The 110,782-nt window shown below is 40.1% G+C and overlaps 2 protein-coding genes across 4 annotated transcripts; both read left to right on the top strand.

Annotated features, from left to right (window-relative positions):
• The first annotated feature begins 20,218 nt into the window (after nt 1–20,218).
• On the top strand, nt 20,219–40,641 carry nod2 (nucleotide-binding oligomerization domain containing 2). Of its 2 annotated transcripts, XM_061964555.2 has the most exons (11): nt 20,219–21,003; nt 24,241–24,355; nt 24,659–25,588; nt 25,682–26,411; nt 26,495–26,578; nt 34,717–34,800; nt 34,874–34,957; nt 36,208–36,291; nt 39,849–39,932; nt 40,018–40,101; nt 40,166–40,641. In XM_061964555.2, the coding sequence occupies exons 1-11, from the start codon at nt 20,518–20,520 to the stop codon at nt 40,236–40,238; spliced, it is 2,838 nt and encodes a 945-aa protein (XP_061820539.2). In that variant the 5' UTR covers nt 20,219–20,517; the 3' UTR covers nt 40,239–40,641. The 2 variants fall into 2 exon arrangements, with proteins under 2 accessions (XP_061820539.2, XP_061820538.2); XM_061964554.2 differs by having other exon boundaries at nt 24,659–26,411.
• Nucleotides 40,642–47,196: 6,555 nt separating this feature from the next.
• Nucleotides 47,197–103,827, top strand: cyld (cylindromatosis (turban tumor syndrome)). 2 transcript variants are annotated; one of them, XM_061964552.2, is made up of 17 exons: nt 47,197–47,530; nt 57,137–57,694; nt 64,941–65,255; nt 69,115–69,220; nt 69,785–69,883; nt 75,114–75,230; nt 82,380–82,768; nt 82,846–83,011; nt 86,887–87,028; nt 89,979–90,101; nt 90,191–90,282; nt 90,355–90,421; nt 90,512–90,644; nt 99,904–100,012; nt 100,204–100,322; nt 100,558–100,774; nt 102,790–103,827. In XM_061964552.2, the coding sequence occupies exons 2-17, from the start codon at nt 57,191–57,193 to the stop codon at nt 102,972–102,974; spliced, it is 2,883 nt and encodes a 960-aa protein (XP_061820536.1). In that variant the 5' UTR covers nt 47,197–47,530; nt 57,137–57,190; the 3' UTR covers nt 102,975–103,827. The 2 variants fall into 2 exon arrangements, with proteins under 2 accessions (XP_061820536.1, XP_061820537.1); XM_061964553.2 differs by lacking the exon at nt 75,114–75,230.
• Nucleotides 103,828–110,782: the final 6,955 nt, after the last annotated feature.

Raw genomic sequence — 110,782 nt, 5'->3', positions numbered from 1 at the left:
GCGCCTTATGGTGCGGAAAATACGGTATATATATATATATATATATCCATCCATCCATTTTCTACCGCTTAATCCCTTCGAGGTCGCAGGGGGCGCTGGAACCTATCTCAGCTACAATCGGGCGGAAGGCGGGGTACACCTTGGACAAGTCGCCACCTCATCGCAGATATATATATATATAATAAAATAAATATATATTTATAGCTAGAATTCACTGAAAGTCAAGTATTTCTTATATATATATATATATATATATATATATATATATATATATATACATGAAATACTTGACTTAGTATTTCGTCAAGTATTTCTTATATATATATATATATATATATATATATATATATATATATATATATATAAAATAAAATAAATATATATTTATAGCTAGAATTCACTGAAAGTCAAGTATTTCTTATATATATATATATATATATATATATATATAATAAAATAAATATATATATTTATAGCTAGAATTCACTGAAAGTCAAGTATTTCTTATATATATATATATATATATATATATATATATATATATATATATATATATATATATGTCTTAATAAGGTTATCCAAAAAATAGTGCTCGATACCGTAGTAGAGCGCAATATATGTATGTGTGGGGGAAAAAAATCACAAGACTATTTCATCTCTACAGGCCTGTTTCATGAGGGGGGTACCCTCAATCGTCAGGAGATTTTAATGGGAGCATTCGCATACCATGGTTTATATAGGGCACAGAGTGGGTGGGTACAGGCTGGCCTAGGGGCGTGGTGATTGGTTCATGTGTTACCTAGGAGGTGTTTCCGTCTATGGCGGCATGTTGTTACAATTTCGCTGCGCTTGTTGAGGGATGACAGGTCTGGACGGTAGATAATAAACAGTTTCTCTTTCAAGCATAGGTTGCATCTTTTATTACCACTATTGTAAGGTGTGCTGGATGCAAGAATTTGCCATGTTATTGAATATTCAACATTATTGTCTTTGAGGTCCCAAATGTGTTTGCTGAGTTCTGTGGTATTTCGCAGGTTTTTGTTCCTGAAAGAAGCCTTGTGGTTGTTCCATCTGGTTTTGAATTCACCCTCGGTTAATCCTACATATGTGTCGGATGTGTTAATGTCCTTGCGTATTACCTTATTATTATTATTACCAATCTAAGGTAATACGCAAGGACATTAACACATCCGACACATATGTAGGATTAACCGAGGGTGAATTCAAAACCAGATGGAACAACCACAAGGCTTCTTTCAGGAACAAAAACCTGCGAAATACCACAGAACTCAGCAAACACATTTGGGACCTCAAAGACAATAATGTTGAATATTCAATAACATGGCAAATTCTTGCATCCAGCACACCTTACAATAGTGGTAATAAAAGATGCAACCTATGCTTGAAAGAGAAACTGTTTATTATCTACCGTCCAGACCTGTCATCCCTCAACAAGCGCAGCGAAATTGTAACAACATGCCGCCATAGACGGAAACACCTCCTAGGTAACACATGAACCAATCACCACGCCCCTAGGCCAGCCTGTACCCACCCACTCTGTGCCCTATATAAACCATGGTATGCGAATGCTCCCATTAAAATCTCCTGACGATTGAGGGTACCCCCCTCATGAAACAGGCCTGTAGAGATGAAATAGTCTTGTGATTTTTTTTTCCCCACACATACATATATATATATATATATATATATATATATATATATATATATATATATAAGAAATACTTGACTTTCAGTGAATTCTAGCTATAAATATATATATTTATTTTATTATATATATATATGTGAAGTGAAGTGAAGTGAAGTGAATTACATTTATATAGCGCTTTTTCTCAAATGACTCAAAGCACTTTACATAGTGAAACCCAAGATCTAAGTTACATTTAAACCAGTGTGGGTGGCACTGGGAGCACGAGGGTAAAGTGTCTTGCCCAAGGACACAACGGCAGTGACTTGGATGGCGGGAGCGGGGATCGAACCTGCAACTCTCAAATTGCTGGCACGGCCGCTCTACCAGCCGAGCTATACCGCCCCATATATATATATATATATATATATATATATATATATATATATATATATATATATATATATATATATGAAATACTTGACTTGGTGAATTCTAGCTGTAAATATACTCCTCCCCTCTTAACCACGCCCCCGCCCCCCACCTCCCGAAATCGGAGGTCTCAAGGTTTGCAAGTATGGTGGAGGACAGAGTAAAATAACTTGCACTGAGCCCAGTCTATAAAATTCGCTACACCTCCCTGATACCGAAGTACTTGTCAAACTACTTCCATAACGTAAATGACCGCCATAACCACAACACCAGGGGGAGCTCCACAAACCACGTTAAACCCAGATTCTGATCTAACAAAGGTCTTAACTCATTCTCCTTCTATACCACATCAATATGGAAGGCACTCCCAACAGGTGTAAAAGAAAGTGCATCTCTACCTTCCTTCAAAACCGCACTAAAACAACACCTCCAGGCAACTACAACCCTAGACTAACACCCTCCCCCCACCACATCCCACCTCCCCGGATTGTAATTAATCAAATGTAAATAATCAAATGTATATACTTGTTCTTATGCTTTCTGAGCTCACTATGTTCACTGCTCGCTGTACATATCCTACCAAGTCAGACCTACACTGTTTCAATGTCCATTTCTTTGATGATATTATTGTTGATGACTGAAGTGCTGATATCAACCAAACCTAACCAACAACCCCCTCCACATCCCACCCCCCGGATTGTAAATAATGTAAATAATTCAATGTATATACTCTGATGATGATTAAATTATCTTTAAACTTGGAAAAGACTAAATTTATGGTATTCAGTAATAAAAGAAAGATAGAAGTTAGTTTATCCATAAACAATGTGAAAATTGAGAAGGTGTCTGAAATCAGATTTCTTGGGGTCATTTTAGATGAAAAGTTGACATGGAAAGCTCATATATTGCATGTGAAAAATAAGCTGTTTAAAAGCTTATTTATTTTGAACAAGGTTAAATACAGTTTCCCGTATAATACAATGAGAATGTTATATTGCTCAATTATTCTACCTTATTTCAATTATTGTGCAGAAATATGGGGAAATACATATCACAGCAACATAATGCCTTTCTTTCTTTCACAGAAAAGAGCAATTCGTATCATTTTTACAGTAATCAAATCAAATCAAATCAACTTTATTTATAGAGCACATTTAAAATTCACCACAGGGGCAGCCAAAGTGCTGTACAATGGGCAGGTTAAAAGATAAAACGAGTACCGAGCAAACACAACACAACAAAAACAGAACACGATAAAAAATAAATAAATAAAATAGAATAAATAAAAACAGGTTCACAGCAGGTGTATTATGGGGCGCCATTGCAGGATGGATATCACTCAGTGTTAAAAGCCATGGAATAAAAGTATGTTTTTAAGAGAGATTTAAAAACAGGAAGAGAGGAGGCTTGTCTAACACTCAGAGGTAGGTGGTTCCAGAGCTTGGGAGCAGCAACGGCGAAAGCTCTGTCACCTCTAAGCTTCAGCCTTGTGTCAGGGACCGTCAACAGCAGCTGATCGGCTGATCTTAAGGATCGGGTGAGGCAGTAAGGCTGAAGGAGGTCGGAGAGATAGGTTGGCGCGAGGTTGTTTAGACATTTAAAAACAAATAAAAGGAGTTTAAAATGTATTCGGTAACGCACAGGGAGCCAGTGAAGGGACGCTAAAATAGGGGTGATGTGCTCACGTCTGCGGGTCTGTGTTAGCAGACGAGCAGCAGAGTTCTGCACGAGCTGCAGGCGGGCGAGGGAGGCCTGGCTAATGCCAACATACAGGGCATTACAGTAGTCAAGACGAGTCGGGATAAAGGCGTGGATTAATTTCTCAAGATCATGTCCTGATAGAAGCGGTTTCACTTTCGCTATTTGGCGTAATTGATAAAAGCTTTTTTGAACGACGCTGCTGATTTGTTTTTCAAATTTAAAATCTGAGTCGAACTTTACCCCCAGGTTTGTGACAAAGTCGCTGAGATACGGGGTCAGAGTGCCGAGGTCAACGTTGGGGGAGGGAGAGCGACTTGGACCGAACAACATAACAGTAGGATATAGAGACCACACAAATCCACTCTTCATTAGGTCAGGATTATTAAAACTAAAATACATTGTAGAATTGCATACTCTATTAGTGATGTTCAAAGTTAGAAATAAAGTTCTTCCAAAGGACTTACAAAAGTTATTTGTGTTCACGTCGGAAGATGGGAATCACAGAAGGCCGTATGACTTTAAATATCCAAGAGTGCGAACAAATTTGAAGCAAATGTGCTTATCTGTTGCTGGTGTGAAAGCATGGAATTCTCTAAACAAAGACTTAAAAAGCTGCAAGAATATCTTTGAATTTAAAAAGGAGTTACAAAAAGAAACAACTGGAATTATATCAAACTGATTTTTGATTTTGATTGGAACGTGTCATTTTGAAAATGCTTAAACGAAAATTAAAAGTATGTTGGAGTTCGGGTGTTGGTGGAGGGAACAGTGATATAGTCATCTAAATAATTTGTGTTAAAAAGGGGGCAGATAAATATAAGAATAGTATTTTTCCATCCGCTCCTTTCTGATCATGGAAATGTATAAGAAACAAAAAACAATGAAAATGTCAACTGTATATGGATTGTATATGTATTTTCATTAAAGGAATAAAAATAAATGATGATGATGATGAACTTGTGTGATGACCAGAGGTGGGTAGTAATGTGCTACATTTACTCCGTTACATCTACTTGAGTAACTTTTGGGATAAATCGTACTTCTAAGAGTAGTTTTAATGCAACATACTTTTACTTTTACTTGAGTATATTTATAGAGAAGAAACGCTACTTTTACTCCGCTACTTTTATCTACATTCAGCTCGCCACTCGCTACTAATTTTTATCGATCTGTTAATGCACGCTTTGTTTGTTTTGGTCTGTCAGACAGACCTTCATAGTGCCTGCGTTTCAACAAATACAGTCACTGGTGACGTTCACTCCGTTCCACCAATCAGATGCAGTCACTGGTGACGTTGGACCAATCAAACAGAGCCAGGCGGTCACATGACCTGACTTAAACAAGTTGAAAAACTTATTGGGGTGTTACCTTTTAGTGGTCAATTGTACGGAATATGTACTGTACTGTGTAATCTACTAATAAAAGTTCCAATCACTCAATCAAAAGTGTGAAGGAAAAAAGACCCTTTTTTATTTCAACCGTACATTCTGTCAAAAGCCTAAAGACTGACTGCACAGTTCCTGTCTTCACAATAAAAGTGCCGCTCCATCGCGCCTGCGCTTTCAAAATAAGAGTCTCCGAAAGCCAGCGCAAACAAGCTAGCAAGCTATGGAGTTTGCCGCCAATGTATTTCTTGTAAAGTGTATAAAAACACATATGGAAGCTGGACAAATAAGATGCCAAAAACCAACCACTTTCATGTGGTATTAGACAGAAAGGAGGAACTTTTTTTCTCCTCCATTTGAAAACGTGGACGTTATCAGCACTACTGTCTGATTACAATCAATGCAAGTCATCAGAATCAGGTAATACACCAACTTATATTCTTGTCTTCATGAAAGAAAGGAATATATGTGTTAAACATGCATGTATATTCATTAAAACACCTTTAACATGTAAACAAAAACGGCAAAATAAATAAATATAAATTATATACTGTATATATCAATGTATGTATATATATATGTGTGTATATATATTAGAGATGCGCGGTTTGCGGGCACAACCGCGGAGTCCGCGGATAATCGGGCGGATGAAATTTAAAAAAATTAGATTTTATCCGCGGGTCGGGTCGGGTCGGGTCGGGCGGTTGAAATAAAAAAAAATTAGATTTTAAATAGATTCAGGCGGGTGGCAGTTAAACCAATTCGTAAATATATATACATAGTTAAATGTTGTTACCCACATACGAAAAACGAGCAGGCACCTGCAGCATATGCCACAACAGATGAAAAAAAAAAAAGAGATGGACACTTTTACGGAGCGGAGAAGGGACCTCGGGGTCACCCCTTCCCCCGAGAGGGCCCCACCGGGAGCCGTAGCTGAGGCGATCTGCGAGAAGGGCCCGACGCACGTCCAGGGTCACCACCGCACCGACACCCCGCCTCGTCCGCCTTCGCCGCGGCCGGCGTCACGCGCAGCAGGTAAGCAGCTTACCTGCCCGCCACCCCCGTGGCCGGGGGCTCGTAACAGGGGTCACTCCGTGCGCTCCGCCCGCGCAGCTTACCTGCCCGCCACCCCTGTTGCCGGGGGCGCGTAACAGGGGTCACTCCGCGCGCAGTGCGCTCACGAAAGGGGTGGGGCTCACCCTGGTTGATATAGACAGCAGGACGGTGGCCATGGAAGTTGGAACCCGCTAAGGAGTGTGTAACAACCCACCTGCCGAATCAACTAGCCCTGAAAATGGATGGCGCTGGAGCGTCGGGCCCATATACCCGGCCGTCGCCGGCAGCGAGACGCGCTTGGAGGTGCGCTCAGCGCGGCTCCCATATGATTGCGCACTGGTGTGCGTCTGGGTCGTGACAGCGTGGCACGCGAATGTCTGTGCTGCATTGGATCAGTCTCCTTTCTTTAACAGGCAAAAGCTTTATAACCTCACTAATGCCTTGCATCGTCTATATTAGATATATAACAACGGGCGGGTGCGGGCGGGTGCGGTTCTGATCAAATGTTAGTCGGGTGGATGGCGGATGGTTGACGACTTTCTGATGCGGTTGCGGATGAAATAATTGCCTATCCGCGCATCTCTAATATATATATATATATATATATGTGTGTGTATATATGTGTGTATGTAAATATATGTGTGTGTGTGTATATATATATATATATTAGAGATGCGCGGATAGGCAATTATTTAATCCGCAACCGCATCAGAAAGTCGTCAACCATCCGCAATCCACCCGATCTAACATTTGATCAGAACCGCATCCGCCCGCCATCCGCCCGCACCCGCCCGTTGTTATATATCTAATATAGACGATGCAAGGCATTAGTGAGGTTATAAAGCTTTTGCCTGTTAAAGAAAGGAGACTGATCCAATGCAGCATTCGCGTGCCACGCTGTCACGACCCAGACGCACACCAGTGCGCAATCATATGGGAGCCGCGCTGAGCGCACCTCCAAGCGCGTCTCGCTGCCGGCGACGGCCGGGTATATGGGCCCGACGCTCCAGCGCCATCCATTTTCAGGGCTAGTTGATTCGGCAGGTGGGTTGTTACACACTCCTTAGCGGGTTCCAACTTCCATGGCCACCGTCCTAGCTGCTGTCTATATCAACCAGGGTGAGCCCCACCCCTTTCGTGAGCGCACTGCGCGCGGAGTGACCCCTGTTACGCGCCCCCGGCAACAGGGGTGGCGGGCAGGTAAGCTGCGCGGGCGGAGCGCGCGGAGTGACCCCTGTTACGAGCCCCCGGCCACGGGGGTGGCGGGCAGGTAAGCTGCTTACCTGCTGCGCGTGACGCCGGCCGCGGCGAAGGAGGACGAGGCGGGGTGTCGGTGCGGTGGTGACCCTGGACGTGCGTCGGGCCCTTCTCGCGGATCGCCTCAGCTACGGCTCCCGGTGGGGCCCTCTCGGGGGAAGGGGCCTCGGTCCCGGACCCCGGCGAGGCGTCGGGGGCCTTCTCCGCTCCGTAAAAGTGTCCATCTCTCTTTTTTTTTTTCTTCTGTTGTGGCATATGCTGCAGGTGCCTGCTCGTTTTTCGTATGTGGGTAACAACATTTAACTATGTATATATATTTCCCAATTGGTTTAACTGCCACCCGCCTGAATCTATTTAAAATCTAATTTTTTAAAATTTCAATCGCCCGACCCGACCCGACCCGACCCGCTGATAAAATCTAATTTTTTTAAATTTCATCCGCCCGATTCGCGGATAATCCGCGGACTCCGCGGTTGTGCCCGCAAACCGTGCATCTCTAATATATATATATATATGATATGTGTGTGTATGTTACTCATCAGTTACTCAGTACTTGAGTAGTTTTTTCACAACATACTTTTTACTTTTACTCAAGTAAATATTTGGGTGACTACTCCTTACTTTTACTTGAGTAATAAATCTCTAAAGTAACAGTACTCTAACTTGAGTACAATTTCTGGCTACTCGACCCAGCTTTGGTGATGACTGTATTATGCTGATAGTATATATTTATACCATGAATTGATTAACGTGGACCCCGACTTAAACAAGTTGAAAAACGTATTCGGGCGTTACCATTTAGTGGTCAATTGTACGGAATATGTACTGTACTGTGCAATCTACTAATAAAAGTCTCAATCTATCAATCAAATCGCCATTGAGAACTACACAAAAATGGCAACAAAATGGCCATTTTGTATTGGTGAATCATTTCAATTGAACAGGGTTGGTGCACTGATACATAAGTATGACAAACCGTATGAACCCATATGTATTGTTGTCACTGCACCGTCACAAAAAATAATAATTATTCCCTGATAAGAAATTCATGAAGAACTGACTGGACTCCAGACGTTGTTTACTCCTTTGTTCCTTCAAAACAATCATGGCGGGCTCGTTAGTACTTCTTTCACTCGCCTCTGTGTTGTCGCCTGTCTGCTACTCAAGTGCACAAGAAAGTCACTTTGTTCAAGTTTTGTTCTGGTACAGTCTTTGAACGCGCACTCTTGTTATCCGGTCTTAATGTTTGTTTATCCCGAAGGCACAGTGAAAAAACACATTAAAAAGTCAAACAAAAAGAACTTACTTCACGCGCTTCTGACTTCAGCCATTATTTCTTTACGTGTACAACACTGCCGCTAAGTGGCCGAATGACAGAGTTGCACCCAAACCGACACTTACCCCTGTATAAAATAAATATTTTATTTATAAAATGTATGTCTTCTAGGATGCAGACAAATATGAAAAATGAACATTGTTTTAAAATTAATGATATTTCCAATTGCCTTCACACAATATATAATATTCTGATTTTGTAAGTTTTAAGTGGTGCGTTCAAAGACCCTCAATTAAAGTTAGAAACAGAGGTGTCTTTTGATCGATTGAAACTTTTATTAGTAGATTGCACAGTACAGTACATATTCCGTACAATTGACCACTAAATGGTAACACCCGAATAAGTTTTTCAACTTGTTTAAGTCGGGGTCCACGTTAATCAATTCATGTCACTAGTTCTTAAAGGGGAACATTATCACAATTTCAGAATGGTTAAAACCATTAAAAATCAGTTCCCAGTGGCTTATTATATTTTTCGAAGTTTTTTTCAAAATTTTACCCATCACGCAATATCCCTAAAAAAAGCTTCAAAGTGCCTGATTTTAACCATCGTTATAAACACCCGTCCATTTTCCTGTGACGTCACATAGTGAAGCCAACACAAACAAACATGGCGGAAAGAACAGCAAGCTATAGCGACATTAGCTCGGATTCAGACTCGGATTTCAGCGGCTTAAGCGATTCAACAGATTACGCATGTATTGAAACGGATGGTTGTAGTGTGGAGGCAGGTAGCGAAAACGAAATTGAAGAAGAAACTGAAGCTATTGAGCCATATCGGTTTGAACCGTATGCAAGCGAAACCGACGAAAACGACACGACAGCCAGCGACACGGGAGAAAGCGAGGACGAATTCGGCGATCGCCTTCTAACCAACGATTGGTATGTGTTTGTTTGGCATTAAAGGAAACTAACAACTATGAACTAGGTTTACAGCATATGAAATACATTTCGCAACAACATGCACTTTGAGAATGCAGACAGCCCAATTTTCATCAATTAATATATTCTGGAGACATACCCTCATCCGCTCTCTTTTCCTGAAAGCTGATCTGTCCAGTTTTGGAGTTGATGTCAGCAGGCCAGGGAAGCTAGGGTCGATAGGGGGTTTAGCTCGCTCGTCTGCGGGAACAAACTGCCGCCATTGCTTGCCGTGCTACTGAGGTCCTTTGTCCCTGAATTGCTCACACACTCCGGCAGATTCAACGGGGGTCTGGCGGCAGATTTCTTTGACTTTATCGTTGGAAATGCATCTGCTATGAGTGTCGCAGGATATCCACACATTCTTGCCATGTCTGTCGTAGCATAGCCTTCGTCGGTAAAGTGTGCGGAACAAACGTCCAATTTCTTGCCACTTTCGCATCTTTGGGCCACTGGTGCAACTTGAATCCGTCCCTATTCGTGTTGTTACACCCTCCGACAACACACCGACGAGGCATGATGTCTCCAAGGTACGGAAAACAGTCGAAAAAACAGAAAATAACAGAGCTGATTTGACTCGGTGTTTGAGAAAATGGCGGATTGCTTCCCGATGTGACGTCACATTGTCTCCGAGAGCGAATAATAGAAAGGCGTTTAATTCGCCAAAATTCACCCATTTAGAGTTCGGAAATCGGTTAAAAAAATATATGGTCTTTTTTCTGCAACATCAAGGTATATATTGACGCTTACATAGGTCTGGTGATAATGTTCCCCTTTAAAGAGACTTAACTAATTTGAGTGTACATAAATGAAGGTGTGTGTTGCTGAGCCCGACCTGGACATAATATGGACTGTATATAAATGCGCATTTGTGCATACTATGTATATGTATATGTATATATATATATATATATATATATATATATATATATATATATATAATATATAATATATATATATATTTACACTATGTATGCGCAAATGGTTTTGCTTTTACATAGAATGACACATATGATGAACGCTAAACAGTCACAGAGTGTTAGACCTGTTGCTGTGAATGACCCTGGAACTAATCCGTCACTGTCAATGCACTAACTCATGCTCACTTCATCAGGTATTAACTCATTCTTTCTATGCCACATCAATATTTTAATGCACTCCTAACAGGTGTAAAAGAAAGGGCATCTCTATCCTCCTTCAAAACCGCACTAAAAGAACACCTCCAGGCAACTTCAACCCTAAACTAACACCCTCCCCTCCACATCCCACACCCCAGATTGTAAATAATGTAAATAATTCAATGTATATACTCTGATGATTATCTTGTGTGATGACTGTATTATGATGATAGTATATATCTGATAGTATATATCTGTATCATGAATCAATTTAAGTGGACCCTGACTTAAACAAGTTGAAAAACATATTCGGGTGTTACCATTTAGTGGTCAATTGTACGGATTATATACTGTACTGTGCAATCTACTAATAAAAGTTTCAATCAATCATCATTTTGTTTTATTCAACACTGCACTATTATCTTATTAGCCTTGCACATTCGTTGTTTAAATACTTGTTTATATGTTTAGCTCAATTTTATTGTATACAGAGCACATTCTACTTAGTCAAATTCCTTGTGTGTTAAACATACCAGACCGATAAACCTGATTCTGATCGGATGTTTTTATATTTTTTGTGTGTTTTTCCCAAACAAGGTAGTGTCATATATGGCAGGTTATGTCGTGATTTTCAGTCGCTTTATGAACAAAGCATGCATTTCAGAAGGCATAGGACAGTGACAGTGGTTGTGGAACTCGGACCAGGGCACTGACTGTCCTCGTTTAACTTGAATAATACACAGAACAGGGAAGATCGTATTTATTTTCATTCAAAAATATGAGTTTCTCAACTGTTTCTGCTTTTAAACCATTTTTTTTTCCTGACACGACCTCTGCGGTTTGGGAAAATACCCTTTCACAAGAGTGCACAAAAAGGCAAGAGCCAGCTGATACCAGCTCGGGTATATAATACTTTCTGTTGCTTCCATTTTCCATGTTCTAACTATCGTGGGATCACACTCCTCAGCCTTCCCGGTAAGGTCTATTCAGGTGTACTGGAGAGGAGACTACGCCGGATAGTCGAACCTCGGATTCAGGAGGAACAGTGTGGTTTTCGTCCTGGTCGTGGAACTGTGGACCAGCTCTATACTCTCGGCAGGGTCCTTGAGGGTGCATGGGAGTTTGCCCAACCAGTCTACATGTGTTTTGTGGACTTGGAGAAGGCATTCGACCGTGTCCCTCGGGAAGTCCTGTGGGGAGTGCTCAGAGAGTACGGGGTATCGGACTGTCTGATTGTGGCAGTCCGCTCCCTGTATGATCAGTGCCAGAGCTTGGTCCGCATTGCCGGTAGTAAGTCGGACACGTTTCCAGTGAGGGTTGGACTCCGCCAAGGCTGCCCTTTGTCACCGATTCTGTTCATAACTTTTATGGACAGAATTCCTAGGCGCAGTCATGGCGTTGAGGGGACCTGGTTTGGTGGCTGCAGGATTAGGTCTCTGCTTTTTGCAGATGATGTGGTCCTGATGGCTTCATCTGGCCAGGATCTTCAGCTCTCACTGGATCGGTTCGCAGCCGAGTGTGAAGCGACTGGGATGAGAATCAGCACCTCCAAGTCCGAGTCCATGGTTCTCGCCCGGAAAAGGGTGGAGTGCCATCTCCGGGTTGGGGAGGAGATCTTGCCCCAAGTGGAGGAGTTCAATTACCTCGGAGTCTTGTTCACGAGTGAGGGAAGAGTGGATCGTGAGATCGACAGGCGGATCGGTGCGGCGTCTTCAGTAATGCGGACGCTGTATCGATCCGTTGTGGTGAAGAAGGAGCTGAGCCGGAAGGCAAAGCTCTCAATTTACCGGTCGATATACGTTCCCATCCTCACCTATGGTCATGAGCTTTGGGTTATGACCGAAAGGACAAGATCACGGGTACAAGCGGCCCAAATGAGTTTCCTCCGCCGGGTGGCGGGGCTCTCCCTTAGAGATAGGGTGAGAAGCTCTGCCATCCGGGAGGAGCTCAAAGTAAAGCCGCTGCTCCTCCACATCGAGAGGAGCCAGATGAGGTGGTTCGGGCATCTGGTCAGGATGCCACCCGAACGCCTCCCTAGGGAGGTGTTTAGGGCACGTCCGACCGGTAGGAGGCCGCGGGGAAGACCCAGGACACGTTGGGAAGACTATGTCTCCCGGCTGGCCTGGGAACGCCTCGGGGTCCCACAGGAAGAGCTGGACGAAGTGGCTGGGGAGAGGGAAGTCTGGGCTTCCCTGCTTAGGCTGCTGCCCCCGCGACCCGACCTCGGATAAGCGGAAGAAGATGGATGGATGGATGGATGTTGCTTCCATACTTCAAAGGCTTTTCCTGCCTGTTGATATCAGGCAGCGCTGGACTTCCACAGTGGCATCTGCTGTAACGTTATGTGTTTTTGTGCCTCCACAGTTTGAAACCACAATTAGAAATGTTAGTAAATGTCATAGCAATAATTGATCTAAAATCATACATTACCTCTAGTGACGTGAGGTGGAAGCCTGCATGGGGAAATTCCTCCCTGCTCTGTTTTGACCTTCTTATAGTGCAGGGGTCGGCAACCCAAAATGTTGAAAGACCCATATTGCATACTTGCCAACCTTGAGACCTCCAATTTCGGGAGGTGGAGGGTGGGGGGTGGGTGCGGGGGGCGTGGTTGGGGGCGTGGTTAAGAGGGGAGGAGTATATTTACAGCTAGAATTCACCAAGTCAAGTATTTCTATTTCATATATATATATAAAATAAATACTTGAATTTCAGTGTTCATTTATTAACACATATACACACACATAACACTCATCTACTCATTGTTGAGTTAAGGGTTGAATTGTCCATCCTTGTTCTATTCTCTGTCACTATCTTTCTAACCATGCTGAACACCCTCTCTGATGATGCATTGCTCTGTGGCACGCACAAAAGTGCTTTCATCAAATGCACTAGATGGCAGTATTGTCCTGTTTAAGAGTGTCACAACATTGCTGTTTACGGCAGACGGACTGCTTTACTGTAGACGTTCTTTATATTGTGGGAAAGCGGACTCAGGTCCGCATGGAGCTTGAGGGGGCGTGGCCTCCAGCTCCGCCTGAATTTCGGGAGATTTTTGGGAGAAAATTTGTCCCGGGAGGTTTTCGGGAGAGGCGCTGAATTTCGGGAGTCTCCCGGAAAATCCGGGAGGGTTGGCAAGTATACCATATTGGACCGCAAAAAATGAAAAGCCTTAAAAAAAGTCTTATAATGAAGGCAACATATGATGTAAGTGTCTATATTAGCTATATTAGCCTACTATCAAACTTACTTTAAAAGTCTTATATAAGTGTTATAATGTAGACAACACATGATGTAAGTGTCTATAGTAATAATAATAATAATAATAATAATAATAATAACTATATTAGCTATATTAGCCTACTATCAAAGGCTAACGCGAATCTTCGTTGACAGAAATGTTGTGGTTTAATCTTTATTCTACACATTTTTGCAACATTGGAAATCATTAGTAAGATGGAGGCTTCTCACAGGATGAGATACCTTCTGGAAATAACTAGCTTATAATGGCCAAAGGTGTGTGTCCAAGTTTAAGAAAACGGCAGGCTTCTTCTAATGGATTTATTACAATCTTTGCAAGCTGGGTAAAATTTGCATAATGATGCAATATGTACATACAGCTGGCCTAAATAACATGTTAGCATCGATTAGCTTGCAGTCATGCACTGACCAAATATGCCTGATTAGCACTCCAGGAAATCAATAAAATGAGCAAAGCTCACCTTTTGTGCATGCATGCACAGCATAAAATGTTTGGTGGACAAAATGAGACAAAGAAGGAGTGGCATAAAACACGTCTTTCTGTGGCAGCGTCGGAGAAAGTTTTACATGTAAACAAACTACGATGAGTTCAAGGATCGCTGAAATTAGTAGGACAAACGGTGCTTGCCAAATACTCTCATCAGTGAAGCATGTATAACATAAACAGTGGGAATTCTAACAATTAGGAAGGTTTGTGTCATGTTTGTTCTCCTACGGAAAATATATCAAAACAAAAAAATTTTTTTTTTCTTCATCTTTTTCCATTTTCACACATCTCTGAAAGAGGTCCAGGGAGCCACTAGTGTGGCAAAATGTTGAAAATGTTGAAATGTAAGCATCCCATCTTTGGCTCCCCTCCCGCGTACTTGCTCTCTCTCTGTGCCTTCCCAGTTCCCGCATCTTATGTCCTTTGTGTTTCCCGCAGTGCTTTCCCTGTCTCCCGTGATCGAGATGTGTGCCTCGACTTCCTTTTGGATTCCGTACTGCCTCCCTCGATCCTCGACCACTGCTTGGACACGGACCTGTTGACGTCTCGCTATACCCCCCCACAACCTGCCTGTCTCACGAACGTTTAAGCATGCCTTTCCCCTCCAGGACTTCCGCCTCTCGCTCAACACTCACAGTAACACTCAGCAAGTAGTCCCCCCCCCCACACACACACACTCTTGGAATTTAGTCACACTCCATTCTCTAGTTTATATTATTATTGTTTCGTTATTATATATATGTTGTATATATCCATCCATCCATTGTCTACCGTTTGTCCCTTTTGGGGTCGCGGGGGGTGCTGGAGCCTATCTCAGCTGCATTCGGGCGGAAGGCGGGGTACACCCTGGACAAGTCGCCACCTCATCGCAGGGCCAACACAGATAGACAACTTTCCCACTCACATTCACACAGTAGGGCCAATTTTAGTGTTGCCAATCAACCTATCCCCAGGTGCATGTCTTTGGAGGTGGGAGGAAGCCGGAGTACCCGGAGGGAACCCTAACACAGTCACGGGGAGAACATGCAAACTCCACAAAGAAAGATCCCAAGCCCGGGATTGAACTCAGGACTAGTCAGGACCTTGTGTATATATATATATATATATATATATATATATATATATATATATATATATATATATATATATATAAAATAAAATCATAGAGCTTAACTACACCCCCTTGTGGTCTGTGCCGTCTACTCCCTCCTGTACACAATACTACCCCTCCTAAGCAAAGTTGCTTGGCCTTCAGTTTACCGAAACCAAAAGTTAACCTCAATGGGCGTGTTTTTGAAACATTTTAGTTTCACTTAATCTCTTACCTGGCACCACTTCCTATCATTGAAACTAGTATGCTATGTTTGTGTTTGTGCACACAGGGTGGACTCATTGTGTTTTGTTCCTCAAGCAGAACGGAGCACACAGAGAACTCCTCACTCACTCTATTCTACTAAGGTGGAACATATTCCTAACAGTGACTATATAACTGATAAAATGTATCTTAATAATAATGAATTATTAACATTTCAAATCATGTCGAGGGCCAATAGAAAAGTAGCTCAAGTGGCCACCGGGTCGCACTTTGGGCACCCCTGGCATGACGTGTTCACAGGGTGGATGCTGGAAAGAGAACTACAGTAAAAACAAATACAATATTTCTGTCAACAAAGATTTGCGTCAGCCTTTGATAGTAGGCTAATATAGCTAATATAGACACTTATATCATGTGTTGCCTTCATTATAACACTTATATAAGACTTTTCAAGTAATTTTGATAGTAGGCTAATATAGCTAATATAGACACTTACATCATGTGTTGCATTCATTATAACACTTTTAATTTTTTGCGGCTCCAGACAGATTTATTTTTTTGTATTTTTGGTCCAATATGGCTCTTTCAACATTTTGGGTTGCCGACCCCTGGTATAGACACACAACCAGCCATGCATTTTAGGTTAATCAAGGTTGATATCAAGTGTTTGCTTTCTGGTACAAAAATGATTTTAAAAAATGCTAAAAAAAATATATATATAGCAAAATATTTGTCTTTTTTTTACCTCAATTGCGATAGTTATTTTTTTCAAGGAAACCTTTAATGTTGATGTACATGCGTTATCCCTCGATGGTTCCACTCTTCACGTGGGTTTGTCATGCTACCTCTCCTAAGTAGAGTTGCCTGGCCTTCAGTTTACCGAAACCAAAAGTTAATCTGTGGGTTTTTGAAACATTTTATCTTCACTTAATCTCTTACCTGGCACCTCTTCTCATCATCGAAACTAGTATGCTATGTTTGTGCATGTGCAGAGATACAAACACAGGGTGGACTCATTGTGTTTTGTTCCTCAAGCAGAGAACTCCTTACCTTATTCTACTAAGGTGGAACATAATCTTAACATACTTGCCAATCCTCACGATTTTCCCGGGACACTCCCGAATTTCAGTGCTCCTCCCGAAAATCCACCCGGACAACAATATTAGGGGCGTTAAAGGCACTGCCTTTAACGTCCTCTCTCACCTGAAAAGGAGACTATTATATATGTCTCCGTTATCCATAGGTTTATCTATAACCCATAAAGTAGGCAGGCACAGAGCTATTTGTGTGTTTCTTCCAGTCGGCACGTTAATACACTGACACACAACATTCGGATTCCCATCATTCATTGCTTCAAAACTACGGCAAGTAGTAATGTCCAAAAACACAACAGAGACAAAGCAGAAGAATGAAAAAGAGACATGGCGACGACGAGTAAGAAGAAGAAGTACGCTTGCAAGTTCCAAAATGATTGGAAAAAATCATTTCAGTTCATCCAGGACAGCTCGAAGGGGAAGGGGTATGCCGCCTGCACATTTTGTAGATCAGAATTTTACGTGTGTGTAAATGTGTAAATAAATGAACACTGAAATTCAAGTTTTTCTTATATATATATATATATATATATATATATATATATATATATATATATATATATATATATATATATATATATGATGTAAATGCGTTATCCCTCGATGGTTCCACTCTTCACGTGGGTTTGTCATGCTACCTCTCCTAAGCAGAGTTGCCTGGCCTTCAGTTTACCGAAACCAAAAGTTAATCTGCGTGTTTTTGAAACATTTTATCGTCACTTAATCTCTTACCTGGCACCTCTTCTCATCATCGAAACAAGTATGCTATGTTTGTGCATGTGCAGAGATACAAACACAGGGTGGACTCATTGTGTTTTGTTCCTCAAGCAGAGAACTCCTTACCTTATTCTACTAAGGTGGAACATAATCCTAACATACTTGCCAACCCTCACGATTTTCCCGGGACACTCCCGAATTTCAGTGCTCCTCCCGAAAATCCACCCGGACAACAATATTAGGGGCGTTAAAGGCACTGCCTTTAACGTCCTCTCTCACCTGAAAAGGAGACTATTATATATGTCTCCGTTATCCATAGGTTTATCTATAACCCATAAAGTAGGCAGGCACAGAGCTATTTGTGTGTTTCTTCCAGTCGGCACGTTACTACACTGACACACGACATCCGGATTCCCATCATGCATTGCTTCAAAACTACGGCAAGTAGTAATGTCCAAAAACACAACAGAGACAAAGCAGAAGAATGAAAAAGAGACATGGCGACGACGAGTAAGAAGAAGAAGTACGCTTGCAAGTTCCAAAATGATTGGAAAAAATCATTTCAGATCATCCAGGACAGCTCGAAGGGGAAGGGGTATGCTGCCTGCACATTTTGTAGATCAGACTTTTACGTGTGTGTAAATGTGTAAATAAATGAACACTGAAATGCAAGTTTTTCTTTTATATATATATATATATATATATATATATATATATATATATATATGTATGTGTGGGAAAAAAATCACAAGACTATTTCATCTCTACAGGCCTGTTTCATGAGGGGGGGTACCCTCAATCGTCAGGAGATTTTAATGGGAGCATTCGAATACCATGGTTTATATAGGGCACAGAGTGGGTGGGTACAGGCTGGCCTAGGGGCGTGGTGATTGGCTCATGTGTTACCTAGGAGGTGTTTCCGTCTATGGCGGCATGCTGTTACAATTTCGCTGCGCTTGTTGAGGGATGACAGGTCTGGACGGTAAATAATAAACAGTTTCTCTTTCAAGCATAGGTTGCATCTTTTATTACCACTATTGTAAGGTGTGCTGGATGCAAGAATTTGCCATGTTATTGAATATTCAACATTATTGTCTTTGAGGTCCCAAATGTGTTTGCTGAGTTCTGTGGTATTTCGCAGGTTTTTGTTCCTGAAAGAAGCCTTGTGATTGTTCCGTCTGGTTTTGAATTCTCCCTCGGTTAATCCTACATATGTGTCGGATGTGTTAATGTCCTTGCGTATTACCTTAGATTGGTAGACAACTGATGTTTGTAAGCACCCCCCGTTGAGAGGGCAATCAGGTTTCTTTCGACAATTACATCCTTTGTTGGTTTTGGAGTCGTTCTGTCTGAGGGCCGACGGCTCATTTGCAATTGTTTTGTTGTGGTTTGAGATGATTTGTCGTATATTGTTCATGCAGCTGTAGCTCAATTTAATGTTGTTCTTGTTGAATACTTTTCTTAGGATGTTGTCTTTGGGAAAGTGTTTGTCAATCAGATTGAGGAATTTGTGTCCAATGTTCGTTGAGACGTTTTTGCTGTATGGGGTGTTGTACCAGATGATGTCGTTCAGTTTTCTGTTCTTTTTTGGCTGGTTTCCTGGCGTGGGTTCATAGGTGAGGGTGAAATTGTATCCGCTTTCATCAAGGGCTTTTTGGTACGGGGGGGTTGCTTGGTCAAATTCAGCTTTGCTAGATGACAGCATCGATAGCCTTTTATTGATTCCGGTAGGTATTCTTTTCGTGGTGGTGGGTGGTTGCTGTCATGGTGCACGTATTGGAGTGTTGTGTTGGGTTTCGTGAATGGTTGGTAGCTGTTATTTCTCAGGTTGAAAGTGACGTCAAGGAAGTTGACGGTTTGCTTGTTGGCTTCAATCGTGATCCGTAGGCCGTTCTCTTTGAAAATTTGGCATATGCGCTTCTTATATATATATATATATATATATATATATATATATATATATATATATATATATATAAATAAAATAAATACTTGATAATAATAAAAAAATAAAATAAAAAAATAATTATATATATATATATATATATATATATATATATATATATATAAAGGGACAAGCGGTAGGAAATGGATGGATGGATAGATATATATATATATATATATATATATATATATATTTATATATATATATATATATATATATATATATATATATATATATATATATATATATATATATATATATATATATATATATATATATATATATGAATTAAATAAATACTTGACTTTCAGTGAATTCTAGCTATAAATATACCTCCCCTCCCCCCCGGATTCGGAGGTCTCAAGGTTGGCAAGTATGATTCCTAACAGTGACTATATATCTAATAAAATGTATCTCATTAATAATGAATAATTAACATTTCAAATCACGTTGAGGGCCAATAGAAAACCAGCTCAAGTGGCCATCGGGTCGCACTTTGGACACCCCTGACATGACGTGTTCACAGGGTGGATGCTGGAAAGAGAACTACAGTACAAACAAACTACTTCCTGAATGAGAGAACCGTTGCCCAGAAAGAAACCAAAAAAAGGGAAGTGGTGTTTGAGCAACTTAACCCTAGTAACGCTCACATATACACGTCACATGGCCTTGTGTGTTTGTTTGACTAAGGACATCGTGTTTAAGCCTGCTGAGTCATATTTGCTGACGAATTTCAAGTGTCTGGAATGAGGAAGGAGCTAAGACATGATTAGGACTCACATGAAGAGAAAGGACTTGTGGGACTTCATTTATTGGACCATGCCTCGTCTTCCTGGTGGACGTCTCCTATGATGGCCCAGGAGTTTGTGCTGAAACAAAGGACTGAGATACTCGCCGCCGTGTGCAGCAGCGGCTCGTCTGAGCACCTCGAGAGGGTTCTGGACGTCCTCCTGGCCCACGGGGAGCTCTCGTGGGAGGAATACCAGAGCATCCAAGTCCAGGGAAGACCGCTTCACGCCAACGCCAGACACCTGCTGGACATTGTCTACACCAAGGGCTTGGCCATCTGCCAGCTTTTTGTCGCCGCTCTGCAACAGACCATCCCTGAAGGTCCAGGGGCGGGACTTTGCGTCTCTGAAGGCGTCTCGCAGGTGGAAAAAAGCAGAGAAGCCCATCAGACATCCGGTGAAGCTCTTCTCAGTCAAAGACCGAGCCTGGTTGGCAAGTTGCAAGGCTGCGTTGACGGCACGTTAGAAGTCCTGCATGAAACAGGACACTTCACCTTGGAGGACTGCAATGAAGTACGGCTGCCAATACACACCCCCTCTCAGCAGGTACCGCCTGACCTTCAATACATCACACTTTTATATACACTATGGGCTACTAAGATCCAAATACCACATGCTATACAGCGTGTGCAAACTATAAAATTGCGTGTACTATGAGTGGGTGTGTTGCGTGTGATCTACTAAGCATACTTGCCAACCTTGAGACCTCCGAATTCGGGAGATGGGGAGGGGGGGGGGAGGTTTGGTGGTAGCGGGGGTGTATATTGTAGCGTCCCGGAAGAGTTAGTGCTGCAAGGGGTTCTGGGTATTTGTTCTGTTGTGTTTATGTTGTGTTACGGTGCGGATGTTCTACCGAAATGTGTTTGTCATTCTTGTTTGGTGTGGGTTCTGACGGAGGCAGATAATTACATATATCCATATTTGTGTGTTACTTCTTTTAAACCGTAGTCATAGTACAAAACAGCTGGTGTTCTTTATTTGTTATCTTTTGGGTTGTCTGCAAATACTGTGTGCCAACTTTTGAGAATGTCAAGGGGGAGATCTTATCTGCTTTTCGTCTAAAACCAACTTTAGATAATAAACAAAAGGGACCTTGGGTGAGCTGGGAGAAAGGGGGGAGGAGTAATAAATTATTTCTCTTATCTTTCCCTTTGCCCAGCTGTGGAGAAAGGGACAAGAGGGTGGGGGCAAGAGAGACGAAATAAAAGAAGAAGTTTTGCCGTATGAAAAGTTAGACCAATCTAGCTGTGCGAGTGAGCGTTTCTGTACGGGATTTGGTCTCAAGTTTATTTCCAAAGGCTTTGGAAATAAAATTACAAAATACCTATTCTTGTGTCTGGTGGTTCTTCTACTCAGCTTTACTGTCATAAAAGAGCTTGGGAGTGACCAGCAACTTGAATTCCCTGGGAGGAACAACTGGTCCAAATGCAACATTGCACTGCCATATTTATTATTGAAGTGCATTTTTTTTTTTTAACATGCCTCAAAACAGCAGCTTGGAATTTGGAACATGCTCTCCCTGAGAGAGCATGAGGAGGTTGAGGTGGGTTGGGGGGGGTTCAGGCGGGGGTTAGGGAGTAGTGGGGGGTGTATATTGTAGCGTCCCAGAAGAGTTAGTGCTGCAAGGGGTTCTGGGTATTTGTTCTGTTGTGTTTATGTTGTGTTACGGTGCGGATGTTCTCCCAAAATGTGTTTGTCATTCTTGTTTGGTGTGGGTTCACAGTGTGGCGCATATTTGTAGCAGTGTTAAAGTTGTTTATACGACCACCCTCAGTGTGACCTGCATGGCTGTTGATCAAGTATGCCTTGCATTCACTTATGTGTGTGTATAAGCCGCATATATTATGTGACTGGGCCGGCACGCTGTTTGTATGGAGGAAAAGCAGACGTGAAGACAGGTTGTAGAAAACGCTAAAGGCAGTGCCTTTAAGGCACGCCCCCAATATTGTTGTCCGGGGTGAAATCGGGAGAATGGTTGCCCCTGGAGATTTTCGGGAGGGGCACTGAAATTCGGGAGTCTCCCAGGAAAATCGGGAGGGTTGGCAAGTATACTACTAAGACTAAATGGTTAACTAGTGCGGACCGCCCCATTTAAATGACGTTGTTGCGTGTACTACTATACTAGGGTTGTACGGTATACCCGTACTAGTATAGTACCACGATAACGAATCATATACTATACCGCCTCTAAAAATTACCAGTCCCCGCCCTCCTTTTTTAAACAGGCATGACGGCGCGTCGTCGTCACCTCCTGACATTGCTGGTTTTACAAGCAAAGGAGCATGTTCGGCAGCGCACAAATACTGAGTACTTAGAAACAGACAATGTGTGTAGACAGAAAAGGGAGAATGGACACATTTTGGCTTAAAAACGGACAATAAAGGTGGAGCTATAACATTGAAACACCCTCAGGTAGAGGTGCTTTAAGACATGGCTAGCTAGCTAGCGGCTAACGTCCAGCCGCAGTCTGCAGTGTTTTAGCTACTTCTAAATCACTAATTCTGGCCTCCATGGCGACAAATAAAGTAAGTTTCTTACCAGTATCATCCCTGCAGGACGAGGAATAGCTAAACATGATTCACTACACACCGTAGTTCACCGACGCCACGATGTAAACAAAGGGCATTGGTGGATATGCACCTGACATCCACTGTATTGATTGAGACTTTTATTAGTAGATTGCACAGTACAGTACATATTCCGTACAATTGACCACTAAATGGCAACACCCGAATAAGTTTTTCAACTTGTTTAAGTCGGGGTCCACGTTAATTGATTCATGGTATAAATATATACTATCAGTAAATTTGGTATCATGTAATGATACCAAATACAGGAGCGTATCTAGTCGATCCTACCATCATTACATCGATATTTTTTTAGCATCAGAAAATCTTTTATCGTTTAAAAAAAATGTATGTTATGTTTATAAACTCAGGAAATATGTCCCTGTACACATGAGGACTTTGAATATGCCCAATGTATGATCCTGGACCTACTTGGTATCAGATCGATACCCAAATTTGTGGTCTCATCCAAAACTAATGTAAACTCTATGGTCTGGAAAATACGGCACATAAGTCAAATCAGAAAGACAAATAATTTGTTTTGAATTGGAATAAAGACAAGTAAAGCAAATACTTTGGGTGAATGTTTTTGACTGAATCACACAATTTATTAGTACCGTATTTTTCGGAGTATAAGTCGCACCGGAGTATAAGTCGCACCTGCCGAAAATGCATAATCCATCCATCCATCTTCTTCCGCTTATCCGAGGTCGGGTCGCGGGGGCAGCAGCCTAAGCAGGGAAGCCCAGACTTCCCTCTCCCCAGCCACTTCGTCCAGCTCTTCCCGGGGGATCCCGAGGCGTTCCCAGGCCAGCCGGGAGACATAGTCTTCCCAACGTGTCCTGGGTCTTCCCCGTGGCCTCCTACCGGTTGGACGTGCCCTAAACACCTCCCGAGGGAGGCGTTCAGGTGGCATCCTGACCAGATGCCCGAACCACCATGCAAATGCATAATAAAGAAGGAAAAAAACATATATAAGTTGCACTGAAGCCCGGCCAAACTATGAAAAAAACTGCGACTTATAGTCTGAAAAATACGGTAACTGAAGAATGGAATTAGGCCATATAACTTAGGTACTTGCCGTATTTTCTTATCCATGGAGTGACATGTGTAAAGTTCAACTAATGTACTTGACACACAATACATAGATGTTTTCCTTGTTTCTTGTGCTAAAGTGTGTTACTGTACTAATGGACTGTTATGACATCTGACTCAGGCGAGACGTTTACTCGATCTCGTCAGTTCCAAAGGTGAGTTGGCGGCCAACGTGGTGCTTCAGTTCATTGACCAAAAGCAGCAATCTGGCCGCTGTAGCCTCACCCCACCCAAAGGTACAGTATTGTATTCCTATACAGTATTATTGCTCATCAATGAATCAGTACAGTGACTTCATGTTATTATTGAAGAATACTAATGCACATTGAGGCGAGGCTCAATGGAGGCCTTTCCAATAAACACCTTACTTCAGAATTATACTTTATGTTTGTTGAGGAAATGTAAATTATTAGGGCATCCAACATTTTAGACCTTTAATAATAAACATATTGCCAAATCACTAATTTTGATGTCGATCAAAAGGCATGTTCTATGAAACCGATAACTGTCGGGACTTGATTGTTTCTGATCCGCCGCAGAGTTCCTCAAATACCAGAAGAAGCTCTGCAGTTCCGTGTTGGCCCAGTCCAGCTTCCTCAGCACCTATGGCGGCACCAGCCACATGCCGCTGGATGACATCTACACCGAAGGCCAGCTGGAGCTAGCTGCGGACCTCGAGGTTCAAGGAAATTTGGGCCTGGGGGACATTGTTAGTACGGCGGGCATTATAAACGAGGAAGCGGACACGGTTCTAGTATCAGGGGATGCGGGCAGCGGAAAGAGCACTTTACTCCAGAGACTGCACCTGCTCTGGGCTCGGGGCACCGCCCTGTCCGAGTTCCTCTTGTTGTTCCCTTTCAGCTGCCGGAAGCTGAATTCCGAACTCAAGGAGCTATCCGTTCAAGACCTGCTCTTTCGGCACTGCTGCTGGCCTGACCGGGAGCAAGAGGACATCTTCCGCTTCATCTTGGACCACCCCCATGTGGTCATCTTCACGTTCGACGGTCTGGATGAGCTAAAGCAGAGCTTTTCGGACGAGCACAGGCTGTGCTGCCCCACCCAGCCTGCGCCCGTTCACGTCCTGTTGTTCAACCTGCTTCAGGGTTCCCTCATGAAGGGGGTACGAAAGGTGGTAACAAGTCGCTCAGAAGCTGTAGGTCCAATACTGAAGAAATATCTTCGCAAGGAAGTTTTCCTCAAAGGCTTCTCCCCAAACGGTATTGACTGTTTTGTCAAGAAACAACACCACGACCCAGCAGTGGCTGCTAAGGTTCTGGCTTCTATTCAAGCAAACACGTTTTTGCTCGGACTTTGCCACAGTCCGGTCCTCTGCTGGATTGTCTCGCAGTGCCACAAGGAGCTGCTGGGCTGCGGCGATGGAACGCCGCAAACAATAACAGACGTCTACTTGATGATCTTGCAGCACTTTCTCCAGCATCAAAGCTCCCTTAAGACCTCCAAAGGGTCGGGTTGGTTTCAGGAGCATCTCGCCACCGTGTTGCATCTCGGCCAGCTTGCCCTCCAGGGTGTTAAAGCATCTTGTTACGTTTTCTCCAACACAGATCTGGACTCTTGCTGTGTCACAGAAAAGGATATCTGCACCGGCTTCCTCATCCAAAGCAAAGATATGTCCAAGGATCACAGTCATCGATACGAGTTCCTTCACTTGACGGTGCAGTGTTTCTTTGCCGCGTTGTACATTGTTTTATCCAACAATGCTGACCGCTCCACCATCGCTAAACTCTTTGAGCTTCACGTCCTAAGAGAGACGGGCTTCAGCAGCACCTGCTTCACGTCCTGCTTGACCACGGACCAACAACAGACTCCGGGGGAGACGCCAAATCTTCAAATCACGGCCACCTTTGTGTCCGGTCTCCTCTCCCAGAGACACCGACACCTGTGGTCGTTCTGCACCCAGGCTCCACTGATGGACAAAAAAGTGCGACACTTGGAGAGATGTCTCTCCAAAGGCATGCAGAGGCACTTCAAGTCCATCCCACCGCCAGTGGAAGGTGAGAAGAAGAGCATGCATGCCATGCCGGGTTTCGTCTGGCTCATTAAATGCATCTATGAGATGCAGGACAGCAAGATGGCCAAAGAGGTTTTGAGCAAGCTGGATGTGGACCACCTGAAGTTGACCTACTGCAACATCGGACCCGTGGAGTGTACAGCTTTGGCCTACGTGCTCCAACATCTAAGGACTTCTGTGGGCATTCAGTTGGACAACAACTCTGTAGGCGACGTGGGTGTGGAGCAGCTCCTTCCCTGTCTGCACATTTGTAATTCTCTTTAGTAAGTATCCAGCGCCTCCATTGTCCACTATCTTATCAAATGGTGACTTACAGTTCATTTGTATTGTTTCTACCCTTTAAAAGCCTCCGAAATAATAACATCACAGATGAGGGGGTTCGCAAACTGATTGCAAAGGGACTCCAGTGTGACAGCTTTCAGAAGATTGCGTAAGCCTTGACAATATGATACACACTGCAGTGGAACCTTAACGGTCGAAAACACATTTTTACAACAGGAAATATCTCCTTTAAATATTATAGTATTTTTATATTTTTACCTGTGTCAAGAGGTTATGTATTAGCGAGAATTGTCTGTCTGTTAGTTAGTTAGTTAGTTAGTTAGTTGGTTAGTTAGTTAGCAACATCACTTAAAAAGTTGTGGGCAAAGTTTAATGGAACTTTTTGGAAATGTCAGAAATGAGATAATCAACAAGTGAATGCATTTTGGAGGCTATTCAATTTTTTTTTACTAGGTTACCTTACTTTTACGTGATAAGGATGAACTTCTCTGTGTGTTCATGCTAGCGAACCCGCCTACACCCACAGAGAGTGGATGACTGATGAGAGGGTTCACTGCATTTATTCAATTCCGCTGTAGAAAAAAAAAAGCACTGAGATGCTGAGACCGATGCAAAGAGTCCAAACCGTTATGACGCCTGTTTGGAAGTGACAGACGAAGAAAACAAACACGCAGACATTGAAATTTAATTTATCCTTTAAATCAGGGGTCCCCAAACTACGGCCCACCAGCGTCCAAAATCCGGCCCGCGGGACGTCCCAAATTTAAAATATATATATATATATATATATATATATATGTATATATATATATATATATATACATATATACATATATATATATATATATATATATATATATATATATATATATATATATATATATATATATATATATATATATATATATATATATATACATATATATATACATATATATATATATATATATATATATATATATATATATATATATATATATATATATATATATATATATATATATATACAGTATATTTAATTTTATTTTTTTTAATTATCTTTCTTTTCTAATCGATAACGTAACATCAAGTGTGCACTCTTTCAGGCAATTGGTGCGCAAGGAATATATATATATATATATATATATATATATATATATATATATATATATATATATATATATATATATATATATATATACAGTAGTTTGGACACAACTTCTCATTCAATGTGTTTGTCTTTATTTTCAAGAGTGTGCAAAGCAGTAATCAGAGCAAAGGGTGGCTATTTTGAAGAAACTAGAATATAAAACATGTTTTCAGTTATTTCACCTTTTTTTGTTAAGTACATAACTCCACATGTGTTCATTCATAGTTTTGATGTGACAATCTACAATGTAAATAGTCATGAAAATAAAGACAAACACATTGAATGGGAAGGGGTGTCCTATATATATATATATATATATATATATATATATATATATATATATATATATATATATATATATATATATATATATATACATATATATATATATATATATATATATATATATATATATATATATATATATATATATATATATATATATATATAAATATATATGTATATATATATATACATATATATATATAAATATATATATATATATATGTATATATATATATATATATATATATATACAGTATATATATATATATATATATATATATATATATATATATATATATATATATATATATATATATATACATATATATATATATATATATTTATATATATATACAGTATATATATATATATATATATATATATATATATATATATATATATATATTTGTGTATGTATGTATATATGTATACAGCCCGGCCCCCGACCAAATTGTTTTAACCCAATGCAGCCCCCGGGTCAAACAGTTTCGGGACCCCTGTTAGTGACATAGCTCCAACAGTTACGGGAGGATTTTGATTAAACTGTCAGAAATGTCAGACATATAATAAGGAACAAATGGTTAGATTTCAGGGTGATCCGGATCACCGTCTGGATTCAGGATCTTTTCTAAAGGATCCTTTACCTTTGGGACATAGGGCCTGGCGCAGGTCTGCGCTCTCAGAGAGCTTTTCTAGTTCAACAATTGTAAGTATATTAATACATCTCAGAGGTCCCACAATAGTGTTTTGGAAGTGTGTGGCTTCAATGCTAATAAACTATTAGAGGCCGTGTATCACAAACAACAATGTACTGTAACATTGAGACAGGGGGACAGAAACTTCAGCAACACTGGCAAAGCTATGTTCGTTACAGTGTAGGGGTGTAAAGATCATACTTGCCAACCCTCCCAATTTTTCCGGGAGACTCACAAATTTCAGTGCCCCTCCCAAAAATCTTTCGGGGCAACCATTCTCTCGAATTTCTGCCGATTTTCACCCGGACAACAATATTAAGGGCGTGCTGTAATAGCACGGCCTTTAGCGTCCTCTACAACCTGTCGACTCGTCCGCTTTATCACCATACAAACAGCGTGCCGGCCCAGTCACATGTTGTATGCGACTTCTGCATACACACGAAAGTGACTGCAAGACATACTTGATCAACAGCCATACAGGTCATACTGAGGGTGGCCGTATAAACAACTTTAACACTGTTACAAATATGCGCCACACTGTGAACCCACACCAAAAAAGAATGACAAACACATCTCGGGAGAACATCCGCACCGTAACGCAACATAAACACAACAGAACAAATACCCAGAACCCCTTGCATCCCTAACTCCGAATTCGAAGGTCTCAAGGTTGGCAAGTATGGTAACGACTCGATTCAGAATTTGTAGTTGCCAATATGATTCAGGGCCGATTTTTTTAATTTTTTTTACAAGTTACGATCCGAAACAATTAGTGAGTTAAAATCGGGAACTAATTCAGTAACTTTTTCGCAAAACATTCAACCAGCGTGACTGTGAAATAAATACTGGATACTGGACCCTGCAGGCGAAGTTTCCTATAGTCCTGTTATTTCTTGTTAGGCAATTACCGTAGATTACAGCAGTGTCCGGACATGTATTTTCATGCCCATTGATCATGTCATGTATTTCTTTCAGTGCAGCCTCCTCCTTAGTGGAGGGAGATTTACACAACAGTCACAATAATACATTGCAGTTCTCCGGGCAGATAAAAATGGCCTTAAACTTCAGTCAAATATTCCACATTTCCAGAGCAGGAGTTTCAAATCGTCTTACTGTCCGTCCATCATGCTCGTTCCCGAGTCTTGCCCCTGAAGTTGACATTCCTCCATCATATTTTCCAGATATCGAACATTTGCCAACTGTATAACCGGAAGAGTTAGCCTTCCTTTGCTAGCCATGCACCAGACGGCGTCTATGGTCAGCTCCTTTCGTTTTGGCTTGTTGTCGTTTGCGGTCCGAGCGTCTGGTTAGCATAGCATGCTAGCACAGAGAAGTAGTCCGACGTAGTCGGGTCAAAGAGTCTGAAATTTCTGCGCTCTCTCAGATTTCTCGAGGTCGTCTAATAATAACAAATATCTTTCAGAGTATCTCCTTCGAGCTCTGCACAAGTAGGTGAGGAAGGGACGCCCTCTGGGAATCGCCACCTCGGATCTTTTCGTGTAATGTTTACGATCTCTAATTATTTAAAAAATGCTCAAATCAAGTTTATATAAAGTCTGCTGTTCTTAAAGCCAATGTTTTATTTTTTAGTATAAACAAAAATCAAATAATTACCTTTTAAATCCATGTCAGATCGATATATATCTTCTGAAAGGCCAACTAGCCAGGTACAGGTGGATTTTCTTCGATTTTAGGAATAGAAATTGATACATCGATCAATTGTTACATCCCATGGGTGTCAAACTAATTTTAGCTCAAGGGTCGCATGAAGGAAAATCTATTACCACGCGAGCCGGACTGATAAAATCATGGCATAATAACTTAAAAATAAAGACAACTTCGGATTATTTTCTTTGTCTTACTTTGGCCCAAAATAGAACAAGTACATTCTGAAAATGTGCATACTACAAATAATCCTCTTGGCACAACACTTGACGTAAATTAAAAACTTGGTGCAGTTTCAAAAACACCATGAAGATCACAATGAACTTCGACTTTGTCTTAGTGTTTTTACAAAGCCATTAAACTTTAAGCACTTCCTGTTTAGCCTTCTAACGTTGGTAGTTTATTAAAAATGTTTAGAAAAGCAACCGATTGTTTCCACAAACCGCCGCATTGGTGAAATCCGCATACTGCCACAACACATTCATTTATCATCATTCAAATATTACAATTATAATTAAACATGGTGTCAGTTATCAAAATGACACCATAGCGTAGTGATGTGGCTTTAGTGAACAGAGCCTGCCGGGACTTAAGACCTCGTTTTGATTCTTCCACCTTCTCTAGCCTTCGTTCCGTGTCCATATTCTTGTCTTTGTGTTTCTAAGACGTTTCGTAGTGCCTTCTTAGATTATATTATTTAATTAAAGCCACACTTTCTCCACACAAGTTTGCCTTTTACCTCGGACCCCTGTTCTCACCGTCCACCTTCAATTTAGCCATTATTGGGAGGGTGGTTGCTGAAGGTTGCCATCTGCCCTGAATGCTGAAGAATAATGAAGCCGGGGCCCACTTACGGCGCTGTAGTGAGTTCACGGCTACCGTTCCATGATGGGGATTGGAGTATTGGTGCATGCAAAAGAGCAGCAGGCGGCTGTGGCCTGCGGGCCGGTTCTAATCCTAATCAAATATTATCCCGTGGGCCATAGATCATTCATTCGCGGGCCTTGACTTTGACACCTAGGTTACATCCCTATTACACTCATGCTAGGGTAGCCTAGGGGTACAGCCCTTGTCTCCAAAACAGGTGAGGCCAAAACTCTTCATATCTGTGGGGAAAGCCGACACCTGCCGAGTCATCGCTCCACAATTTGTGAAGTGGCACAATGAAATAGCCAATGAAAAAGCTAAAAAAAAAACAGTATTTGGGCTACTTTGTTGACTCTGTACTCAACCATAGCTCACTCAATAGATTTCAAATACTGCGTTCACACCATCTCCATATTTGTTTCCACGGTATTTTATTGTTTTAGGTCGGGATTTATCCATCAAAATAACCCCAAAAACCATAATCGATCTCTCGTCTCGTATGTCCTCGACTGTATTTCCTATTTTTCCAGTAGTTGCTACGGTGGTTGCTATCTTTCTTAGTTTTTCCGATTGGATCACGTTTGTTCACGCGAGATTTAGGGCTTGGAGGACCAGAGTCTGGCTCGGTGGTGGGACACAATCGTTAAAAACAGACAATCTTTATGTGGATCCTGCTTTAAGAAATACAAAATTATTAAACTTGCAACTCCCTCGTCTATAGCTGACTATAGCAGTTGGCCCGAGCTCGGGGGCCAGCAACCCACGGCTCTAGAGCCGCATGTGACTCTTTGGCGCCACCCTAGTGGCTCCCTGGACCTCTTTCAGGGATGTGTCAAAATGGAAAAACACGAAGAACATTTTTTAAATTTTTTAAAAATATATCTTCTGTAGGAGAAAAAATTGAGACAACCTTCCTAATTGTTAGAAATCCCACTGTTTACGTTATACATGCTTCACTGATGAGAGGATTTGGCAAGCAGCGTTTTGTCCTACTAATTTCAGCGATCCTTGAACTCATAGAAATTTGTTTACATGTACAACTTTCTCCGATACTGCCAGAAAAAGACGGGTTTTATGCCACTCCTTCTTTGTCTCATTTTGTTCACCAAACGTTTTATACTGTGCGTGAATGCACAAAGGTGATCTTTGTTGATTTTATTGATTTGCTGGAGTGCTTATCAGGCATATTTGGTCAATCCATTACTGCAAGCTAATCGATGCTAACATGCTAGCTGTATGTACTTATTGCAACATTATGCCTCGTTTGTAGGTACATTTGAGCTCATTTAATTTCCTTTACTTATGTCCTCTGTGTATTTAATTTATATCTATATGTAAGATTGGCTGCATTTGTCATAGCTGTTTGTGTGCCATGTTGTTCCAGACCACAGGAAATGTTACCCAGCTTACAAAGATTGCAATGAATCCATTAGAAGACTTAAACTTGGCCACACACATCTATGCCTTTGGCCATTCTGAGCCAGTAATTTCCAGAAATTCCACTTTACTAATGATTTCCAACGTTGCAAAAATGTGTAAAGTAAAAATTAAAATACAACATTTCTGTCAATGAAGATTTGCGTCAGCCTTTGATAGTAGGCTAATATAGCTAACATAGACACTTACATCATGTGTTGTCTTCATTATAAGGCTTTTAATTTTTTGCGGCTCCAGACAGATTTTTTTTTTTTTTTTTTTTTTGCTCCAGTAATGGCTTTTTCAACAATTTGGGTTGCCGACCCCTGCCCGAGCTCATCTAGCTAGGGCACGGGTTTCCTTCACGCATAATGAAAAGACGCAACTTCAAAATCGACTAGTGCCTCCTCTCTCAAAAAATTAGTAAACCGGCGAAGGAAATGAAGTATTTTTCTCATTTGCACAATTAGGAACTCTTTACCTTTGATACAGTGACGTGCGGTGAGGTTGATGGCTGGTGAGGCATTGACTTCATCACAGTCAGATTTACAAACATATGAACCCTAAAGAGTATCTTATTCACCATTTGATTGGCAGCAGTTAACGGGTTATGTTTAAAAGCTCATACCAGCATTCTTCCCTGCTTGGCACTCAGCATCAAGGGTTGGAATTGGGGGTTAAATCACCAAAAATGATTCCCAGGCGCGGCGCCGCTGCTGCCCACTGCTCCCCTCACCTCCCAGGGGGTGATCAAGGGGATGGGTCAAATGCAGAGGACAAATTTCATTACACCTAGTGTGTGTGTGACAATCATTGGTACTTTAACTTAACTTTAACTTTACACATACAAACTGTAGCACACAAAAAAGCACATTTAATAAAAAAAACGTTATTATGGTCTTACCTTTACTTAGAAATTAAGTCCATGCGCCGCAACTAAAGCCCTCACTTAAACTTTCCACGTGCAAGATTGAATCTATTTAAAAAAGTGTAACCGAGGGTTTATAAATGTCGCCTATACTGTATGAAACTACAAAATAACAAACACGGAGGCTCCAGTTTACACGAGGACCACTTTATTTATCTTCTTTCAAAAACCTCCGCAACGTGACATCACTTCCGGTCTTAGCGCCTTCAAAATAAGAGCTCAAGGCATGTACTGTATAACAGTGCATAACAGGAACTTAACATCACAAAGAGGAAAGCCCATGAAAATAGGTTACAAAAGTTATTTAATAAGAAGCCAAAAAGTGCAAAAACAATAATGTTCGTGTTGGAGGAGTTGTGAATTAGGTACACCTGCAGTCTGCAGGTGTATCTAATGTTGTGTCCCTGCAGTCATTCACAACTCCTCCAACACCAACATTATTGTTTTTGCACTTTTTGGCTTCTTATGAAATAATTTTTTTAAATAGATTCAATCTTGCACGTGGAAAGTTTAAGTGTGGGCTTTAGTTGATATAACAATTCTACGGCGGGGGTGCAGGAGGCGAGCCTCACACAGTGCGTCTTTTGCAGCCGTTTTATGATCGCTCAGCACAAGAAACACGTTACACACATACAGTTGTTGACAAAATACACTGTACATTATATACCTCAGCTAACTAAACTATGGAAATGTATAATATAGTTCATAGAGCAATACAGTCTCACTGCACAGCAGGCCGGCAGTTAGCCGAGTCATTGCGCAATCCATGTTGCGGCACTGAGTGACGTGCCTCAACTGGCTGCTTCTCAGTATTTGAACGGCAAATGTGAAAATTCAGCGATTTTGAATAAAAACAATGTAAAACTGGTGAAGTTAAATGGAAAATAACTTTATAGTATAATCACTGGATACATATAACAATTTAATTCTTTTTTTCTTTTTACATTTTCTTTCTTTCCATGATGGCAGGTGAGGCGGGGCCTCACCTGCCTCTAGTGACTGCACGTCACTGCTTTGATATATTGCCCCTTGCGAGACTAGCTCGCGCTATAGCAACCAACGATCAACTCTTGCCTCTTGCACCTCGCTGTAAACGAGACTGAAACATGCGAGTCTTTTTGTTGCACAAAAGCCAAAGAACAAGCAAACGGTGCAAAGATATAATCCTATAAATAAGCCACTTACCCGAAAACTGTGGCCTGCTTCCAAATTGGATTGTTGAGGTTCCACTGTATTGTGATTTACCCATTGGCATTTGTTATGTGTTACATTGTTCCAGTCATCGCTCTGTTTCTCTTCAGGCTCTTCAACAACAAGCTAACCGACGCTTGTACGGAACACTTTTCTCACCTTTTGAGGACCAAGCAGAATTTCCTCTCTTTGAGGTCAGCGTCATTGTTTCCAGTTTGTGTCAGTAACGGCAACCATGTCCTTGTTAAATCTACCTCTGTGTGTCAGGCTTGGCAACAACAACATCACATCGGAGGGAGCGAAACAGCTGGCGAAGGGGCTGGAATTCAACCATTCGCTGAGATTTTTAGGGTAAGAAAGAGGTCTTACAAAACCCAAAACCAGTGAAGTTGGCACGTTGTGTAATTTGTAAATAAAAGCAGAATACAATGATGTGCAAATCCTTTTTAATAGACTGCAAAGACAAGATATTTAATGTTCAAACTGAGAAGCTTAATTTTATTTTTGCAAATAATCATTAACTTAGAATTTAATGGCAGCAACACAGTGCAAAAAAAGTTGGCACAGGGGCATTTTTGCCACTGTGTTACATGGCCTTTCCTTTTAACAACACTCAGTAAACATCTGGGAACTGAGGAGACCAATTTTTGAAGCTTTTCAGGTGGAATTCTTTCCCATTCTTGCTTGATGTACAGCTTAAGTTGTTCAACAGTCCGGGGGTCTCTGTTGTGGTATTTTGGGAGACAGGTCTGGACTACAGGCAGTCTAGTACCCGCACTCTTTTACTATGAAGCCACGCTGTTGTATTGTCTTGCTGAAATAAGCAGGGGTGTCCATGATAACTTTGCTTGGATGGCAACATATGTTGCTCCAAACCATGTACCTTTCAGCATTAATGGTGCCTTCACAGATGTGTAAGTTACCCATGCCTTGGGCACTAATACCAGGGGCGCCGAAAAGGGGGGGGTAAAGGAGACGGATTCTAGGGACCCATGATGGAGGGGGGCCCAGAGAGGCCCCTAATGATGATGAAATTATAATACAGAAAAAAGAATGACACTGTGTTGGGGGCCCTGTAAAGATTATTTTCATGGGGCCCAAAATCCCTAGCGGCGCCCCTGACTAATACACCCCCATACCAACACAGATGCTTGCTTTTCAACTTTGCGCCTATAACAATCCGGATGGTTCTTTTCCTCTTTGTTCCGGAGGACACGACGTCCAGTTTCCAAAAACAATTTGAAATATGGACTCGTCAGACCACAGAACACTTTTACACTTTGCATCAGTCTATCTTAGATGAGCCCGGGCCCAGCGAAGCCGACGGCGTTTCTGGGTGTTGTTGATAAATGGCTTTTGCTTTGCATAGTATAGTTTTAACATGTTGCAGGCATCAAATTCCAAATGAGGTAATATTTGCAAAAAATAACAACATTTTCCAGTTCGAACGTTAAGTATTTTGTCTTTGCAGTCTATTCAATTGAATAAAAAATCATTGTATTCTGTTTTTATTTACGATTCACACAACGTGCCAACTTCACTGGTTTTGGGGTTTGTATTTGTACAACACAGAAATGTATTACATGTTTATTTTTGTCCAGTCTGTGGGGCAATAAAGTTGGCGATGCAGGTGCAGAAGCCATTGCCGGCGCCCTGGAAGGCAGCAAAACTCTAACATGGCTGAGGTAATATTTCCTGCATAACATATTGCACAGCTCAGAAGCAACAGAACCTATGTTGTAATAGCAGTAATTACCAAACTGTCACTGACAAGTTCATTGCAAACAAGTAGAACAAGTGCTGTGCATGATGGAAAATAAACAAGAACCATTTTCCTAAACCCATAGCTGGCATTATGTTAATGCTAATTAGAGACCCCAACAGTCTTTTGCTTTGCTAGACCATGCACCTGCCGTCTTTAGAAGAATATGTGGTTAATTACTTAAAGGTATTCATTGATCCTCCTTCTGCAAAAATTGCTTATGTACCCTGTGAGTCTTTTTATTCCAAATGAAGTCTAAAACCTGACTATCTAACCTATGGAAGAAGGACTGAGAAAAAGCGGTATACACTGAAACAAATTGGAAAATTGTGGAAGTACATTCATTTTATCGGAGTTGACATGTACCAGTTCTTGAAATGTCAACGTGGGCCAAAAATGGTATCTCAATTTTCAATTATGATAAAGTTATGATATTTTTTTCCACATTGATTGTGTGTTTGCATGTTTGTAACAGTATTGAATTTCTGATGTATTTTATGCTCACAAAAAAGATGAGTTTCAACCAGACGCCTTTAAATTTTGCATCGATTGTGCGTTAATGTGCAAAATATTGAATTTCTGATGTATTTTTTGCTCACAAAAAAGGCGACAGTTCCAACCGGATCCCCTTTAAATTTTGCGTGTTTGTACCAGTAATTGCAATTTCAACGCAGGCCGAAAATGGTATCTCAATCTTAAATTTTGATAAAGTTATGATATTTTTTTCCACATCGATTGTGCGTTTATGTGCAAAATATAGAATTTCTGATGTATTTTATGCGCACAAAACAGGTGACAGTTCCAACCGGATCGCCTTTAAATTTTGCGTGTTTGTACCAGTAATTGCAATTTCAACGCAGGCCGAAAATGGTATCTCAATCTTAAATTTTGCTAAAGTTATGATATTTTTTTCCACAACGATTGTGCGTTTATGTGCAAAATAGTGAATTTCTGATGTATTTTATGCGCACAAAAAAGGAGACAGTTCCAACCGGATCGCCTTTAAATTTTGCGTGTTTGTACCAGTTCTTGTAATTTCAACGCGGGCCAAAAATGGTATCTGAATCTTCAATTTTGATAAAGTTATGATATTTTTTTCAACAGCGATTGTGCGTTTATGTGCAAAAATAGTGAATTTCTGATGTATTTTATGCGCACAAAAAAGGCGACAGTTCCAACCGGATCGCCTTTAAATTTTGCGTGTTTGTACCAGTTCTTGAAATTTCAACGCGGGCCAAAAATGGTATCACAATCTTAAATTTTGCTAAAGTTATGATATTTTTTTCCACAGGGATTGTGCATTTATGTGCAAAAATAGTGAATTTCTGATGTATTTTATGCGCACAAAAAAGGCGACAGTTCCAACCGGATCGCCTTTAAATTTAGCGTGTTTGTACCAGTAATTGAAATGTCAACGCAGGCCAAAAATGGTATCTCAATCTTAAATTTTGATAAAGTTATGATATTTGTTTCCACATCAATTGTGCGTTTATGTGCAAAATATTGAATTTCGGATGTATTTTATGCGCACAAAAAAGGCGACAGTTCCAACCGAATTCTCTTCAAAATTTTGCGTGTTTGTACCAGTTCTTGAAATTTCAACGCGGGCCAAAAATGGTATCCCAATCTTCAATTTTGAAAAAGTTATGATATTTTTTTTCCACATCGATTGTGCGTTTATGTGCAAAATATTGAATTTCTGATGTATTTTATGCGCACAACAAAGGCGACAGTTCCAACCGGATCCCCTTTAAATTTTGCATCGATTGTGCTTTAATGTGCAAAACATTGAATTTCTGATGTGTTTTATGCGCACAAAACAGGCGACAGTTCCAACCGGATCGCCTTTCAATTTTGCGTGTTTGTACCAGTACTTGAAATGTCAACGCGGGCCAAAAATGGTATCTCAATCTTCAATTTTAAAAAAGTTAAGCTTTTTCTTTCCACATCAATGTGCAAATTATTGAATTTCTGATGTATTTTATGCGCACAAAAAAGGCGACAGTTCCAACCGGATCGCCTTTAAATTTAGCATGTTTGTACCAGTAATTGAAATGTCAACGCAGGCCAAAAATGGTATCTCAATCTTAAATTTTGATAAAGTTATGATATTTGTTTCCACATCAATTGTGCGTTTATGTGCAAAATATTGAATTTCTGATGTATTTTATGCGCACAAAACAGGTGACAGTTCCAACCGGATCGCCTTTAAATTTAGCATGTTTGTACCAGTAATTGAAATGTCAACGCAGGCCGAAAATGGTATCTGACTTTTCAAATTTGATAAAGTTATGATATTTTTTTCCACAACGATTGTGCGTTTATGTGCAAAATAGTGAATTTCTGATGTATTTTATGCGCACAAAACAGGTGACAGTTCCAACCGGATCGCCTTTAAATTTTGCGTGTTTGTACCAGTTCTTGAAATTTCAACGCGGGCCAAAAATGGTATCACAATCTTAAATTTTGCTAAAGTTATGATATTTTTTTCCACAGGGATTGTGCATTTATGTGCAAAAATAGTGAATTTCTGATGTATTTTATGCGCACAAAAAAGGCGACAGTTCCAACCGGATCGCCTTTAAATTTAGCATGTTTGTACCAGTAATGGAAATGTCAACGCAGGCCAAAAATGGTATCCCAATTTTAAATTTTGATAAAGTTATGGTATTTTTTTTCCACATCGATTGTGCGTTTATGTGCAAAATATTGAATTTCTGATGTATTTTATGCGCACAAAAAAGGCGACAGTTCCAACCGGATCGCCTTTAAATTTAGCATGTTTGTACCAGTAATTGAAATGTCAACGCAGGCCAAAAATGGTATCTGACTTTTCAAATTTGATAAAGTTATGATATTTTTTTCCACAACGATTGTGCATTTATGTGCAAAATAGTGAATTTCTGATGTATTTTTTGCTCACAAAAAAGGAGACAGTTCCAACCGGATCGCCTTTAAATTTTGCGTGTTTGTACCAGTAATTGAAATGTCAACGCAGGCCAAAAATGATATCTGACTCTACAAATTTGATAAAGTTATGATATTTTTTCCACAACGATTGTGCGTTTATATGCAAAATAGTGCATTTCTGATGTATTTTATGCGCACAAAACAGGCAACAGTTCCAATCGGATCGCCTTTAAATTTAGCATGTTTGTACCAGTAATTGAAATGTCAACGCAGGCCAAAAATGGTATCTCAATCTTAAATTTTGATAAAGTTATGATATTTTTTTCCACATCGATTGTGCGTTTATGTGCAAAATAGTGAATTTCTGATGTATTTTTATGCGCACAAAACAGGCAACAGTTCCAACCAGATTGCCTTTAAATTTTTCGTGTTTGTACCAGTACTTGAAATTTCAACGTGGGTCAAAAATGGCGTCCCAATCCTCAATTGTGATAAAGTTATGACATTTTTTTCCCCACATGTCAATCAAAAGACTGCTCTTGGTGAATATGACTGTTGTATGTACTGTAGCTTGGTGGGCAATGGCGTGGGGAGTGCTGGAGCGCGTGCCTTGGCTAAAATGATCAAGAGTGACACGTCGCTGGAGGAGCTCTGGTAAGTGAGCCTCGCTCACTTCCTTGCACAAGCGCTCGCCATGTTGCTTCACCCCGTCTTCCTCTTATTGTATTCCCTGCACAAGGTTGACAGAAAACTGCATCACCAGACACGGAGTAGAGTGTTTGCTTGAAGCCCTGGAACACAACACGCATGTCAAGTCAGTGTGGTGAGTGTAGTTACACGTCTTTTACGTGTGCTGGCGCTAATACATGTGTGATGTTCCATTGCAGGTTGAGAAACAACAATCTGAGTGTGGAGGAAGTGGAAGAGATGACACAACGTGAATCAAGACTGATCTTCTGACTTTTAAACATTTTTTATTTATTGGAAATTGGCCGTTGGTTCTATTGGGACAGTCCCTTTTTGCAGGAAGGATTCCTCTCATATTCTTCTTTTACAAGGCTGTCTAAATAAAGAGAGGTGACTAGAATTGAAGACTAATAATTGTTTCTACACAAAGACGTGCAAGCAAAAGCGATACCAGCGCTGGAAAAAGCGCTGAGCTGTCTAAAGTCCATATCGCCTTCTCTGAAAATAGTCGCTCTCCACATATGCTTTTGTCCGTGTCGCTGCCGAGATCGAAACCGAAAGTTAACTGGGCGTGTGTGTGCACACATTCTTGTCCACTCACTCTCCACACCCGGTACATCCTAACACAAATAAAACCAGAGGGGTTAATAAGTGTGTGAGCCATACTTGCCAACCTTGAGACCTCCGATTTCGGGAGGTGGGGGGCGGGGGGCGTGGTCAGGGGTGAGGCGGGGTGTGGTTGGGCGGGGGGCGTGGTTGGGGGCGTGGCTAAAAGGGGAGGAGTATATTTACAGCTAGAATTCACCAGAGGTGTGGACTCGAGTCACATGACTTGGACTCGAGTCAGACTCGAGTCATGAATTTGATGACTTTAGACTCGACTTGACAAAATGTGAAGAGACTTGCAACTCGACTTAGACTTTAACATCAATGACTTGTGATTTCACTTGGACTTGAGCCTTTTGACTTGACATGACTTGACATGAAATCCCCAAAATCCAAAGCTTAAAAAGTTATTTGGGAGCGCTCCGTATTTTTCATTTTCTTCATCTGTCTATCAGCGTGTTGTTCCTGTCAGCTGGTGTGCTGTCAGTACAACAGCCAATCAAATTAGATATACGTTGTTTTCATCACACAGCATTCATCCAATCAAATTGCAGGACAACCAATGAACTAGAGTTGTCCAACAACGTGCCAGTGATAAACAATTATGTTAAATTTGGTTTCGTTCGGGTATAAAAACTACGAGTTGGTCAACAAAAAACGAATTGCGGTATGCAAATCACGCAGTTCGAATATTACAGACGGAGACGCAACAACTTCCAACTTCGTTCGACATTTGAAGTTGCACAAAGAAGGGTAAGTTCTGAATGTAAGATAACGTTTATTGGCTAAGTAACGTGACTTGTATTTGCTGTGTAGTTAAATCAGTGAGGCTGCAAACTCACTGCTAACGTTATAACCATAGACATCTTATAAGTAGACGCAGCATCGAGCGCTACTGCCTACTGGCGCAGACGAGGCGCGTGGCCGCCATCTTGGAGTGGTGATCCGCTCCACTCAGTGCAATTAATTTGGCAGGAGCAATGAACTGTCAGCGCATTTAATTCATTTTACCTCACTGAATACCACTGATTTTCACCCCCTTTTTTGTCATACGTGTAGCTATGATAACAGACACATGTTTTGGCGTGTTTTATTATTCATAGTTTGCTTAACAGTACCGGTAATATACTATTCTTATACACTATAAATGACCAGACGTCCGAGATCAAAACTGGGAATATAATCCCAGAGAAGAGGGAAAAAAACGGTAATCTATTTTTAAATTGAAGAAACAATATGATTAGGTTATATATACATGCGTATATCCTACATAAACAATGTATGAATATATTAGATATCTATATATCTTAGGGACCTATAGACTGTATCTCTGTTGCTTCAGCAGCAGAGAGTTTATTCTGTCTTGACACTTTGTATTGATATTTTCTATTACATTCTTCCCTTAAATGATAATGTTTGCAGTGATTGTTTTATATGTATTATTTTATGAAAGTCGCTTTGGATAAAAGCGTCTGCCAAATACTTAAACATATATAAACACCTGAAAGTCTTCATATCAGCTAAAACCACCAATCTGTTTCACTGGATTCAGAATAAAACCAAATTCTGTTCAACCCAACAATGTTAGTATTTGAATATTGTTACTTGAAGACTGATTCCTGGTTACAATTATACTGTTAAGAAAGTATTGTCTTATACTTTGACTAAAATGAGAATGCATCATAATCAGTGGCGGCTGGTGAATTTTGTTTTAGGTGGGGCTGAAAGTTTGTAAACCAAACCCCTGTAGGGGCGTCATCCTCCCCCAGAAGATTTATTTGTGATTTTCACATACAAATATTGAAGATCTTTGATCCTTCTCAACTCTGTGGTAATATTATTTTCATAAAATACAACCAATAGTACGTTAATGTTAAATCTCACTTGTGAAAAGTAATCCCCCGATTCCTATTTTCAACAGTCCGCTCATTTGAGCAGGAAAACGCTGAACACCACCATCTTTGTTTTCTACCTGTCATCTGTCAGTTTAGGCTGCTCGCCGGCTCATCACCACTTCAAGATGGCGGCCAAATTGCTCACGTCACAGCAACCAATGCTGCGTCTACTTATAAGATGTCTATGGTTATAACGTCATTGCAAACACGGCAATCTGTTGCGTCCACTGCAGTTTGCTACCTTATTCATACTTTTTGTCAAGTGATTTTTTTTTAAGCAGGGTTTCATGAGGTACCTATACATAACGTTACATTAGTCAATGTATCACACACAGTAACGTAACGTTAGACGGCAGTCAGCAGCACCGCGTATTTTAGCCACCTACAAAAAGACAAACATAGTCAAATAAAGGTCAGTTAAAATGTATACTATATTAAGAATATGTGTACATATTGCATAGGGTCCTGACATCTAAAAAGTACAACTCTGTTCATTGTTATGTTCATATATTTGTTATGTTTTTCATGTGTACGCACACATAAACACACATACAGTATGAGATGAGATCAATGAGATAAGGTAAGAACAGGATAGAAACTGCTGTGGAACTAGTTACAATGCAATATGCCATGGAAATACAATGTTAACACTTTTGTGCAAATAAGTACAGTTGCACTTGTTTTTTTTTCAAATGTGTTTATTCTGTAAAGGAATGAGTTACATGTTTAAAATGACTGGTTAATAGTGCTATTTTGAAGTGCAATGTCAGCACTATCTTTTTCCCTGCAATTTCAAATGCACTTGTTTTAATAAATAAATACAGCGTTTTAAAAGCATACACAATCTGTGTAAATATATTAGTCTGTGGTTAAATGACTTGAAAGGACTCGAAACTCAAAATGCAGGACTTGGGACTTGACTTGAGACTTTCCAGTCTTGACTTTGGACTTGACTCGGACTTGCCCTGTCTTGACTCGGGACTTGACTCGAGACTTGAGGGTAAAGACTTGAGACTTACTTGTGACTTGCAAAGCAATGACTTGGTCCCACCTCTGGAATTCACTAACTGGAGTATTTCATTCATATATGTATATATATATATATATATATATATATATGTATGAAATACTTGACTTTCAGTGAATTCTAGCTATATATATATTTATTTATTTTATTATATATATAAATAAAAGAAATACTTGAATTTCAGTGTTCATTTATTTACACATATACAGACACATAACACTCATCTACTCATTGTTGTACTTGAAAATACAATGCAATACAATTCCTGGGCAATGGCACCTATCAAATACACAATAATGAAAACACAGTTGTTCTACTAACTGTACTGTGTGTTATGAGAGTAGAGTATGTGTGTGTGTGGCCCTTTAATAGGTGACAGCATGTGAGGTGAGTGACGTCAGTGAGTGTGTGGGCGAGAGAAGAGAGGGAGCGTAGCGTGAGTGCGGGGAGGGACTAGTTGGTTTTGTGTTGGATTGGCTGTGTGCAAGCAATCAATAAAGCAAGATTTGCAACTAATTGCTGGACTCATCATTCACCCTAAAGTCGTCCGCTGTGGAGACCCACTGCCGGGTAAGGTGAAAGGTGTTGCCCCGAGCATACATTGGCCCTGGAGAAGTGTCTCCCCTGCGCTCTTAGACTATGGTCTCGTTCTTCTGCTTCGTCTCCTTGTGTGCGCACACTGGACTCAGGTCCGCATGGAGCTGGAGGGGGCGTGGCCTCCAGCTCCGGCTGAATTCCGGGAGATTTTCGGGAGAAAATTTCTTCCGGGAGGTTTTCGGGAGAGGTGCTGAATTTCGGGAGTCTCCCGGAAAAAGAGTTGGCAAGTATGGTGTGAGCGTAAAGAGAAAGAAACAGGTTGATACCATTGTGTTTATCATCTTCGAACAAAACGAAAGCAGAAGCTAGTAACTTCTAAGACAGACCTGGGCAAAATACAGCCCATGATTTACTATCCGGCCCGCCGGACGTTCTACATCATTTTTTTAGACCTTTAACATTAAAACTGTAGTCGCCATTATGATGTGCAGTGCTGTTTTTAAATGAACTATAGAAAGTATTTCAATGGTCGAAATCTGTGCTTTTGAGTGTCATACCAGTTATTACGGTAATCTACGTCACAGCAGCTCAGACGAGGAACCAACCAGAGTGGGCGCTGTTAGTTTTTTGCTCAACGGTAAAAACTGTTTACTGTCAGCACGTGACTGCAAACATGACATCACCCACATCTGCGGTCCTCTCCAAGGTTTCTAATTGTCATCCCACTGGGTTGAGTTTTTCCTTGCCCTGATGCGGGATCTGAACCGAGGATGTCGTTGTGGCTTGTGCAGCCCTTTGAGACACTCGTGATTTAGGGCTATATAAATAAACATTGATTGATTGACTGTTTTTAAGCACTTCTGATTTATGGCTATTTAAATAAACATTGATTGATTGATCGATTGATAGCATACGAGTGGTATCATGCAGATTAAAACATATTTGCATTACTTGCCAACCCTCCCGAATTTTCCGGGAGACTCCCGAATTTCAGTGCCTCTCCCGAAACAACCATTTCCCGAATTTCTCCCGATTTCCAGCCAGGCTTAAGGCACGCCCCCTACAGGTCCGTGCGGACCTGAGTGAGGACAGCCAACGGTTTACGTTGTATTGCGCACCCTGACCGCAAGTGTGGGAGTCGGTTCTGAAGTATGAAGTAAAGACACGTAACTTCGTGACCTCGCCTGGTTATTGACTCCAACCCAGAATATTACACTGCCCATACCTATGCTCCTTCAAAGGCTGTGCTACTGGCTGCAAAACATTGCAATTTCAAATACAACAATGAGTAGAGAGGAGTGTTATGTGAGTATATGTGTAAATAAATGAACACTGAAATTCAAGTATTTATTTTATTTATATGTATATATGTATAATAAAATACACACACATATATATATATATATATATGTATGTGTGGGAAAAAAATCACAAGACTATTTCATCTCTACAGGCCTGTTTCATGAGGGGGGGTACCCTCAATCATCAGGAGATTTTAATGGGAGCATTCGCATACCATGGTTTATATAGGGCACAGAGTGGGTGGGTACAGGCTGGCCTAGGGGCGTGGTGATTGGCTCATGTGTTACCTAGGAGGTGTTTCCGTCTATGGCGGCATGCTGTCACAATTTCGCTGCGCTTGTTGAGGGATGACAGGTCTGGACGGTAAATAATAAACAGTTTCTCTTTCAAGCATAGGTTGCATCTTTTATTACCACTATTGTAAGGTGTGCTGGATGCAAGAATTTGCCATGTTATTGAATATTCAACATTATTGTCTTTGAGGTCCCAAATGTGTTTGCTGAGTTCTGTGGTATTTCGCAGGTTTTTGTTCCTGAAAGAAGCCTTGTGATTGTTCCATCTGGTTTTGAATTCTCCCTCGGTTAATCCTACATATGTGTTAACCGAGGGAGAATTCAAAACCAGATGGAACAATCACAAGGCTTCTTTCAGGAACAAAAACCTGCGAAATACCACAGAACTCAGCAAACACATTTGGGACCTCAAAGACAATAATGTTGAATATTCAATAACATGGCAAATTCTTGCATCCAGCACACCTTACAATAGTGGTAATAAAAGATGCAACCTATGCTTGAAAGAGAAACTGTTTATTATTTACCGTCCAGACCTGTCATCCCTCAACAAGCGCAGCGAAATTGTAACAACATGCCGCCATAGACGGAAACACCTCCTAGGTAACACATGAGCCAATCACCACGCCCCTAGGCCAGCCTGTACCCACCCACTCTGTGCCCTATATAAACCATGGTATGCGAATGCTCCCATTAAAATCTCCTGATGATTGAGGGTACCCCCCCTCATGAAACAGGCCTGTAGAGATGAAATAGTCTTGTGATTTTTTTCCCACACATACATATATTGCGCTCTACTACGGTATCGAGCACTATTTTTTGGATAACCTTATTAAGACATATATATATATATATATATATATATATATACATACATATATATATATATATATATATATATATATACTGTATATATATATGAAATACTTGACTTGGTGAATTCTAGCTGTAATGTAAATGTATATGTATATATATATATATATATATATATATATATATATATATATATATATATATATATGTATATATATATATATATATATATAAAAATATATATATACATATATATATATATATATATATGTATATATATATATATATATACTGTATATATATATGAAATACTTGACTTGGTGAATTCTAGCTGTAAATATACTCCTCCCCTCTTAGCCACGCCCCCAGCCACGCCCCCGCCCCACCCTGACCACGCCCCCCACCCCCCACCTCCCGAAATCAGAGGTCTCAAGATTGGCAAGTATGGAATAGAAACAGGTCGGTAGTTGCCAGATAAATGACGCAATTCTATTGAAGCAGAAATATATCAATTATTATTATTATTCCTTACTATGGTATACTTCTAATCAAATTTTGTTATTATACGTTTAATTGTACAGTCTTGTTTCCCTTTCCAACACCGCCTTACCGGGAAGCTACGCTGCAACCTAACTATACGTTTGACCCTTTCTTGGGAAAACCCCCACTGACGAGTAGGGAACGACGGCAGCCAATCAGCGTCCGAGAAGAAAATAAACAGCCAATGGCTGCTCGCGGTTTTTCCTGACGCACTCATATTATGGTACGCGAGGTCGCTGCTTGTAAATAATATAGCTTCCTCAGAGCTGCAACGTAACTGTATGAATTGGGAATAATATATATTTCTCTTAAATGTCGTTGTGGTTTTGTAGAGAGTGGCGGTCCGTCGCAGTGACTGCCGGGCTATTGTTAGTTTGTCTAACTTTTGCCTGATACGCACCCAGCCGGTTGGCGAGTTTAGCCAGCAGCTAGCGTTAGCTCAGCGTTTAAGCTAATCAGAGGTGACCAGGGCAGCTTCTTTTTTTTTGCACAGAGTGGATTATTTAACATGACGAGCCACCTCTGACCTCAGAATTAACACCAAATAAAAAGGTAAGATATTCACTTTTCAAAAATACTCCCCCCCCAGCCCCCCAATTAGGCTGGGAAGAGCAACGTTGCTAGCACAAAGCTAGCTCGCCCGTGACGCGCTCCTGTCATCGCGCCTAATTGACGGACTGACAGCTTTGTTTTGATGACGTCATGCAGTTTTTTAAATTAAAACAATTAAGGGTGGACCACCGCTGTAAAATAAGACGCGACATCGCTGTCACGTCCGCTCATCGTTAGCCAGCTAGCCCGGCTAGTCAAGTGGGAAATGAAGCTCACTGATCTTCTTGTAATTGTGCAGAAAATGACTCCGTGAAGCTGCTGTTCACTTCACAGTTACGTACTGTTTTGTTGTATAAATGAAGCGCTGTCCCCCCCTACCCCAATAGGCTTAAGCCTGAACCGAAGGCGGATATGGCTTCTTTCACATGCGAGGTGTCAGAAGGGGAAATCCATGTGTCGCACCCTGCTCATTGTCTATTTTTAGATGATTCTAATTAGCAGAGGAGAAACGAGCAAACTCATGCAAATCAAATCAAGGCCCCCAGCTGCACAACGCACCAGGCTATACTGTAGTAGTAATATCACATTTGTTTTATACATAACCCTAAATCCATGGCCTGCAAGCTTAGCTTATGGTCTTATGATTATTATTATGATTTTTTCCTATGTTTAAAACACTTACTTGTGGTTTACATAACATGTAATGGAGGTTATTTGGTCCAAATGTTGCATAGATTATGTTTTGCAGACCGTCTTCAAGTCTCTTAAGGATGCAACGTTTCTTATTTATGTGCCTTACAGCGTTGCTAATAATTTTCGTCTTACAGTAGAAAGTTTACCTGACACATGAAACGTGAGGGGGGAAATTGGAGGGTGCACTATCCACTTTAGCTGCCAAATGACAGTAGAGCGTTGAATATCTTAAAATGTGTTTGGTATGGCGTCACATTAGTGCCAAAAATCCGAGCGCATAAAAACTGTTATCGCGCGCTGATTCTCGACTTCGTGCGCGCGCGACACCCTTTTGCGCGCGCGTGGTGCCTTTTTGCGCGCACGCGGTGCCTTTCTGCGCGCGCGACGCCTTTCTGCGCGCTCTCTGTGTACTCCTGGCATCTCTCCTCGCGCTGTCATGTTTCTTTTTGGCACTTTGGGGGCGGGTATGCTTAGACGGCCCCTCCTTTCTGATTGGCTGTGAGCATTTTTCAAATGACCAATGATTCTCCAGCGTAGCAACGTTGTAGCCATCTTACCTCGGACAGCTAGCCTCAATCATTACATTCATGTCAATGGTACATGTACTAATTAAATGACCATAACTTGCTCGATTTTCGACCAATTTACAAACGGTTTGCCTTGTTACAAATCTTATTACATGTAGATATGACATAGGATGCTGTACCTGTTGAAATTACCTCTTTCGCTTTAAAAAAAAAAATGACTTACCGGTAATTGTGCAACATAGTTGTGTAGTGTCAGTGATAGTCAGTTCTTTGATTATTTTAAACTGTTTCAGAATACATTATTAAAAACTATTTTTAACATTTTAAAAACAAAATTCAAAGATTATTTCATTAATTTTATGGCTGAATCAAAAGAAATTCCATAAATTAGAAAACAAATGTTCAAGAAGAAGTGAAAATATAAAATAATGTTATGGTTGGATGTTATTGCTGGCTGAAAGATGTGATTATGGTGTTTGTTGTCTTATTATTTATTTGGGTCACATTTTGTATTACCCTGTATTGTGTTTATGTGGTTTGAAATAACCTTCATCAGCGCGCGACATTTTTTTATCCACTTCTTCCTCCGCAAATCTTGATACATATTGACGATGACCCGCCCTGCTATACTTCTGATTGGCTCTGAGCATTTTTCAGCATTTTTCGCCTGACCAATCAGAAAGAAGGGGCCGTCTAAGCATACCCGCCCCCAAAGTGCCAAAAAGAAACATGACAGCGCGAGGAGAGATGCCAGGAGTACACAGAGAGCGCGCAGAAAGGCGTCGCGCGCGCAGAAAGGCACCGCGTGCGCGTGCAAAAAGGCACCACGCGTGCGCAAAAGGGTGTCGCGCGCGCGCACGAAGTGGAGAATCAGCGCGCGATAACAGTTTTTATGCGCTCGGATTTTTGGCACTAATGTGACGCCATAGTTTGTTGGCAATCTCAACTTTGACCACATGTACCGTATTTTTCGGACTATAAGGCGCTCTTAAAATCCTTAAATTTTCTCAAAAATCGACACTGCGCCTAATAACCCAGTGCGCCTAATGTATGGAATAATTCTGGTTGTACGGTAGTCACACATAAGAGATACGTGTAGATTGAGATACGTGTAGATTGCAATATGACACCAAAAATGTACCAGGCTGTACTATAGTAATAATATCTCATTTGTTTTATTCATAACCCTAAATCAATGGGTGAGGTCCTGTAAGCTTATTATGGTCTTATTATGGTTATTATTATGTTGCATAGATTATGTTTTCCAGACCGTCTTCAAGTCTTTTAAGGATGCAACATTTCTTATTTATGTGCCTTACAGCGTTGCTAATAATTTTAGTTTTACAGTAGAAAGTTTACCTGACACATGAAACGTGAGGGAATTTGACGGTGCACTATCCACTTTAGCCGCCAAATAACAGTAGAGTTTTGAATATCTTGAAATGTGTTTTGTGGCAATCCCAACTTTGACCACAGTGTCTGTTGCGACGTACCATATTTTTCGGACTATAAGTTGCACTTAAAATCCTTTCATTTTCTCAAAAATCGACACTGCGCCTTATAACCCGGTGCGCCTAATGTATGGAGTAATTCTGGTTGTACGGTAGTCACACATAAGAGATACGTGTGTAGACTGCAATATGACACCAAAAACGTACCAGGCTGTACGATAGTATATACCATAATAAGCTTACAGGACCTCACCCATGGATTTAGGGTTATGAATAAAACAAATGAGATATTATTACTATAGTACAGCCTGGTACGTTTTTGGTGTCATATTGCAGTCTACAAGTATCTCTTAACCCTAAATCCATGGGTGAGGTCCTGTAAGCTTATTATGGTCTTATTATGGTTATTATTATGTTGCATAGATTATGTTTTGCAGACCGTCTTCAAGTCTTTTAAGGATGCGACGTTTCTTATTTATGTGCCTTCCAGCATTGCTAATTTTAGTTTTACAGTAGAAAGTTTACCTGACACATGAAACGTGAGGGTATTGGAGGGTGCACTATCCACTTTAGCCGCCAAATGACAGTAGAGCGTTGAATATCTTAAAATGTGTTTGGTGGCAATCCCAACTTTGACCACAGTGTCTGTTGCTATGTACCGTATTTTTCGGACTATAAGGTGCACTTAAAATCCTTTCATTTTCTCAAAAATCGACAGTGCGCCTAATGTATGGAATAATTCTGGTTGTACGGTAGTCACACATAAGAGATACGTGTAGACTGCAATATGACACCAAAAACGTACCAGGCTGTACTATAGTAATATCTCATTTGTTTTATTCATAACCCTAAATCCATGGGTGAGTTCCTGTAAGCTTATTATGGTCTTATTATGGTTATTATTATGTTGGATAGATTATGTTTTGCAGACCGTCTTTTAAGGATGCGACGTTTCTTATTTATGTGCCTTCCAGCGTTGCTAATAATTTTAGTGTTATAGGAGAAAGTTTACCTGACACATGAAACGTGAGGGTATTGGAGGGTGCACTATCCACTTTAGCTGCCAAATGACAGTAGAGTGTTGAATATCTTGAAATGTGTTTTGTAGCAATCCCAACTTTGACCACGGTGTCTGTTGCTATGTACCGTATTTTTCGGACTATAAGGTGCTCTTAAAATACTTAAATTTTCTCAAAAATCGACACTGCGCCTAATAACCCAGTGCGCCTAATGTATAGAATAATTCTGGTTCTACGGTAGTCACACATAAGAGATACGTGTAGACTGCAATATGACACCAAAAATGTACCAGGCTGTAGTATAGTAATAATATCTCATTTGTTTTATTCATAAACCTAAATCCATGGGTGAGGTCCTGTAAGCTTATGGTCTTATTATGGTTATTATGTTGCATAGATTATGTTTTGCAGACCGTCTTCAAGTCTTTTAAGGATGCGACGTTTCTTATTTATGTGCCTTCCAGCGTTGCTAATAATTTTCGTCTTACAGTAGAAAGTTTACCTGACACATGAAACGTGAGGCAGGAAATTGGAGGGTGCACTATCCACTTTAGCTGCCAAATGACAGTAGAGTGTTGAATATCTTGAAATGGGTTTTGTGGCAATCCCAATTTTGACCACATTGTTGCGACGTGACATATTTTTCGGACTATAAGGCGCACTTAAAATCCTTTCATTTTCTCAACAATCGACAGTGCGCCTTAAAACCCGGTGCGCCTAATGTATGGAGTAATTCTGGTTGTACGGTAGTCACACATAAGAGATATGTGTAGACTGCAATATGACACCAAAAACGTACCAGGCTGTACTATAGTAATAATATCTAATTTGTTTTATTCACAACCCTAAACCCATGGGTGAGGTCCTGTAAGCTTACTATGGTCTTATTATGGGTATTGTTATTTTTTTCTACTTTAAAAACACTTCCTTGTGTGTTTAATAACATGCAATGGAGGTTATTTGGTCAAAATGTTGCATAAGTGATGTTTTGCAGACCGTTTTCAAGTCTTTTAAGGATGCAACCTTTCTTATTTATGTGCCTTCCAGCGTTCATTTCGTTGACTAATAGTTTTCATTTTAGAGTTGAAAGTTGACCTGACACATGAAACGTGAGGGAATTTGAGGGTGCACTATTCACTTTAGCCGCCAAATGAAAGTAGAGTGTTGAATATCTTAAAATGTGTTTTGTGGCAGTCCCAACTTGATTATGTTTTGCAGACCGTCTTCAAGTCTCCTAAGGATGCGATGTGTCTTATTTACAGTCGTGGTCAAAAGTTTATCATACACTTGTAAAGAACATAATTCTGCTGGGTCGAAAGTATACATACAGCAATGTTAATATTTGGTTACATGTCCCTTGGCAAGTTTCCCTGCAATAAGGCGCTTTTGGTAGCCATCCACAAGCTTCTGGCAAGCTTCTGGTAGAATTTTTGACCACTCCTCTTGACAAAATTGGTGCAGTTCAGCTAAATTTGTTGGTTTTCTGACATGGACTTGTTTCTTCAGCATTGTCCACATGTTTAAGTCAGGACTTTGGGAAGGCCATTCTAAAACATTAATTCTAGCCTGATTTAGCCATTCCTTTACCTCTTGTGACATGTGTTTGGGGTCATTGTCCTGTTGGAACACTCAATTGCGCTCAAGACCCAACTTCAGGGCTGATGAATTTAGGTTGTCCTGAAGAATTTGGAGGCAGTCCTCATTTTTCATTGTCCCATTTACTCTCTGTAAAGCACCAGTTCCATTGGCAGCAAAACAGGCCCACCATGCTTGACGGTATGGGTGGTGTTCCTGGGATTAAAGGCCTCACATTTTCTCCTCCAAACATATTGCTGGGTATTGTGGCCAAACAGCTCAATTTTTATTTCATCTGACATCACATGGACAAAGATAAGACCTTCTGGAGGACATTTCTGTGGTCAGATGAAACAAAAATTGAGCTGTTTGGCCACAATTGCAGTGAAACTTGCCATGGGACATGTAACCAAATAATAACATTGCTGTATGTATACTTTTGACCCAGCAGATTTGGTCACTTTTTCGGTAGACCCATAATACATTCATAAAAGAACCAAACTTCATTTTGTGACCAACAAGTATGTGCTCCAATCACTCTATCTAAAAAATAAGAGTTGTAGAAATTATTGGAAACTCAAGACATCTATGACATTATGTTCTTTACAAAATTAACTTTTGACGACTTCATGTGCTTTCCAGCGTTCATTTCGTTGACTAATAATTTTCGTCTTACAGTAGAAAGTTTACCTGACACATGAAACGTGAGGGTATTGGAGGGTGCACTATCCACTTTAGCCGCCAAATGACAGCAGAGCGTTGAATATATTAAAATATGTTTTGTGGCAATCCCAACTTTGACCACGGTGTCTGTTGCTATGTACCGTATTTTTCGGACTATAAGGCGCACTTAAAATCCTTGAATTTTCTCAAAAATTGACAGTGCGCCTTATAACCCGGTGCGCCTAATGTATGGAATAATTCTGATTGTATGGTAGTCACACATAAGAGATACGTGTACACTGCAATGTGACACCAAAAATGTACCAGGCTGTAATAATATCTCATTTGTTTTATTCATAACCCTAAATCAATGGGTGAGGTCCTGTAAGCTTATTATGGTCTTATTATGGTTATTATTATGTTGCATAGATTATGTTTTGCAGACCGTCTTCAAGTCTTTTAAGGATGCAACGGTTCTTATTTATGTGCCTTCCAGTGTTGCTAATAATTTTAGTAATTTTAGTTTTACAGTAGAAAGTTTACCTGACACATGAAACGTGAGGAAATTTGACGGTACACTTTAGCCGCCAAATGAAAGTAGAGTGTTGAATATCTTAAAATGTGTTTTGTGGCAGTCCCAACTTTGACCACGGTGTCTGTTGTTATGTACAGTATTTTTCGGACTATAAGGCGTACTTAAAATATTTAATTTTCTCAAAAATTGACAGTGCGCCTTATAGCCCGGTGCACATAATTTATGGAATCATTCTGGTTGTGCTTAGGGACCTCGGAGCAATTTTATTTGGTACATGGTGTAATGACAAGTGTGACCAGTAGATAGTAGTCACACATAAGAGATGCAGGTAGACTGCAATATGAAGCCAGTAAACAACACCATAACCATAACCTGCTCATCGGCAGTGCGCCGTATAATCCGGTACGCCCTATGGTCCAGAAAATACGGTTAATTAGCGTTTTCTGTCATTTTTAGCAGAATGCATAGCAAAATGATTAACCCCCACTTTTCCCCTCGCACGAGATGGGACCATATTTATCCCTTCCCTACTCTATCGTCAACAACCTATTATCCCCTGACAAAAATAAGACAATAACGAATCAAAACAAAATTCACACTGACTCAGACGATAACAAAATTAACAAAAAATGTCATCAACAAATAACAAACGAGACAGAAACAAAATCCAATCATGTTTAATTTTGTCTTGTCGATGTGTTAGACAAGTTGGTAATATATCCAATCAGAGCTCTTTAACAGTGCATATATGACAGTTACAATTGTGAGCCAATCAGATGCTTTTACTTGTGAGAAAGGAATTTCGATTTAACTCCACGAAATTGTGGGGATTTATCATGTTCCACATCGTAATATGTGTACACCTGAGGCAAAGTAAGGAAGACACATTTGATTTTTGACGCTTTATGATGCCATCAGCAGGCAAGTCATCGTGACAGATACACAGCTCTACGTTAAAGCTATACGTATGTGCTGCTTTTGGTTGTTCTGCGTTCATAAACAAATTATGATGAAGGCATGCATCCTAACTCTATTTCACAACACACATTCATACCTGCTTTGCCAGAGACATAGCATAAAAATAGAAAAAGTGCCTGAAAGCTATTCATTGGCATGGACCATTGTATGCATCATAAATCATTCATCACCATAAGATGCTATGGTTGTCTAAAAAAGGTGCATTCAAATAAACTTTAAAAAGTCCTTATCTTTTATACTTTATATTTTTATACAACTAAAATTAATGTAATTTTAGCTGACTGAAATGTGTCATTTCATTGACTAAAACTACAGCAATTTAGATGACTAAAATTAGACTAATGCTAAAATAAATTTTCGGCAAAAAGCTGACTAAAACTAAATCAAAAACAGCTGTCAAAATTAACACACTTCGGCAATGTTTTCTCTCCGTCATACATGTTTTAGTTTTTAGCGCTTTCAGAGCGAGCCTACTGACAGATATAAGTTCGAACTATACGCTACTTTGTATTAAAAATGGCAACAGCGGAAGATGCATGTGCATATACGAACCAGTCTGCCTCACAACAAGAGGATAGCAAAAAACAAGGAGTTTATTGACTACAGCACGGACTACAACGGCGGACTCGCTCAAAGCACTTTGGGTAAATTTATACCAGATATGGATGATCCGCTGACGTCACGAATGTGAAACACGTCACCAAATGGGCAAATTCCAAACGGCTTGCTCGAAGGCAAGATTGTTTTATAAATATCTCCGCAATGCCTCCACGGTTTGATTTCAATTTTCTGGGACTTATGCAAATCCCAAAGACACAACAGCAGGTACCAATAAGTAAGAAAAGTTGGTTTTGCTTAATAGGGCCCCTTTAGCTATCACTATCACTCACTCTAAACACGTGCACACAGAAGAGTGAACATTTGTCACGACACACTGCTATCAGTGGTATGTCACTGACCGAAGCACCACAGGGTGGCGCTTAAAGTTTGGCCAACTAAGTAGCTGCGTTTCTATCACCCCTAGTGATGCGCAAACCTAAATATCGCAATAAGAAACTGGTATTGGAAACACCCATATTTCACAAAACGTCTCATATCGCTAAAACTATTTTACGCTCTCATGAGGTGGTTTTTGAGACGTTTCGATATTGAAGTGTGTCGCAAAAGCATGATGACGGAAACACTTTTATCACATTTACAGGGCACCTAAACACAGAACCGGCAGGGCACCTATGCAGGACAACTAGGGAAGATGGGTCGTCTTGGTTCCGGTGGGCTGTATCGCAGGTCCCTTCATGGCAATAGAGACCGATCCGCAGGCTCGGAGAGGCCCACAATGTTGAGTGGGCCCTTCAATCCACAATTTATGTGTGAATTCCTCGTTCTCTCCTAAAAATCCCTGTTTTGTGGCCGATGCCATACGTAAGGACGTTCGTTCCCTTTGAGAGATCACCCGCTCCCTTTGTCTTCTATCGACGATCACGGCAACAGCAATGGCTGTGGATATAATCACATCTATAAAACCATGGAATCGCAAAGCGTCCATCTTCCTCAAAGTGGTGTCTGGCGGGACGAGATTTCACGAGAATAACGGCTCATGATGCAAAACAGCCTTTATGGACACACCTACAAGTCGCAAATGTACTTGGTCTAAATTTTAGAAACATAGCTTTTGTTTTGCGAAAAACTGCAATGGAAACGCAGCTCATCACCATTGACTTGAAATTTCTCACACAACACTGTAACTTATGGTACAGATGTTTTCCCAAGTCACCGACAAATTTGGCACACACCTTTAGGGGACGGACAAGCACATTTGTGTAACGCTTGATAAACATGATTGCAGCCATCAAGCAAAATGCCTTTTTGGTAAGGAATTGGTAAACAATTTTCCATAAGTCATTGGCCATTAGTTTCATGATTATGAATTGTTAAATATATCATCAAACATTTATGTTTGCACAAATGCATAGGCGGCGCCATAAATGGCATCTGTTTTAATTCAACTAATCAGCTTTACTGATGTGTGTTGTCGTAAAAATATTTACGCAAAAATTCTCTTTGAATGCCGTGGCCGTCAGATTTACAGATGCCATGTCTGCTTCTAAGCTAAATCATCTGCGTTCAAATGAACCAGATTGAACGCACTCTTTTCTGTATTGCAGACTCCAGTCAGTCTAGCTTGCTGTGATGTTGCCCCTCCTGCCTGGCATGCAGGCATGAGCTCTGTCCTGTGGAGCCAGGAGAAGCCCAGCGGGGGCTTCAGGGAGGATTGGAGGACTGGAGGACACCACTACATGGTGGTGAAGGACTACACGGCGGAGAAGCCTCACCAGAAGATCGTGCGGATCCCGCGCGGCAGCCTGGGCCAGGTGTGCCAGGAGCGCAACAACATGGGCCGCACGCTACCGCCCTGCAAGGGGAAGAAGAGCCTGCGCATCCTGGACCAGACCAACGTGGTGCAGAGCCTGGACGAGCGGGACATCCGGGAAATAGACGAGAAGCTGGCCGAGCTGCTGTTCCCCATCACCAACTGTGAGGAGCGCTACACCCTGCTGTGCAACAAGTCCCGGCTGGAGCGCGTGCGCGACATCGACTGCGGCTCTAAGGTGCGGGTCCAGCTGCGCACCGGAGATGATCCGCTGCCTGGTGTGGTCCGCTTCAAGGGCTCGCTGCTCGCTGACAGACCCCTCTCTGGAATTCTGTTTGGAGTGGAATTACTGGTGAGAACAGTTTTGTGTCGCATGTTGCCATGTGTTGCTCAATGGCAACAACAATTTTCTGTCAGCACGTGGCCGCAAACGTGACATCTCATTGGCTGGTTCTGAGACAGGATCGATTGCTTCAGTCTCAATTTACCGGAAGGGAATTTAGGATTTTTCAATTAAAAATTTTGCTGAAAAAAATGCATTAAATAAAATCTTCAGCATAATTTGATGTAACAAAATTAGTTTACAAAGTTCAAAGGCAAACAATTCATACATTTATTGTCAAAAAAAGCTTTGTAAGAAAGACAAATTAACCTCCATAAACTCAGGGAACAAATCCCTGGACACAGGGACACATGGACAAAGAATTTAAATTAGGTATGTGCCCACCGATCTGAATTGGACGATTTTGATAAAAAAGTTTGTGTTAGGCCATTGTTAATTAATTCCTTTTAATGCCAATCGCCATACTTGCCAACCCTCCCGATTTTTCCGGGAGATTCCCGAATTTCAGTGCCCCTCCCGAAATTCTCTCGGGGCAACCATTCTCCCGATTTTCAACCTGGCCAACAATATTAAGGGCGTGCCGTGATGGCACTGCCTTTAGCGTCCTCTACAACCTGTCGACGCATCCGCTTTTTCACCATACAAACAGCGTGCCGGCCCAGTCATATATTGTATGCGGCTTCTGCATAAACACGAAAGTGACTGCAAGACATATTTGATCAACAGCCATACAGGTCACACTGAGGGTGGCCGTATAAACAACTTTAACACTGCTCCAAATATGCGCCACACTGTGAACCCACACCAAACAAGAATGACAAACACATTTTGGGAGAACAGCCGCACCGTAACACAACATAAACACAACAGAACAAATACCCAGCATCCCTTGCATCCCTAACTCTTCCGGGCTACAATATACACCCCCCGCTACCACCAAACCCCGCCCCCCCAACCCCGTCCACCTCAACACCCCCCCTCCCCCAACCTCCCGAATTCGAAGGTCTCAAGTTTGGCAAGTATGCCAATCGCGAACACAGTTAATGCATGTGATCGGTATTTCTATCGTCCAATTTCATCCCTAGCTTTTAGTAACATTACAAATGTTTTGTGTTTTGGAAACATTTGCATGATGTGACTGCAACTGTATCTCCATACACAGTGTGCAGCCGCTCCCCTAAACTAATCCTAATCACCTCCATTACAACAAGAAAAAGCCTTTTTTAGTATCTTATGTTTTAAGCATCGGGTATTCTCATCTCTGGAAGAAGAGGCTAAACTTGTCACACAGCGGAAGGAAGCCTGGCTGGAGCAGGCATGGTAATAGCTATGTTAACTGCTAATATAGCTTGAAAAGAATTAACCAAGAAATAAGTTCTTAGTAAAGTAAACCTTAAAAAAGTGTAGAATTAACCATGTTTCAGCAGAAAGTAAGCAGCTTTTAACAGGAAATTATAATCAGATTAATCATGTAAGAGGATAGAAACAATCCATTAATTGGCAGTGTCGATACAAAGGGTAGTATTAGTATATGATCCATACTAGAGTGATTAGGTCAGTATTGTTATTTTATGAAAATATTTTTTGTTTACAAACTTGTGTAATAAGTCCCTGGGTATGGAAAAACACTGAGGGCAAAAACCAAACAATTTTTAAATGAGTAGTTTTGGCTTTTGTTTAGTTATTGTGTAATATTGGCTTTGTTTTGCTCAAACAATTGTATGTAATAAAAGAGAATAGGGATCTAGTTTAAAAATATTGGGTTGATATTAGTAAACTGTCAATTTGGGCCAATTATTATTATCACTCTGTCAATAATTCTCCCCAAATATGTTATGATATCTGATAGGGCTTTTTTTTATTTTTTTACTTCTTGTGTGGAATCTTACCCGGTGTGCTCAGCTGTGTTCTCGCAGCCACACCCCCTCATTCACTACCTCAAATGCAATGCTGATCATCTCCAGTATGTCTCCTCTGCTTACATTCATTTGTCAAAACGTCAATTTTTTTGCCGAAAATTCCATTTTTTTTTCTGTTTGTTGCACGACTAGTCTCCGTCCGCAACACTCAGAGCGTAGGCTCATTAAAGGAGCGTGGCAAGTTTCATTTTCTGTGATTCAAATAACACGACAGAGCAGTAAAATATGGATGGATGGACAGAGATGGATGAACATAAGGAAGACAGAAAAGATATCCCTGCCAAAAAACTGTGTAAATTGACAAATAGGAGACCTCAATTAGTCAATCAATCAATGTTTATTTATATAGCCCTAAATCACAAGTGTCTCAAAGGGCTGCACAAGCCACAACCACATCCTTGATTCAGATCTCACATAAGGGCAAGGAAAAACTCACAACCCAGTGGGATGTCAATGTGAATGACAATGAAAAACCTCCCCCCGGGGGAGACCGGATGCAATGGAGGTCGAGTGGGTCTAGCATAATATTGTGAAAGTCCAGTCCATAGAGGATCTAACATAATAGTGAGAGTCCAGTCCAGACCTAATATATAAGAGAAGAAGAGCGGGCAGCAGTTTACAGCAACTTTCTGTAACATCCAGGAATAAATGTCAGCCATCTTGAAAAACGTCTTAACTATATTCTACGTGAGGGAGCCCAGAAATGTTTTTATTTAAATGTTCACAAAATTTCAGGGTTCCTCACAATGAAACCTTACAATGTATTAAATCCATAAACTTCTATAAAGTTGTATAACATTGACGAGACGCCGAGTTATTGTGATGTAGAGAAATCCCAACGTTTTCCCAGTTTTCCCAGGATATTTTCCATTATTTTGAAATGCGCATGTCAGTACTCCTCTTAGACACATCCCCTGATGTTTTTTGCTGCTTAATTAACCAAAACATTGGCACCACATGAAACATGTTGGCACAGGTCTGATGTTTCTACAAACAAAATGTGGAAAAAAAACAACCTAAAGCTTTGTCCAGCTGTTAACTGACTTTTACTATTCATGTTTAATAACTTTAACTGCAAATTAAGATTGGCTCCAAATATCAGTTATCGACCTCCTTGACTACTAATAATCGGTCGGTGTCTACTGTCTCTAGCACTCAACATTGATACATAGAAAAATTTACAGTTAATACATGTGATCGGTGTTGCTTTTGTCCGACCTCGTCCTTAATTTTTAGTAAAAATGTGCAGTGTTTTGACTGACAGGAGTGAAAACATTTGCATGACACGACTGCAGCAAACTGTCAAACATGCCATTTGCACTGCGCCATGTCCACAGAGGCGACACACAAAGCTTTGCTTATTTCAGCACAATGTTGTTTTTATTCTACTGCGCTCAGCTGTAGCCCTCCTGAGTGGGCTGAGCTTTCAGGCTGCAGCTCGAATAATAACATCTCGGTCGTCCACGTTCTTGGGCTACAACTTAATGCTGCTTGCCAAATACTGACCGATGTGTCCTGTAGTAGGACTCTTAAGAATGTAAAAATGCCCTGTCCTCGTTTTTCAGTTCTTTATCTCGTTAAGACATTTGTGGAAACAGTTTGGGAAAGGCCCTTTTGTGTTTCAACATGCTTGAAACTGAAAACTGATACCAAAAATCCCCTATTGTGCTAAAGTTACTTTTTAAAAATTATGTTCTAACAGGAATACCGGTACTTGTTTTTGAGCACCAAACATGAGAAAAAAAATCCATAATCTCCTTCATTTGCTTCAATTTGAAGAGAGGAGGTGCTTATACCTTCATTTAGGCAGCGCCGTCTCTACAGAGAGTATTGACAACTCGGTTTTAGAGTTGGTCCCAAACATTACGCTCAGTACTCACGTGAGAGGCTTTTTTAACCAATCATTTAAGAGATTGTCTGGCCATATTTTGTCCGATTGGTCAAAAGCCCCTCACGTGACTACAGGGTGCCATGTTTGGGACCAACTCTGAAACCGAGTGGTCCAAATGTTTTTTTCAAAGACATAGTACCGCCTCAGACCCGTCCCTCGCTAGATGAGGGCGCTCGGTGTATAAGCCACAGACGCATAAAACGCTTACTAAAAGCACCTTAAACGGTCAATGTTTTAGCATAAAGGCTAGATTTTGGATGGAACACTACCAATAAACACACTATTGTTGGACCTCTGACATTTATTTCAAGTTGTTTAAAAATACAAATGATACACACATTTTTTTCCATGCTGATCTCAACACCGGGCAGCACGGTGGAAGAGGGGTTAGTGCATCTGTCTCACAATACGAAGGTCCTGAGTAGTCTTGGGTTCAATCCCGGGCTCGGGATCTTTCTGTGTGGAGTTTGCATGTTCTCCCCGTGACTGCGTGGGTTCCCTCCGGGTACTCCGGCTTCCTCCCACCTCCAAAGACATGCACCTGGGGATAAGTTGATTGGCAACACTAAATTGGCCCTAGTGTGTGGATGTGAGTGTGAATGTTGTCTGTTTATCTGTGTTGGCCCTGCGATGAGGTGGCGACTTGTCCAGGGTGTACCCCGCCTTCCGCCCGATTGTAGCTGAGATAGGCTCCAGCGCCCCCCGCGACCCCAAAGGGAATAAGCGGTAGAAAATGGATGGATGAATGGATCTCAACACCGATAATTTGCTGCTTCTCAAGGCCGATACTGATAACTGAATTATATCTATTGTTTTGTTAAATAGATTCAACTGTAGTTTGTGCACGCCTGGAGGTAAGAAAGACCTCAAATAAAGGTGGATTATTTTGGGGTGGATTTGACAAAATGTTAGACTTAGATTGGTCAGATCTAGTCCTATGTAGTTTCTGTAGATTAGTCCTAATTAGAAATGTCCGATAATATCGGCCGATAAATGCTTTGAAATGTAATATCGGAAATTATCGTATCGGTTTCAACCTCCCGATTTTCCCGGGAGACTCCCGAATTTCAGTGTCCCTCCCGGAAATCTCCCGGGGCAACCATTCTTCCGAATTTCTCCCAATTTCCACCCGGACAAAATTATTGGGGGCGTGCCTTAAAGGCACTGCCTTTAGCGTCCTCTACAAGCTGTCGTCACGTCCGCTTTTCCTCCATACAAACAGCGTGCCGGCCCAGTCACATAATATATGCGGCTTTTACACACACATAAGTGAATGCAAGGCATACTTGATCAACAGCCATACAGGTCACACTGAGGGTGGCCGTATAAACAACTTTAACACTGTTGCAAATATGCGCCACGCTGTGAACCCACACCAAACAAGAATGACAAACACATTTCGGGAGAACATCCGCACCGTAACACAACATAAACACAACAGAACAAATACCCAGAACCCCTTGCAGCACTAACTCTTCCGGGACGCTACAATATACACCCCCCGCTACCACCAAACCCCCCCACCCCACCTCAACCCCCCACCCCCCACCCCCCATCTCCCGAATTCGGAGATCTTAAGGTTGGCAAGTATGCTGTAGTATACTCTGGACTGAAGCTGTGTGCCTTCATTGTTTTTGTAGCTGTTGTTTTGAGACATGTTTTAAAAAAAAAAAAAAAAAAAAAAAAAAAAAATGCACTTTGTGAAAGTAAAGTATAGTATTTCCCATAGTTGTAATGGGTATTAGGATTATCTCAGGGAGAGCATGTCCCAAATTCCAAGCTGCTGTTTTGAGGCATGTTAAAAAAAATAATGCACTTTGTGACTTCAATAATAAATTTGGCAGTGCCATGTTGGCACTTTTTTCTATAACTGGAGTTGAAGTTGTTCTCTTATTTTGGAAAATCTTGTTTTTGATTGATTAATTGAAACTTTTATTAGTAGATTGCACAGTACAGTACAGATTCCGTACAATTGACCACTAAATGGTAACACCCGAATAAGTTTTTCAACTTGTTTGAATCGGGGTCCACGTTAATCAATTCATGGTAAAGTTACATTGTTTAATGCATCCAGCGGGGCATCACAACTAATTTAGGCATAATAATGTGTTAATTCCACGACTGTATATATCGGTATCGGTTGATATCGGAATCGGTAATTAAGAGTTGGACAATATCGAATATCTGCAAAAAAGCCATTATCGGACATATCTAGTCCTAGTTAATTATAACATCACTAATTTGATAACATCACATGTCCATCAATTTGTCCTTATTTCCATCTATCAGTGTGTGTAGGAGTCTGGTGATTGCGACATATTGTTTCTTGTGGAAAATAGCGGAGGCTGGGAAGTACAAACTGTGGCTCTGGTCACGTCCGGCTGTCCAGCAATGGCAGCGTGCTGGTTGTCAAACGCAGGCTTGGGTGGGGGCGGGGTTTGGTGGTAGCAGGGGTGTATAATGTAGTCCGGAAGAGTCAGGGCTGCATGGGATTCTGGGTGTTTGTTCTGTTGTGTTTATGTTGTGTTAAGGTGCAGATGTTCTCCTGAAATGTGTGTGTCATTCTTGTTTGGTTTTGGTTCAAAGTGTGGCGCATTATTAGTAAGAGTGTTAAAGTTGTTTTATATGATCACCGTCAGTGTAACCTGTGTGGCTGTTGACCAAGTATGCCTTGCTGTCAAGTACGTGTGCAAGCAGAATATGTATGTTGTATAACAAGTGTTGTGCTGGCACGCTGTCAATACAGATTGTAGAGGGCGCCAAATGTTGTACCATCACGGCACGCCCTTAATATAGCTTTAAGGGTGAAAATCGGTGAATAATAACCTGGAGAGTTTTCTGCGAGAGGCACTGAAATCCGGAAGTCTCACGGGACAATTGGGGGGTTCAGCAAGTAAGCTGCTGAGCCGCATCAGAGTGATCAAAGAGCCGCATGCGGCTCCGGAGCCGTGGGTTGCCGACCCCTGCCTTAGTCATAGAACTTTGTACGTGACACGTGCTAATTGTTATCATGATAACTTTTAGCATTGCTAGCTTTTTTTTCAAATTTTGCATGCATACGCTTCAAAGTCCTATCATTTAATACATTCTAACTGTTGGCATGTTAACTTTAGCATTTCAGTTCAGCCTGCACTTTTCAGCAGCTTGCGCATTTCAGTGGCTTGCACAGTTAATTCACATTCATTTTATCTCATCCATCCATCCATTTTCTACCGCTTGTCCCTTTCGAGGTCGCGAGGGGTTGCATATTCTTGTTGATAATGGAGCTATTTTTTTATGTTATCAGATTTATCGGTGTGACGTCAGAAATCCTAATATCGGACCGCTAATTATCATGCACCCATTGAAAATACTATACTATGAGACATTTTGCCCCACATTTAGTTGAGCTTAGCTCTTGAATGACCACTTGTCTTAACATTTTCCTCCGCCATCTTCTCGTCAGGAGGAGGGTCGAGGCCAGGGCTTCACGGAGGGCTCCTTCCAGGGCCGCCAGCTTTTCCGCTGCGAGGACGAGTGTGGCGTGTTCGTGGCACTGGACAAGCTAGAACTGTGGGAGGATGATGATGATGACGATGATCTGAGCGAGCTGGAGGTGGACCATGTCAATCTGGTGGAAGAGGACCAGGACTACCCTCCGCTGGAGATCAACTCCCGGGTCCTGGTGCAGACCAGAGAGGGACCCGAGAGGGGCACCATCATTTTTTGTGACTTACTGCCGGGTAACGAGAGCCTGGGCTACTATGTGGGTGTTGACATGGTAAGAACTTCTCCTTCTTAAGCGTTATAGATGCTGTATGACTGAAATTTTTCTTCAAACAGTAGCCTTATAAAATATGGATTGCAGCACAATATTTTGTCAGAAAGTCATGTTATGAATTTAGGAAATTATTACATTTGTCTTCTTTTTTTTTCAATACATTTTATGACACGGTATGAGTGAAAATGCAGTCACTATGTAATCTATATTATTATTACCACTCAGATATTTCTAATAAATAAACAACTGTACAAAAAAAACATTTATTGTGCAAATAATGTAATGAAATAATTTTTCATTTTTGCCAGTTGCCCACAGCAGCTTTAAATATTGCTCATGGTGACTATTTGTGTGAATATCTATTTTGCATAACTTGACAACATAAATTAATACGAACTTAATACATACCTGCCAACTACTCCGGTTTTCCCGTAATTAGTACGGTTTTCATCAACCTATTCCTGGTTACGGTTGCAGTGATAAAAAATACGGTTTTTCATTAATTAAAAAAATAATAATTTTTTTTAAGTTTTATTCACGAAATCGCGTAACAACAATGACAATCGACACTGCTTCCCGTAACTTCCTATCGAGCCATTCCGAATGCCATGCGCGAGGCTATTTATAGCACCGCTGCCAAGCACGAGGCACCTGTTGCCATGGTTTCCAAACGAGCGAACGATCATGGAATCAGCCGGAGAAAAATCGCAAACGAGTCTTAAACCGAAAAGAAAACTGCAGTCATTCCGTGAAGAATATTCAAAAGCCTATCCGGGAATAATTATCCGTTCCAAAAAGGGTGAAAACTACGCGAATTGCACCTTGTGCAGACAAGATTTTTCGATCGGACACGGAGGAATTAGCGATGTAAAAGACCACGTTGGGACAAAAAAACACAAGTCTAATGCCGTTGCTAGCGATACAAGTGCAAAACTTTCAACGTTTTTCGGATTTTAGCCACAAAAAGGTAATGACACCAATGTTATCTATTGGAATTGTTTAGTACTGTTATACTGTTAAAAGTGTTTATACTATTTATGCTTTCAAGTCCAAGTTGAATAAATCTTGTTAAATGTTGACAGCATAACTACCAAAATACAGAAGTATGTCCTTAATATTTTTGCAGTGCTATTTCTGTTGAAAAGTTAAAATGATTACATTAGAGATGTGATGTGCCACTTTTCAAGTGTCTGATGGCTTAAATTAATTTTCATTAATTTTTCATATTTTGAATTCTTTTGAAAGGCTTACAAAAAAACTACATTTGAATTGTAATTCCATGCTATTGACAGGACTATTAATTTTAATGAAGTTAGCCTACCATGTTTACAGTATGATAATTGTGATAGAAATGTGAATTTTAGGCACAGAATATTTTTTACAATTGAACAAGGCAGTAGATTATACAAGCTTGGACAGAAAGTTAATAATGACACCAATTTTTTTTTTAATTGAATTGTTTAGTACTGTTTTACCATTTGTTTACTGTAAAAAGTGTTTATACTGTTTATACTTTCAATTAACAAATTGAAGTCTTGTGAAAGGTTGACAGGATAACTGGCATTAACTGTCAAAATAATTTCAAACTATTGAAGTTAGCTTACAGAATAAACATGTCAATCAACCCATATGATTTTTGCTGTAATATTTTTGTTTTGAAAAGTCACTGTGACTGATAGAAAAGTGATGGTTTTAGCAACATTTTAACCTGTCTGAATGCTAATAATCATTTTGCGTCGGGGCCCTGAACCCCCCACCAGGACTTTGTCCTGGACCTACCGGGGCCTGCGGCCCCTGGACCCTGGCTACTAGGTTTTTCTGATTTCAAAAGTTGGCAGGTATGTTAATACATTATTTGGACAAAAACTTGGCAATCTGAAAATAACAAGTTCCAATCGAGGCCAAAGTAATGCAGGAAAAATATAAAATGTGTTTTAGTTGTTTAACATTTTTAGTTCGAAAATATTTCTGAATATGTTTTCTTTTTTTATGACAAACTCTCTTGTGCTATTATTATAAAATATATAATAATATATGTTCAAATTTACCCTCAAAAAAGGCCTTACATCTATCAAACTAAATAAATGCCCCTAGATCAGGCGTGTCAAACCTGTTTTCATTGTAAGCCACATCGCAGTTATTTTAGCCCTCAGAGGGCCAATTGTAACAGTGAAAAATATATTTGTGTGTGTGTGTGTGTATTATTTATTTATTTATTTATTTATTTATATATATATATATATATATATATATATATATATATATATATATATATATATATATATGTGTGTATATATATATGTATATATATATATGTATATATATATGTATATATATATATATGTATATATATATATGTATGTATATATATATATATATATATATATATATATATATATATATATATATAACCACATGTATATAATTGACTATGCATTTGATTATGTAATTTTTACGTACGCTGTAAAAAAAATCTTTAGATTTAACTGTAAAAAAACTGTCAGCTCACTCGCCAGAATTTCACAGTAGAATTTGTGGTGGATTTTTACAGCATATAACTGTAAATTGAAAGGAAAAACAGTACCACTGTTTGTTTACGGTAAAATTAATGCAACAGAGCTCCCAGTTTTTTTTAACCGTAAAATCAACAGTTGTTATTTTTGAAGTGTTTTACTGGAAAAATGGTACCTAAAGAATCGCCGGAATTCTATCTTTAACTCTATTGTCATTTTCACAGTGTACAATTTGATGGATAACTTGCTTGGATATCAAAGGTCAAGCAGGTATTTACGTAATTTTATTTTTATTTTAACAAACATTTTTATTGGTAAATATGATAAAATACTATTTTGTTGCAGTATTAGATGATAATAAAGTTCAAAAGAGATGCAATTGTATGCAGTACATGTATTTTTTTTAATGTCAAAATTTGGAAAGAAGAAATACATTTAGGAAGAAAAGATAAAATACTTTATTAATGCAAATGAGTTCCAGGCTTTCGCGGCCCACATAAAATGATGTAGTGGGCCAGATCTGGCTCCCGGGCCTTGAGTTTGATACGTGTCCTAGATTTTAATAATAATAATATTTAACTAAAAATAATATTAAAAAATTACAACTGTCACACAATATTTTTCAAAATTATAGCAAGAAACATTCATTTTAAAGCATATTCGACCGAAGATATTCTAGGAAAATCTAGGATTTTCTTCTTTGAATTATCATTATTTTTTACCTTGGTCATAAATATCAGCTACTCTGTCATTGCCTTTTTTATGGCCGTTCTTTTAAGTGTTAAGTGAATATCTTCTTGTTGCCAAGGATAAGCGTATCAGCTGGTATCTATGACTACTGTTGTCAGGTCGGGAGTGGTGTTGTGGTCGTAGGGAGATTGGAGCATGCATCGGAGGCATTTGACTGCTGACTGTTGGCGGCGGCGGCAGCAGCAGCAGCGAGCTGACGGCCCACGCTGCGCATCGCATCCGCCCACACAAAGACGAAGAGGCGGTCACATAGGGAGTGAGGTGAAGTCTCCGAGTGGTATGACCCAGCGGCGTGGCGAGGGGCCAGCAGGCAGCTAATTGGAGCCCGCTGCCCTGCCTCCCCCTGCACCCCAGCCTCGCATTGGTGGCCTCACGCCGCCGGAGCGCCATCCTGGATTGCAACTCGCGGGGAAGAATAGCCTATTTGTACTTGCGGCGGGATTAGCGCGTGCTAAGGAGGATCTGAATCAGAGGGGCTGTTCATGTTGGGGACGATGAGCAACTGGGTTATCACTGTGCAGAGAGTCGAGCTCAAGCGCGTTAGATAAGGTCACCTGGGGAGGGTTACGTACTTCTAATGGCTCCGACTCTTACAGGACAATCCTATCGGCGAGTGGGACGGAATGTTTGATGGGAAGCTGCTGTGTAACTTTGCCAGTTTGGAGCACACTAAACTTGTCCCCATCTGTGACGTAATGCCAGGTGAGCCAACCCCCTTTTTGTCGCCTATCTTGAACATTTTCCTTGACCTTCCTTGCAAGGGTTCTTCTGAGTTTGCGTTAAACAGAGAGCCTTTTGTGTTGACGCCTCTCTTGTTTTTCCAGGCAAAAATACTCAGGCTCTTTGTTCGCCATGTTGGCATATTGATGTGTTTATGCTGTTTGCAAGGAAATGTAGAATGCTGCCATAACTGTTGATGGTTTATATCTCTCGCCTTCAGTTGATAAGTAGACAGGCTGCAGACTTGCTGCCATGTAAAGCTACTTTTTAAATCCCTCTGTCAATTATTTCTCTACTCCGCACAAGAACATTATACAAAATGTACATGACCTGCACTTAAAAAGAAGACACAGAACCCCCTGTAAGTAAAATGCTTCAGTTCAGTTGGTTTGGCTGTGAGGAAACCAGAAGCCTGACTGATAAAACGTAAAGTATTCATACGGGCTGTGTATCTTACACATTATACACCTGTACAACTTGTTGTGCACATTAGCCTAACGTCAGTGGCACCTCTAACATTTCTGGTGTTTGTCTTGGGCTGCACAGAATATTCCATGCAGGACCAAAGGCTGCAAAAACACAGTTTTGCTCCCAGAAGCAACAGCAACGACAGGTCGTCTGGCCAAAGCAAACCAAAGAGCAAAGGTACGACAAAACAGACGCACAGAGTGTTTTTTTGTCCTTTTAGGTGCTTTTTCTCCATCTGGTTGTAACCTTGCAAATGTACACAAATCTAAACTCCACATTGTGGGTCACTTCCTGAACAGAAGATGATGTAACAAAGTACATGATATTAAAATATAGCGCATTACCATATTGATGGAAAGTCTTTTTAAATTAGCCTCATGGTAACAAAGCACCCTTGGCTACTAAATCAAAATACAGTGGAACCTCTAAGACAGGGCTATTCAACTAAATTGTTCCAGGGGCCACATTTCCAAAGAACTATGATTTGGGGGAAAGGGGGGCCAGACTTCTTTCTTCACTGATATTGTTATTTTGAGCTTTCTCTATACTGGACATTTGTTTTTCGTCTATTTAATTTGTCTGAATTACAAATTGCAGAAAAAATAGCCCTATTTTTCAAAGCACAAGTGTCAAATGCAGTATATTCTGGCTATTATGAGGTTAAAATATCCATTTTTAGTGTTTTTATAATATTAAGTTTGCTGCAAAAATTTTAGTCTGTCTTTGAACTGAACTCAGGGCGGCTGCTCTGGTGTCATTACCTGGCTGGATTTTGGCCCCAGTCCTCCAGTTGAATAACCCTGCTCTAACAGTCATACTAGAGTAAAAATCCCCGTCAACTCTAAAACACATGCGTGATATAAAAAATATTTATCCCTCTTTTAGAATAAGTGTTACACAAAAGCCACGAAATACCAAACAACAAGCAAAACGTGCCGTTTTATGCTTAATGCTTGCTAAACAAAACCCTTGTGCTCTTATGGCTGACCATCTATGATTGAAGTTCCATCTTTTGGAAAGAATATTGGGAAAAAAGCAAGAAAAAAAGCCAAAGAAAAAGCAAAACACGCTGATGTAATCTTCTTATGCTTGCCAAATTGCATGTTTGCCGTAGGTATCATGTGGGACGTCATACCAAAACTCGGTTCCTTAATTGCAGTGGTGCTAACATAAGCGGGGAGTAAACAGACCGGAAAAAAGATGTACCGTATTTTCCAGACAATAGAGCGCACCGGTATATAGGACGCACCCACTGAATTTTAGGGAAAATAAAAAAATGTCCACATATTGGCCACAGATATAAACGTTGCGAAATGAATATTCACACAGAAAGATTCTGTAAATGTTTGTTTACATATCTTAATTGTTTCCAAACTACCTGTCACATGGCAGTAAAACGGCTCATAAAACAAAACACAAGTCATTGTCATGGGCCCACAAGCTGTGGAAGATAGCTCTCCAATCAGAAACGGACTCAATAACTCCATGGTGACGTTTTGGTAAATTTACTGAGGATTTTGTGAAAGTCAAACAATCCAAAAAGAATGCTTTTGTAAATTAATAATACTGACACAGACACTTGTAAACATATTAGCATATTCGCTAATGCTAACGTCGCCAGGGTCATTACATTACGATAGCACGTGCTAGGGTTGTTCGGTATTGATTGAAATCGGTACTATACTGCCTTTCAAAAGTACCGGTACCGTTCCTTCATCTGAATGCCCGCTGTGTGGCAGTGACTAGAGAGCCGAGGCGCATGATGTTGAGTGTGTCAAAACGCACACACAAAGTGCATATAAGCTATAACATCTTGGGGAGGAGGAATGGCAAAAATTGACAATTCTACTGGTTAATAAAGAGGGTGCGTGAAGCGCAATATGGATATATTTGGGCTTCAAAACTAACGGTAAAGGTGACGCTTTAAACAAGGAAGCGCCGCGCTTCAAGTGTTGCTCTAAAACACACCTCGCCAAATGTGGCGATTTAGTATTACCACTTTTGCTTCAAACTAGGTAAGCATTTTTAATAATAAGCATTCAGAACTGCACAAGGAGTTTAAAGAGTGACCCGGTATTAATGTAGTTGTTACACCTGTCCTGCTGTTCGCCTCCGGTGCAGACCGCACTAGAGGAGCACAGGGGAGACTTGATGTTTTCGTCTGGTTAACACACTTCACTTTACCCGTTAATGGGTCTGCTATGCTTCACTCTCAGGTCAGAATGACGAGGCCGCCGATTTGTGACAATCTAGTTGCTTTATTGTTAGTTTTGCAGGTCACAACCAGACCCGCTCATCACTCGCAGCGCTACCTCTCTCTCTCTTTACTCACCCACTCACTGACTTCACTCAGTCAACACGTTGCCATTCTCTTAAACACACATACGCTACGCTCATGAGTTAACCAGCTCCTCTGCTGTGCACATTTAGATACATAACATGAAGATACGTTAGCTGCTTGGATTGATGCCAAATATTAGCGGAGTTAAAACTGCCCAATTAGCAGTCAACTAATGCAAGTGAAATGACTATATTTTGTAAAAAATTGCTATAATTTTATCTGTGTACATTTATCCATAGTTTTTTTTTTAGTACTTACTAATAATTGTATTTTCCTTAAAGCACAGACCAGGGTGGCAACCATAAATCATGAAAAATGTAATATAGTGTAAATAAAGCTTTTTATTATATTCTAACCTAATCCTTGATTATGGCAGACTCTGCGTAAAAAGGAAAATTGTAAATTGTTCTTTTAGTGCAACAAAAAAATTGGACACATTTTTATTTTATATTGTAACCTTCTAAAATTGTTCTTTGAGTGCAATCTGAAACATATGTTTATTGTATTGTAAGATTTTCTGTTAAAATAAAGCCAATAGTGAAATTTTTTGTAGTTCCCTGTATTTTGAAAAGTATCAAAGTATCGATATACATTTTTGCACCAGTATCCGGTACCAAATTATTGGTATCGGGACAACCCTAGCACGTACAAATATGCATGAAAATACTCCTACGGACATCACACATGGTACGGTTTAGTGAGTAAAATTTGTTTTCGTTATACTTTAAAACTTACAAACGTTGCTTGGAATTGTGAATAAGGAATCTATACGAGTATAAACGCTATAGATGGCTAGAAGACTGAATGGCACTGGAGAGCAGTAAATGGAAGGACACTGCAGCACCTGCAGTGAGCACATTTGTCCAAAAGATGGCACCAGAGCAAAAACAAAAAAACACTTTCTCAGTGTATTTGCTTTTTAAAAAAAAATTTTTATATAAACTTTTTGTATTATGGCCGACGGCGAAGAATCCAAAATTATCTGCAGTTTTATAAACCACAGTGTAGGAAAAAAGTAGCGGCTTATAGTCGGGAATTTACGGTAGCTATAGATGTGATAAAACACTGAAGTACACAGATCCAGACAGAGACAAAGAACGTTTGGTGCCCCTTTTAGATTGTATTGCCGTTCTTAACATGCCAACACTATTGTTTGTGACAGCTGCGTTATTTACGTATATTACTAACCCAGTAACGTTTACTAGTAACGAGTAGTCTAATTAATTATGTTACAATGCCGTTGCAGATACGTTTGATGTAATGTGGCACGCTACTTTAGATGGGGTTGTATGTCAACATGACAGTGTCAGAAGCACAGCAAATTCAATGCAGGAAGTAACTTTTACTAATGAAAGCAACAAGAAGCACCACACTAAAATGAACTTGATATAAAATAGAAGGCGGCATCATCACACAGCAAACATGTAATACACGTATACATACACACTACTGCCACTACGAGGGAATAATGAACAAGAAATCAATGATCAAAGTGACAAGCTTGCCATCACAAGAAGATATGACAGCACATTCAATCTTTTCATTAACCAGAGGTAACATACTCCAATGAAAAGACTCAACAGATCTGCCGTCACTGAGCTCAAAGCCTGCTTCAGACGTCACTTGGCAACAGCACTGCCTTTTAAAGACACACACACATTTTGCTCTCATTAAATGTAAACAAAAAAGTAAGTAAATGATACCCATCCCTATTAATTACTTATTATCCATCCTTTTGTATAAGTACATTGGATTTATAAAGGGGCAGCAAAGTGGTGCAGTGGTTAGCGCTCGTGCCTTACGGCGACAAGGTCCCAGGTTTGATTTTGTGTAGTTTGCATGTTCTCCCTGTGACTGCGTGGGTTCTCGCCAGGTACTTCAGCTTCCTCCCGCCGCCAAAGACATGCACCTGGGAATACTGTGGGCTGATTGGCAACACTAAATTGGCCCTAGTGTGTGAATGTGGGTGTGAATGCTTGTCTTTCTTGTGTCTTGTGTTGGCCCTGCGATGAAGTGGTGACCTGCCTTCCGCCCGAGTGCAGCTGGGATTGGCTTAGTCTTAGGCTTGCAGACGTAGTCCTTTGATGCTGTGAGCTATGCTGCGATGTCATGCATGACGTCATCAATAACCTTAGTTCCGTCTTCTGGAGTAAGTTTCAGGAAGGTAACACAAATCTGAAGAATGATCAGTTAATCCTTAGATAGTCGTGGAACTAAACTTGTGTATCTGGTTTCGGGATGTCTCGTGTAAGGTCAACCATGACCTTACATCCATCTTTTTTGGAAGTGTCGCACGAGAGCCACAATAAGTAACAACAAAGAAAACACAAAACACCCTCTAAGAATGAATACAGTAATCTTTCCTTTATCACTGTTAATCATTTTCTGACATGACCGCAATAAATAAATCTACGCTAAGCAGGAATCATTATTTTCATACCTAGAGCATAGAAAAACTGTTTACTGCCCTTTAAATATTTTTGAACATTAATCCAATAGAGTGATGCTGCCTGAATTAGTGGCCACTATACAGACATCATAGCGCCCTCGTTTATTAGTTTGGTCCCATCTCGCTGCCAATACTATTCTAGTATTGATATTTTTGCTTATATAGCCAGTTTTATTCTTTAAAATGCCAAATTTGGTGTAAAATGTTGTAGAATATGTAAAAAAAAAAATAAAAATAAAAAAAGGGACATGGCGAGCGACGACTGTGATTTGGACTGACGTCTCATATGATGTGACACATTTAGAGATATTTTCCTACAGGTTCCCATATGTGTGCACATTTTGAATTGTGCAACTTTCAATTTCAGAGGTTCCACTGTATGATAATTTTCTGCTGCATCTCCAATGGTTTAATATACACATGACATGCATGCGTCATACTGTACTTGTTTTGTGTGTTCCTGACGATTAACAATCATGTGATTTTTATTCTAATCATCTGCTGTCACAACAACACAAACACAATCATGTACACCAGTGCAACACATGCACACACGCACACTAAGACACGCGCACTTCTTTATGCATTATGCGTGTGCTCTTGTGTGTTATTTCCAGGGTTAGCTCATCAGTGCGGCAGTAGGAGCAAGTCTGAGTTTTACTATACTTTAAATGGCAGCTCTATTGACCCCCCAGTCCAGTCCAAATCCAAAAGCACATGGTACATTGACGAAGGTAACACGCGGCCACTCGTGGGACGCCGTCCCACTATCTCGCTGGCGGGCTCCTGTTTCCAACGAGCACCTGTTTCTTAATATGTAAAAATGTATTCAGAATTGTTTATCTGATGAGGTTAAGGTATAAAGGCCATGAACTTTAATGCTCGATTTGTCACAGTAGCTTGCCAGCAGTCTCGTCCCTCATCACCATTCGTTGCGTCACATCCCACTTGTGCTGTGTAACCGGTGTTGACTAAAGGCTTTTATTAATGCTGGAAATTAACACAGTTGGGAGATTTCAAAGGATTCTGTGTGAAAATATTTGCTCGTCAAAAGCCTTAATAAAGTCTGAGGTCTTTTCTGTTTTTTATTTCACATTGGTGCTGGAATGTAAATGTAGTTTCTCGTATATTACCGTATTATCACGAGTATTCCACTTCCCATGTCATGTCATTATATCATGTGCCACTTGTGAAGAATTGTATTTTTATTTCTGTCACCAACTGTGTAGCCTCAGTGTGGAAACTGTTTTATTTTGAAGAGTTCATGTATAGTTCAGGGAAGCTTTTGCATCAATTCTTGTTGACGTTAGAATACACACCAGTCAGGAATGACTCACAAACCAAGTGGTGACTTTCCTCAGGCACTGACTTGGATTATGCATCCAAAAATCTGGCTTGTATTAAAGCATCTGTGCTACATGTTGAGAAAATCGATGTTGTGATTCAAATTTTGATGTAAAATAGGCTTAAATTTGGAGTTTAATTGTACATAGTCCACTCAAAAAATAATTTAAATGTCTACATACTGTAAGTGTTCCCAATTAACGCCTCTATTCGATTGAACCTAAGTATCCTACAGTCGTGGTACGCTTAGTCTTCAGAAGTCTCCAGGCATTAACAGCTGTTGCTGTAGGAATCCTCCTAAAGTATCATGATTAGTTAGTATCCGGCAGCTTTACAATGTCTGTGTTACACTTGCCATATTGTTATTTTATAATGAACACATCAGTGGTATTAATGCTGGCTAAGCAGCTTCTTCAACATTGGCTCTGATTCTGCAGCGTTACTCTTTCATAAACATCCAAAAGTTCCAAGTTCTAATGGTCTTTGGATGATTATTAAAGTTAAAGTTAGTTTGTAATTATGGCTGAAAGACTGTCTGATGATATAAAAGTGTTTTGTATCCGTCGATATCGATAATTATTTATATTTTTATGACTTATTGAAAATAGGGACTAGGAGAAAATTAATTAAAGGTAAACATTTTTATTTCAAATGTAACCTTCCTCTGATAATAATCCCCTCAGCTATCAAGGTAGAAAGGAAATGAAATGTTAACACAAGCATGGAACACACTCAAACAATGTCAACGATATTCTAAAATTACATTGAATACTTAACAATAACCTCCTAAATTTAAGGTGCAAAAATAAGGAACATGTAAGAAATACTAAATAAAGTGTAACAAAATGGTGCAAAGTGTGAAAATGTAAACATAGAGAAACCTGAGAAGAACGACCAGTATTTAAAAAAAATCTAAACTAGATTTTGTGATTTAAAAAATTTTTTTTTTTGACAATCTGAACTCAAGATGCAGCACTATTTAGTATTCAGTTCCGTATTTAGCCAGGAAGTTACAGCTTTGCTCAAAGGTGGTGTGGTATTACCGGTATTACCAAGCGCCTTGCATAATTTCGAGACCACATTGGTCTGACTACGGTCCGTTTAAAAAAAAATCCCAAAAAACTGCCATGCTGTCGAGATGACTTTATGTATGTACATATACAGTCGTAGTCAAAAGTTTACATACATTTGTAAAGAACATAATGTCATGGCTGTCTTGAGTTTCCAATAATTTCTGCAACTCTTATTTGTTTGTGATAGAGTGATTGGAGCACATACTTGTTGGTCACAAAAAACATTCATGAAGTTTGGGTCTTTTATGAATTTATTATGGGTCTACTGAAAATGTGACCAAATCTGCTGGGTCAAAAGTATACATACAACAATGTGAATATTTGGTTACATGTCCCTTGGCAAGTTTCACTGCAATAAGGCGCTTTTGGTAGCCATCCACAAGCTTTTGGTTGAAATTTTCACCACTCCTCTTGACAAAATTGGTGCAGTTCAGCTATATTTGTTGGTTTTCTGACATGAACTTGTTTCTTCAGCATTGTTCACACGTTTAAGTCAGGACTTTGAGAAGGCCATTCTAAAACCTTAATTCTAGCCTGATTTAGCCATTCTTTTACCACTTTTGACGTGTGATTGGGGTCATTGTCCTGTTGGAAGACCCAACTGCGCCCAAGCCCCAACCTCCGGGCTAATGATTTAAGGTTGTCCTGAAAAACTTGGAGGTAATCCTCCTTTTCCATTGTCCCATTTACTCTCTGTAAAGCACCAGTTCCATAGGCAGCAAAACAGCCCCAGAGCATAATACTACCACCTCCATGCTTGACGGTAGGAATGGTGCTCCTGGGATTAAAGGCCTCACCTTTTGTTCTCCAAACATATTGCTGGGTATTGTGGCCAAACGGCTCAACTTTTGTTTCATCTGACCACAGAACTTGGAGCAAGGGGCTTCCTTCTTCCATGTTAGCCTCTCAGTCCATGGCGATGCAAAACACGCCTGACTGTGGATACTGACACCTGTGTTCCAGCAGCTTCCAATTCATTGCAGACCTGCTTTTTGGTGGTTCTCGGTTGACTCTTGATCATTCTGACCAGTTCTCTCAGCTTGCGTTTTCTTCCTGATCGTGGCAGTGACAAAACTGTGCCATGCACTTTATACTTACGAACAATTGTCTGCACAGTTGCTCTTGGGACCTTAAGCTGCTTTGATATGGCTCCAAGTGACTTTCCTGACTTGTTCAAGTCAATGATTTGTTTTTCAGATCTGTGCTTAGTTCCTTTGAATTTCCCATTGTCGCGTTTGTAACCGAGTCTAAAGACAGCATCACATGAGCCCTATTTAAATGGGCTGAGAGAAGTCACCAGGTGTCGTCAATCATAATCACTCACATGAAGTTAAGAGGCCATGCCGTGAAGCTAATTTGATTTAAATTGTAACTTTTCTACATCACCAACATTGATAATGTATGTTGCTGTATGTATACTTTTGACCCAGCAGATTTGGTCACATTTTCAGTAGACCCATATTAAATTCATAAAAGAACCAAACTTCATGAATGTCTTTTGTGACAAACAAGTATGTGCTCCAATCACTCTATCACAAAAAAATAAGAGTTGTAGAAATTATTGGAAACTCAAGACAGCCATGACATTATGTCCTTCACAAAGATCTAAATACACAGACATCGTTTCCGCTCAGACGCTGCAATAGAATACAATAGTTGGCGTGTAGTGGGCTGGGATATCTTTAATAATGCACACATATTGAAAGTGCAATTTCAATGTGCATTTACCGTATTTTTCGGACTATAAGTCGCAGTTTTTTTCATAGTTTGGCCGGGGGTGCGACTTATACTCAGGAGCGACATATGTGTGAAATTAGTAACACATTACCGTAAAAATATCAAATAATATTATTTAGCTCATTCACGTAAGAGACTAGACCAGTGATCCTCAACAGGCGGACCGCGGTCCATGTCCGGACCCAGCGACGTGTCCGTCCGGACCCAGCACGAATTATAGTAAAAAAAAAAATTAAAAAAAAAAAAAAATAATTTTAATTTTTTTTTTTTAATTATTATAATTATCCATCCATTTTCTTCCGCTTATCCGAGGTCGGGTCGCGGGGGCAGCAGCTTAAGCAGGGAAGCCCAGACTTCCCTATCCCCAGCCACCTCGTCCAGCTCCTCCCGGGGGATCCCGAGGCGTTCCCAGGCCAGCCGGGAGACATAGTCTTCCCAGCGTGCCCTGGGTCTTCCCCGTGGCCTCCTACCGGTCGGACGTGCCCGAAACACCTTCCTAGGGAGGCGTTCGGGTGGCATCCTGACCAGATGCCCGAACCACCTCATCTGGCTTCTCTCGATGTGGAGGAGCGCGGCTTTACTTTGAGCTCCCCTCGAATGACAGAGCTTCTCACCCTATCTCTAAGGGAGAGCCCCGCCACTCGGCGGAGGAAACTCATTTCGGCCGCTTGTACCCGTGATCTTGTCCTTTCGGTCATGACCCAAAGCTCATGACCATAGGTGAGGATGGGAACGTATATCGACCGGTAAATCGAGAGCTTTGCCTTCCGGCTCAGCTCCTTCTTCACCACAACGGATCGATACAGCGTCCGCATTACTGATGACGCCGCACAGATCCGCCTGTCGATCTCACGATCCACTCTTCCCCCACTCGTGAACAAGACTCCGAGGTACTTGAACTCCTCCACTTGGGGCAAGATCTCCTCCCCAACCCGGAGATGGCACTCCACCCTTTTCCGGGAGAGAACCATGGACTCGGACTTGGAGGTGCTGATTCCCATCCCAGTCGCGTCACACTCGGCTGCGAACCGATCCAGTGAGAGCTGAAGATCTTGGCCGGAGGAAGCCATCAGGACCACATCATCTGCAAATAGCAGAGACCTAATCCTGCAGCCACCAAACCAGATACCCTCAACGCCCTGACTGCGCCTAGAAATTCTGTCCATAAAGGTTATGAACAGAATCGGTGACAAAGGGCAGCCTTGGCGGAGTCCAACCCTCACTGGAAACGTGTCCGACTTACTGCCGGCAATGCGGACCAAGCTCTGACACTGATTATACAGGGAGCGATAATAAGTCCACAATAAGTCCGTTACCCCATACTCTCTGAGCACTCCCCACAGGACTTCCCGGGGTACACGGTCGAATGCCTTCTCCAAGTCCACAAAGCACATGTAGACTGGTTGGGCAAACTCCCATGCACCCTCAAGGACCCTGCCGAGAGTATAGAGCTGGTCCACAGTTCCACGACCAGGACGAAAACCACACTGTTCCTCCTGAATCCGAGGTTCGACTATCCGGCGTAACCTCCTCTCCAGTACACCTGAATAGACCTTACCGGGAAGGCTGAGGAGTGTGATCCCACGATAGTTGGAACACACCCTCCGGTTCCCCTTCTTAAAGAGAGGAACCACCACCCCGGTCTGCCAATCCAGAGGTACCGCCCCCGATGTCCACGCGATGTTGCAGAGTCTTGTCAACCAAGACAGCCCCACAACATCCAGAGCCTTAAGGAACTCCGGGCGGATCTCATCCACCCCCGGGGCCTTCCCACCGAGGAGCTTTTTAACTACCTCGGCAACCTCAGCCCCAGAAATAGGAGAGCCCACCACAGATTATAATTATTATAATTATAATTATTATAAAAAAATATAATAATTGTATTCATCTGTGAGTTATCGCTAGCGCAAGTCAACGTTCTTCGTTGTTTTTAATCAAATATCTTCACGTTTCGTTTACACTTCTCGTGTCTCACTCACTCCGTCTCTCTCTCTCTCTCTCTCTCTCTCTCTCTCAGAGAGAGAGACGGAGTGAGAGCGAGAGAACGCCACTCTGATTGGCTAATTCCGGGGTATGGGTTGTCATCTCTATCACAACGACGCGCTGATAGGCTGTTACCACCTGGGTCATACACATGTGCAGTGCACAGTGCATGGAACCTTTCGCTGCAGGCACACAGTTGTCTCGTATCGCTACTTCGCTAACTGTTCACTCGTCAGTCTCTGAATGTGAATCAAATCACAATGGCATGCTCCAAGTTGGCTCAGGCTGGTAAAAGAAAGGTGGACAGGGAAAACCGACGTTTCAAGGAAGAATGGACAGAGCAATATGTTTCATCCTACCTACTGCAAGTACCAGATCAATGTGTCTAATATGCAACAGTACTGTTGCTCTGGTGAAAAGTGAAAATCTGAAACGTCACTATCTGAAAGAGCACCGCAAATTTGAAGAGACATTTCCTCATGATTCAGAGCTAAGAAAAAAAAAGAAATCACGAGGCTGAAAAAGTCATATGAAACATCAAGCAAGATTTTTGTTAAATCTATGACACAACAACAAATAGCAACAGAGCAGTAACATGCGGTGAGGTTGATGGCTGGTGAGGCACTGACTTCATCACAGTCAGATTTACAAACATATGAACCCTAAAGAGTATCTTATTCACCATTTGATTGGCAGCAGTTAACGGGTTATGTTTAAAAGTTCATACCAGCATTCTTCCCTGCTTGGCACTCAGCATCAAGGCTTGGAATTGGGGGTTAAATCACCAAAAATGATTCTCGGGCGCAGCGCCACTGTTGCCCACTGCTCCCCTCACCTCCCAAGGGGTGATCAAGGGATGGGTCAAATGCAGAGGACAAATGTTTTCAAAGTTCTTATTTATTTTTGTTTCAAAGAAAATATTTCATGTATTTTATTGGATATTTATTTTATTTTTGTTAATTTTAAGAAAATGTTAAACTACCTACCTCCTGCTACTATATAAGCTTGACCGATAATAAACGGACCCAGCCTGTTTAAAAAAAAACATTTGTGGACCTTCAAGATTTGTCCTTGAGGACCCCTGGACTAGACGTATAAGATTTCGTGGGATTTAGCGATTAGGAGTGACAGATTGTTTGGTAAACGTATAGCATGTTCTATATGTTATAGTTATTTGAATGACTCTTACCATAATATGTTACGTTAACACACCAGGCACGTTCTCAGTTGGTTATTTATGCCTCATATAACGTACACTTATTCAGCCTGTTGTTCACTATTCTTTATTTATTTTAAATTGCCTTTCAAATGTCTATTCTTGGTATTGGGTTTTATCAAATAAATTTCCCCCAAAAATGCGACTTATGTTTTTTTCCTTCTTTATTATGCATTTTCGGCCGGTGCGACTTATACTCCGAAAAATATGGTATTAGAAAAAATAAACAAAGGTTATGGCAAGCAAAAACATATTTTGTTTATTTCAACTATTTTTCGTAAAATATGCATTAAGGCCATAAAGTTTGTTTTATCTGATTTACATGATTAATCAAACAAACTAATAAATAGTTTACTTGATTACTAAAACAATCATGGGCAAGTGTGTAGTTTTGCAGTCTTCCTGCAGATGGTGTTGAAAATAGTGCAGACAGGCTTCTTTCTTATAGTTGTGTTTGTCGTCTATTTTGTCTATTTAATTGCAATCTTTTTGCACATTAATACATTTTACTTCTTGTTTCTGTCCGTCAGTTGGGGAGGACCCAGCAAAGTCACTCACTGAAACCCCCCCTGACTTCAACCAGTCGTCCCCGCCCACCAGGGTCCCGCCGCCCGCCTCGCTGGCCAGCGACAACAAGTTCCACTCTCTGCCCTTCAGCCTGAACCGCAAGAGTGGGCCACTTGACAACATGAGTCAGGGCCCGCTCTCCCTGTCCGTTCAGTCGGTGATGGGAGAGCAGGCCGAGGCCCCGTCGCCCGCCGCCCCTCCCTCACCGCGGCCTTCGACGCCGCCCCGAGGGCAGCCGGGTCTGGAGGTGGGCTCCCTGGTGGAAGTGAAGGAGAATCCCCCTTTGTGTGGCGTCATCCGCTGGGTGGGTTTGCCTCCTGGTCTGATGGAGCCTCTGGCTGGGCTGGAGCTGGTGAGAGCACACAGCGACAATAACGCGGGATGTATGGTGGATGCTTTGCTAAGTGCTCGTACTACTTTGTTTTCCAGGATGAAGAGTGCCAAGGTTGCACTGACGGCACCTTTAAAGGTACGCGCTACTTCAACTGCCCGCCTAAAAAAGCCCTGTTTGTGAAGCTCAAGTGCTGCCGGCCCGACTCCCGCTTCCCATCGTCACACCATTCCTCCAACCCCATTGAACGCTGCAACTCCATCGGTGAGTGTGCCACACACCTGCGACACAAAGTCCATCTTTTGATCTGCTGAGGGTTTTGAACTTACAACTACTCTGGTTTAAATATAATTATTTTCTGAATGTTTTTGACAGTAAAATTAAATTGTATCAGTGGCTACTGCTAGTATTTCCAGAAAAGGAAGCTCATTATTTTCAACTATATCAATCAATCAATCAATTCCTTTATTGTCATTGTCATAATAACACTTAAGTCATACATGAACAACGAGATTTTGTTTGAGCTTTGTCCAGCGGCATAGAAACTGCATTGATGTGCAGGCTGACAATAGTTTACATTTCAGCATTGTCAGGAAGATCGCGATAAGAGGGACGTGGGGGTGGGAACAGTCAGATGTCTGATGGGTGTTACGTTGATGTTGCAGCAATGCAATGTCCAGAGCACAATTATTGAGGTGGTGAAGAGTGAGGTAATAAGATAGTCCGGGGCAGCAAAGGTGCGGTCTGTTCATTTAGCAGTCTCAAAGCTCTCACAGTCTTACAGACTGTGAGACATTCTGGTGGTCCTGGCGCGAATCGATCTATACCTCCTTCCAGAGGGTAGCAGGTTGAAGAGGCCATGTGCTGGGTGCTTTCTAACAAGTACAGTCTCTAAATATAAGGATGCAAGATTTTACAAAGAACACGTCACTTAGAGGATTGTACAATTTTCCATATAAACTCGGAACGACAGAATGAAACTTGAAAAATGCTGTGGTTTATACTTCAACTTTGTTGATTCGCTCATTTGGCTGTCGATCAAAAAGGGATTCCGTTTCAGACAGATAATCCAATCATCATGCGACCAAGCCCCTTGTATGGAACAGCGCCGCCATTCGCCGTACGGCAATCCCCATTGCCATTTTGTCGCGGCTCCGCCGTGCAGCAAAAAAGCGTGGACTTTTTACCACAATTCACGCATAATTACGTGATAAGGAGAGCTGAAGTAAAGAACTCCCTTGGTGCTCTGGGTGCATCTGTTAAAAGCAGCCTCAGAAAACTTGGGGTTGTGTTTGATCAGTCCATGTCTTTGGAGGGTCACTGCTGTCAATTGACCAAAAACTGTTTTTATCATCTCAGAAATATTTCTAAAGTGAGAATTTTGTTGTCAAAATCGGATCTCGAAATGATCATTCACGCGTTCATTTCGTCTCGTATTGACTATTGCAATTCTCTTCACTCTTTTCAACAAGTCAATGCTAAAGAGACTTCAGACTGTACAAAATGCAGCTGCCAGACTTTTGACCGGTGCACCCAGAACAGCCCATATTACCCCCATTTTATCCAGTCTTCACTAAATTCCGCATTGAGTTTAAGATTTTAGTCCTGACATTCCGTGCATTGCATGGTGGGGCCGCTCAGTACATCACTGACTTGCTATGCTCCTACCCGGTCTTCAGGCCAGGGTCTTCTAAAGATCCCAAAAACGTGTTTTAAAAACCCGTATAGTTCCCAGACTCTGGAACAATTTGCTCCAGTCCCTCCGTGATCTTGACTGTGTTGAAACTTTTAAGAAACATTTGAAAACTTCTCTTTTTAGTAAAGCTTTTAGTTAATGCACCTTTTAACTATCAATTTTAATCCACTTTGTATCCTTTTTATGATGTTGCCGCTGTTGTTTTAATTAATTGTTGTTTTACTTCACCTACAGCGCTTTATAAATAAAATCTACTTGCTTACTTACTTACTAAAGCGAACCACAAGCAGTTTATACTGTCCTTCCAGAGGAGCAGAAGCAAATAAACTCTGTCCTGCCATTTGAGATACGTAAAGGCTGCTGAACGGCGACACCGCGGAACGTCGCAAGCTTTGCCGTCCATCAATACTCACAGGCAGACCTCTGTGACGGCACTAACTTGACTTCAATTGTGGAAAAGACGACAGCTTTACCTTACAGAGTGACAACTTTATTTATTTTGTAGGAAGTACAGTAACACACACACACACACACGAAAACCTTTGACAAGTTGACTTCATGTCCGTCGCCACCCATTAGGATGTTTCAAAGTGTAAAATTCAATCTGCCTTGAAAACTGAATATTTTATTTTGACAGTGAACTGGATAATTGATTTTGTGTTTGTGCATGACTTCCTATCAAAGCAGATTTTAGCTAAATTGAACCGCTGAATCTGCATATATTTAGCGCAGGGATTTGGAACGCCCCGCAGGCGGTGGAAACTGACAAATTGGCTTGAATAAAAACGGAAAGAGTCCGCCACCGTGGCGGCGCCGTTTCACATTCAGTGGAAATCCAGGGTGAGCATCCGATGAAGGGTGGGACAAAGTGGAGTGGAGTAACACACTCTATGCTCCTCCATTGAAGTCAATGGTTGTCAGCTTCAACACTGTTTATTGCACTGTGACGCTACCGCAATGAATGGGAAGGAAGTCGCAATTCTGAACAAAAGCTGAAGGCTCTAGCGCAGGGGTGTCAAACTCATTTTAGCTCAGGGGCTGCATGGAGGAAAATCTGTGCACACGTGGGCCGGTACTATTAAAATCATGGCATTAAAATTAAAAAATAAAGACAACTTCAGATTGTTTTCTTTGTCTTACTTTGGCCAAAAATAGAAAAAACACATTCTGAAAATATTACAATGAAAATGTAGAAAAAAATACTGGCAGCGGTCAAGTTTAAATCCATAAAGGAAAGAAGAAAGTGAATTAATGTTTATAACTGAATAAGTTTACATATGCATAAAACATTTTTTTCTTTTGTATTATTTTTTTTAAATGAATTAAGTAACGTTTATGACAACCTTTTTCCAAAACATAATATGGAATGTGAGCTATAACAGGATAATGCATACATTTATCATTTGTTTTCAAAATGCTTACAAAAAAGTGAGACCCCACAAATGTACTGTGGGACCCCATTTTAATGACTTGATCGGGTCCCTGGGACCCCACTTTGAAAATTCCTAGCGCCAACACTGATGGAGTATTGGTGCGTGCAAAACAGCAGCAGGCGGCTGTGGCCTGCAGGCCGGCTCCAACATTAAAATACAATAGTGTAGTAGTCCTAAGTATTAAGTACCACCATAATGACAGCATTAAAATACAGTAGTGTATCATTCAAATATCAAATATCATCCCGGGGGCCATAGATAATTCATTCGCGGGCTGTATCTGGCCCGCGGGCCTTGACTTTGATACTTACGCTCTAGCACAGTGGTTCTTAACCTGGGTTCGATCGAACCCTAGGGGTTCGGTGAGTCGGGCTCAGGGGTTCGGCGGAGGTCGAAACACACCCGACTCATAGTGTAAATAAAAAGTTCCCCCTATCGGCGTATTACGGATACGGCAACAGCAGAAGTCAGACTGATTTGCAGGTGTGTAATTTGTTATGAGTTTATGCACTGTGTTGGTTTTGTTCTTTGAACAAGGTGATGTTCATGCACGCTTCATTTTGTGCACCAGTAAAAAAACATGGTAACACTTTAGTATGGGGAACATATTCACCATTAATTAGTTGCTTATTAACATGCAAATGAGTAACATTGGCTCTTAACTAGTCATTATTAAGTACTTATTAATGCCTTATTCGGCATGGCCTTATTATAACCCTAACCCTCAAACCCTGGCCCTAACCCTAACCAAATAACTCTAAATTAAGTCTTTGTTACTTAGAATATGTTCCCCATACTAAAGTGTTACCAAAAACATAACTTTGTCTAGAATTTTATTTTGCACTAAAGAAGGGCTCGGTGAAATCGCATATGAAACTGGTGGGGTTCGGTACCTTCAACAAGGTTAAGAACCACTGCTCTAGCACATATTTAGTCAATGAAATGTAAAAACAAAAGTACATATCTGACCATTTGACATTTGAAATTAATGCTGTTGTCTCTCCATGCAGCTTTTGGGGGCTACTTAAGCGAGATAGTACACGAGAACACGCCACCTCGCAGCGAGAGCGACGGTTTGGACGTCATGGTGGGGAAAAAGAAAGGCATCCAGGGCCACTACAACTCCTGCTACCTGGATTCAACTCTCTTCTGGTATTTCACAGCAACTCTCCATTGTATTATTTGTATTGCAGCTATATTGATTGGGGATGTAGCATTTCCTCATTCGACTGTGCTGCCCTGAGGCGCAGCCTTGTTAGTCAACTGGCTTGACTTTGACCGCTGACTGTTACATGGCGGGACGAGCAACACCGCCAACGGGCCTTTAAAGAGAGCACTACAGAACCACAGGCAACCTCTTGTTCTAAGTTCCAAAAAAATACAGAAGTACAACAATGTAGTAATAATCTAATGCCTACGTTAGATTCTTTTGGGACGACTGTGTACTTTCTTTCCAATCAGACCGTTTTGTTAAAAGGCCCATATTATACTATTTTTCAACAGTTTTAAACTCTACGTTGCTATGGTAGTAGCCTTGATGCGTAAAGGGGAACATTATCACAATTTCAGAAGGGTTAAAACCATTAAAAATCAGTTCCCAGTGGCTTATTTTATTTTTCGAAGTTTTTTTCAAAATTTTACCCATCACGCAATATCCCTAAAAAAAAAAGCTTCAAAGTGCCTGATTTTAACCATCGTTATATACACCCGTCCATTTTCCTGTGACGTCACATAGCGATGCCAATACAAACAAACATGGCGGATAGAACAGCAAGGTATAGCGACATTAGCTCGGATTGAGACTCGGATTTCAGCGGCTTAAGCGAAATTGAAGAAGAAACTGAAGCTATTGAGCCATATCGGTTTGAACCGTATGTAAGCGAAACCGATGAAAATGACACGACAGCCAGCGACACGGGAGAAAGCGAGGACGAATTCGGCGATCGCCCTCTAACCAACGATTGGTATGTGTTTGTTTTTAAGTGTTGTAATGTTTTTAAGCTAAATTATTGGTAAACACAGTTTATGTATAATAATTTACGTAAAACCGCGAGTAATGAATAAAGTTTTCATCAATTAATATATTCTGTAGACATACCCTCATCCGCTCTCTTTTCCTGAAAGCTGATCTGTCCAGTTTTGGAGTTGATGTCAGCAGGCCAGGGAAGCTAGAGTCGATATTCTTCTCTTGATCATCTTTGGTGGCATAAGGGACGGTGTGAGCCAAGACATACAGGGGGTTTAGCTCGCTCGTCTGCGGGAACAAACTGCCGCCATTGCTTGCCGTGCTACCGAGGTCCTTTGTCCCTGAATAGCTCACACACTCCGGCAGATTCAATGGGGGTCTGGCGGCAGATTTCTTTGACTTTATCGTTGGAAATGCATCTGCTTTGAGTGTCGCAGGATATCCACACATTCTTGCCATCTCTGTCGTAGCATAGCTTTCGTCGGTAAAGTGTGCGGAACAAACGACTGACCATTTTCGTCGGCTTTCCCCACACCCTGGTATTTTGAACAAATTTTGTCCAATTTCTTGCCACTTTCGCATGTTTGGGCCACTGGTGCAACTTGAATCCGTCCCTGTTCGTTTTGTTACAGCCCCCGACAACACACCGACGAGGCATGATGTCTCCAAGGTACGGAAAACAGTCGAAAAAACGGAAAATAACAGAGTTGATTTGATTCGGTGTTTGTAATGTGTTTGAGAAAATGGCGGATTGCTTCCCGATGTGAGGTCACGTTGTGACGTCATCGCTCCGAGAGCGAATAATAGAAAGGCGTTTAATTCGCCAAAATTCACCCATTTAGAGTTCGGAAATCGGTTAAAAAATATATGGTCTTTTTTCTGCAACATCAAGGTATATATTGACACTTACATAGGTCTGGTGATAATGTTCCCCTTTAAATTTACAATTTAAAAGTGCTTTTTATAAGCCCTAGAGATTCATACCAAATTGGTACTTGTATAGGTACCAAAAGAATATCGTCAAGACTACGGAGTATCAATTCTTATAAAATTAAACGGTACCTTTGTTGCATATGACGTCACTTTAGGTTGCAGACTGCATCGGCCTAAACATGTGTCGGGCAAACAGGTGTATTCGTAAGCACATTGAAAACCCTTGAACATAAGGCTCCAGTTTTCAAGCTAGCTCAATGTAATGTACCTTATATACAAGCGACTTATTAGCATTGGTGCTGATTTACATGGCAATTTCAACACCCCTAAATTTGGTAATCAAAACTACAGCTAAGATGCACGTTACAATGAAGCATTTTTTGTGTACTAAGTACAATACTTACAGTACAAACTCCTCAAATATGTAGGGCTCAATAAAAGACAAGATTGGCACATTCAACTTAAAAGCAAAGACTACTTCCTGGCTTTGGCAACACACTGAGGACAAACTGAAATTAATGCATGCTTTCAAATGAAACTCAGAAGTGTAAGAAAACAAGTTCTTAAAACTGGGCAGCACAGTTATTGTTATTAACGCAGTCTTAATCCTAAAAAAAAAAAAAAAAATTGTATTATTAAACTAATTACCATTTATCAACGCATAAAAACCCGCAAAAGTACTGAAAATTGGTGCTGTTAAGTACCCATATTGATTCCCAGGGAATTGGTACAGAATATTAATTTAAATGTGAAAACAAAAAATTATGTGTATTTAATGCTAATGAGCTGTTTGTGTAAGTCTGTCTCAGAGTTTGTATTTTCAAGAAGTGCTATTGTACACTTTACATATATGCTGTAACGCTGCACATATTCAACGTAATAGATGCCATATATCACATACAACAACAAAATATTAAGAAGGGAGACAGAGCGACAAAAAAGTGCAAAACCAGCATTGCTATGTAAGCTAAAGTGCTAACATTACAGTAACATTTTAGCAGCAACATCATGCTAGGTTAGCAAACTCACAGTAGCTGAAGGATAGTTGCCTGAACTCCAGAGTAAATCTGATGATGTGAAGTGAATCCTGTTTTTTTTTTAGGGATTTAATACTGTATATATCAATTTGATCTTATTTTACAAAGCTGTCCTCTGCAAAAATGTTGATGATACAATGATGCAACCTTTTTTGTTGTCCTGCAGTCTCTTCTCCTTCAGCTCCGTACTGGACACGGTTCTGCTGAGACCACGCTCAAAAACAGACGTAGAGTACTACAGAGAGACCCAAGAACTGTTACGCACCGAGATCGTCAATCCTTTGCGCATGTGAGTCTCGCTGGATATTTTGTGCATTTTTTTTTGTGGTTAAATTCCACAATGCAGAACATCATGCTTGTGACTTCCTTTCCGTGCAGACATGGGTATGTGTGTGCCACCAAAGTGATGAAACTAAGGAGGATCCTGGAGAAAGTAGAAGCAGCCTCTGGGTTCACCTCTGAAGAGAAAGGTAGTGTTTTGTCGTACAATATACACATTTCAGTCTGTCCCCTTCCTCACTGAATTGCATCATGTCCTGCAGATCCAGAAGAGTTCCTCAACATACTTTTCCACCATATACTCAGGGTGGACCCTTTACTCAAACTACGGTAAGGACTGCAGCTTTTACGTGTTATCTAGTGGTCATAGCTCCAAACACAGAATCCAAACTCACTAACAAAGAGGTCTTGACTGTGCAGGTCAGCAGGGCAGAAGGTCCAGGATTGTTATTTTTACCAGATCTTCATGGACAAGAAGGACAAAGTCGGCGTTCCCACCATCCAGCAGCTTCTGGAGTGGTCTTTCATCAACAGCGACCTGAAGTTTGCTGAGGTGAATCTTCTTGTTTTTTTGGTGGAGTCAGTTGAACCTTATGCAACTTTTCCGACTTGTGTAACCATGGTGAGTGGGAAGGGTTCACCAGACTACTGCACTGCCAAGATTTTGATGATTACATCACTTACCACCAACAGCCATAGCTGGATTAACTATAGTGCAGATAGTGTACCGGTATACATGCACTAGTATGCATCTTAGTACAGATAGTGTATAGGTGCACTAGTATGCACCTTAGTGCAGATAGTGTACAGGTGTACTAGTATGCACCTTAGTACAGATAGTGTACACGTGCACTCGTATGCACCTTAGTGCAGATAGTGTACACGTGCACTAGTATGCACCTTAGTGCAGACAGTGTACACGTGCACTAGTATGGACCTTAGTGCAGACAGTGTACACGTGCACTAGTATGGACCTTAGTGCAGATAGTGTACACGTGCACTAGTATGCACCAATGTCCTGTCGTCAGCACCTTGCAAAGGTGTTGCCTTCAATGTCCCAACTCAAAGATGGCTACATTGAAATGTAAAAATTTATCTGGGATGCATATTAACATCAAATTAGATGCTGACTTGTACTCATGCAGCGGTTTCCAAAGTGTGGCCTGGGGACTATTTGAGCTGGGGTTTTTTAACAGACTGTCATTGCTCAAAAAATAATAATGAATCAAAATCTATGTTGTTATGAATTGTTGACCTAATCAAGGCTCCAATTACATCGCATAAAAAAATTCACATTTGAAAATAATTATTTGATATACCGTATTTTCTGGACTATAAGTCACAGTTTTTTTCATAGTTTGGCCGGGGGTGCGACTTATACTCAGGAGCGACTTATGTGTGAAATGATTAACACATTACCGTAAAATATCAAATAATATTATTTAGCTCATTCACGTAAGAGACTAGACGTATAAGATTTCATGGGATTTAGCGATTAGGAGTGACAGATTGTTTGGTAAACGTATAGCATGTTCTATATGTTATAGTTATTTGAATGACTCTTACCATAATATGTTACGTTAACATACCAGTTGGTTATTTATGCGTCATATAACGTACAGTTAATCAGCCTGTTGTTCACTATTCTTTATTTATTTTAAATTGCCTTTCAAATGTCTATTCTTGGTGTTGGGTTTTATCAAATAAATTTCCCCCAAAAATGCGACTTATATATGTTTTTTTCCCTTCTTTATTATGCATTTTCGGCCGGAGCGACTTATACTCCGAAAAATACGGTAACCGATCAAGAGATTTAAGCGTTGAAAGTGGAATTAAAAACAATTTTTTTTAAACACTTTAATGAGTGGGGCTCTTTTGGATATCCAATAATTTTAGTGGATTTTTTTTTTTTTTTTTAAAGCTGTCATTGCTCAAAAAATAATGAATTAAAATCTATGTTGTTATGAATTGTTGACCTAATGAAGGCTCCAATTCCGTCGCATAAAAAATTCACATTTGAAAAAAAACATTTGATATAACTGATCAAGAGACTTAGGTGTTGAAAGTGGAAATATATAAATATATATTTTTAACACTTTTAGTGGGGCTCTTTTGGATATCCAATAATTTGTGTGGATATTTTTTTTTAAAGCTGTCATTGTTAAAAAATATATTTTAAAGGAATTATTGACCTATTTAAGGCACATTCTTAAAATACTATAAAAAAAAATGAAAAACTGGAATACAATAGTAAGAGGGTTAAATGTAAGAAGAAATAGTTGAAATGTTGACTCTCATGACACAAAGCTGCCATGCAGGTTGTTTTTTTTTCTTTAAAGCTTTCATTGCTCAAAAAATAATAATGAATCAAAATCTATGTTGAAATGAATTGTTGACCTAATCAAGGCTCCAATTACATCGCATAAAAAAATTCACATTTGAAAACAATTATTTGATATACCGTATTTTTCGGACTATAAGTCACAGTTTTTTTCATAGTTTGGCCGGGGTGCGACTTATACTCAGGAGCGACTTATGTGTGAAATTATTAACACATTACCGTCAAATATCAAATAATATTATTTAGCTCATTCACGTAAGAGACTAGAAGTATAAGATTTCATGGGATTTAGCGATTAGGAGTGACAGATTGTTTGGTAAACGTTTAGCATGTTTTATATGTTATAGTTATTTGAATGACTCTTACCATAATATGTTACGTTTACATACCAGGCACGTCATATAACGTACACTTATTCAGCCTGTTCACTATTCTTTCTTTATTTTAAATTGCCTTTCAAATGTCTATTCTTGGTGTTGGGTTTTATCAAATAAATTTCCCCAAAAAATGCGACTTATAATCCAGTGCGACTTATATATGTTTTTTTCCTTCTTTATTATGCATTTTTGGCCAGTGCGACTTATACTCCGGTGCGACTTATACTCCAAAAATACGGTAACCGATCAAGAGATTTAAGCGTTGAAAGTGGAATTAAAAAAAAATATATTTTTAAACACTTTAATGAGTGGTGCTCTTTTGGATATCCAATAATTTTAGTGGATTTTAAATTTTTTTTTAAAGCTGTCATTGCTCAAAAAATACTAATGAATCAAAATCTATGTTATGAATTGTTGACCTAATCAAGGCTCCAATTCCGTCGCATAAAAAAATTCACATTTGCAAAAAAACACATTTGATATTCCTGATCAAGAGAGTTAAGCGTTGAAAGTGGAAATATATATATATATATATATATATTTAATACTTTTAGTGGGGCTCTTTTGGATATCCAATCATTTGTGTGGATTTTTTTTTTAAAGCTGTCATTGTTAAAAAATATATTTTAAAGGAATTATTGACCTATTTAAGGCATATTTTGCGTTTTGCCATTAAAAACAGGGTTTTGACAAAAAAGGCATAAAACATTTAAAGACCTGAAATAGCTCTAGAGATGTTAAGCGTTGAATAATAAAAGATACAAAAAAAAACAACTTATTTTAACACTTTATTGACTGATACTCTTCCGGGTCCCTAGGACCAAACTTGAAGGAGGTTGAAAACATCTACAGGTAAAAGCCAGTAAATTAGAATATTTTGAAAAACTTGATTTATTTCAGTAATTGCATTCAAAAGGTGTAACTTGTACATTATATTTATTCATTGCACACAGACTGATGCATTCAAATGTTTATTTCATGTAATTTTGATGATTTGAAGTGGCAACAAATGAAAATCCAAAATTCCGTGTGTCACAAAATTAGAATATTGTGTAAGGGTTAAATTTTGAAGACACCTGGTGCCACAAACTAATCAGCTGATTAACTCAAAACACCTGCAAAGGGCTTTAAATGGTCTCTCAGTCCAGTTCTGAAGCCTACACAAACATGGGGAAGACTTCAGATTTGACAGCTGTCCAAAAGGCAACCATCGACACATTGCACAAGGAGGGAAAGACACAAAAGGTTATTGCTGAAGAGGCTGGCTGTTCTCAGAGCTCTGTGTCCAAACACATTAATGGAGAGGCAAAGGGAAGGAAAAACTGTGGTCAGAAAAAGTGTACAAGCGATAGGGATCACCGCGCCCTGGTCAAGATTGTGAAAAAAAACCCATTCAAAAATGTGGGGGAGATTCAGAAGGAGTGGACAGCTGCTGGAGTCAGTGCTTCAAGATCCACCACCAAGAGACGCTTGAAAGACATGGGTTTCAACTGCCGCATACCTCGTGTCAAGCCACTGTTGACCAAGAAACAGCGCGAAAAGCGTCTCACCTGGGCTAAGGAAAAAAAGAGCTGGACTGCTGCTGAGTGGTCCAAAGTCATGTTTTCTGACGAAAGCAAATTTTGCATTTCCTTTGGAAATCGAGGTCCCAGAGTCTGGAGGAAGACAGGAGAGGCACAGGATCCACGTTGCCTGAAGTCTAGTGTAAAGTTTCCACCATCAGTGATGGTTTGGGGTGCCATGTCATCTGCTGGTGTCGGTCCACTCTGTTTCCTGAGATCCAGGGTCAACGCAGCCGTCTACCAGCAAGTTTTAGAGCACTTCATGCTTCCTGCTGCTGACCTGCTCTATGGAGATGGAGATTTCAAGTTCCAACAGGACTTGGCGCCTGCACACAGCGCAAAATCTACCCGTGACTGGTTTACGGACCATGGTATTTCTGTTCTAAATTGGCCCGCCAACTCCCCTGACCTTAGTCCCATAGAAAATCTGTGGGGTATTGTGAAAAGGAAGATGCAGAATGCCAGACCCAAAAAGGCAGAAGAGTTGAAGGCCACTATCAGAGCAACCTGGGCTCTCATAACACCTGAGCAGTGCCAGAAACTCATCGACTCCATGCCACGCCGCATTAACGCAGTAATTGAGGCAAAAGGAGCTCCAACCAAGTATTGAGTATTGTACATGCTCATATTTTTCATTTTCATACTTTTCAGTTGGCCAACATTTCTAAAAATCCCTTTTTTGTATTAGCCTTAAGTAATATTCTAATTTTGTGACACACGGAATTTTGGATTTTCATTTGTTGCCACTTCAAATCATCAAAATTAAATGAAATAAACATTTGAATGCATCAGTCTGTGTGCAATAAATATAATGTACAAGTTACACCTTTTGAATGCAATTACTGAAATAAATCAAGTTTTTCAAAATATTCTAATTTACTGGCTTTTACCTGTATATATTGTATTAGTTTTGAAAATCAAAACTATCAAAATGCCTCCCCTGCTCTAATGTATCCTACCTGTAAACATGAGGTTTATTATAGGTGTGATAATATACAAAATATACAAAACTTATTCACATTGAAAATGAGATTTCACTTGGTTGTGATGATTTCTGCCTAAAACTCCAACTCAGCAGGAAAGTTGCTGTCCTCAGTTAGACCACAAGAGGTCGTACCCAGCTCATATGTTCCAGCAGATGGTCACATTCTGTCAGTTTATAACAGTACAGTACTTGAGATCACAACATTAACTCTTAACACATTTATGACATAGCCTTGTCAGAAGAACATTTTTCCAATTTTGCAACACTTTTTTTATTAAGGTTTAAGTCACGTGCCATCTTCAGTAGTAATACAAGGGTAGAAAGAAGACTAACCAGTGTATAATAAAGCTGTTTAATTACAATAACATGACACTACTTTTAAGGAACTAGGAAGCAGAGTCGACATTATACATCCGTTTTTTTAAACATTTTAACTGTCATGCATGTGGCACAAACATAACAATTGAAGTAGACTGACGGAATCGTGGTGGCTAATTTGTTGCCAAGGGCCTCTCCGACCAGCATTGATACACCAGTGTGAGTGTGAAGTGTCTTGCCCAAGGACACAAAGGCAGTGACTAGGATGGCGGAACCTGTATTCGTACCAGGAACCCTCAAGTTTCTGCAAATAAAACAACTCGCCTACGCTCTGATGTCTGGAGGCGGTTAGCAGTTAACCCTTTAACGTCTATTTTATAAGGCCAGTAATGCATCGGGCTTTTGGAACATTCGCAACTGTCAAGTGTAAAAAGAAGTAAACCACTGTGTAAAAAGAATGCCTTTGACTTTGTAACATTCATAACTGTCTTACAATTGTAAGAAGTTTAAAGGGGCCTTGTTATGCAAAACCAACTTGGTGATGGTACCTGCTTATTGGTATTTGGGATCCTCATTAGTACCACAAAGTTGACCATGGAGACATTGCAGAGATATTTATACAAATAATCTTTCCTTCCTTAATACATCCGCCAAAAGAGCAGTTTGGAATTTGCTGTGTCCTGTGACGTTTTCTGCCCTATCTCGTCAGCGGATATCTCCATATATGGTAAAGTTTTACCCGGACAGTTTTGTGCGAGTCTGCCATTGTGTTGTAGTCAATAAGCTCCTTTTTCACTATCGAGTTGTGGGGCAGACTGGCTTGTACATGCATCCTCTGCTGTTGCCATTTCTAGTACAAAGTAGCGTTTAGTTCGAACTATTGTTGTCCCTATACCAATATTTTGGTATCGGTAAATTATTTTGATACTTTTCGGTACTTTTCAATACTTTTCTAAATAAAATGGACCACAAAAAATTGCAGTATTGGCTTTACTTTAACAAACAATCTTAGGGTACCTTAAACATGTTTCTTATTGCAAGTTTGTCCTTAAATAAAATAGTGAACATACAAGACAACTTTTCTTTTATTAGTAAGTAAGCAAACAAAGGCTCCTAATTAGTTTGCTGATATATGCAGTAACATATTGTGTCATTTTCCATTCTATTATTTTGGTAAAATTATTAAGGTAGAAAATTAATTATTCTACTTTTTAATTTACTGTTAATACCTGCTTACTTACTCTGTTAACATGTTCTATCTCCACATCTGTTAAAATGTAATAATCATTTATTCTTCTGTTGGGATGCTTTACATTAGTTTTGGATGATACCTCAAATTTGGGTTTCGATACCAAGTCGTTATAGTATCATACATTGGTCATATTCAAACGAAAGAAGATGTTGTGATGCCCAAAAATATCGACGTGATCATAGTAGTATCGACTAGATACGCTCCTGTACTTTGATATCATTACAGTGGATGTCAGGTGTAGACCCACCAATGGCGTTTGTTTACATTTTGACGCCGGTGAGCTACGGTGTGTAGTGAAGCATGTTTAGCTCTTCCTCGTCCTGCAGGGGATGATACTTGTAAGAAACGTACTTTATTTGTCGCCATGGAGGTGAGGATTAGTGATTTAGAAGTAGCTAAAACACTGACGACTGCGGATGGACTTTAGTCGATAGCTAGCTAGCCATGTCTTAAAGCACCTCTTCCTGAGGGCGTTTCAGTGTTATAACTTCACCTTTATCGATAGTTTTTAAGCCAAAATGTGTCCGTTCTCCCTTTTCTGTCTACACACTGTGTCTGCTTGTAAGTACTCAATGATTGTGTGCTGCCTAACATGCTCAACATTCAACATTTTGACCAAAGAACTACCATTACATGTTATGAATGCTACAAGTAAGTGTTTTAAATGTAGAAAAAAATCATAATATGAAAATTTAACTAACAATTTTCAATCATGTTGTTGTTTCAATAGGCCATGGTTGTCATCGTTAGTAGCTGAACTTCACCGAATCACTATCATTAGCAAATATAACCTAATGTGTGTGTTATTTGATGCAAACTTTATGTGCTCAACCAAGAAGTGGGGGGATAGAACACCTTCGGAAGTCCATCAAGTCAAAAAGGTGGCACCCTCGCTTACTCGCCAGTACATTTATGCACTGGATGAAGACGGTGTCTGAAAAAAAGTAAATTCCTTCACTTCTGCCACAAGCTGATGAATAATAGCCAGCGAGCCAAGCCGGTTGTAGGTCTGTCAGCGGGTAGAACCTGGGCATATATATATACAGTATATATGTGTGTATATATATATATATATATATATATATATATATACATATATATATATATATATATATATATATATAGTACAGGCCAAAAGTTTGGACACACCTTCTCATTCAATGCATTGTCTTTATTTTCATAACTATTTACATTGTAGATTGTCACTGAAGGCATCAAAACTATGAATGAACACATGTGGAGTTATGTAGTTAACAAAAAAGGTGAAATAACTGAACATGTTTTATATTGTAGTTTCTTCAAAATAGCCACCCTTTGCTCTGATTACTGCTTTGCACACTCTTGGCATTCTCTCAATGAGCTTCAAGAGGTAGTCACCTGAAATGGTTTTCACTTCAAAGGTGTCATAGTTTTGATGCCTTCAGGTAAATAGTCTTGGGAAAAAAAACAAAAAACACATTGAAATAAGAAGGTGTGTCCAAACTTTTGGCCTGTACTCTATATATACAGTATATGTGCAAATATATATACAGTATGTGTGTGTGTATATATTTATTTATATGTATATATATATGTATGTATGTATGTATGTATGTATGTATGTATATATCCATCCATCCATCCATTTTCTACCGCTTATTCTCTTCGGGGTCGTGGGAGGCGCTGGAGCCTATCTCAGCTACAATCGGGCGGAAAACGGGGTACACCCTGGACTAGTCGCCACCTCATCGCAGGGCCAACACAGATAGACAGACAACATTCACACTCACATTCACACACTAGGGCCAATTTTAGTGTTGCCAATCAACCTATCCCCAGTGCATGTCTTTGGAGGTGGGAGGAAGCCGGAGTACCCGGAGGGAACCCACGCAGTCACGGGGAGGACATGCAAACTCCACACAGAAAGATCCCGAGCCCGGGATTAAACCCAGGACTACTCAGGACCTTCGTATTGTGAGGCAGATGCACTAGCCCCTCTTCCACCGTGCTGCCCAAATGTGTATATATATATATATATATATATATATATATATATATATATATATATATATACAGATATATACACACATAGATATATATACATATATGTGTGTATATATATATATATATATATGTATGTATATGTATGTATGTATATATATATATATATTTATTTGTATGTATATTTGTATGTATATATGTGTATATTTATATGTATATATATTATTTTAAATTGTATTTACAATTTTTTTCAAATAATTTATTTGATATGTTATGTAGAGTATATCTTCATTAATTATTTTTTTTCTCTCAAATAAATATATATATATATATATATATACATATACACACACACACACATAAATAAACACACAGACGTACACATATATTATTTTAAATTGTATTCTTTTACAAATTTTATATATGTATGTATGTATGTATGTATGTATATATGTATGTACACACACACACACACACACACACACACACACACACACACACACACACACACACACACACACACACACACGTGATTTCTTTGTGCAGCTCAAGTGAGTTTTTCAACATAAGGGGCGTTTTTTTTTCAAATTGTAAATGTTTTCCCGTTGATTACCCCAACGATCAGTTGACGTAGCTCAGTGATGGTGATGATGTCCAGCAGGATACATGGTTGGTTGTCTGAGACCCAGCATTTGTAGTTTTTATGTACCTTGTGATTGCAAACTACTCGAATGTTTTCCAGCAGATAAACCTGCGGCCTCGAGTCCACCGCAACCCCACATGACACGTCCCAGATGTAACGCCAGCAGCGTGATCAGATAGCGGCTTTAAAGAAGAAACGAGACAAATGGGCCATCCACGTTTAATCGTGAAGACCCTGTATAGCGCCAACCAGCCCCCTTTCCTCCACACTCTCCCGCTTTCACGTCCTGTGTTGCTGATTGCCGCTTTGTGGATGAAGATAATAAGCTGTTTTTTTTTCTTCCCTGCCCCTTAGGCTCCCTCCTGTCTTATCATCCAGATGCCGCGCTTTGGCAAGGACTTCAAAATGTTCAACAAGATTTTCCCCTCGTTGGAGTTAGACATCACAGATCTCCTGGAAGACAGTGAGTCGCCGCTGAATGCTTTTTCTTCTCTTTTGTGTGCAATGTGTGTTTTTTGCCGATCAATGCTCGTCTTCTGTTTGTTGCTCTTTGTAATGAAACTGCGGAGTTGTCACTGCAGCTCAAGTGAAGCGAAGTTCAGCCATCTTGAACAATAACGACGCCGCCGCCTTTTCTTTTTCCACACCATCCAGCTCCAAGGGAATGCAGAATCTGCGGAGGCCTGGCCCTGTACGAGTGCAGGGACTGCTACGAGGACGGAGACATCACCGCCGGCAAGATTAAACAGTTCTGTGAAAAGTGCAACACGCAGGTATACAACACACAAGCGCTCTTCACAGGGTCGGCCATGTGGTGGCGCCAAATCCAAAGAAATGAGTGTGGGAATGCAGTGGTTCTACTGTCGGAGTGATGTCTGCACTCCTTTCAACGTTGCAACTTTTCCTCATTTCATCCCACTTATTAACTGCATTTAAAAAATATATATTTACACTATTTAAAGAACTTGAATGGCTTCAAGTTTGATCACACACTTGTGCTCGGTTCAGGTCCACCTCCACCCGAGAAGGACAAGCCACCGGCACGGCAAGCTCTGCGTGCCCAAGGAGCTGCAGGAGGGTGCGGGGCGCCAGGGCATCTTCCCCCGCCAGACGATGGAGCTGTTTGCTGTGCTGTGCATCGAAACCAGTCACTACGTGGCCTTCGTCAAGTACGGCAGCGCCGACTCCGCCTGGCTCTTCTTTGACAGCATGGCCGACCGCGATGGTGAGAGTGTCGTCCTGTTTTTTTTACCCAAACTGAAGCTGCTAATAATAGAAAGTTGTTGTTGTTTTTGAAAGAAATACTGCTCTTCTGGGTAAAATTGTAAAAATAACAAAACCAAACATAAAGGTGTCATTGTGAAGTAATACTATGAGAATTATATAAGTAAAAAAAAAAAAAGGAGAATACATATTTGACATGTAAATATGTAAGATAGCCAATGGCTGATTTCCATCTCCAGTCCCTTGGCAAGTTGATGTTAAAATGAAGAAAAACAACTTTTGACCTAGTGCACAAAGTCACAATATCACAATGTAAGGTGATATTATTGGCACTCCATATACCTTATACATTACATGAATGCATAAAACAATCAATAAAATACATATTTCATAATATACACTTCAATTCTCCGTTTCATACCAGTAGCCTATAGTTACGATTTAAATGTTGACCCCCAAGCAGCCACTTTTTCAAGGCCTTAATAAATGAAGCTTATGTTGCTAGTTCCCTTGTATTTACATGTTTTGTTTTCTATGTTCTTTGCCTTTTCCTGCACGATTTTGGACACACAATGTTTCTTTTTTAATATTGGATATGCTGTTTTTTTTTCTTTTTTGAATTGTGTTGCTCAATAATTTGTTTTGGTTTGTTGTGTCCAAAATACAGGTAAATAAATATAATACTAAATTGCAAAAAATCTTAATAAATTAATTAAATAAATAATTCTAAAATAATGTTTTTAACAGTTTGTTAGTAATAAAAATAGTGGAAATACTATATAAATTATAAGGCATTATTATTTGACAAACATTTATTAAACAGTTCCTTTTTATTTTTTTAATTTCATTTCTAAATGCGTGCTATGTAAGTTTTTTGTGGTTAATCTGTTTTTATCTTGAAACCATTAAATAATATAAAATATCAAAAACAATTATATAATATTCAATAAATGTTTACAATGATTTATTTTCATGTTGTGTCCAAAAGACAGGTAAATAAATAAATACTAAATTACAACAAATCTTAATGAACAAATGAATTAAATAAATAAACAATTCTAAAATTATGTTTTTAACATTTTATTAGCAATAAAAATAGCAGAAATACTATATAAATTATAAGGGATTTTTTATTTGACAAAAACATTTATAAAACAGTTCCTTTTTATTTTTTTAATTTAATTTCAAATGCGTACTATGTAAGTTTTTTGTGGTTAATGTTTTTTTTTGAAACTATTAAATAACAAAATTTCTAAAAAAAATATACAATATTCAATAAATGTTTACAAATATTTATTTTATGTTGTGTCCAAAATACAGGTACAAAAATAAATGACTCGCACCCCCCGCGACCCCGAAAAAGACAAGCGGTAGAAAATGGATGGATGGAAATAAATATAATACTAAATTACAAAAAATCTTAATGAACAAATTAAGTAAATAAGCAGTTTTAAAATAATATTTATAACATTTTATTATCAATAAAAATAGCAGAAATACTATTTTAATTATAAGGCATTTTTATTTGACAAAAACATTTATAAAACAGTTCCTTTTTATTTATTTTCGAAATGCGTACTATGTACGTTTTTTGTGGTTTATTTTGAAACTATTAAATAACATAAAATATCAAAACAAATGTATAATCAAGAAATGTTTACAAATATTTATTTAAAAATTGTGTTTTTGATTATCCATTTTATTTCACAACTTAACTATCACATCACACCAAATTAAAACACCCTTGTGAATGAATACCTACAATGGTAAATGATACAAGGTCTTGCTCAACTCTTCACACTTTATTTGTAAATACAATGAAAATATAAAAAAACAAGAGGTTTTGTCACTGAAAAAGAAGTAAAAATAAGAATATAATGCTAATGTCAGTTTTAATTTTGTTCCACGGTGCAGTAGATTTGTAGACTTGTGTTGTTGCTTTTTTTAAGTAAAAAAAAACAAACTTTTTTCTGGTGTTAACTGATATGCGTTCTTTTTACATCCGTGGCTTTTCAGGAGGCCAGAACGGCTTCAACATTCCGCAGGTGTCTCCGTGTCCCGAGGTGGAGGCCTACTTGAAGATGACGCCCGAGGAGCTGCACACGCTCGATCCCAAGAGCATCCAAGGCCAGGCCCGACGGCTGCTGTGCGACGCCTACATGTGCATGTACCAGAGCCCCACCATGAGCCTGTACAAGTAGCCCCCTCCCCTCGCCCACACACCCCACACACGCCACCGCCTCCCCCCCTCGTCGTCATCCTCCTCCTCACGACGGCCGCGAGGCAACCCCCGTCTTCTTCGGAGGGGCAGGAGACTTCCCGGCAAATTTGGAAGGAAGGGAAAAAAAAAAAAAAAAAAAAAAAAAAGTCTCGCCGCCAGAGAGTTAACCCTCTCCGGTCAAGATGTCGGAGGGGCGGCGGGCTTATTTTGCACTGTGCTTTTTCGTTGAAGTGTCGTGTTCTGGTCCCATGTAGCTTCTCTGTGTCTCAGCTGAGCGGGTGGAAGAGGCGGAGGACGGTTTAAAGGAGGCCTGCTGGGATGGGGGGCTCTTCATAACACCTCATTATAGGAAGAGACTCCGTAGCGCTTCATGTCACACTCGTGTTCTTTCTCCTCCGCGTGCCCGGTTTGTACCACCGGTAACCAATGTAGCCGCACACCACTAAATTATCAATCCGGAGATGCTCTTTTTTGTGTTACAGAATACACACTTTGATCCTCCGTGCGAGGGACGGGGGGGGCGGGTTTTGTGCAATGGCCGCTGCTCGGCCGCCAGCGCGGAGGCGAGCTCCCCGAGACGATTTAGCTTCATAACATACAGTATTCGTCTGTGTCTCCATCAATTAAAAAAAGAAGAAGTGAGATTTTATGTTTACGAAGCCCCGGGAGTCGGCGCCGACTCGCCAGCCTTTCTTGAAGATGTGACATGCAGCAGATTAACAAAAGAAAAAAAAAAAATCCAGATGTGATCAAATATTATTTATTTTAATCTAATGTTACAAAGAAAAACTTGTGTGTCCCTTTTTAAGGAAATAAAAACAGGGTTGATGATACTGTTTCTTAAGTCTGTTGATGCAAAAATGGTGGAAGCGTACTACTGACTGTTGACTGTTGATGATGGACAACTTGAAGCTCAGTTTGACAACGGGTGGAAAAGTGCACTGGGAAATGCTTGGGAGCGTGCGTCCTAATGTGTGTCCAAAGTCCCTTTTTAGATGAGTCCACCTCTGGAGGGTTGCACTGTTCCTGCAGGAGGAGACTACTAGGGTATGTCCCGCCTTCAGGAGACCTCTCCAGAACCAGACAAGGTTGTTTTTGTTTTTTTAAGTGTTTCTCAGTTGAAGTCTGTCCATTGTGCACAAATGTAACAGGTTGGAATTTGATGTCAGTCATGTTTGCTGTACATGTTTCATGAAATAAAATGCAGTTTTGGAAGTGCACAGCAGGGCAGCAAGACTTTTGTTAAAGGTGAGTTTTTGCTTTCACTATCAGGGAACTGTTTGAACAACATCTGGATGCTACTCGCCGCGGTGCAGTAATGTTGGCATTTTTCAGGTTGCCACTTTTGGTCAAAAGGTGACAAAAACCCTGAAGACACGAACAAGTGAGTTTTTGCTGGGCTGTATTAAAAATGCCCACAAATTTCCTGTATTTTTCACAATAATGGAACATGCAATTTTCTTTGCACCCAAAAAACCTGTCTGGTGAGAATTTTTATAATTATTTAATTTAGTAACCATTTTTATCAAATGCTTTTGAGGCTTTCACTTGGCGTTTCCTGGCTTGGCAATGTTTGACCATTTCTTACAAGAGTCTTCCAAATGTGCCAAAATGAGGTTGCATATTTGGTCTCACAGCCCTTTTTCAGGTTGCCACTTTTAGTCGTAAGGTGCAGAAGGTGACACTAAAAGGTGAGTTTTTATTGTGGCGTATTAGAAATGTCCACTAACTTCCTGTATTTTTCACAATAACGAAAAATACAATATTCTGTGCTACCAAAAACCTGTAGTGATTTTTTTTTTTTTTTAGAATTATTTTATTTAGCAACCATTTTTATCAAATGCTTTTGAGGCTTTCCCTTGGCACATTGGCAATGTTTGATCCTTTTGACCATTCTCCCTTACAGGAGTGTTCTAACAGTGCAAACTTTGTGCACAGCCTTTCTTCAGGTGGCCACTTTAGGTCAAAAGGTGCAGAAGGTGACAAACACCCTGATGATGTGAAAACATGAGTTTTTGTTGTGCTGTATTAAAAATGTCCACACATTTTTTCACAATTATGGAAAGCTAAATTTCCTGTGCTCCCAAAAAACCTGTCTGGTGAGAATTATTATTATTTTTTTTTTTAAATAATTGTATTTAGAATGATGTACCGTATTTTTCGGACTATAAGTCGCAGTTTTTTTCATAGTTTGGCCGGGCTCCAGTGCGACTTATGTTTTTTCCTTTTTTATTATGCATTTTCGGCAGGTGCGACTTATACTCCGGTGCGACTTATACTCCGAAAAATACGGTATTTAATTTAGCAACCATTAAAAAAAAAAAAAAGTATTTTAGGCTTTCACTTGGCACTTCCAGATTTGGCAACGTTTGACCATTCCTTACAGGAGTGTTCAAAATGTGCCAAATTGTGATAACATATTTTGTGCCTTACCTTTAGGTGGCCACTTGTAGTCAAATGGTGCAGAAGGTGACCCTGAAAGAACAAAAAGGTAAGTTTTGTTGTGCTGTATAAGAAATGTCCACTAGTTTCACAATTATGGAAAATGCAATTTTCTGTGCCCTTAAAAACCTGTCTGGTGAGAATTTATTACCTTTTTTAAATGTAATTTAGAATTATTATTCATTTAATTTAGCAACCATTAAAAAAAAAAAAAAAATTCTAAAAGTGAAAATTTTGTGCACAGCCTTTCTTCAAGTGGCTACTTTAGGTAAAACATTTGCAGAAGGTGACAAACACCTTGAAGACACGAAAGAGTGAGTTTTTGTTGTGCTGTATTGTATGCATGTCCACTAATTCATATTTTCTATGCTCTCAAAAACCCTTCTGGTGAGCATTTATTCCTTTTTTAAGAATTTAATTTATAATTATATATTTTATTTCCCAACCGTTTTTGACAAAATGCCTTTGAGGCTTTCACTTGGCACTTTCAGACTTGGCAATGTTCCTTACAGGAGTGTTCTAAAAGTTCACATTTTGTGCACAGCCCTTCGTCAGCCGGATAATTTTTACCACGTTACCTTACGTTTAACGTTACTAGCAGGGCCGGCCCCTGGCATAAACAATGACTATGGCGACCGGTCACTTCAGTAGCTGATGGTCAATGTGGTCGTTGTGCTCTGCAGGTGTTTGCTTGTTCCACTTTGATGGACTGAATTGCCTCATGGATGTGTTAAACTTTTAGTCAGCGGTGAGTCATCATGTCCTTCATAATAGTTTTCATTCGGTTTATGCCGTGTGCATTCCAAAGCCCATAGAGATAATAGCTACTTTAGCATCACACTGAACATTGTCGTCGTAACAACTCCACAGCCGTATTTCTAAAACGGCCACACTACTTAATTTTATATTGTAGCCAAACTTTTTCACTAAACGTAGTGTTTAAAAAACATTAGGTTTTAATTATTTTTTTGGCCTATTGTGTTTTGCTTACTTTTTCAATTAATGCCCAAGCGACGTAGCAATTCTAAATTGGCTGCACTGCCGAAGTTGATATCCAACACTTTTTGGACCTAAAAAACTTTTTTTTTTTTTACATTTCCATACAAACTTTGGACATTATCTGGAATATATACAAATGAATATTGAAAATTTTGGATTGAACTCATTGTTGTCAATTAAGCCTTTGTAGTGTTCATACATGGTTACAGTAAACACAACTCTTTACATACCTTGTAAAATATGAATATTTCTTAATATCTACCCTATTTTTCGGACTATAAGTCGCAGTTTTTTTCATAGTGCGACTTATATATGTTTTTTTCCTTCTTTATTATGCATTTTCGGCAGGTGCGACTTATACTCGGGTGCGACTTATACTCCGAAAAATGCAGTAATTATAAATATACTTGAAATGCATGTTTATTGGTTGTCTTTTTTTGCACACACTCAGGCATATAGTCGCCTTTACAAGCTGTAAACTTCGAAACACGATGTGGAGAGGGGCAACTAATACCGTATTTTTCGGACTATAAGTCGCAATTTTTTTTCATAGTTTGGCCGGGGGTGCGACTTATACTCAGGAGCGACTTATGTGTGAAATTATTAACACATTACCGTAAAATATCAAATTATATTATTTAGCTCATTCACGTAAGAGACTAGACGTATAAGATTTCATGGGATTTAGCGATTAGGAGTGACAGATTGTTTGGTAAACGTATAGCATGTTCTATATGTTATAGTTATTTGAATGACTCTTACTATAATATGTTACGTTGACATACCAGTTGGTTATTTATGCCTCATATAACGTACACTTATTCAGCCTGTTATTCACTATTCTTTATTTATTTTAAATTGCCTTTCAAATGTCTATTCTTGGTGTTGGCTTTTATCAAATACATTTCCCCCAAAAATGCGACTTATATATGTTTTTTTCCTTCTTTATTATGCATTTTCAACCGGTGCGGCTTATACTCCGGAGCGACTTATAGTCCGAAAAATGCGGTACAATACTCACGGGGCCGCAGTCAGATTTATAAGCTGTAGCGTGGTACTACACACGTACTTTTTTGGACCAAAATGGGGCCACAAACACAATCGTGTTTAAAGGGGAACATTGTCACAATTTCAGAATGGTTAAAACCATTAAAAATCAGTTCCCAGTGGCTTATTTTATTTTTCGAAGTTTTTTTCAAAATTTTACCCATCACGCAATATCCCTAAAAAAAGCTTCAAAGTGCCTGATTTTAACCATCGTTATATACACCCGTCCATTTTCCTGTGACGTCACACAGTGATGCCAATACAAACAAACAGCAAGGTATAGCGACATTAGCTCGGATTCAGACTCTGATTTCAGCGGCTTAACACTGTCTAATAAGATAATTACTAACAACTATGAACTAGGTTTACAGCATATGAAATACATTTGGCAACAACATGCACTTTGAGAGTGCAGACAGCCCATTTCAGGCGCGCTAAGAACATATATTTTTCCACGATTTCAGCACTCAGGTTAACCATACCTAAATAGACACAAAATACTGCATTACACAAGACTACCCGAATGTACTCGAATGATTGAAAAAAATAAATGTTTTCAAGCTAAATTATTGGTAAACACAGTTTATGTATAATCATTTACGTAAAACCGCGAGTAATGAATAAAGTTTTCATCAATTAACATATTCTGTAGACATACCCTCATCCGCTCTCTTTTCCTGAAAGCTGATCTGTCCAGTTTTGGAGTTGATGTCAGCAGGCCAGGGAAGCTAGGGTCGATATTCTTCTCTTGATCATCTTCGGTGGCATAAGGGACGGTGAGAGCCAAGACATCCAGGGGGTTTAGCTCGCTCGTCTGCGGGAACAAACTGCCGCCATTGCTTGCCGTGCTACCGAGGTCCTTTGTCCCTGAATAGCTCACACACTCCGGCAGATTCAACGGGGGGTCTGGCGGCAGATTTCTTTGACTTTATCGTTGGAAATGCATCTGCTTTGAGTGTCGCAGGATATCCACACATTCTTGCCATCTCTGTCGTAGCATAGCTTTCGTCGGTAAAGTGTGCGGAACAAACGACTGACCATTTCGTCGGCTTTCCCCACACCCTCGTATTTTGAACAAATTTCGTCCAATTTCTTGCCACTTTCGCATCTTTGGGCCACTGGTGCAACTTGAATCCGTCCCTGTTCGTGTTGTTACACCCTCCGACAACACACCAACGAAAGTGAGAAAATGGCGGATTGCTTCCCGATGTGACGTCACGTTGTGACGTCATCGCTCCGAGAGCGAATAATAGAAAGGCGTTTAATTCACCAAAATTCACCCATTTAGAGTTCGGAAATCGGTTAAAAAAATATATGGTCTTTTTTCTGCAACATCAAGGTATATATTGACGCTTACATAGGTCTGGTGATAATGTTCCCCTTTAAGGCCACCAAAGCCTCGGGACCAATATCTGTATATGTTATCGCCCCACCTACACCCACAGAGACAAGATAGTGGATTATTGACCAAGAGTATTCACTCCGCTACACAACAAAATTGCCCAGGTGCCGAGACAGTTGCAGAGAGTGAAGCTTCTTTCAGCCGGTTTGGAAGTGATGGATGAAGGAAACAAACACACAAGTTGTGAATTTAATTTATCCCTCGATTAATTACCTCCGCCAGGTTTTCAGGAAATGTCAGACATGGAATAGGAAAGAAGTGATTACATTTTGGGGGTGATTCAGATCACTGTCTGGGTTCCTGAGTTTTTTTTTTTCTTCCAAGGATTCTCTACTATTGTGAGCTCAGCCCTCTTTGGGTGCCTTTCTAGTTTGAAATAGGTTTTAGGTCTGGGTTCTAGCAGAGCCATTTCCAAAAGTTTTTTTTGTTTTTTTTAACGTGAAATGTTTTCAGTGTTATGGTTGCCTTAAAATTGAATATATATAGAGTGAATATTAATGTATCATGATACTATTATACAATTGCCAATGCATTTAATTATTAGATTTATTTATAGACAAACTGATGGGTAACTTGCATGGAAATTGTAAGTCAAGGTGACAAGCAAATATATAAGATTACAGGTATTTTCAAACTTCACTGCAAAAACTGAAATCTAAGTAAGATTAAATATCTCAAATAAGGGTGATATGTGCTTATTTTCTGTCTGATGAGATAATTTTTCTCACTAAGCAGATTTTATGTTAGTGTGTTACTTGTTTTAAGTGTGTTGGTCCTAAATGATCTCAGTAAGATATTACAGCTTGTTGCTGAGATTGTATGACCTGTATTGAGTAAAGCATGCTTGAAACTAGAATATCAACCGTTGCAAAGCTGTGTCATCAACACTCACAAGTATAAAACTGCTTTTTCAAAGTAATAAATTCTTATTTCAAGCATGCAAAAAAAAAAAATCATGACTTTGACACAATTGTGTCTCATAATTAAAACAGATGACAGCCAAATGGACTTTTCAATGAAACAATAGAACATACGTACTCGTATAGTAGTACAGTTGTTATTAGTGACAATATACTTATTTTAAGGTATTTTTGGGTTCATTGAGGTTAGCGCATTTTACTTGTTTTGGAAAGTCTTGACAAGCCACATTTTCTTGTTCTATTGGCAGATACTTTTGCTTAGTTCAAATAAAATACCCCTAATTTTTGTATTTTTTTTTTCTTGTTTTTGAACACTGACTTTTTGCAGTGTGGTAAGTGTACCCCTAATGGTATGCCAAATAATGTTTTATTCTTCTTTATTCAAACAGTGTTACTGTTCAAACTGTGTATCTATGAATGTTCTCATTCATAGATACACACATTGTCATCTCAGGGCATTCAATTGATCACAACTGAACTGTTTGGTTTGTATGTTACAGTGGCCAAAAATAATGAATATAGGCCATAAACGCACCCGACAGAAGACAAGGCACGGGAGAAGCAGGGGACAGCCAGCGAGAGACCACACCCTACGCGGGCAGAATGACGGTACGCCCCGCCCCGAGGGAACCAGAGAATCCCCGCAACCAGACGGGAGGACCACTCCCGCCCACACTACTGTTCTTTTTAAATATTGGTCATTGTGGTGGTACTTGGAGAGCCATGTTTTTTCTGAGGTGGTGAGAACCACTGCTATAGAAAGTAAACTTGATTATCCTTTAGAGCAGTGGTTCTCAACCTTTTTTCAGTGATGTACCCCCTGTGAATTTTTTTTTAATTCAAGTACCCCCTAATCAGAGAAAAGCATTTTAGGTTGAAAAAAATAGATAAAGAAGTAAAATACAGCACTATGTCATCAGTTTCTGATTTGTTAAATTGTATAACAGTGCAAAATATTGCTCATTTGTAGTGGTCTTT

Source organism: Nerophis lumbriciformis, linkage group LG06, assembly GCF_033978685.3.
Source record: "Nerophis lumbriciformis linkage group LG06, RoL_Nlum_v2.1, whole genome shotgun sequence".
NCBI classification, from domain to species: domain Eukaryota; kingdom Metazoa; phylum Chordata; class Actinopteri; order Syngnathiformes; family Syngnathidae; genus Nerophis; species Nerophis lumbriciformis.
This window is presented reverse-complemented; position numbering and strand designations above follow the sequence as displayed.

Bases quoted from the DNA above. Each gene is read 5' to 3' on its own strand.
- nod2 (XM_061964554.2), top strand. From the start codon at position 20,518: ATGATGGCCCAGGAGTTTGTGCTGAAACAAAGGACTGAGATACTCGCC. The intron at 24,356-24,658 runs GTACAGTATTGT...GATCCGCCGCAG, and splicing joins TAGCCTCACCCCACCCAAAG to AGTTCCTCAAATACCAGAAG. The intron at 26,579-34,716 runs GTAAGCCTTGAC...GTTTCTCTTCAG, and splicing joins GACAGCTTTCAGAAGATTGC to GCTCTTCAACAACAAGCTAA.
- cyld (XM_061964552.2), top strand. From the start codon at position 57,191: ATGAGCTCTGTCCTGTGGAGCCAGGAGAAGCCCAGCGGGGGCTTCAGG. The intron at 65,256-69,114 runs GTAAGAACTTCT...CGACTCTTACAG, and splicing joins ACTATGTGGGTGTTGACATG to GACAATCCTATCGGCGAGTG. The intron at 90,102-90,190 runs GTGAGTCTCGCT...CTTTCCGTGCAG, and splicing joins ATCGTCAATCCTTTGCGCAT to ACATGGGTATGTGTGTGCCA.